Here is a 137,865-nt window from a genome sequence, read left to right as displayed (position 1 = left end):
GCTGACTGCTGATTAGATAGGTAGGATGGGAGGAAAACCTTATATCTAAACCAGCCTACCGCAATTCTAAACCAAACACATGAAAGCTGCTAAACTGAAGAGATTAGGTTGCATTACATCCCTGCTGTTTGCACTTTACCAGCAGTTTTAAACATTGCAGCTGCTTATCCCTTCCGAGTCTACAAAAGGCAGCAACAAACAAACAAACAACAATCCTGTAGCTTGTACACGTATATGAGTACTGCAAGGCTAGACAGCATCTTTCCTCTGGGCTGTACGGTCCTGACGAGACTTTGTATCCATCTGTACCCCGAGCATAAACTCGTTTACTTACGTACAGCCGGTTAATTCCCGAAAGAGCATTGGAGAGGCTTCGCCTACGTATCGCTGCCTCCATAAATTTACTGAGAGCCGCCGCCAACGACAAGTTGCTGAGATACCACTTCAGCCAAGGCCAAGGTGCTGCGGGACACCGCCACGGAGGAGGTGCTGAGCGGTGCGGGAATCGTCTCAAGTGTACTTGCGCTTCCCAGCGGAAGTACACATACACTTGTAATCATAGAGGTACAATTTGGGTGCATGGAGTATTTACGCTGCCCGGCGTAACTACTCCTTGGCTCCGTAGCACATCCCTAGTAGTTTCGCCCATCGGCGTAAATCCGTACGTGTTAGTATCACGGAATAGCACTTCTTCGAGTTATTACAGAGGTGTCCCTTGCGTGCAAAGCGCTTTCCCCTCAAGTGGAATCAGAACCTCCTTCACGTACAGCATGAAGGTTCACCGAGCGGTGTGTGCATTTGCGGCGAAGTTCGGGAATGACTACGCACGTGGTTATGCTGCCAGACGTGGTGCCATGTCGGCGACCGTTCGCGCTGTAAAGAACTCAAAATATCTCGTTGACATGGCGGCATTCAACTACGCGATCAGTGGAAAGAACTGACAGATGATGAATGCGCGGCCTTCATGGAAGCAACCCCTGACGATTCATTTCCATAGCGTACTACAGGTATTTTGGATGAGCACACAGCCGTAGCTGTTAGTTTGCGATCGACGAAAAAAAGCAAGCGGTCCGTATCAAAGCAAACCGGGTTTACATCAGCAACGGAAAAACAGAAGTAGGCATCGAAGCGCGTATCGGATAGCAGAACGACTCGAGATTTGGCCACAGTAACGTCGGCATCTCTGTCCGTGGCAGCAACGTCTCCGGTTGGTGAGACTGTTTGCACGGCGTTGGCGGCGGAGATGCGAGCTGTGAGGGCTTCATTCCACATAGTGGCTTATAAAGCGCATCTTGTGTAGATGGATGCGAGCTACAACCAGGAAAGCATGTCAGGTGTAGTGACCAGCTTAATTTCGAGTGTCCAGCATTCCATTTTCCTTTCTCGAGCGAATGTACCAGCGGGGACTACAGACGAAGCCTTCCTATAGTTAGCCTGGATAATCAGCGGTGGCAACAATAAGTATGGAACCTACGCCTTTGTCCCTTGCTGACCAGCCGTCAGCGAAATTTTCTAACAGTCGAATCTCTGGAACGCGGCAGCGGTACAAGACGATACGCACTGCGCTTGCAGAGGAACCTGAATTCGAAGACGCCCATACGCAACCAGATGCTATTCTCCAGTCCTCGCAGCGATACTTCGGGTATATCTGTGACCGGGCGCCGTAGATCCGGGGGCCACGCAAACGTAACACGATCGTACGGGTAAACTACAACGCTGCATTTGTTTTATTACAATATGCATTCAGCTACTATACTCTTAACTGCTAAGATAAGTACGGCACTAGTGCATAACATACGACTTGGACAATAGATGCGTAATTGAAACAATATCCACTCCACAAAGAGTTAGTAAATCGAAGAGGGAATGTACTGATTAAAAGAGCAGAGATTTATCTCGTCGGTGTGTCGTGGGGTTCGTTAGATACGCACTTGCCTAATCCATTAGGAGACCGTGCCCACATGCGTGGACCTCTGCCATGCCGTCTCGAGGAAACACCGCCATGCCGCGCCTGTTAATCGTGATTCATAATTGACAACGTTATCGGTTTGGACAGATTGACGACCTCGACTCCGACCACGAAAAGATGAACCGCCGCGCTGCCCACCTTATCCACCGCGAGTACTTCTACCACCACAAACACTTCCACATCTACTTGAACGGCCACTAGATTCTTGTGATGGTTTTGTTGAACTAGCGCCCGCCGCGCCACCACTACGTCGAATTCTGCGGTTTGCTAGTGGTCTGGGAGGTCTTTCCATCCCGAAATCTTTACGTTTCTGGTTTTCATAAAACCAGAACACGTACACAAAGCGCATATTTGTAATACGCTCGACAGGAGCAAGTGCGGCATGCCACGTTAACAACCCAGCTTTGTGCAGGTTGGCCTAAGCGTTCCATTCTTCTGTTGTTGACTTCGCCCTTATCCAACGCCGCTGCCCGATGCTCAGCACTCTTGTAGCTTCTGACTACTAAAATGTCGTCGGAATCCCCCAGTAAAAATCTTATGTCGTAGCGAGGCTCAGTGACAGCAAGATGCAGGATACCAACTTGTTGAAGGTTTCGCAGGGGTAATTGGTTTTTGAAAATCCGGGAGGTGAACCGAAGCACTGCCAGTTGGAATAGCGAGACACGACCCACTCTTCCGTAAAATATTTCACAAATTTGTTAAGCTTATTGCATTCTGTCCATCTCGAAAATGCCGCCGTTTTAAAACGTTCGTATTCTGCAGAATCGGGCGCATAGTGCATTTCGTATAAATGTTTGAAACCTAAGCGAGTGGACTTGATGGGCAAGTCTTTCAATTTCTCCTCCACATTTTTCACGATATGAAACCAAGACATCAAGTAAACCGACTCCATAGTCGATGCGATAACTCTCTGAAAACCATCTGGGTGTCTTCTGGATTTGCCATCAAATATCGGATATTAAAAACACGCCCAGTCATGCGAAAGAATATGGTCCGATATTGCACTTACAGCAGCAGAATACTGTAATTCGGTTCTTTGAGAAAACATAAACAGCGCTACCGGAAAAAAAAGTACGTGATGCATATGAAATACCACATACGAATAGTGAAAATTCGATTGAGTTGACCTGGAAAGTCGCGTCCATACGGGATAAAAACGTCTTAGGATCTCGATCTAATTGACGCAGCATATACTTTGTAGAGAACGCCAAAATAAACGGGTCTTCCTTTGTTCCATCACGTGGTAGGGTTCCCTTTATCATTGACCTCGTAACCAAACGTGAAAGGAGTCAAATCATCTAAGTTTTCCCCGTATTGTGCGTCCTTAGCCAGGATGATGTCATCAAGCATATCGGAGTGGTGGGGAATTGACTTTTTGTGGAAATAAACAAAGTTTTGAACTGTCCGTAATTTGGATCAGCGAGAAAATTGTCAATCAAATCGTTCAGAATTCGGTTTGGAGTCATCGAGTTTTCTGTCATTTTTGAAACCTCGTACTTCATGGCACGCGTGAATGGTCTTTGGTGAGGTGATCCAACCGGAGTAGCATGCCGTCCATTCTCGTAAAAATTGGGGATGCCGGTCTAAAGACACCTTAACAACTTCAACCAATACGTACAGTTCATTGGGTGATATGCACACGTCCGTAGGCTGCAATACCAAACACTTCATAACGCATTGAATGGTTGTCGTAGTTAGTTGCGCACATCAAACACCGTTTCCCGAGTACTCGCACAAGCTCGAAGTTATCAACTACTTAAACAGGGCTACGACCTCGACACGACCATTAAGCATTTCTACGGCGACGTGATATCAGAGCCAATGACAAGCAGATAAACACGTGGAATTGGCAGCGCAACACAATTCAGGCAGCATGTGAGAGCGGGAGAGGAAGCCACATGAATCTTCAGCAGTTAGACGATGCAACGGTGCTATAGCAAGAGACTGAGGAAGAGATAGTGTTGTCGCTAAACTCATTGCGGATATTACTCGTTGGGTACCGAGCCGCAGGTCTGCCTTGATCCAGAAAACGATTGTTAGTGGCTTTGCGTGGGTTAGACTACTGAGCGATACCCGAGTTCCAGAAGATGAAGTGGACTTCGTACGTATCGAGAGTAGCATTATAGAGGAGCTCGAAAGCTGTGAGCTGGCGGACAACCCTGCCAATTCGGACAAGCACATCGGGTCGGCCGACGACATCAACAGCGATAGCGAGGATGATGCTTGACTATATTTCTTCTTAATATATACTTTAGATATTGCTGATGACGTCGCTCGCATCCGCGTCTTTCTAGATTAGCAACATGAGCAGAATAGCCAGCGCGGACTTAATGACCTTAATGTACTTGGTGTTGTCGTTGGCCTCTACCTCCACGTACACGAGCACTGTTAATAGTTGCTGTAAAACGCAGCGCTGTGCAGGATTAAAGTGTGAAGTGTGATCTGCACCCATACGACGATTCCTTCGATTTGCAAATTTGTTCATGGGGGAGGAATTTCCATAAATCACTGATTTTCACTGAGATTCACAGGAAAGATTGAAAACCTAAACCGACACAAAGAGATCACAGCACGGTTGCGATCGTAAGACTACAGAGGTACGCCACACCACACAGCGAAAAAGCCAACAACGTTCATTGATATCACTTGGATTAAGAGTAACACTTCTGCAAACATAAGAAGTCATACTCTAAAATCAAAGTACTACTTCCGAAATAGATTAGAAGACACGAGTGCTGTTACGCGGAACATATATTTTATCACATACAACCAAAGTTCACTGGCTTCTACGTCTTATGAAATCAATAACTATACTCTAATAATAAGATCAACATGCCCGCTTCCTTATCGTCTATTAGACGCGTTCACAATCAAATCATTCATCAATTTTCTGCCCTCTAGTATCAACCAGTCTGGATAACACCGAAATGCGTACAACCAAGACCAGTAAGGTGTATGGCGGCGAGAGATTTCGGGTGGATGATTCTAACTTCTCGATGGCCGTGTCTATGGGGTTGCTGCGGTCGGAGGTACACGTACAACAAACGGACCGAAGTCTGGACGACTGAGGTGTCGCTTACGATCGTCAGGATAACATTGGATCCGAGGATCATGGCGCTCAGAAGGTAATTCAGACTAGGTGCAAGGCATTTGCGCAAGCACCCGGCTTTCAGCTGAGGGCTGAGGGTTATAGTAGCAAGCGTGATGGTGTCAGAAACGCCAAGTACGTGTGCAAGAAGCTAAATGAGCAGCAATGCTTCGACAAAGAGGCAAACTGTGAGGAAATTATCTGCCCATTTTCAATTAATGTTTCTGGCGCCGAGGGTTTCTGGAAAGGTACGCGGTTCAACTTCGGCCACAACCACATTAAGCACGCGGGTTTTTCGAGCCGTCCCGTAGCTGAAGGAACCATCCCTCGTTCTCTGAAGGACAAGAGAACCTCTACGGTCAGTGGTTTGGAGCTAACTCGTCTGGTGGAATATGAAATGCTCCCTCTCTACGAAGGCAAGACCGACAAGATGACAGGATCGAAAATTTCGGATTTTTCGTTTCCAAGGGGTTTGAAGTGAGTCTCTCCGCGATTTCACAGACCAAACGCATACTTTCCGAAGCCCACAGTGTTGAGCGACGTATCAACTACCAGAAACTGGAGAGTTATCTGAAGTTAATGACAGACTAAAACCTAGGGTCGGTGTGGAAGTTTGAAAAAAAAGTGGTGATGGAACATTTAAAAGAGCCTACTTTATCCCCAACATTGGTATCCGTGTAGCTACAATGGCGAGGTGTCTATTTGGTGTAGACGGAGCTCACCTCAATGGAGAGATGAACGATTATATTGTTTATCTGGTCGCGACAGCCAAGGACTACAACGTCCACATTCTCCCGTTCGCGTTTTCTCTTGTCCCTACGGAGGACTATGAGAACTGGATGTGGCTACTGACTGTCGTGATAGAAGCCCTGGGTGATTTCGAGAGTTTTACGGTTCTTTCCGATCGCCAGAAAGGTCTCTTGTCCGCGGTTGCAGCGGTGTTTCCGAAGGCTGGGCACCGGTTTTGCTTACGCCACATCAAGGAGAACATCGACCGAAAGGGCACGGAAAGGAACGTGGGCTGATCAACAATGTGGCCCGCAGTGATTGTGAAAACGCCTACAAAGTCTTCGCTAACGAGCTGTCGCTGACAAAACCCGCCGCTGTGGAGTACTTGAACGGGATCGATAAACTTCACTGGGTCAAGTACAAGTACCAGGAAACATTCATGTTTCCAACCTACGACGAAACAACGCCCAATCTCGCAGAGCAAGCAAACAGCTGGATTGGCAATGACTGCCGAAGTGCAAAACCGCTGAGGCATTTGCGATATGCTTCAGGAAGCTCAGTGAGTTAGTTTCGGTGTGGTGTTGCAGAACACACAAATATCGTCAGATGTGGATTCCTCAGCACAAACCACAACAATCGCCGAGTTAGGTCGGCGCTTGTTGGCCTGCGCAGGGGTTGTCCCCTCGCGGTTCGGCCCAACTGGGACAGCGGGTGTCTCGCCCTTCGCCGACACCTACCAACCGAGGTCCACTCTTCCGGAGATCCGCGGAGCTAGCGGACACTGTTGACAAAATCCTGTGCCCTCCACCAAAGGATGGACAGCGGCGCGCTAGCGCTTTTACAGGCCGCCGGGGCACAAGCAACCCGACTTGAAGAGTAACGGCACCCGGGCTGTCCAGCGTACCGGCTCGCTGAGTTAGCGAGACTTTTTCTTCGCACTTGGCGAACACCCACGCCCAACCCGGGCCGACCTAATCTCTTGGCGCTGCCAGTCGAGTACCCTACAAGCTATGCCTCTCGGGTACTGACGGCAGGCATAATCCGACCCGTGCAGGGACTTACCGGAAAGTACGCGCGTGTTGTGGGCCTAGAAAATTCTGCTCTGTTTGTTCTTAAGTCTTCTGTGCGCCCTGAAAGGGCGCCTCCACTATTTCTAAGGTCCTATACAAATATCAAGTGAAATGGAGCGGTTTCGGATCTCGGCCGACCCTTCACCCTCGCTATGATGCTTCGAACTCGGCTGAGCTGGATAAGCTGTCTGGATGACCCGGCGAGCTTCACAGGGAGGTCTCACCGACTCGGCTGAGTGCTGATGGCTCTCGCTTGGTCCTCTTGTGTAGTCTCTGGTCGTATCCCGCTTCGTCTGGGCGGCCGGCGGCCCTGTTTAGCCGAGCTCGAGGCCTGGAAACTGCCTTGAACTCGGCTGAGCGCCTCCTAGCGCTCCCCGCGCTCGTGCCGCAGTATATGTGTCTTCCTCTTGCGTGGTGCCACCCGTCCTTGGTTCTCGGCGCTCTTGGATACTCGTCAGTCGGCCGCAGTGCGCCCCCGAAGCGTGCGAGACGGCGGACTGGCACCGTGTACCCATCCAGCCGAGTAGTACCGTCGATTCTGCTTTGAGGTGGATTTGGTACACTGTTTCACTTGGGTGCTCGACAAAACGGATGTTTCGTACAGCACACGGAGCGGAGGCAATTGGCTTCAAATTGGCTGATCAAGAGGCTAGGCGCAGACCTTGTTCCTCTTCCTGCGAGCGAGCAGACAAAGCTGCTCGCTGCAAGAAACCAGTGCATCGTGACACCCTGCCTAGAGGGCGCGTACAAGGTCAGGTTTCTCGGGCCAGTAACAAGTTCCGACCATATCCACCCATGGCGCCTGGTTGACCTGCCGGGTAGTGAATGTACTTGCGGTGACTGGAGAGACAAAACTTTCCGTGTGATCACGCTGCAGCAGCAGCTATCATGGAAGGTAAATCCCTCGGCACACTTGGAGACGCCAAGAGGATGTACATCAATCAGTGCAAGGGGATGTACATGATGTCGTTTCGACTTTGGCCGACGGACGGGACCCTGGAGCAAGATCATGATCTGCATCTCCCACCAATTCTGACAGTGTCACCAGAGCTAGGTAAGCGAGGTCTCAAGCCCGGCCAAAACCCAAAGGGCAAGCGCAGGAAGGCAAAGGGAGGAAGCTAAGGGCGCATTTGACAAGAGCTGGACAAAAGCCATACCAGCAGTCGTAGCCACACATCTTAACACGACGCTCACCGAATCACTTCAACTTGTATACAGTTTGCATTTCACCCATTTTGTAATCTGGGTTTTATACCAAACCAATAATATAATTCATTACTATTAATGAGTTTATCCCGTGATACTATGGGTATAATACGCAATACTCGTTTTTCGGCAGTTAATTGCAATGTTCGGCTGTAGGTGGCAAGTTACGAGCGTTTTACTGTACGCGTAGAGCAGAAATCTGACCAAAAGAGGACTCGGCATAGCAATTCCTGTTTTAATGAGCACTGACCATTTTTGAGCCTGCTACTCAATTAGTAGTTTTACTGTAGCATTATTGTAGAAAATGTGAAATATGAGTCCGCGTCAAACAAAAAAATGCTTACGAACCAAAAAATGAATCGCGATTTAACCGCATGTGCTTCTTTTAAGGTATTGATCGTTAGAAAATGTTTAGAACTCGTGGAGTTACGTCGGTAACACAAAACTCCATTTCCGGGCCCCCGAAATCCCGCATTTTATTTGGGGCGTGTGACCTCAATATTTTTTCAATGTTAACGTATTGTATATTGTCGGAAAGCTCGTGTTAAAAACAATCAAATTTGAGCTGTTTTCGCTTTCTGTGAGTGTATTTAACTTCGAAATGTGTGGTTTCCGGTTATGTACGAATTCTAATTGGTCAACTTTAAACGCGATTATCTCGATAACTCCAAATGGTGGCTAAGCATATTTTTGTTTACCGCGTCTCATATTATCCTGATAATACTACAGCTACTAGTACTACAAATCCCCCGAGTTAGCGTAGGTCAATGATATTTGACCAGTCAAGGCGGGCTAGTTCCTTCGCGCGCTTGAGGTTATTTGCCCCAGTTACCCAGACATATTTCGACACACGGGCAGTACCCGTCATGTTCTCGTCCTCGCAACCGCTCTTGCTTTCCTCGTCCTTGGTCTCCTCGTTTTCGCTCCCCACCTCCGCTTCCCACCAGCCCACCTTATCCAATTCTCTCTTAATTTTGTAGACCTTGCTGGTTAGGTGGCTGGCAAGCCGCTTTTTGAAGGACCACGGCCTTCGGTCCACAGCCAGTCTTGCGCAAGAGGTGCTGCTTTAGTTTTGTGAGCGTGCTTAATGTGGAGTGGCAACGCCAACACGTTGTTGGCTTTCGGCTTTTAGGGCGACCGGGCTGTTTTATGCATGGCTGTCGAAGCGCTGGTGCCATGAAGGATGTCGAAGAGGAATGAACGGTTTCGTAGAATGGCAGCCACTGACAGCCCGAGAGCGCACCGCTACCAGTAGCTCCTAGTACGAATATGCGCCGAGTAGTACTAATACATTACTATCACTGTTTTGCAGTGTTACGAATCGATTCGATAAATCTCTGTGATTTTCACTGATTTATGGAAATTCCTCGTTCATGGGGTGACCCTTAGGACTACGACTATACGGTAGTAATATTGGTGGCGCCATCATCGATCTCGCATGAGCAGGGGACTTCAGAATCTACCTCCTTGTATACGTAAATCCATCGGATTTCACGAGGCGCTTCGCCAAATCCGCCTACGAAATCATACGTGATTCATGATTGTGTGGTCGACGGATTTAGTTGGACTGTAGAGTCAGTGTCAGATTTCCCCCTCAGCATTCATGCCAAAAGAGCACCTTAGGAAAGAGGACTTCCTCGCGCTTATCCTTTGGCTCGAGCGACCACCCAACTTCGAGAAGTGTTTTGGTGTGGCGAAGAAGACCTCGGTGGAGAAGAAGCAGTCCACCCAAAGTGACGAGTTCAGGGAGATTGCCGTTGCGCTGAAGAAAAGTAGCAATGGGCGATTGGATTTGTCAAGTCATCAGATGAAAGATCGTTTCCAGACTGACAAGACTCGCTACATGAAGGCAAAGGAGTACGATGCGTCGACCGGAGCCGGTATCACGCCGGAAGATGAGGCTGCAGGTGTATTCACGATGCCTCAGAAGTTGGAGAAAATGTGCGCTTGGTACGCCAAGATGGATGCCCTGTTCAGCACTAAGGCCAACGTATCTTCCTCAATACCTTTGACACCACGGCGATGGCAGAGGCGGCGGCAGCAAAAGACGGCGAGGAAGACTTTAGCTAGTATTTGAGCAGCGATGATGGCTTCGCTGTGTTATCATCAGCTGCTCTCGGTGCCCAGGCTGAGCAACTGACAGTATCGATCCCTCAACCACAGTATAGCCTTCCCACGGAAGCTTCACCCACTCAAGATTCTGAAGACTCCCCCCGGCGCGCCCTCTTCTTACAAGTGTCGCGTCAAGTACCACTGTCGCGGCTGAGCAAGATACAATGGCGGTCATGCTACAGTAGGTCTTACTTCCACTGGTAACGAGAGTTTCACTGCACGATCTCAGCACCACAAAGGAATACGCCCCCAATTAATTCGGTCTCCAGCAGCGCCAAGTCACTTCAGCATCTCGCACGCTCAAGCGCCTGACACTGAACGCTTCGCCTTCAAGCACAAGGAAGAAATGCGCTACGAAATGCAATTGAAGGAGCTCTAAAAATGGCAGCGAAGACAAAGGCAGTCGGTAAGTTCTACGTATTTGGTTTATTGGACTCCTCATTTTACTCTCTAACTGTATTTTGTTGTTTACAGTAGACAAACAACGCCTCACATTTGACCGAGAACGCTGGACTAGTGATGCAGAGCGTTTCGAAGGTATGCATGTTTTCTCTTTGTACATCAGTCTTGTCACTAATATTGCATTAAATTTGAATTTGAATTTGATTTTTTGCGGTCATGTCGGCCGTCAACACCCTGCGCCGCGCACAGCTGCAGCACTGCATACGAGCTTACCTCTCCGGTGATCCCGTGGTGACGGCCCATCACTAATATTGCATTAATATTGTTACAGCCAAACAAGCAGTAGAACGAAAGCGGCTGGCCTTTGAGAAGGAAAAATGGGAGACAGAGCGTATCGATACACGAGCCGCGATGAGAAAGCAACAGCGCTATCAAGTTCTAAGCTCGCTGATTGAAAAAGGACGTACCGCGGAGGAAGCTAAAGCCTTCTTAGATTTACTTTAAGAGTAGCTTAAGCATGCAGTGCGCTGCGTGACTAAGATGCATTAACATGACTCTATCCTTGTCTAAGACGATTAATCTGCAAGGTGATTTGTTTTACTTGCTCTCGGATAGAATTTTGAAGCTCCCTGTCGGTTGAATCGTACCAGACGTTGTCAATATCTTCGTCAAGTACCATGCGATTCCAAGCGTCACCGAGTTTTGCAAGCATATTGTCTAGCACACAACAACCTAGCACCCATTCCACCAACGCATCCATCTCCACTTTGGACCTGAATTGGTTTCGCATTTCGCGCAATGAAGCCCAGCGTGACTTCAGTACTCCAATTGTATGTTCGTTCTCACTCGGGACTTCGCTAAGCAATAACTGAACTCAGCGTTGTTCGGTCGATCGGCCAGTGGACGTTTGTACGGTTGTAGTACAGTGCGTAGTGACGGGTAAGCTGAGTCCGCCAGTAAATACTCGTCGAGCAAAACATAATCGTCAGCTTGACGGTAGATCCCCATGCGTTTAAATACAGCAGAGTCTGCACAAGATTCTGGACAACCACAGTGGACAGCTATGATTCGTTTATCATTATCACAAACCAACTGCATCGATACTCCGTATCGATGCAGTTACACAGTCAGCACAATCAATACGTTAGGTAAAAAACTTTGAAGAGGTATCGCTTCTACTTACTTTTTTTCCTGTCGAAGTAGCTGTTACCGTCAATCGTAGGCCGCTGCGAATGTTGCAATGTTGTCTCATCAGCAAAGCCCACACTATCGGGGAATCCTTCCGTAGCCGTCACCGCCGAAATTTCTCGTCGTGTACTACGCGGCGGCCACTCCAACCACTGCATGCGAACGTCGTTCAACGCGACTAAGTTTTCTCGTGTACGCCACGACAGAGCCGACAGCAATGCTAAAATATCGATGCAGTTGTTCAACGCAAGCGCCATTACCGTTTCACTGACTCTAGATAAGCCAACCGCTAGCTGCCAACATACAGGTTGTTGCTCGTGATGAGCATGCTGTGACATCGGATAGAAGCCTCGTGTGGTGTAGGGAACAACAGCTTTTGTGGAGCACTCGAAGTCAAGGCGGAAAAAGGTACCAAGACAGCCCGAAAAGCAGCACCGACGGTACTACTCGGCTGGATGGGTACACTGTGCCAGTCCGCCGAGCTTGCAGGCTTCGAGGGCGCACTGCGGCCGCCTGACGAGTATCCAAGAGCGCCGAGAACCAAGGACGGGTGGCACCACGCAAGAGGAAGACACATATACTGCGGCACGAGCGCGGGGAGCGCTAGGAGGCGCTCAGCCGAGTTCAAGGCAGTTTCCAGGCCTCGAGCTCGGCTAAACAGGGCCGCCGGCCGCCCAGACGAAGCGGGATACTACCAGAGACTACACAAGAGGACCAAGCGAGAGCCATCAGCACTCAGCCGAGTCGGTGAGACCTCCCTGTGAAGCTCGCCGGGTCATCCGGACAGCTTATCCAGCTCAGCCGAGTTCGAAGCATCATAGCGAGGGTGAAGGGTCGGCCGAGATCCGAAACCGCTCCATTTCACTTGATATTTGTATAGGTCCTTAGGAATAGTAGAGGCGCCCTTTCAGGGCGCACAGAAGACTTAAGAACAAACAGAGCAGAATTTTCTAGGCCCACAACACGCGCGTACTTTCCGGTAAGTCCCTGCACGGGTCGGATTATGCCTGCCGTCAGTACCCGAGAGGCATAGCTTGTAGGGTACTCGACTGGCAGCGCCAAGAGATTAGGTCGGCCCGGGTTGGGCGTGGGTGTTCGCCAAGTGCGAAGGAAAAGTCTCGCTAACTCAGCGAGCCGGTACGCTGGACAGCCCGGGTGCCGTTACTCTTCAAGTCGGGTTGCTTGTGCCCCGGCGGCCTGTAAAAGCGCTAGCGCGCCGCTGTCCATCCTTTGGTGGAGGGCACAGGATTTTGTCAACAGTGTCCGCTAGCTCCGCGGATCTCCGGAAGAGTGGACCTCGGTTGGTAGGTGTCGGCGAAGGGCGAGACACCCGCTGTCCCAGTTGGGCCGAACCGCGAGGGGACAACCCCTGCGCAGGCCAACAAGCGCCGACCTAACTCGGCGATTGTTGTGTTTTGTGCTGAAGATCCACATCTGACGATATTTGTGTGTTCTGCAACACCACAACCGGTGCCGCGATCCGGGAGCAGGGGTGTGCTTGTGTTTCGTAGGTACCAGATAACCAAGGTTTGAGAAGAGCAAGGAGAGAGAAGATGGACAAGGGAATTGTAACGCCGAGCCTGGCGACGATCAAAGCTAACTTAGCGGAGCTAACCAACTCGACGGACTCGACGGCGGCGATGATTATGGACGCGACGGCGTAAGTTTCGCGCTCCGTCTCGCTCGACGTCGAGGAGGCCCGGGACCATGAGAGTGATGACGAGGAAGACTTAGCGATGAAGGCCGAGTATGACGCGGTGAAGTCTACGACGGAACTACACGACGAAATCGAGGAGTTGTCGCTACAAGTTGGGCGCATGGGAAACCCGCGCCCGGTTCAACGGAACTTAACCACCGAGCTCGGCGATGATGCGGACGATGACGATGACGACGTTGCGCCAGGGGGCCGTCCGTGTAGTGGGCCTACTTTGGCTCACTACTTTAGCTTACACGTTGCGCAACGTGTATGAGGAAGCGTAGGAGTTTATTAATAATTTGAATTGATTATACTTGAGTCCACAAGTATAATATAAATCAAATAAAACACCAAGTAGCTAGTTAAAGGTAAAATGAGAACTGTATTGTTTGTAAATTGATCTTCCTCTAAAATCTGCTAAAAACTGCTTATCATCTATGAAAGGGTTGGCAGCGGCTGGCAGCCAGAGCCCCGCTAATATGCATGTCTCTAATTGGTAGAAAGATGCTGCTTTCTACCAATAGGATCTTTGGGTATGTGTGAACCACTCATTGTGGTGGCCCACTTCAATGTATCCATTGGTGTGTCTTACACCAATGTGAGGAAGTATCTAAAACCTTTAACAGATATTTATCTGTTAAACCATAAGTGACAAATGTCATGCACAAGTGACTGTTGTCACTTGTGTGTGTAACCCCGTTACAGTCCGCCCCTAATACCACGAGCGACGAAGAATGCAGATACGCCGAGTGCGAACAAGGTTTTGGCTCGACTCGGCGAAGAGATGAAGACACAGAGTGATTGGATGGTGATGTTTGGGCCTGTGGCGATGGCCCAAGCGAAGTGGCCTGTGCTGGGGCCGGAGTTGGTCCAGCCAGTGAACAGCACCTACGTCAACTAGTAGGCGGGGGACACCGTGCTGCTCCTGAAGGCGATGGGGTATCGGTGCACGAGTCGAACCAGCAGCTTGATGCTGGACGGATGGACCCCAAGGCGGGCCTCGCTGGAGTTGATGCAGTGGTAGCGGCGACTGAGATGGGCGTTCGGGCTCGAACACCCGGGCGGGACCTTGGCAATCGATCGCAAAACGAACCGCCGAGCCCCAGCAACTCGGTGAAGACCCCAGCAGGATTCCGTTGCCGAAGACGCCGGAGACGAAGAAGGGTCGGCGTGAGGTGTTCCGGGCGACGGAAGGGACCCCGTACTTTGAGGGCTCCCACATGAAGACTCCTGTGAGGGAGAGGTCGTGTGGGGCCCGGTACGCCGAGTTCTACGACGCGGCGGACGAAGCAGAACTCGGCGGAGACGACGACGACGAGGAAAGAGACTACCACGACTCGGCGGAAGACTCGGCGTAATCAAGCGACTGAGCTTCGACGACACCGACAGCGACAGGACCCAGTACTTGGAAGTGCGTACTCATGCTTCGCTGGACAAGATCGCCGAGTTCGAGGGGAAGCGTTACCGCTCTGAAGACTCGCTCCAGTGGCCGAAGTATTCATTTACGAGATGAAGGGAACGAGGATGACCCAAGATGCCTGGTGCGAGCCGTTCTCGCTGAGTTTAGGGCGCGCAGCTAAAGGATGGTACCGTCAGCTGCCGAAGAAGACTCCGCGGAAGTGGAGCCTTCTCAGCGAGGCATTCCTGGACTACTACTGTTCACAGTTCGACCAGTCAGCACGTACACGCTATCACTCAGCTCGGCGTATGGAGAATGAACCTGTGTGCGACTTCCTGATCCGGTTGAACGGATACGTGAAGTCGGCCAAGATCCAGTATGAGTCTAAGGGGCCGGATGCCGCTGATCACGTCGAACACTTCTTGTTGAATTGTGGAGACGATGACATCATGGACCTGCTCTATCCGCAGGAACTCGACGACATCAAGAAAGTGGAGAAGATTATCAACGAGAAGATCCTGGGGGGAAAGCGGAAGAAGCAGCGGGACCGGCTCATGGGAGCATACAGTCGAGATGGGAAGCCGTCTGAGCCGACGACCGGCGTGACGAACGCCGAGATGACCGACGTGGATATCGCCGAGAAGACCGCCGTGGATATCGCCGAGATGATCGGCGAGGTTATCTCCGAGACGATCGACGGTCGCGCCGAGATGATGGCCGGGACCGCCAACTTACAGCAGCTGTGGGACTGGAGGATGGTCCGTACGAGGTGGCGGGCCGGCGACGCATGGCTCGGTACGAGTCCGAGAGCGACCGCAGCGAAGACAGCTATCATAGCTGTTCGGACTCGGCGGACGACTCAGAAGAAGACTTCCTAGACGCTGGGAACGTGAGCGATCACGGTCGTTGGTCTGGCGATCGCAACAACTCGGCGAAAACACCAAGGGGTGATGTTCGCCGAGTTCTGCCCGGGGCAACTGAGCGAACTGGGCGGCCCGCCGAGCGCCGAGACTATGGTGGGCGTCGTGATTCCCGTGAGCGCCCACCGTACGGCCCCTGGGCTGCTTGTGGTGGGGCCAACCACTCCGCCCACTGCTGCCGCCGGCGATATAAGTTCTGCAAGCAAGTCCATGATGCGGGGCAATGCGAACTGTTCCAACGTTACGAGAAGCTGGCCTCATTTGTCAGGGCAAACGTCGACAAGTCCAAGGTGCCGGATGATCTACAGGACCTCTATACGTCGAGTGATTTAAACTCGGCGACCCGCCAACACTGACTGGGTTGGACACCACCGGGCTGCCACAGTCAGCCGAGTCGGCTGTAGAAGCGAACTTTGTGTTTGCCTCTGTCGGCGAGGCAAAATGGCCCGAGGAATGGAGCGAAGACGGTGATAGTGCAAATGGAAGCGACGGCAATGGCAGTGAGCTCGACGGATCGGATGAAGAACGCCGAGCAAGAGTGAATAGTGCGGTGATGACTCGGCGGGCGAGAGAGTCGTCGCCGACCACGAAGGTGATGAAGTTGCTCCCTGGGGGAGGGGGGGGGGGGTCGTCCCAGAAGTTTCCGTTCGATCGCCGAGTTCGAATGAGAGCGCTCGTGATGGGAGCTGTGAACGACCAGCGGACGAAGATCTTACTGGATACGGGGGCGAATGTGACGGCCATCACGGAAGCATTCACCAAGAAGCTGCGGTTGAAGCAGCGAGTCGTGAGCAAGATATGCAGATCGATGTACAAGGCATTGGGGGAATACAAGGTCCCGACTCAGACCAAGGCGACCGCGAACGTGACCCTCGACTGGGAAGTAGCTTACGAGTTCGATGTGTGGATTATGAACCACCATGTAGGAGTCGACTCATATGATCCCTGCGGGGATCCGACTCGACTTGTAGTGGCCCTACTTTGGCTCACTACTTTAGCTTACACGTCGCGCTACGTGTATGAGGAAGCGTAGGAGTTTATTAATAATTTGAATTAATTATACTTGAGATCACAAGTATAATATAAATCAAGTAAAGAGTCCAAATAGCTAGTTTAAGGTAAAATGAGAATTGGATTGTTTGTAAATTGATCTTCCTCCTAAATCTGCTAAAACTGTTTATCATCTATGAAAGGGGTTGACAGCGACTGGCTGTCAGAGCCCCGCCAATATGCATGTCTCTAATTGGTAGAAAGATGCTGCTTTCTACCAATAGGATCTTTGGGTATGTGTGGACCACTCATTGTGGTGGCCCACTTCAATGTATCCATTGGTGTGTCTTACACCAATGTGAGGAAGTATATAAAACTTTTAACAGATATTTATCTGTTAAAACCATAAGTGACAATTGTCACGCACAAGTGACAGTTGCCACTTGTGACCGTTGTCATGCACAAGTGACTGTTATCACTTGTGTGTTTGTAACCCCGTTACACTAGCCGAGCTAGCCTACCCAAGGGTACTCGGCGGAGCCGATTTCTTATTCCGCTTAGCTGACCGAGCGTCCTACGCCGAGTCAGGAGTAGCCCGGCGTTTCGGTTTCTTGGACTTGGACCGGTGCCTCGATTGGTGCTTAGACTTGCGCTCGTGCTTATGATGGTGCTTGTGGGTATGCTTCTTCTTGGGCCGTTTACCTTTTCCCTTGGGACGAGTCGAGTCCGAGTCATCCGACTCGGCGGAGGAGCCCAATGAGGTCCGACGAGCAGCGCGATACGACTGAGCTTTGCCAGTAGGAGGGGGCAGAGTCTTGGAAGTAGGGGAACGGAGCGGGCTATCGTTGGAGTCCGGCGAGTCCTGACCCCGCACCTCCTTCTCTTCTACATCTTCTTCAGCCTTCTCCTCCACCTCGTCGTCGCCAGCAGCCGAGTTCGAGCCTGGAGCAACTCCGCCGAGCCCGTCGCTCTCATCCCTGCCATAATATGAACCCGAAGATCCATCCGAGATACTCAGCGGATGAGCTGACGTCCCAGTGGGGTCGACGGAGCTGTCGCTAGACGAGCCCTGCGAGTGCAGTCGACGGAGGACGACGTCGTCGGGAGTGTCCAGCTCGTGCAGGAGGTGAGCGCTGAGGGCCCGAGCGGTGGCCGCCTTGGCTCGGGCTGGCCGGTCAGAAGGCGAGGTCAGCGTAGTAGCGCCAGAGGGCACGGCAGGCCGAGTGGAACCCGACGGAGTGCTTGGAGCTTGGGTCAGCACGGTCGACGGAATCGAGCTGGATCGGACGGCGCCACGCAGCCGAAGCCGCGATGATGACAGAGGGGCCGAGCCAGATAATAGCTGCGGCACTGGCGGCGCACGTCGCACGCTCAGAAGGCGACGGGTCCCACGTCGAGCCTGAAAGGGAACCCGCCAACGCCGGAAGAGAAGACGAAAGGGTGGATGTAGCACCGGGCGCTGTCGAAGACCAAAGGGAGAAGAAGGCTGGGAAGATCGACACTGGCAACATCAGGGACAAACCTTTCGACGGCGTAATCCCTGACAACAGCTTTGACTCAAAAGCTCGTGACTTTCGAGAAGAGCTCGACGAGCAAGTTACTGACGCACAGATACTTGCAAACCAGGTGTGGAACGACAACATCAAGAAGGCGATACTGAAAATGTTCTTGACCGGCGTGGCACTCAAGTGGCACCGAGACTGGCGAGCGTCAAACCCAGCCGCGTCGTACGCAGACTCGTGTGATGCGCTGGAGCACGAATATCGGCCAGTCTTACTCAACGTCGACGTGGCGAGGCGTATAAACTCCGAGCGGAAGCGCTGGAACGAAACTTACCGCGACTTCGCCGACCGACTGCTTCAAATGGCAGACGCGCTCGAGGGTGGAAAATCGTTCCCAGCGAACGCAAGACACGCCCTGGTTACTTTCGTACGAAATGCCTACCCAAAGCACACTAATTTCTTGGAGACCAAGATCAACCTCGAGTCCGAGCGCCCAGAAGCCGAGCTAAAATTAGCCGTGTCAGTTCTCAGTCGGAAGGCCGAGCCCGGTGGCCGCCTTCCTGACAAATCTCGCTGCAACCCAGCGGCAACGGCTAAGCAGGCCCCAAAGAATAAGACCAAACCAGCTCAACAACACGCCCAGCGGAGCAAGGCGAGTAAGAAGTCAGGGGACACCAAGAAACGTGCTGCCGAGTCAAATGCCGCTGTCGTGGAGCGAAAGAAGAAACCCAAGAGCTCAAGCACCCCGTCGGGAAAAACCGCTGTCGTGTGCTGGGAATGTGGGGGCACCGGTCACATTCCAGCCTTCCACCAAAAGTTCCTCCAATCACGCAAGACCGACGTGGCGGACGAGTCCAAGGCCAGCGCGCGGCTCGCGAACGAAGACTCGAGCCCGGGTGAAGAGGTGACGAGTGGCAATGACGACGACGCGGTCGAAGATGATGAATGAATCGTCGGCGTCGGGTAGAACCCAATCCTCTTGGATCCGGGCGCGTCGCACCACCTGACGGGCCAACTCACCAGCCTGACCGAAACGATGAAGACTAAGCCCCTCAGAATTCGGATCGCAGACGGCAGGAACATGGTGGCACAGATCAAGGGGAGAATGACCGTAAAAGCCGTAGTAGACGACGGGGAAGGCAGGTGCGCCGTGTATGACTTCACCCTCGATGACGTTTATTACGTGTCCGACTTCTCCAAAACTCTGGTCTCTGTGTCCGCTCTCATCCATTCAAAGCACGAGCTCGTATTCACGACAAGTGGCTGTACTGTGTTCCAAAGCAATCGACGCCGCGTGGCGTGCATTGCGCGCGACGCAAACGGAGTGTACCCCATAGTGACGTCCGAGCAGACACACACCGACGACGACTTAACGTGCGCCGCAGGCCTAACAGTGTTAGGTACTGATCTGGAGTCTTGGCACCGTCGTTTTGGACACGTTGGGATGAAGACGCTCTAGGCCATGGCCAAGAGCAAGGCGGTAAAAGGACTTCGCATCGCCGAAGGAGCAAAGCCGCCGACGTGCATAGTGTGCGCACTGACCAAGACGACACTGCGGGCTCCTCCCCGAAAGCGAACCAGCAACGACGAAGCCGCGGATGGAATCGTGCACGCCGATTTGAGCGGCCCCGTGGCCAGATCTCGCGGAGGGTACCGCTTCTTCTTGGTGGTGTCTTGGCGCTCGTTCCTACAGGCGTATCCCCTGAAAAAGAAATCTGAAGCCTCGTCGAAGATCAAGGGCTTTCTCAAGCTAATTGAACGACAAGCCGCGGTGCCCGCGTCGGGGATCAAAGTAGTGCGTACTGATGGCGGAACCGAATTCTTAAACAAGAATTTTCGTCAGCTGATGCAGCGTGAGGGGCTTGTACACGAACACACCGCAAGGTACAGTTCACACCAGAATGGCGTCGCGGAAAGAGCCATTCCTACAGTCACCGAAACAGCTTCAGCAATATTGACGGACTCTGGACTCCCACACTCCATGTGGGTCGATGCTCTCCAGCACGCGGTGTTCGTGAGGAATCGCGTTCCAAAGCGCGGCGAGGTTATCACCCCGTACGAGGAAATCTTCAAGAGACGACCTGACGTCAGCAAACTACCAATTTTCGGTCAAGCCGTCTCGTGCCGCGTGCCAGAAGAGATTCGCATCAAGAACCAACGCTTCACAAAAGACTCCTGTGGCGAAATCGGCGCCTTCGTAGGATGTACAGACGACCTAAAGGGCTACAAAGTACTGCTGCCAGGACCTGGGCAACCTGTTTTCGAACCCCGCGACGTGAGCCGGATCGACCGAATGCTGTTCGAACCAAAAGACACCGGCGAGGGCGACCTGAGCGACTTCGATCCCGATAGCGAAGACGCACGCGACCACCCCAGCGCCACGCAGTCGTCCAGTAGAGAGGAGCACGTGTCTGCGTCAACGGATCGTCGGCGCTCAAAACGCATCGCCAATCAGACCGTCGCGCAGTCGGCCGCTTTCGTGGTTCTGGGGGAGGTATTGCGCGAACCTCTCAATCTCGCTGAGGCCCGACGCTCACCGCAATGGGCGGAGTGGAGCGCAGCCATAACCAAGGAAGTACGGTCGTTGTTCGACAATGGGACATTTGAATGGGTCGACGCGCCGGCAAACGCTGCGGTGCTGGACCACACCATTCAGTTTCGACTCAAGACGGGCACTCGCGGTGACGTGATTCAGTTTAAGGCACGGCTGTGCGCTCGTGGTGACCGCCAGAGGTTTCTGATTGACTTCGTTGACACCTATGCTCCCGTGGCAACCCTCATGACCGTGAGGATATTCTTCGTGCTTGTCGCGAAGCTGAACTTGGTTGTACGCCAGGGAGATGTTCCAGCCGCCTATGTGAAAGTCGACCTCCCTGAAGTTATCTACATGAAACCGGTACCGGGGTTTGGAAATGGCAAGCAAGAAGGAAAGGTCTGGCGTCTACGGAAGTCCCTGTACGGTCTGCGCCAAGCGGGCCGTGAATGGAACAAGGCCATCGACATCTACCTGCGTAATTTCGGTCTGAGGCCAACCGACGTCGACCCATGTCTCTACTTCGCTCAGGTGGAAGGCGCTTTGCTTATACGTCGACGACCTACTTATCGCGCACGAAAAGGAGGAGCAAGTCGTAAAGCTGATGGAGTCGCTGAAAGAGAAATTCAATGTCAAAGACATGGGTGAACCCGAACAGTTCCTGGGTACGAGAGTGGAGAGCAGTAGCCCAACTCGATCGCGCTGTCTCAAACGGCTTACGTGGATGAAGTGCTTCACCGGTTTGCGATGAACGGGTCAAGACCACAGCGCACACCCATGGTCCCGAACACGCGACTAGACGCGCTTGACGACCAACCGACCGAGACCGAGATGGCTATCATGCGCCGCATGCCGTATCGAGAGGCGGTTGGCGCCTTGCTGTACCTATCGTGCGTGACTCGCCCTGACATAAGTTTCGCCGTTGGGCAGGTCGCGCGACACTGTTCGAAGCCAAGAAAAGTAGCCTGGGACGCCATCAAATATCTCCTGCGGTATTTGTCCGGCACCAAGCATCTGAAGCTTCGGTTCACACCCTCGACTGACGAAATACTGATCACCTCCGATGCCGACTGTGCAAATGATCGGGCGGACCGCAAGTCGATATCGGGCAGAGTGGTCTATTTGTTCGGCTGTCTCGTGGCATCGGCCAGCAAGAAACAAACGATAGTCGCCAAGTCAAGTACTACCGCTGAGTACGTGTCTGCCGATGATACTGTGGTGTTGCAGAACACACAAATATCGTCAGATGTGGATTCCTCAGCACAAACCACAACAATCGCCGAGTTAGGTCGGCGCTTGTTGGCCTGCGCAGGGGTTGTCCCCTCGCGGTTCGGCCCAACTGGGACAGCGAGTGTCTCGCCCATCGCCGACACCTACCAACCGAGGTCCACTCTTCCGGAGATCCGCCGAGCTAGCGGACACTGTTGACAAAATCCTGTGCCCTCCACCAAAGGATGGACAGCGGCGCGCTAGCGCTTTTACAGGCCGCCGAGGCACAAGCAACCCGACTAGAAGAGTAACGGCACCCAGGATGTCCAGCGTACCGGCTCGCTGAGTTAGCGAGACTATTCCTTCGCACTTGGCGAACACCCAACGCCCAATTCCGTGCCGACCTAATCTCTTGGCGCTGCCAGTCGAGTACCCTACAAGCTATGCCTCTCGGGTACTGACGGCAGGCATAATCCGACCCGTGCAGGGACTTACCGGAAAGTACGCGCGTGTTGTGGGCCTAGAAAATTCTGCTCTGTTTGTTCTTAAGTCTTCTGTGCGCCCTGAAAGGGCGCCTCTACTATTCCTAAGGACCTATACAAATATCAAGTGAAATGGAGTGGTTTCGGATCTCGGCCGACCCTTCACCCTCGCTACAACGCCTCGAACTCGGCGGAGCCGCTTAAGTTGTCCGGATGACCCGGCGAGCTTCACAGGGAGGTCTCACCGACTCGGCTGAGTGCTGATGGCTCTCGCTTGGTCCTCTTGTGTAGTCTCTGGTCGTATCCCGCTTCGTCTGGGCGGCCGGCGGCCCTGTTTAGCCGAGCTCGAGGCCTGGAAACTGCCTTGAACTCGGCTGAGCGCCTCCTAGCGCTCCCCGCGCTCGTGCCGCAGTATATGTGTCTTCCTCTTGCGTGGTGCCACCCGTCCTTGGTTCTCGGCGCTCTTGGATACTCGTCAGGCGGCCGCAGTGCGCCCTCGAAGCCTGCAAGCTCGGTGGACTGGCACAGTGTACCCATCCAGCCGAGTAGTACCGTCGGTGTTGCTTTCCTGACCGTCTCGGTACTGCGAGCTCGGCGGACTGGCACAGTGTACCATCCAGCCGAGTCGTACCGTCGATTCCGCTATTAGGCAGATTTGGTACACTGTTCCACTTGGGTGCTCCACAAAACTGATGTTTCCTACACCACAATAGCATTGAAGATAGAGGGCTGGTACGATTAGTTGTGGAACAGGTGCTGGGCACGAACATCCCAATGGTGCTCGCGATGGACAGCCAGCCTGCGATCGCTCACCTGCAACGGCCCGGACTCAGCGAAAAGCAAAAGACTGTAGATGTGCGATTCAAGGCTGCGAAGGCGATGCTCCAAGAAGGGAAGATCGCCGCTGTGTACGTGCCGACAGGAGGGATGCCGGCAGATCTCCTCACTAAAGCACTCGGCCCGCAGCAACTCGAGTTCAAGCGTGGCCTATGTGGCCTTGGGTAGACGGACCCAGCGCGGGTAGACGCACCCAATGCGCTGCATGAAACAAGCCGCTCGGGTAGACGCACCCGATGCGCCGCTTGTGGGGGAGGTGTTGAAACCCGACGGCAGTTGGTGACAACCGGCGCATCAACCAAGCCCCTTGAAGACCATTTCCCGGTACCACCTGTGCGTGGAGGGCCAAATGCCTTGAGTGGTCCAGTATGGGAAGACGCTCCCACACTAGGGCCAATACCGAAGACTGGACAACAAAATAATAGATTCCACGTCCAGAGCTCACTCTGGATTCTTTCCTCTTCCACATAAGTCTTTTCCTTGCTCTGCTCAGTGCTGAGGACGCGGTTCCTACAGTGATGGCGAACCCGAGTACGGGACGAGAGGAACCACTGGCTCGACAAGTTCGGGCGCGTCGAAGTCGATAACCGAATCGTCGGCTAAATCAGCTCCACCCAGGCTGCCGACCCGGACGTCCGCCGAGTTCGAGGATGGGGCGCTTGGCAGGCCAAGCTCTTGTGCAACATCGTCAAACAAGTCGGAAGCTTCCTCGTACCCGGACTCGCCAGGAAGAGGGCAGGCATATGACTGGGGAGGCGGTATGTGCTCCTTCCGCCGAGGCCCCGCGGCAGTAGGCGACTTGGGATTCGCGAGTCGACGAAGCCACTCAGTTGGCGTCAACGTGTCCAGCTGAGCTCGATTAAGCTGATCCACCGACTTACTCCGACGGAACCTTGACGAGGGGATCGACTGGGCTGACACTGCGGTCGACGCAGGCGCAGACGCCACGGAGGAACTCAGCGGACGCACCGGAGAGAACGGACGAGTCAAGAGGCCAAGAAAAGACAAACTCGACGAAACCACAGAAGTCGTCGGAGTCGCCAATGACCCATCCTGGTGAGGGTGAATGACCAACCCGATCGACCGAGTCTCTCCAGCAGGGATGTCCATCACTTCTGGGAGCCTCGCCGCCAGCACCCTACACAAACGCGCATTCAGCCGCATCTCGGCGGGGTTGAGCCCCGGCACACCCAGCCCGGCACTGGCAGCTGGAGCCATATGAGGGTCGTGCATGGGCAGAACCCCTTGGCGCGCGATGATCCTCTTTTCGTTCAGGCTTACCCGGCGCTGGTCGGCGCTGGTGGCCTGAGCGTGACGGAGAGGCTGGGAGTCCCCGGGTGAGAGGAGACGAGTTGACTCGGTCAGCTGTTCTAAGTGCTTAGAAGCCACCCCTGCAAGGCGGCGTACTGAGCGTACCGCACCGAGATGGCATTAACGAGACGCGCGATCTCGGCGTCGCGCCCCTTGACCTGAGCCCAGAAGGTCTCGGCGTGAGCGAAAACAGCAGCTACCTACTTTGAATGATCTTCGCGGGCTGTCTTGAGGGAGGCTTCGGTCGCGGCCAGAGACTTACGGAGGGAGGTCATAAATGGACCCAACTTCTTGGCCTCCCGCTCCCAAAGAGCACGCTCGCGTTCGGCGACCTCCAGCTTGTCCCGGAGCTCGGCGTTCTCCACAGCCAGCGAGTCTAAGCGCCGAGATAGGTTGGTGTTGACGGACTCGGCGGTACCTAACTCGACCCGGAGAGCAGCCACGTCATTCGAGGAGCTCGGCGTAGGCTGTTGGCCTTGGAGAACATCCATGACCTCGGCAAGGGAAGAAGCGGAGAGAAGAGCGCGTCGCCCCGACGGGTCAATGGCAGGAGGAGGCCGAGTTGAGATGAACGCCAAAAGCCGAGCGAGAGCGGAATTCTCCTCCTGGCGGTTAGCCGACTCGGCTCGTACCAGCGCCTCAAGGGAGCTTAAGCTCGCTTGCTCCGCCGAGTCCGACCGGTCAACGCCGGCGGTGTCCGAAGTGGTGTCGCCATGCGAACTCGGCGGACGAGGGGGAGAGGTGCGAGAAGCCGGATCAGACTCCCGGTCGAACTCCAGGGAGTTGGTCAGGTCGACGAGCGAGCCATCTCGCCCATCGCGGACCCCTGAAGCCCGGGACGGCCGACTAGGCGACTTGGCGGACCTCCCCACACCTTGAGGTGGTTGTGGGATTGGAACACTCGGAAGCGACGAAGCCTGAAGCAAGAGCGAACAAGACGGTCAGCAACCAGGAGCCCACCAAGCACTAGAAAGAAGACAACTCACCGAGGAGACAGCGGGCTCATCGCGACTCAACATGATGAAGAAATTCCGATGCCGTTGGGTTTTGAGCCGAAGAGAAAGGTTGGCTCCAGAGTGATGATCAAGTCCCTCACCACCTCGGCTCGGAACGTGACCGGGGCGGTTGTGGTATAGGGAACACCAGATTTTGTGGAGCATTCGAAGTCAAGGCGGAACAAGGTACCAAGACAGCCCGAAAAGCAGCACCGACGGTACTACTCGGCTGGATGGGTACACTGTGCCAGTCCACCGAGCTTGCAGGCTTCGAGGGCGCACTGCGGCCGCCTGACGAGTATCCAAGAGCGCCGAGAACCAAGGACGGGTGGCACCACGCAAGAGGAAGACACATATACTGCGGCACGAGCGCGGGGAGCGCTAGGAGGCGCTCAGCCGAGTTCAAGGCAGTTTCCAGGCCTCGAGCTCGGCTAAACAGGGCCGCCGGCTACCCAGACGAAGCGGGATACGACCAGAGACTACACAAGAGGACCAAGCGAGAGCCCGGCAAGCCCAGCAGCACTCAACCGAGTCGGTGAGACCTCCCCGTCCAGCTCGCTAGGTCATCCGGACAACTTATGCGGCTCCGCCGAGTTCGAGGCGTTGTAGCGAGGGTGACGGGTCGGCCGAGATCCGAAACCGCTCCATTTCACTTGATATTTGTATAGGTCCTTAGGAATAGTGGAGGCGCCCTTTCAGGGCGCACAGAAGACTTAAGAACAAACAGAGCAGAATTTTCTAGGCCCACAACACGTGCACACTTTCCGGTAAGTCCCTGCACGGGGTCGGATTATGCCTGCCGTCAGTACCCGAGAGGCATAGCTTGTAGGGTACTCGACTGGCAGCGCCAAGAGAGTAGGTCGGCCCGGAATTGGGCGTTGGGTGCTCGCCAAGTGCGAAGGAAAAGTCTCGCTAACTCGGCGAGCCGGTACGCTGGACATGTAACGGGGTTACACGCACAAGTGGCTGCAAGCCACTTGTGAATTTAACAGATAGGTTATCTGTTAAAAGTTTTGGATACTTCCTCACCTTGGTGTAAGACACCAATGGATACATTGAAGTGGACCACCACAATGAGTGGTCCACACATACCCAAAGATCCTATTGGTAGGAAGCAGCATCTTTCTACCAATCAGAGACGTGCATATTGGCGGGGCTCTGACAGCCAGTCGCTGTCAACCCCTTTCATAGATGATAAACAGTTTTAGCAGATTTAGGAGGAAGATCAATTTACAAACAATACAGTTCTCATTTTACCTTAAACTAGCTACTTGGTGTTTTATTTGATTTATATTATACTTGTGGACTCAAGTATAATTAATTCAAATTATTAATAAACTCCTACGCTTCCTCATACACGTTGCGCAACGTGTAAGCTAAAGTAGTGAGCCAAAGTAGGGCCACTACACCTGGTAGCACTTTGTAGTACGTCCAACGACCGACTGCTTGACGTTCGTACAGGGTGTACGAACGCGGAGCCGAGAACCCCATGAGCACGGAGGTGCCCATGGAGAGCTCCAATACGCCTGCAACACATGTTGCACGCGCAGACTGCCCCCACCTGTCAGATCCAGAGTGGGAGGCCCTCCAACGACTGTCAACAGTCATTGGAGAAGCGGCGATAGCTACAATGCTGCGTACGCTATCGCCGACGGAGCAACATGGTGTTGCTCTGGGGTTCATCATGAAGGAGCAGCGTGACGCTGCTTCCTCAGTGACGGCGTCGTCAGGGACGACACCGCGTGTTCAACCATTAAAGTTGAGCGTAAGCAATTACGTGGGAAGAGAGGGTGAGCCTCTCCTCCGATGGCTTGTCGAGCTCGACACAGCCATAGCGGCTCGACGCATCGTCGACCCGCTGTCGAAGGTCGCGTTCGCCATGTCCTGCCTTGGCGGACGCGCAAGGAGTTGGGCGTATGGACGCCGACTCTTCGATCCTACGTGCTTCAGCACGTACGAAGTGTTCAAAGAGGAGCTCAAACAAGCGTTTGAGCCCCCGCAAAACGAGTTCCGGTCGAGGGCGGAGTTCCTCGACCTGCAGCAGAGTAAGCATGACGTCCATGCTTACGCGCAGCGCGCACGATATTTGGTATCAAATATCGTGACTAACCCGATTGACGAGGCGACCAAGGTCGTCACGTTCATGAAGGGGCTTAGAGATGGGCCTGTGAAGACTTATCTCTTCCGAGAGTACCCGAGTACTCTCGAAGCTGCGATTACTCTTGCCATGCAAGAAGAGTTTAGCCTGCGGCAGGCTAAACTGCATGTGAACGTGCCGAGGCCGCAACCGCGCCCGGTAGCGAGGCCGGGAGGTCCGGAACCAATGGACCTCTCGAGTGCAACAACTGCTGGTTACCAGCAGCAGGGAGGTAACGTGCGATGCTTCCGTTGCGGAAGGATCGGTCACTTTGCACGGGAGTGTACAGCTCCCAGGCCCCCTGGAGGTGGCCGTCGTGGCGATGCTAGGCATCGCCGCGGACCAACAAAAAACGCGAACATCCAGTAGGCGCGGGGCGCCCTACTGGTAATGCAGTCGCGCGTGCCGATATCGGGCACGCGACACTGAGGACTGCAGCCCCCAGTGAGACCAGCTCTCACTGCAAGAAACAAGATGACAGGCCGAACCTAGTCATCTTGAAGGCTTACTCGAAGAGGGCGAGTGACTCTCTTCGAGCTTTGGTATATTCAGGCGCGTCGAACAACTTTGTTCGACTACGGAGCCTGCCGAGACTTGACTTCGAGGAGGTAAATGTACCTCGAAGTCTTCTGGAGGTACGACTGGCAACAGGTGCCATCGTAAAGACCGAGAAGCGCGTCGTGAACGTGCGCTTCTCGTACAAACAACGAGTGTTTGTCGAACACTTTAACGTCCTGGACCTGGACGATAAGTTCGACGTAGTAATGGGCATGCCGTGGCTTGCACGGCATGATCCGGTGATAGACTGGAAGAAGCGCACGCTCGTGCGCTTCGGCCGCGACAGCGGAACAGAGAGCGACGGTCCTTTTACCGCAGCGCACGCACCAGCAGGTGCGCGCGGCTCACCAGTCGAGACAGCGCTTTATGCCGCTGTCCCGGAGTGCCCAAGGAGTGCGCGAGGGCGCGCACAAGTGAAACCCGCGTCGGCAATGCTGCCGACGTCGGAAGAAGAAGATGTGTTGGTTCCGGGAACCAACACCCACGTTCAAGCGTGTAAGGGACAGTCCCTGACCCGAAGAGGTGAGGTCGACAACGACGCGTCGACTCCGGGAGTCGACGCACCCTCGGTGATGAGGGGCTCCGCCAATAACTGGCGTCGAGGTGACAAAGGCGTGTCAACTCCGGGAGTTGACGCTGCAAACAGTACGGACGGTTGCAAACGTCCCGTACTGACGCAATTTGTATGCTGTCGTGCAGCCGGGCTGCACGAAGGAACATGCGGTCAAGCCGGGCTTGATATCGCGCGCCCGCGGACAGGGTCCGCCGGCAAACAACTGTCCACGGCCGGGCCTGGACCAGAAGAACAACTGTGCGGAGCCCGGCTCCGCACAACAAGAAGACGGCGCAAGCGGAAAACGCTGCGCAAGTCTCGGTCCGGGACCGAGACGCAACAAGAGCAGTCTGCTGGGCAGACTGCGGCGGTGACGCCGAATGTCAAGACGCTAAGCGTCTTGACGCGCACCGATACTGGATTCCAGTATCGTGAGATGGAACTCGCTAGTCCTCCGACGACGGCGTCGGAGTTGACTTCGCTTCCAGCCATGAGCTGAAAGCGCTTCACGCGCGACTTGCACGATGGACGCATCGAACAAGTCTGCGTTCTTTCGGACAGCGAAAGAACGGAGAGCGAGAGCGAAGAGCTGAGGCAGCTCTTCATGGGAAGTACCACTGAGAGTGAAGATACTCTCCGTGCGAAGACGAAGCGAGAGCGCTTCGAGGAACAAGGTTGGGACTCGCTGAAGTCGAGTCCCTATTACGAATTGTTGAGGGAGTACAAAGACGTACTCCCGGAAGAGATTCCTGCGGAGCTTCCGCAGGATAAGGGCATTCAGCACGAGATTGATCTCGTGCCGGGCACGAAGTACTGTGTCACGCGGCAGTGGCCACTGCCGCGAGAGCAAGTAAAAGCAATCGACGACTTCTTTGAAAGTCGTCGCAAAGCAGGACAAGTGCGGGAATCAAAGTCCCCGCACAGTGCTCCGACGTTCTGTGTCAAAAAGCCACAGGGCGGATGGCGCATCGTTCATGCCTACAACAAGCTGAACGATGCGACGGTACCAGCGCAGACGCCGATACCGCGAAAAGATGTTATCATCGATTCGATGGCCGGGAGCACCGTTTACAGTGCTCTCGACTTGCGAGATGGATTTTATCAAATCCTAATGCGTGAGAGGGATATCCCTCTCACGGCAGTGAGCACGCCAAGCGGCATGCTCTGGGAATGGTTGGTAATGCCGCAGGGGCTTAAGAACGCCCCTGCGACTTTCAACAGGTGCGTGACGCACTTGTTGCGCTCGGTGCGCGACTTCGCACCGAGCTACTTCGATGATGTATTCATCCACAGCCGGGCTGTGGACGGGAAGACTCGACGTAGAGATGCACAGGGTGCATCTCCGGAAGCTACTTGAGCTTATGCGAAAGCATAAGCTCTACGCGAACCTGAAGAAGTGTATCTTCGGGGCGAGCGAGATACCCGTCCTCGGGTGTCTCGTAGGGAAGAATGGTGTTCGCCCTGACCCGGAAAAGGTCAGAGTGATCAATGAATGGCCAACGCCTTCAAGTGTCAAGGAACTGAGGCAGTTCCTTATTTGGCCACGTACTTGTGCAAGTCCGTGGAGGATTATGCGGGCAAGATCCGCCCGCTGTCACAACTTCTTAAGAAAGAAGCTGTGTGGAATTGGACACCCGATTGCCAAAAGGCATTCGATGCAGTCAAGCGGGGCTTGACTGAGGCGCCGATCTTGGCAGTGGCTGACCAAGATCGCCCATTTCACGTAGTGTGTGACGCATCCGATTTCGCGATCGGATGCGCGTTGATGCAGCACGATCACGAGGGCCGTGATCGTGTCGTCTATTACCAGTCGCGTCAGCTGAAAGCAGCTGAGCGTAATTATCCGGTACATGACAAGGAACTCCTTGCCATGAAGTATGCACTCGCAAAGTTCCGAGTGTATTTGCTTGGGAATAGACCATTTGTGGTCTACACCGACCATGCATCACTGCGCACCGCAGTGAAGTCACCACACATATCACAAAGAATGGCGAGATGGCTCTCATTCTTTGCGGAGTATAACTTCCGGGTCGAATACAAACCCGGAAGATTGAATGTAGTGGCTGACGCGTTATCACGTCGGCCGGACTACGAAGAAGCTGCTGACGTCAATGCCATTGACGCCATGCGATCGAGCAAACCCACATCGTCTCTGTTGGACGATGTGAAGGCCGCGTATGCGCACGACGCGGACGCGAAGCTCTTGCTGGCCTATGGCACAGCGCCTTCTGACAAGTCCCGTCAGAAGCTGCCCAAGCACCTTCGAGCGCGTGCACACCGCTTTCGTGTGCACGACGGACTACTGCTTTACAATGCAGTCGACGACAACGCGATCCGCGTTGTCGTGCCGAATGACCATGACCTGCGACTCCGGATCATGTACGAATATCATGATGCCCCGACTGCGGGACATCTCGGACGTGAGAAGACATACGTCCTTCTCACGCGCGACTTCTACTGGCACCACCAGTATAAGTGGTGCGCAAGTACATCCGTGCTTGCGAGGTATGCCAACGCGTAAAGCCTGCGCCATTCGCGCAGACTCCTTTGCAATCACTACCGACTCCGTCGGAGTGTTGGAAGTCCATGTCTTTGGACTTCATCTTTGGTCTTCCCAAAGAGGACAGCGGAGGGAATACCGGTGTTGTGGTCTTCGCCGACCGCTTCAGCAAGATGGTACATCTTGCTGGGGTGCCGGCAGAAGTGACCGCGAAGCAGACGGCCCGTCTGTTCGTCGACATGGTGTTCAAGCACCATGGCATGCCGTCCGACATCGTGTCGGACAGAGACCCGCGCTTCACAGCGCACCTGTGGCAAGAAGTGTTTACACTTCTTGGGAGCCAACTTTCAATGTCGACTGCGGATCATCCGCAGACGGACGGTCAAACCGAGCGCGTGAATCGCGTGCTCGTCGATATGTTGAAGAGCTACGCTCACTCGTTCTAATACTGGAGCGAGTGCTTATCGATGGCAGAGTTTGCCATCAATAACTCAGTGCATGCCTCGACAGGGCATACACCGTTCTACGTGAATGCCATGCGACATCCACGTCTACCGGGTTTACTCGGAGTGATGGCTCCCAGTTTAAGTGGGGGGATCTACGACTGCAATACAGCAGCCGCAGAAAACCGCTGACACTTGCACAGTGTCAGCTGCAACAATGGACAAACCACATGAGTCTGCGCAGGGCGCAGACTCCCCCAACAACAAGGCCAACGAACACGGGTCTGCGCAGGGCGCAGACACCGCAAAGAACCACGCAGAGGCCGGGCCTCTAGCGGAGAGCGAGCTGAATGACTTCAGCTCGGATGCAATCAGTTTCGTCACCAAAAGACAAGCCGTGATTCGGTTTGTCCAAGACACAATAGCAGCTTCTGTTGACCAACAGAAGCTGAACGCAGACAATGTGGGCAGAGGCAACACAAATGAATTCAAAGTTAGTTCATTGGTTTTGTTAGCTACTCAAAACCTGCCTAAACATGCAGTTTCGGATTTCGGAGCAAGTAAGCTTGCTCCGCGCTTCATCGGGCCGTTCACTGTGTTTGGCACGGCACGGCAACGCTTACACGCTAGACATACCGTCTAGCATGCGCCTCCATCCGACCTTTTACGTCGGACGGCTGAAGCCATACCTGCAGCACGAGCCATCTAGCTCGGCCGGCCCGAAGCCTCAGTAGGAGCCGAGGCAGAAGCGGAAGCCTTGGCCTCGGCGACGAACAGCCTCTCCTCCAGCGCGCGGACGCGCTGGAGTAACCCCTTCATCTGGGTCCCCAACTCGACCTGGATATTCGAGGCGGTCTGCGAGACCGCCGCGACTTGGGCCTTCTGGTTCGCCAGCTCCTGTTTCAGGGCGGCGAACTCAGCGCCCTGCAGACGCTCCACGGCGGTCACCCGGTCGTGGAGAGGCGCATACTGATCAGCCCGGGGCTGATCATACCCGGGGCGTGTTCCCACCCCCGCCACCGCCGGTCCGTGACGCCCGCGGCTCAACCCGCTGGATTGTTGAGCGGATTGTTGACCATAGTATCCCGAAAACGAACCCTCAAGGGGCTCGTTTTCGTATTCGTTGGAGAGGATTTCCTCCCCATCGAGATACATGGGAGCCGGGAACGTCTTGCTGGAGGACGTTCCGGAAATGGTGAGGGCGTACGAGGAGCAGTACGCGCTGGCACAGCGGAAGTAACACGAGCGCTGCGATCATCGCCAGCGCCCGAACCCTCACGTGCTAAGAACTTAGCACGGAGCTCTTTGAGACTCTCGGGCACACGGAACGACGTGTACCCGTTCAGGTCGCGGTCGCTCAAGCGAACCGCGCCTGGAAAGCACTTCGCGCACTGAAAGCCCTCGGGCACAGCGCACGGCACATTTGCCTCCTCAGCAGCAACATGAAGTTGCTCCAGCTTTCCACGCTTCGAGTACGTCTCGAAGCGATCACGCGCTTGCTTAATCCGATCACGGTAAGCACTCGGCCTCTTGTTGAAGTTCTCAACAAAGGCGTTCCAGCTTTGACAAAGTGCCTGCCATTCGGGCACTTTGCTGCGAGAAGAGATCTTCTTGCTTTGAAACCATCGGAGCTCATGAAAGAGTCCGATGTAGTAATCGCGCCTTTGATGCGATTCCGCATCAAAGTGCAGCTCGGCAGCCACAGCGTCATCTTTGATGGCGCTGCATACGTACAGCGGCACCTCATTCGGAGGTACCGAGTTCCCATACCGGTCCGCGATCTCGGACGCGGACGGCATCCATGGATCGCGCGCTGCAGGCGCAGCGCGCGGAGAGCCTTGAGCTTTGACATCACGCGCTGCAGCAGCAGCGCGCGGAGTACTGAGAGCCCCAGCGGAAGCGAGTGGGGTATCGCTCTCAGTACGCGAACGCTTCGAACTCGAAGCGTCCGATTCGTCCCCTTCACGCGGGCGAACGTCCTTGGCGTGAGGGTCGAGCGATTCGCTCGACACTGAGTCTTTACGCGTTGAGGGCGAGTCCTCCTCGCCCTCCATGTCTTCATCGTCGCCATACTTCGCCTTCTGGCGTTCGAAGTAGTCGTCGATGGAGAGATGACTCCCCACCGACTTCGAAGTCTTCTCCTGAGGCGCGCTCATCGTTGAATGAGCGCGGATTTCTTCTCCAAACGCGGAGAATTGACGAATGGTCAATTCCGAAGATTGACGTGCGGAAACCCCGCGCGTCTAACCTTAAGGGGTGGTGGTGTAACGGGGTTACACGCACAAGTGGCTGCAAGCCACTTGTGAATTTAACAGATAGGTTATCTGTTAAAAGTTTTGGATACTTCCTCACCTTGGTGTAAGACACACCAATGGATACATTGAAGTGGACCACCACAATGAGTGGTCCACACATACCCAAAGATCCTATTGGTAGAAAGCAGCATCTTTCTACCAATCAGAGTCATGCATATTAGCGGGGCAGCCGCTGTCAACCCTTTCATAGATGATAAACAGTTTTTAGCAGATTTTAGAGGAAGATCAATTTACAAGCAATACAGTTCTCATTTTACCTAATCTAAGTCACTTGGAATCCTTTCTTATTTAACTTATATTTGTGTATTCAAATATAACTAACCTAAGTAATTACTAAGTACTTACGCTTCCTCATACACGTTGCGCAACGTGTAAGCTAAAGTAGTGAGTCAAGTTAGACCCACTACAGGACAGCCCGGGTGCCGTTACTCTTCAAGTCGGGTTGCTTCTGCCCCGGCGGTCTGTAAAAGCGCTAGCGCGCCGCCGTCCTTCCTTTGGTGGAGGGTATCAACGGAGTCCGCTAGCTCGGCGGATCTCCGGGAGAGTGGACCTTGATTGGCAGGTGTCGGCGAGAGGCGAGACATCCGCTGTCCCGGTTGGGCCGAACCGCGAGGGGACAACCCCTGCGCAGGCCAACAAGCGCCGACCTAACTCGGAGATTGTTGTGTTTTGTGCTGAAGATCCACATCTGACGGTATTTGTGTGTTCTGCAACACCCCACTGGATTGTCGTAGATGTAGTTGTGTAGAGCGCAGAAGGACCGCTTTGATATCCTCGTGAGTTGGCGGAAGTCTTTGCAGCTGAGGACCATCAGCGCAGCAAAGCGGTGGTCGGCGTTAGGGCTTCCCGAGCGAAATGAGAGATATCTCGTTGTATCGACCGACAGGAACGCTGCGAGGACCGGCTCTGCTGCTTCTTCTTCGCATAGGCAGAGATAGAACCCATACAGGGCATGCAGATCCGACAGCAGCTCCTTTCGCAGCGAGCGGTGAGGCATAGCACTCCTGCTTTAGCTTGCCTTACTGCACTCCCTCCGACACGTGTCGCTGTGGCCCAAACACCCGAGGCATTTCCAAATCCCCCAGGGCATTTCGAAATCCACCAGCTCCGGGTGGATTTCGCGGCAGCGAAATACAGTGGTACACCAACGATTTCAGGTGGATTTGCTCGCCAGATGCGACTCAAATCTGAGGCATTTCAGTCGATTCTGAACTCCCTATTTTGGTATTACCAATTTGGTAAACCACGTTAATCATGAAGGGGATGAAGGTTGCACAAGAATTTGGTCATTAGCCAATCAGGATCGACCCTCCCACACAGTGCGTGAAATGCAACGGCGACACAAGCGCAAGCGAGCATCGGTCGCCGCGGTGTCCGAAGACGACGAAGAATGGGACGCGTCCGCTGAACTCATCGACGACACCATGGCCTCCATCCAGCTGCTGCTGAATCGCAACGCTGACAGCTTTGCGGCCATCGGCTTGCCGCCAGTGGTAGTTTGGCACCAACTGTAAGCCCAATGACCATAACGCTACCGCTTGATCTCACCTCACTTTCTGGTTTATCGCTTCAAGCTACACCATTTTGCCAAACCGCACGTTTGTTGACCAGAATGTGGGAGAGTAGTTTCCATCGCAACCAACACTTAGCAGGAATAGTTGATTCACTTGGATGGTGCCTTCTGCAGGTACACCGACTGCGAAACGAGGGCAACCTGGTGACGTTCAAGATCCCTTCGGGGGCTGAAGATACATCGATTCTACGTGCTGAAGACTACCTAGCCGAAGTTGCAAAGTACCAGCGTGTATTTCGAAAGCAGCTTCTCCAGCACCCAGAAGATGAAGCCATCTCCTCCAAGCTGAGCGCGTTGACTGCTTTCGCGCAAGCACTTCCGCTACTGGCACCCCTATCGACAGTTCCATTGAAAGCGTTGATAGCAAAGGTAAGGGAGACCGGGAGTTCTGCAGACGACCAGCAAATTCGAGCTATGGTGGGGTACGTTTTGAAGTCATTGTCTGAAGCTTGGGAATGGGTTGAACTTATCTAACGCGGTGTGCATTACTAGACGGATCCAACGGCTAGGATTTTTGTTGCCAACAACGCGACTGGATGATGAAGCATACTCGTTCTCCATTCCTGGTATTGGAAAACTCGTTTCGGCGATTAAGAAGACACGAACGCAAGTACTGGGTACGCTTAAGCGCATGAAGTACAAGGAGATGCACGAACAGCAGCTAAAGAAAGCGAAGCTTAAGCACTCGAGCTTCCCGTTGGAGTTTCATCTAGCCGACATGGAAGGATGCGGCCTGATTCGACGCACGAAGGTTACATCGGGCGTTCTAGTAGCTGTTGCCAATAAGTAGACATGTTGGGTCAGTCATACTGCTCGTTGTCACTCATGATAAAGGATGCGGCCATGGAAGGATGCGGCCTGATTCGACGCACGAAGGTTACATCGGGCGTTCTAGTAGCTGTTGCCAATAAGTAGACATGTTGGGTCAGTCATACTGCTCGTTGTCACTCATGATAGAGAAGTGGAAACACCGACTGCTGAACACGGTTGGAGGTTTAAACTGCATTATTGTGCTTCCTCCAGAGGTTCACTTGCCATGCCATCGTGTTGGTCGTACATCTACCTAAGCCGTCGGCCCTGGCCCTGAAACGGGACCACACCCTTATGATCCTCGCTCTCCTTCATTTCTTCATCTTTTCCTTCTTTCTCTTCGTCGCCCATGTTCACAGCCTCACCATTAAGACGATGGCCCATCAAATGTTTTGGTTTGATTCCGTTCGTCGAGACGCTGGCACTGTTGTTGCCTCCATTGAGCGAATAACCTCCGCTACTGCTTCCTCCCAGACGAGAACCACCCGAGTTGGCACCACTCAGCGTAGAGGTCCTCCCGCTGAGAGAGTGCCCAGTGCCATGGAACGCTTCATACTTGCGAAGACGTGCAGCACGAAGAGCGTCTGCGTCTGTTGAGCTCTTCTCACCGCTTTTCTTGAGCCGCAGCCCGCCAAACCCCGCGCCACCAAGTCGAGCTGGTTTTACGTCTTCAGTTTTCATTGTCGGGACACCTGCCATCAGCGTATTGATCGTGTGAGTTCAAGGGTTGAGACAACACAGCTCTAGGAATACTGGGCAAACCTCCGTATGGGATATCCGAGGGAGCCGCGGGAGGAGCCGCTGCTGCTTCAGACGGAGGTACAGGAGGAACGTAGTCGGCAGGGGCCTCGAAATCTACCTCGCAGTCAGTTTCAATAATACATGCAGCAGGTGCAGGCTTCACCTCTCGCACATCCAGCATATAATTCTTGTTGTTGTACTTGAGGCAGATTGTGTCGCCAATGGTCATGCACGAGAACTTTCGAAGCGACCCCTCCAGTCTGCAGACAACCAAACGATACCATTTAGTACAACACACGGCCCACTGCTATCAATTGCACCTGCAAACATACACTGCGCGCGGGTTGGAGATGTCAAGGAAGTCCTGCGACTGTGGTCGTAGCTTCACGAACGTCGCCTTCGGCAGAGAAACGTTCTGGATATTCAGAATCCCGCCTTCCTTCACAAAGAGGTTTTGCATCATCTACCATTATCGCACAAAAGCGTAAAAGACTCCAATTAGCCATAGTATCATAGATAGATAGCATCACATCCAACAGGGAGGCCTACCCAGTACGGCATGTAGCAACTGCCCTCGGGGGCGCTGAACTCCAGCACACCACAGTGCGAAGAGCGTTCCACTCCCTCATTGGTCACCTTGAACAGCATCGGGTACTCAATGTGCAGACGCGCTAGGCCACGAGAACAACAAGAGAAACGTAAGCATCTCAACTCTCTGACAGCTCTACCCGTCCAACAGCCAACGCACCCAGCGTCTCGAGGGCAGAAGGCGGGAGCAGGACTACGACACAGACACACAACCCAGCAGCACAGCGTCAGTCTCGCAACGACAGCAGCAGTCGCAGCCTCTGGGCGCCGGAACGCACTCTTGTCTCCGTCCTCCAAGTGCGCCTTGTCGCAGAAGGACACGGGGTACACCCGGTAGTGCTCGTCGAACCTGCAGATCGGCCACAGACGGGAGAAGTCAGCGGTCGCCACGGCCGACGAGAGGCCGCCAGACGCACGCACCGCTGCGGGAAGTCGCCGCCGAAGTTGAACTGCACGCCGAAGGGGTTGCCGTCTCCGCCGAACTGTCGAGCAGCAGCCAGAGCGTTAGAGGTGCCGCAGCGTTAGGTGCGAGCGCTGGCGCTGCCTGTACCATTCTTGCCGAGTTTGTCGCGGGTCGATCCTACTGCCTGCTGACGTCTTCGTAAATGCGCCAGGGGAGAGAACCGAAGTTGTCATTCGCGTGATTGGCCGAAATGCGAGTGTAATTAAGGCCAATAACAAGTACGATCCGCTTGGAGAGATGGCCCGCTACACCGAAAAAGGCAAGTTACAGTTGAAGTCAAGCTTCTCAATCCACAGACTCGGTGTCTCTATTGCTCGAAGCGCTCTGCAGTATAACGCACGCTATTACGTCCGGATGCTAAGACGCAGCTTGCGTCCTTCCTTGGCGAGGGCCTCCGCGCCGTAGTTGTCGATGTAGACCATGATCTGCTCTTCGTCTGCGTTGAGCGGGATCTTACCCGACTTTAAGTGCTGCAGAACAATCACAACAGACAGACATGCGACCGTCAGAACAATGCGAGCAAAGCCATACTCCCAACATGAGGGAAACTCACCCGTGTGACAGCGCGACGCAGGTCGGACGTGAAGATGCCAGGGGCCACGTTGTACCGAACGCAGAGCTTCGTAGCGAACTGCTTCGGCAGCAATGCGCCCTGGCGCCCCTTCTCGGCGAGATCGAGGCGGTTCTGCTCCACATACGACTGATTTCTATTCTTGCTTGCGAGCTTGGCTTGGTCCAGCTCGTATAGTACTGCCGCCAACTCGTCCTCGTCCAGGCGCTGATTCGACTCATAGCAGCGCCCGAGGTAGGCGCGCCAGCGGTCCATCTTCTCCTCCATGTCCCAGCTACTCACAACCTCCTTGTAAATCACCTCTTCGCGGAACTTCTTCATTTCCTCGTCCTCACGGCGGTTCAAGAGGACCCGGTGCACCAGGTCCTTGCGCTCCTTTGCTAAGGTAGTGTTAGGATCTTCGTACAGCGAGACAGTGTGAAGTTTTCCTCCGAATGAACTGCTAAGGAGAACAAGGCCTTCCGCTGGAGCAATCGGAACACGCACGATACGGTTTGTCGCTGTACCAGGGCTCAAAATGCCAAGTTAGTAACCATCCCATGCATTCAATATGCGGCAGACCACAACAGCTAGCACTTACTCAGAGCAGCATCGAACGCAACTCGGGACATACCCTTGGTCGCTACGGCCAGAGCGCCACCGACCATGCAACGAATCTGATTCAGAAGGAAGGCCTGGCCGACGATGTGAACACGCAAGTGTGGCTCGCCGCAGAAATCCGGAATGAGACTTCCAGAGCACGAGTAAATCGATCGGCGGTGGCGAGTCAAGAGCTTGCGAGTCAAACCCTCCTCGTCTTCAAACTGACTGGACTCCTCAGAGTAGTCGTCGATAGTAGAGTCCTCCTCTGCATCATCGTCATCAGCAGCATCCTCTGCTTCGAGCACGTCGTCGTCACTCGCCTGGGCCTCGGCAGCATTTCTCAGGTTTTCCACCTTCCATTGTTTCCTCTTCGCTTGCATCTTATAGAAGTACGACCTCGAGCGCGTGAAGTTGTGGAAGTCGTGCACCCCCTCGTAGCGACGAAGTGCTCGGCAGAACTCCGCGACCGCCTCGTCCGTGTCAAAGTCAGCTGCACCGGAGCCGATGATGCTGTCCTTCAAGAACGACAGCGGCATGAAGTACTCGTACTCGCGTAGAACGCAGTTCTTGCGCGCCGAGAAGCGCTTGTTCACTCTCGTGCACGAAAACACGCGGATGTTGTCAGGCAGCGACGCGTTCAGCGCCTCCGCGAGGCCTCTCACGCGCCCCGAGACGGGGTCCACCTTGTTCTCCTCGTCGATGAGCAGCTTGCCGGAGAACTGCAACGCAATGAACAACCAGAGCAGATTAGAACACTCCATCGACAGCTATTGCCGCGTCTGCAGCAGCACGCACCACGATACAGCTGGCGTGCACGCCCTTGTCCGTGCGACTGCTGCGGGCCCAGTCGATCTTGCCCAGGTCCTCGAAGTTGGACTCGCGCATGGCGCCGGCCTGGAAGATGGCGCGGCGGATCTCGTCCTCGATGGTCTCCACGTTGTCGTTCAGCTGCAGCCCGTGGTAGCCCGTGCCCTTGTAGCCGCTCACGATCGCCACCTTGCGCTTGACCAGCTTGACGGGCGCCTTCGCCCACCGGCGACCGGACGCAGCGCCGTCGTCGCGCCCGGAGGCAGCCGCAGCGAGGCCGCGGCACAAGCAGCTGCGGAGCGGAGCGGGGCGCCCGAGAGCGCCAGGCCGCAGCACGAAGCGGGTCAGCATGGCCGCCAGAACTTGAGCTACCAGTACGGTAGCCTTTGACCGGTTGGCCGAGCAGCGCCGCAACAGTGACGCCGCCATCTGTTCGTGCTCACACTTGGGTTTTGTATGCAGTAAAATTGGCGTGGCGCACACCACTTCGGAGATTTACCGCTGGCGGATCGCCCAGCTTCACTCGACATTTGGACGGCGCCCGAAGACTCCACCTCCTCCTCCCGCACCATGGCCCTCCGCGTGCTCTCGCAGACCCTCCGCGCCCGCGCGCTGCAGTCGTCCACCCCCGCGGCCTGGCGCGCGGCCTCGCAGCGTCTCGCCTTCTTCTCGACGAAGTACACGCCGCAGCACGAGTACGTGACGCTCAACGGCAAGGAGGGCACCATCGGAATCACCGACTTCGCCCAGAACTCGCTGGGCGACGTCGTGTACGTGGACCTGCCGTCCGTGGGCGACAAGTTCGCGAAGGGGTACGTGCTGTCTGTGGCGCTGGCTAGCTGCGCATCCAGTCCTAACGTCTGTGTGTCATTCGTCCGGACCTGCCTGCAGTGACGCGTTCGGTGCCGTGGAGTCCGTCAAGGCCGCCAGCGACGTGTACACGCCCGCCGCTGGTACGGTCACGGCCGTGAACGAGGTGTGTTGCAGCTGCTGAGGCTGTTGTGCCGAGTTTTGATGCATTGGGCTGACTGTTGCCACCTTTCTGCTGCTGCAACAGGACCTGGCCGAGAGCCCGAACCTCGTTAACGACGAGGCCATGACGGGCGGCTGGTTCATCAAGCTGGAGGTGCGTTGCTGTACCGCATCGCGTGATGATTTACAGTAGCCCTTGCTGATTGATGTGGTGTGTTTTTTTTTTGCTCCTTGCAGCTTGACGACGTGGCGGACCTGGACGACCTGCTGGACGAGGCCGCGTACAAGGAGCACTGCGAGAACGAGGAGCACTAAATCGCCCCCTAGGCTGCTGATCTCCAGCAGCGCTGCACAGTAGCTGTTGCAAATTCGCAGCCGTCAATACAGTTCACCACTTCTCCTGGCCACTGTTCGTTCGTCCTCCATTCATCCTTGATTACCTTGCACTTGCCGAGAGCATGATCGCACTGATGGGATGCCAGCGCTAGCAGCGCTTCCCATCGATGGGAAGGATAGTGACGCGGCTCGCGTCACGCTAGACATGGCTTCAGACCCGTAGATATGAGTAAAATCCCATGCAGGTTTAAGCCACGGTAGTAATCAACAAAGTACTATTTCATTCAAACAGTAGTAGTGCTAACAAAGTGTAGTACAACAAAGTGCTGCCAGTGCTTAATGAACTAATACTAACCTGCCGGCTTGTCTCGCCAGCTGCGAAACAAGCCGGAATCTTCGGTACATGTGCATTGAGCACGCTACATACGTGAAGCTCAACTCGAAGCTTCAGTTGCCTGACAGAAGAACTGCACTATTTGACCTTGTTGGGTCTCCTTCTGCCTTTTCAGACGAATAATCAAGCTCTAACTGTGAATAAATAGCCTGGTTGTCTTCGACATCGCACCAAAGGGGCGCAGTTGGTTAAAAAAACTTCTGCGCACCTTCGGTATCCGATGCGAGACCTCTGGGTCCAACCGGAGCGGGGGCTTGGATGACATCCTATATAGCCTTGCATGTATGGACAGGTGTTCTGCGCTCGCTCTACGTTGGTTCTTGTTCGTAGTAAACCCATCACGACAGCATAGGTTTTGAGAACACTGCGGGTCAGCAAGACCTGCGCAAGGTCAAAGCCTTTTCCGATACATAGCAGCAGTACAAGAATAAGCCCGATATTTTTAAGTAATTATTCATCAGTCAGTTGACAACAGCATGTTGTGCTTGACTGATCGGTCGCCAATTGATCCTATTTAGTGGAACAAGATACTATAGTAGATGAAAGAGATCAAGTTCATAACAACGCGCTTGATGGTTTGACAGAGCAAGAAGTTTGGTTAATGACAGATTTGGCAGGTGACTTCATAATGTGCCTGAAAATGAGACTTCATCACAACAAGACGCGCTAGTGGTGACCCAGAACCCTTCAGACTATGATCGGGTTTGCCGCCGGAACAATCCTGGTTAGTAGTTCTGTTAGTAGTAGATGACAATCATTTCATTCTGGTGATACTACTGTTTGATCTACTAATAGTAATATTTGTTGACATGTCTGTCATCCGATTCCACAACAACCCAAACGCAAGGGACGCGTCTATTTACGGGACTGATACCCCCCCGTCTCTGGGCCGCTTTTGAATTTGAGCCAAAATATGGCGCCAAGCATAAAAGCAAAAGGGCCACAGCGGACCAAATGGACGAGGACGCGAGCGTCAAGGTCTTCTGCCGCGTGCGGCCGCCCAACGAGCGCGAGCGCGGCGTGGAGGCCACGGCGCTGGGCGGCTCGGCGGGCTTCCTGGCGCGCAGCAGCTCGGCGGCGGTTGGTGCGTCGTTCGCCAAGAAGTGCGTGACGGTGCCGGCCTCGGACGCGGCGCAGCAGACGCTGTTCCTGCACAGCAAGCACGGGCCCGCCAGGACCTTCACGTTCGACCGCGTGTTCGGCGAGCACGCCACGCAGACGGACGTGTTCCAGGTGGTGGGCGCGCCCGTCACGCAGGCCTGCCTCGAGGGCTACAACGGCACCATCTTCGCCTACGGCCAGACGGGCTCGGGCAAGACCTTCACGATGCAGGGGCCCGACGACGTCATCGACGCCGAGGCGCTCAGCCTCACGCCGGACCAGCTGGCGCTCCGTGGCCTCGTGCCGCGCGTGTTCGACTACCTGTTCGACAGCGTCGAGGCCCAGAGCAGCGGCAAGAGCGTGCAGCACACGTTCGCCTGCTCCTTCCTCGAGATCTACAACGAGCGCGTGTACGACCTGCTGGACGGGGGCAGCGCCAATGACGCGGCCGGCCTGCAGCTCCGCGAGAACGGGCGCAAGGGCGTCCACGTCGAGGGCCTGATCGAGAGCGTGGTGACCAACTCGAAGAAGGCGGCGGAGCTCATGACAATCGGCGCCCAGAACCGACGCGTCGGCCAGACGTCGATGAACAGAGAGAGCAGTCGCTCGCACAGCGTCTTCATCTTGCAGCTGCAGTCGAAGGAGACGTCGGCGGAAGGCACCAAGATCCGCACGTCGCGGTTCAACCTGGTGGACTTGGCTGGGTCCGAGCGGCAGCGCAGCACAGACGCGGCAGGAGAGCGGCTGAAGGAAGCTGGCAGCATTAACAAGTCGCTGTCTGCTCTGGGCAACGTCATCATGGGGCTGTCCGAGCAGTCGGTCGGCAAGCACCGCCACGTGCACTATCGCGACTCCAAGTTGACGTTCCTCCTCAAGGACTCGTTGGGCGGCAACTCCAAAACGTTCATGGTCGCGGCCATTTCCCCAGCAGAAGATTCTGCCTTTGAGACGCTCTCGACGCTCAAGTTCGCGCAGCGAGCGAAGATGATCCAGAACCGCGCAGTCGTCAATGAAGACTCAGTCGGGAGCGCGCTCTTCCTACAAGAAGAAATCCAGCGTCTTCGTCGGCAGTTGCAGCAGGCTCACCAGGAAATCGCTCGCAATATCCCTGGATTAAATCTGCTTATACAAGGAATGGCACCATCTGAGCCCGCGTCGAGCCAAGACTCGACTACTCCCACAACACAACAAGTAGGACCATGCGACCCTGCCATCGATAGCCGTTTTCGCGAGCTGGAAGAATCCTTTGCGACGACTGCCGAGAAAAGCGACAGACTTCAACGCTCTTGTGAGTACCTGCAGCTTCAGAATGGGAACTTTCAGGCGTTGTGCGAAGAACTAAAGCAGCATATTGCCCATTTGAAAATGATGCTTCGGCTGCGAGGAGTTGGTGGACCAGGTGTATACGAATACGAGCCTTCGGCCGATGCTATTGAGTGGCGGATGAAGTATGAAGAGATGGAGGAGCACTTTGTCGAGCTCCAGGACGAGTTGCAGCGCAGTGGAATCGAAGATGCCGGCTTCTCAGGAAAGATAAACAGCGAAGTGGAAAACCTGAATATGATGCTTCTAGCGCTCACAAAGCAACTCGCATTCGTCCTGCGCGACAAGCACGACCTGCAAGATCGTCTGCTTGAAAATCAATCTGACAAGGATGAAAGTATGGGGGACCCCTCGGCGCAAGAAGCTGTTGGTGCTGATTTCTCCGCTCGGTTGGAAGAAGCGCTGAAACAGCAAGCGAGTGAATATCAGGCGAAACTGGACGTGGTTGCATCAACAAGTGCGTGTCTGGAGAAGAATGCTGCTGAAGCAGCTTTAGAGGTTTTACAGATCAGAGAACGCGAGGCTTCTTGGTCTGTCCAGCAGCATGACCTTGAAAAGCAGCTTGCAGATTCGAAGGAGGCTCTACAGCGCTCTGAAGAAGCCCACTCTACGACTCACGATCTGCTCGTTCAGGAGAAAGCCAGGATGGAGAAGTTAGAGGTACAACTTGAGCGATCGCGTGAAGCTGTGCGCTTAGAATTCGAGTGTGCATTGGCTGATACAGCAACTACAAATCGCGACCTGGAACACTCCTCAAAGCACTTGCAGCATGAGCTTACTGTGGTTACTGCAGATCTTCAACAGCGCGACCACCAACTCCAAGAAGTGGAAAATGCATTTTCCCAGCTGAAGTTGGATATGGTTCATATTGAAGAAGCAAGTCAAAGGTCAACCTCTGAGCTTAGTGAAGCTCGAGACAAGCTGAAGGAATCCACACTGCAAGTTGCACACTTACGGACGGAAATATCGGACCGTGATAATGCAATCGATCAGCTTGAGCGCGCTGAAGCCGCGGCTAGTGAGGAGAAGTTAATCCTGGAGCAGAAGCTCGAGGACTCAAGCAAGTCCATCCTGAAGTTGCAGGAGGATGCTGATACTACTGCTCAAAAGCATTCGGAAGTGATCAGTACTTTGAAGCAGCTTGCTCAGGAGAAAGAGCAGAAGTTGACTAAGGATTTTGAGAACCAACTTCGTGTTCAAGACGAGAAGTATCAGCAGCTTCGTGCTGAACTTGATGACTACCGATCCAAGGCTGAAGAAGCTGATCGTCTTCACCTGGCACAATTGGAAGAGAAGGAAGCATCTCTTGCCGAACTTCAGCGGCAGCTTGATGGTCAGAAACATGAGTCAAAACAAGCATTGGAAAATCTCCAAACGAAACTATCCCAGAATCTGGTCGATCTCTCAAAGTTATCTGAAGAGAAGGAACGTGTCGAGTCAGAGCGCTCATCTGCAGTTGAACAAAACGATCGCCTTAAGGAGGATGCAAAGAAGCTTGGAACGGAGAAAGAAGAACTGATGAGCGAAATTCAGAGATTGTCGGAGCGTACGGATCAGTTGTCAGCGAAGGCAACCAAGCTTGGTGATGAGAATACCGACTTGCAGAAGAAATGTGAAGAACATCTAGCTCAGTTGTCCAAGTCGGAAGACAGCATTACGAAACTCACTCAACAAGTAGGCGACCTGCAACAGCAAAGTACCGCCTATTCGAGTGAGGTTGCAGAGCTACGAAAGGAGCTGGCCTCGGCGCAAGAGGACAAACGACAAGCTACAATCACGCATGCCCAGAATCTGGAGGAGCTGTCTTCTAGTACGAAGAAGATCGAAGAACTAACCAACGAGCTTGCTACACATCAGGGCATCGCGGACGAGATGTCGAGCAAGCTTGAGAAGACTGTGAATGCGATTCGTGAAGCTGAAGAAACTGTTGCACACCAGCGGGAAGAGATCGAAATGTACAAGGGCATTCAATCCACGCTGCGGGACGAAGTACGCAAACTCGAGTTTGATCGCCTGGAGTTGACAGAGTCTCTGAAGACTGAACAGGAGTCCAAGCACGATGTGGTGATAAAGTTCGCTGATGCTCAACAGGAGTGGCAGGATGAAAAGCTCAAGCTGATTCATAGCTCTCAGGAATCCATCTCGGCCTTTGAAAAGCGAGTCGAGGAGCTTGCTCTCAGCAAGGAGTCCCTCTCCGCTCGGAAATGCGAATTGGAACAAGAGAACGGGTCTCTCAAGGCAGCAGTTGCGAACCTGGATAGGAATCTGCAAGAGCTCAAGGATTGCGTCGCCGACAAGGATGACGAAATCCGTGCTCTGGAGTCAACCAGAGGTGAATCGACTGCAACGCAGGACGAACTGACCTGCACAGTTGTAGAGCTGCGAAACAGTTTGAGTGACATCGAGAGTAGCCTGGCAGAAAATCAGAACGCTCTGTCAAAGCAGGAAGAGGAGCTCATCCAAAAGTCGATGGCCATTACTGAGAGAGACGCTATTATTAACGTGATGAAGGAGCGTATGCAGAACGATGAAGCTACGTGGGATCTGAAGACCCGCGAATACAAAGCTGACTTGGAGGCTGCGCATGGTCGGGCCCAGGCACTCGAGCAACTGGTTGCAGAGAAGGCCGCTGTCTTCTCAAGGGCTGAAGAAGCTTTTTTGACTGAGAAGCGCTCACTTGAGCAGAAACTCGAGGAAGGAGAGGAAATCTTGGCGCAGCAGACTGAACACCTGATGTTGGAGATCAAGCAATTCAGTTTGTCGATTGAGGAGAAGGATTCGAGGTTGCAATTGATGACCAAATCTTTAGAAGAGATGGAGAAACGCCTTGCGCGCTCTGCTGAGGATGACAACAGCGCTCGGGTAAAAGAACTTCAAACTGCGATGGAAGATCTCGTTTCCAAGCACAAGTCGGTCGTGGCGGAGAATGTGGACCTCAAAAAGAAGGCAGTGGCCGACCTCAAGGAACGAGAAGAGGAGCTCGCTCGTCAACGTAGTGCGATCAACGCTGCTGAGGAGCAGCTAAAGTCTGATCGGGAGGCTGTGGAAGAATTGAAAGCAGCGGCTGAGACTGCGAAAAAGGAGGCGAAGGCGAAGGCTGTGTCTCAAGATGTACTGGGGCAGGCGAAGCGCAAGTTCTTGACGGAGAAGGTGAAGCTGCAGCGAGAAATCCAATCTCTAACCAAGAAGCTGGAGACGGTATCGAAAGAAAACGAGAAGCTTGTCGGCCACCACAACAGCCGACAGAAGATTCAGCACCACGTGAAGGTGAAGGAGGAGAACAACCGCCTTCTGGATCAGGTGCGGCAGTTGACGGACGAGAAATTTAAATTGCAGCGTTCGCTGGAGAAGTTGCGGACGATGCTCAAGGAGAAGGAGAACATCGGTGTGGGCTCAATAACCAACACCCCGCTCTCCGTATCACCAGCTTCGAACTCTTCTAGCCAGTCGCAACCAACGAAGACGGTCAAGCGTCCCAGCCTTGGCAGTGCGTCAACTGCAACCGCTGGAACCGCAGCTTCTGCAGCGAGAGCGGCAGCAAGGCTGGCAGCTCGAGGGCGTCCTATCAGTCGTTCGGCATCGCCCGGACCGACCAAGAAGCGGGTACGAACGCATTCGAGCACACCGGGCCCAGGTTGGCAGAGATAGCTCCCAAGTCGCGCTTTGTGGTGCACCATCCCAGCATGCGTAACGACTCGAGGTGGATGGATTAGATTGTAAGGAATGAGCAATGCACGCGTATTTCATTTATCGTTGTGCGCTGTGCGTGTGCTAGACGTCGATGTCCTCACTGTTGGATGTTGCCAAGGCGATGAATGCCGAAGCTGCTGGCACCTCGGCCAATTTGTCACTGGTTGATGTTGCCAAAGCTGAAAATGCAGCAAATAATGCTTCAACAAAGCCATTGACTCTCATGGACGTCGCCAAGACGGAGGCGCAGCCAACTGAGCTACCGAAGCAAACGCTGCAGCAACTAGCCCAAGAGATCGACAAAGAAGATCGATCGCGGATTCAAGCAGCGCTTGAGTCGGCAGCGAAGGATGTGAAGGTGGAACGTCAAGAGTTCCGAACGCAAACCCTCAAACAAGCAGCGGCGGAACTGCATCAAGAGGAGCAACAAGCTGCACAAGTACTGAAAGCAAAAGTTGTGCATGCATCGGAGGGGAGTACGAAGCACGAAGCTGCAGATCGTGACAATGACAATGACAAGGAGAACGACGAGGACGATGGCTACTCGAGCTTCGAAGATGACGAGGACAGCGCCCCGAAGAAAGACACCAAGAAGCAGAAAGAACCTGCGGAAGATGACCCAGCTGAAGAAGAAGAGAGCTACGACCCACCACCGCGGACAACTCCGAGCGAGTCGAAAGAAAGCAAGGAGTTTCTCCGAGCAGTGTACCGTGCCGACAAGTACCAAGTCCGAGACATGCTCGATGACGGGGTTGTCGACGCTAATATTGCGGATCAGGTAGAGTCAGCAGAGCGAGCTGCTATCTCTCTTAGTGTGTCACTCACAGGCGTTCACTGCCGGCTCTGTAGCACGGCTGGAGCGGACTGCACTGGGCTGCTTCTCAAAACCACAGCGACATCCTGCAGCTTCTTCTCCAAAAGGGCGCTGAGATCAACGCCATCGACCAGGTACACCCCACCGCAGCTCTCCTCTTCCATGAACTGCGTCTCACCTCCCTGTCCACGCAGATCAACGGCTGGACAGCTCTGCACGTCGCCGTGGTGCGCGAGTCCGTCCCGTGCGTGCAGCTGCTGCTCTCCTCGGGTGCTGAGCCTCGCATCCGCGACCACTACGGAGACAGCGTCGTCGAGTGTCTGCAGGCCGCCCGCAGGAAGTCGAAGCTCCAGATGCTGCAGCTGCTGCAAGACGCTCGAAACCACAGCGGTCGTTAGTCAGAGCTCTCCCTCAACTAGCCAGTCCCCCTGTATATGTTGTTTTTTTCTGTGTATTTACTGCTCCATCCTCCTGTTGCTGTTGCTGCTGCTGCCCCGCCTGCCTACCCAGGGCGTCTACGAGGACGCGCCGAAGGAGCCCACGTTGTCCTTCTTGTCGTTCTTCTCCACCTTGACCGACTCGCGGTACTTCTGCAGGTAGAGCTTGAGCGGCTCCACGTAGCTGTCGAAGCCCAGCGTGCTCATGGCCCAGATGATGTCGTCGCCGTTGATGGTCTTGCGCTTCTCCTGCTGGCACTTGTCGCTGGCCTCGCTCGTGATGAACGAGATGAACTCGCTCACGCACTCCTGCACCGTCTCCTTGCCGTCCTTGGCGATCTTGGCCGTGGACGGCAGCGACACCTTCATGATGCGCGAGATGTTGGCGGTGGGCAGGAAGCGGTCCTGCTCGCGGATCTCGTCGTCGTTGTGCTCCTCCTTGCTGGCCATGCTGCTCGACTCGGTAATGCGTCCTTCGGCGCTCGTTCACTTGTTCTTTGTATGCAGCTCCCGCGCGGAAAAGCGGGTGGGGGAAGCGCAGCCGGATTGGAGGAAAAGACGTTTGAATTTTCGGCCAATGGAAGATGAATCTGTGACGTGGTGCGAAAGTTGTAGACGAGCAGATGAGGGCAAAGCCGACCACCAGAACGCGAGCTGTGAGAGCAAGTGGAAGGCGACACGAAGCAAAAATGTCAAACTGTACTTGTTTCCGTCGTCTAACTCGCGGATTCCAGGTGTTCGTGCTCAGCGATGCCTCATACCTTGGTAGCTCCCCACCCGCTTCTTGGATTTCCATCTCCAATACTTATGAACTCTCCTGAATCCTGGAGCCTGCTTAGCCCCGGTAAGTCGCACTCAGTCCTCGTCGTCCACTTCATCTTCGCTGACGTCGTCGGTCTTGAAGAACGTGTAGGACAGGGTGATGTTGTGCACGCCGTTCATGGACGGATCGTCGCAGATCTCGGGGTCGATGAAGAAGAACACGGGCATGTCGATCTCCTCGTTGGCCTTGAGCCGCTGCTCCTCGAAGCAGAAGCACTGGATCTTGTTGAAGTACACGCCGGCCGACGGCGGGTACACGTTGTACGTGGCCACGCCCGTGATGGCCTTGTCCGTCTTGTTCTTGGCCGTGTAGAAGGCCAGCGCTGTCTCACCAGGCACGAGCAGCAGGTCGCGCTGTTGCGGGCGGAAGACCCACGGCATGTTGGCGCTCACGCCGCCGTCGAACGTGATGCGGATGGGCTTGGCGTCCTCGCGCGGCGTGAGCTTGTCGGCCACGAACTCCTCGACGCGCTGCGTGGTGCCTCCGAAGCCCGTCATCTGGCAGAAGATCTTGTACAGCGGCACGGCGGCGTACGAGATGCCCACCCAGGCGATGGCCGTGCCCGCCAAGTACATGACGGCGCGGCGGTTGCGCATCTTGATGGACTCGCGCCGCGCCTCCTCCGCCGCGCGCTTGGAGATGCAGCGCACGCCGCCCAGACCCGCAGAGCGCAGCGACATCGGCGTCGCCGTCGAGACGCCGCCGGCGCCCTGGCGGGCGGCGCGCAGCAGCAGCAGCGAGCAGGGACGCATGTCTATCTCGCCAGCTCGGGAGTGCCGCTGCCAGCCTCAGGCTTGACACCCGCGACCGCAAGACTAGCGAACAGGATGCTCATGCGGTTGCAGAGGCTTTGCATGGGAATGATTGAGCCAAAACGCAATCGCGAGGTTTGCTCACGCACGTCCTTGTTGCTGTTTTCGACGCTGGGCCAGTGCATTTGAAGCGACGGGAGTTCGCACGAGGTCTTGTAGCAAGCAAGAGAGCGTATATAATAGCAGCAGTCTGCTGCTGCTGGAGTAAGCGTCGTGGGTTCTCGGGCCCAGAGCTTATGAAGCCAGGCCTGCAAGCCCGGTGTCCTATCGCGCTTATCAATTTCTACGTAAACGCGGTCGTGATCAAGACAGAAAGCGTCGTGGTGTGGACAGATACCGCCGGAAGTGGATGGTCGACTGTCACCTGATACAGCGAAATGGCAAAGCGATAGCTGATGATGAGAGCACACTGCAACCAGTGTCTATCTGCTATCGATGACCGCATCATGTACATCTCCGTAAAGTTTGACTGACTGCGCTTGTGGAGCTGGGCGAAGGAACTCCGGGGCACTTCAAGCAGAGCGTCTAGCAGCCCAGGTAAGCCACAAAATACACATATTCTGACACATATTCTGAAACGTTGTGTGACTATAGCGAGGGTATCCGCTGTCGACCAAAGCGATCCACGTTCCTGCTGGGGGCCTGCACACCATGGGCCCGATCTATCGCAAGTACCAGCGCACGGTGAGTAGGCGGACAGCACTGTCGTCTGCTATATCGGCGCGCGCACTCAGTCGCTAACCCTTTACGTGCAGCGATTTCTGCTGGTGCTCATGACCGAGACGTCGCTGGGCTTTCAAGTCCGAGCGAATGCGAGCGGCAAGGTCGTCGTGTCTTCGGTGGAGAACGCGTCTCCTGCGAAACGCGCAGGCCTGAAAGTTGGTACGCCTGAATACTGGGGAGGTGAAGCCAAGCCTGCAAAGCTCACTTTGCCGGTCGCTGCGTAGGGGATATTTGCGAAAGCTACTACAAGGACAGAACGGACGACGACGACGACGACCAGCCGTGGGCCATCGACACCATGCAATACCTCGACCGCATCGCGGTGCCGAAGACGGATGCTAGGGGAGTTGTAAGCCGTCGGTGTGGCGTCATCGTCGTCGGGAAAAACACCAAGACGAATCCAAAACGGACCAAATTCTGCCACGAATATAAGGTTGGTTGTTTAGCTCGCTAGTCGATGCAAACAGTGGCTCACAGAAGTTTACTGGCATTTTCTGCTGATGCATACAGCGAGATGCCAACTTTGAGAAGCGTCTACAAGGACACGATGGCTGTCTGCGAGCCCTGTCCGCAAACGACGCATCGAAGCGCAAGAAGGTCAAGAAGAGCCTGGATTCGGATGAAGAAGAACCCGAGGAGGAAGCAGACTCGGGAGAGAGGAAGCAACCTTCCAAGAGCTATGTGACCGCCTGAACCAGATTGTTGGGGCGATGGATCCGACCCTGGCCACGATCGTCTTAGATACTGTAGATTTCGATCCCTTGGCCAGGATGAACCTCAAGGCAGTGGTTGTTGCGTTGTGCGAAGAGATGCGCCGCTTTGCTGCCGGAACAGACCGCAGGTCCACCAGCGAAGACCCAGATATGGTACGAACGTCACCACTGCAGCATGACCATGCAGTTCTAATACTCACTCCGTGTTAATCTCTTAGACCAACGCGGTGGCGCATCTAGAAGTTCTTCACAAGAGAGTCGAAGCGACAGCTATGCAGCGCGACAAGACTGCTGAAGGATTAAAACCTGAGCAGATGACGGCAGAGCACGTGGATGCTTGTCTGAATCTTATTGAAAGTTGCAGCGAAGCTGTCACAGCGACTGTTAGCTTGCTGCTCTAAGCTCCCATAAGTGAAACCGAGCAGGAGCGTCGTCAAAAGGTCGCCCACCAGCGGCACCAAGATCAGACTCAGCAGCTCGAGGAAATTTTATCTCAGTGCAGCAAAAATGTGAATGAATGTGGTGCTGCTGCGAAGCAAGCCACGCAGAACACGGAAGAGATGATGGTAAGCGTCAGAGAGAAGACGGAAGCCTTTTTGAATTCGGCTTCGCGTGAAAACCAAAGTGCTGTGAATCGTGCGAGCGACATATTGAGGACAGCTAAGACTGTCGAGCAGGCGTGTAAAGAAGAACTGACTCAAGCCGAGCAAGAATATGAGCTCGCGAAGAAAGTATCGGAGTTGTTTAACCAAGCTCTGGTGGTTGTATTAGACTTGCAGAAGGTAAAATTTTACTAGTATTCATGAAAACGTAGATCCAGCCTGGCCGACGAGATGCTAACATTTTGCTGGTGTTAGATGGTTGCTGCTGGGCAGTACAAGCAGCGAGCGGAGGAAGCTTTGGCGCAATACATTGGCGTGCTGACCAGAGCACTTCGTGCATCCTTTCTCGCATCATTTCTACAGCAGACACAAGACCTGAAGGAGCTGGACGACACAAATGAAGAGGTCAATCATCTTATTAGAAAGCACGGCTCCACTCGACCAACACGACCGCAATATCTTGAGAGTGGGATTGTGGATATTCAAGCTGGACTCGAAGTGCTACAGAGACAGCGTATTCAGACGATGCGGACCCAGTGGCAGCTTTGGCACTCTAAGTTTGCTGACTCCCGAGGCGAGAGTTTTGCTGGAGGATTGCTATCGGGATATCCTGGATATGTTGATGAAGAAGGGCGACGACCATCCCGAATGGGTGGAAATTCACAAGTCGTTTGAAGAGGTGCTGCCCAGTTACTCGTTGGCTTGATGGCGCCATAGCTCAGATCCTGTCCTCTGACTTGTGCTTAGGTGGTGTTTCAGAAAGGAAGCGACGACACCGACGAAGAGCCCATCGTTTGAAGTGGCATCGGCCCGAAGGCTTCGAACTCTTGCGCGTGGTGTACACTCACTGAGGCGCCATTGAATATGCACTACAACATGTGTGAATAAGCAGTAAACGTGTAACCATCCTGAAAAACACATCCATGGCGCTCTGCGTATCCTGGCTTGGTACGTGATTTGCATTCCGACACCACTTCACGCACCGCCGGGACAAGATCTTGTAGTTGAACAGCCAGGCAACTTCACCCTATCGCAGCCAAGCTCCCGTAACTAATCGGTCCCATTTCCACACCGAACCGCTTCACTTCGTGTAACAAGCCTTGGCCTGCCTGACGCGCACTAGCACAACGCACAGCACCATGAGACAGCACACAGGTAAACGCAATCGGAAACACACTACACTCGAGCTAGTCCACAAATCCAGCTGGGCGCCAAACGGTGCATTATCGGTTATCGCCTGGGGCTGGAGCTGCTTCCTTGCTTTCTCACAGTTGGCTCCTGTCCTCGTCGTAAAGCTCCGCCTCAACACCGAGACGCACGGGCGTCTCGCGCGCGTCGAGTCGTCACTCCTGTAGTTGGTCGCTCGTCGAGCAGAACGCTTACTCGTTCTCCTCAGCACGCACGCGGGCGTTGGGGTTGGTCACGCGCACGTTGAGCTGCTCGGCGCGCTCGATGATCTCGCGGCGCTTGCGGCCCGACACGTTGTGGGCGATCTCGGCGCAGTACTTGCGGTTGTGCATGAGCAGCACCTCGAGCTCGGCCACGTTGTTGACCACGAACTTGAGGAAGCCGTTGGGCAGCAGGTGGCGCGTCTTCTTGTTGGAGCCGTAGCCGACGTTCGGCATCTTGATGGCGCCCTTGAATTTCCGGCGCACGCGGCCGTCAATACCCTTCGGGCGACGCCATGACTCCGGGACGCGCTTGAAGCGGTTGGACTGGTGACGTTTGAACTTCGTCACCTTCTTCTTGACGATCTTCGGGCGGATGACGGGAGTAACCTGCACCATCTACAAGCAACACGCAGCATTAGGCCCCTGTGCTCTCTGTATGCGTCAACGCTGCTGTCCCTGCTTGCTTGCCGCCTGCCCTGTCCTGCGGCTGGCCTGCTGCGTTCATTTGCTGTCTGGGCATCGCTCCACTGATGATGCGCATCCATTCCAGCCGGAGGGGGGCCGTGGCCGGGCGCGACACACGCGGCGACACTAGCTCGTCCCTTACCTTTGAATTGAGGAAGCCTTTGTGATTTCAGCACTACTCGCGCTCGGGAATATCGGAGGCCCAGACGAGAGCGTGCTCGCCATTCAATCGGCCCGCCAGCTTTCAGCCACTCAAACGGCCGCAAACTTAAATACAGCGCTGTCATTCGCCGAAAAGATTCCGCGAAATACCGCCACGTGATTGGCCGGACTTAACTATCTGGCCAATCACCGCACATGGGGTTCGGGCTCCGCTTATTGCTCCACCTGTAGCCATGAAGACGCCGGGCATGCGCGCGCTGCGCGCTGGCGCCGGTGCGTGCGGGTCTGCGGGCCGAAATGCGAGTCGTCGTCGCGGGTCTGACCTCTGTGTGTGATGTGCGCACGCGGACGTGCTGGCTTCAGCCTCTGGTTCCTCGCAGAAGCTTCGGGTCATGACGTACAACGTGCTGGCGCAGTGCTACGTGCGCTCGACCTTCTTCCCGTACTGCAAGTCCAGCGAGCTCCGGTGGAAGAATAGGTCCAAGAACTTGGTACGCAGCGGGAGCAGTGGGTTGCAGTGCCGGCAAATGTGTTGATGGCGTGATTTTGCTGCTGGTGTTGGCAGGAGGCAGTCTTCTCGTCGAGTCTCCCCGTGGCACCCGACGTCATCTGTCTGCAGGTAGACGACGCCGTAACGTTTGAGGGAGGTTATTTGTGCTGCTGATTCTAAAATCTGCAGTTGATTGCTGGTTCTGGAACAGGAAGTTGACAACTACAACGAATTTTGGGCCGACGCGATGAAAAGGCTCGGATATGAGGGGTACCGGCTCAAATACGCATTGGAAAGCTTGATTGAATGCTGTGAATTCATTTTTATTCGCTGTTATCACCTCTGTGTTTAGCCTCTTCGTAAAGAAAACGAGTACCAAGCCGGATGGTGTGGCGGTGCTTTGGAATGCGAAGAAGCTGAAGGTGAGGGAGTCCACGCAAGTTAGTCTGGACCTGCCTAACGGAGACGAGTCAGGTAAGCACGGCCCGCGCACTTATATTTTTGTTAGCTGAAGCGCAAACCAGTATTGACCGACGAATCCCTGTCTTTTGGCGAACAGACATCGACCACGAGCTGCTTTCGAGGGCCTCCCAGAGGGGCAGCGTCGGCGCAGTCGTTCACTTCCAGCACGTCGATACGCCATTGGATTTTGTAGTCGCGACAACGCACTTGTTTTGGGATCCGATGCAAGAAGACGTGAAGCTCCTGCAATCGCGCCGAATGCTGCGCGCAATCGAGGCGTTTACTAGCACACTGGATGCGTCCACCCCGACCATCTTTTCCGGCGACTTCAACTCGCTGCCAGACAGCAAAGTGTACAGCTTCATCACGGTAAACAACCACTTCAGCAGCGCTTACGCACAGTTCAGCCCAGATGGAGAACCCGCTTTCACGAACGTCAACGGCGACGCGAAAACAGATGACGGCAAGCTGGTGCCGCGCTTCGTGGGCACGCTGGACTACATCTTCTACCGCTCACCCAGGCTGCGACCGGCGGCGCTCATGGAGATCATGTCGTTCGAGGACGCCAGCAGGGAGGTCGCGCTGCCCAGCACCATCTCTCCGTCCGACCACCTCCCGCTGCTCTGCGAGTTCGACATCGAGCAGCAGTAGAGCTGTTGAAGCGCACATGGCTACATTATCCGAAATGTATCCATCTCTCGTTTTCACCAATGGGGTGCCGAGTCCGAAAATAGCCCGAAAATAACGTCTTGGTACGTCATTTCCTTCTTCGGTCTCTTGCTGTTGCTACGCTCGTCATGGGAGCGTCGACTTCGTCACCCGCCACGGCTGCCGCAGTGGAGCAGATCTTCGCCTCTGCGCAGGAGAGAGCGGCCTTCGAGAAGATTGTCGGGGAGACGCCCGTGCCTCGCGGAGACGCGGCGTACCACGCGGTGCTGGCGGGCCCCAAGCCGCTGCCGCAGTTGTCGCAGGCGCAGGTGGAGCTGCTCACGCGCGAGTACGGGGAGACGCTAGGTACACGCAGTGCAGTGACTTGCAGCAGTATTGCAGCGTGTGGGGCTGACTGTGGCCGGAATTGTTGGTGCGTTGACAGCCCAGAGCAGCCTCCAGTCAGGCAACTTCCGCGTGCTGCTGCGCTATGTGATCCACGCGCTGCCGTTCAGCTGCAAGGTGGCCGGGATGACGGAGAGAGAGCTGGCAGCGTTCGCCCCTGGCGCCGTGGGGCCTGACCCCGTGGACGGCAAGCCGCAGACGGTGGACACGCACGTGCTCAGAGCTGTGAACGCGCTGTTCTTGGTGCGCCAGTTCACGATGCGGTTTGTCGAGAGGACGGACGAGTGCTCGTTGCTGGCGCACTTCAATCACCAACCGACGACGGAGTTTGCTGGAACATCGAATCACAGTGATGCGACGACAAGGCGTAGGTTGATGCCCTGGTTAGCTATGGACTATACTTTTTGCTGACGTGCCTTGTTTGGCCCTCTGTCTGCGTTGCACAGATAGCCTGTCGATCCAGATGGATGAAGTTGGGGGAAAAGATATGAACGATGCATCCGCGCCCGAGTATCTTTCGGATGATCTAGCGCTTCGGTTCTTAGATACACTTCTTACGGCTCTTATTGAGTTTCCGCCGAAGTACGTCCTCTCTTCTGCCCATGCCGCGATATCGCTTGTGTGACGTTTATGATATTATTCACTGGTGTACTTGGTGGAATTGTAGCGAGAAGACGCACGACTTGCATGTGGAAGTGGTGAACACGCTGCTGGTGCTCCTGTCGCCGGTAGCATATCCGCGGGACCATTCCAAACAAGCCGGCGACCTACGTGCACACAACCCATTCCTTTACATGTTGATGTCCGCTGCCCTGCCCGATGGCAAGAAATCGTATTGGGCTTCAGGCGTGGTGCGTCGCTTGCTGCAGAATAGTATCGAACAACTTCAGGCCTCAGGACCAAATGCCGCTTCAAACACTGCAGTGGTAGCACTGCGGAAGGTTCGTGATATGTCGCTCATTGCGATGTCGGGGATTTCCGACCAGGCGTATGAGCAGGAACAGTTCTCTTATTTCACACTCGAAGGCGTTGGCTCAATTGCAGGTGAGTTCGACTACCCACTGTCACTGAACGATCATTCTTCTTACCCTTATGTGTTGTTTATATGCCGCCAGCATCAATTTTCCGATTCCCATGGAGCTTCATCCGCTACTTCACCACTCGTGAGGATACGGCAAGTCCCCTTGCCGATCGAAGCGTCTTGCTGCTACTTGTCCTGTTACAGAGTTGTCGAGACAGTGATGCGCCAGTGGCCAGCAACCCTTTCCGAGGAGCGCTTTGCGGTGTTGCTGATGGAGCTGACGCAGACAGTCAGAGCACAGAGATCGAGGATCCTCGAGTTCACTTGATGCGACAAGGTGACACAACCGTGAGCTCCAATGCTGAGAAATTGGAACTTTTGTACTCAGACTTGTTCGAGGTTGTGGGTCACCACGCGCCGTACGAGGCGAGCCATCTCATGCTTTACACGCTGCTATATTCAAACCCAATGATGTTGGATGCTGCTGTGGGCAATGCCGATATGGAGCGTCTTTTACTGCCTTTATTGGAGACGTTGTATCACGCGCGGTCTGTGGAGCCTAGCCGGCTGTACATGCTGGTGATCGTGCTGCTCACGTTTACGCAGGACCCAGAGTTCGTTCGTACCGCACATACTCAGCTAGTGATGCCCAATGTATCATGGTACCAGGAACACTACATGCTGGATGTTTCGCTGGGCAGTCTTATGATGGTCATCTTCACGCGGCTCATTTTCCGCAACATTACCCACTTCCAGGACAGCTTCATCCACCTGAATGCGTTTGCGGCTCTGTCCAACCTCGCGCGTTCAGCGGAGAATCTGCACGTGTATGCTGCGCAAGGCGTCGTGGGGCTCATTGACATGCTTGCCAAGAACGAAGCAAAGCTAGTGACGCAGATGAAGCGCTTGAAGAGCTCGGACAAGGAGGAGAACGAGGTGCTAGCACAGAAGCGCTCAGCGTATGTCGAATTTATCCGGTTGCTGCTGGGTGTGGTGTCGTCCTGCCTGAAGGCGAAGTTGCTACCGCGCAACCCGCAACTTATTTATTCACTGCTGCATCGCGCGGGCACATTTGCGGCACTGCAACAGCACTCCGAGTTCGCCGCACAGGTGAATAACGGCCCCGTGTGGAGCACGCTGGCGCGATTTCAGGCAGTCGTAGACGCGAAGACCTCGCCCGACGACGTGCTTGACACTGACACGGTGCTGGAAATTATCCGCTGCGAATGTGTTAGCCTCGTAGCAGCTTCGAGTGACAGTTCCAGGACCGGAGGCGCATCAAGATCGAAAGCGTCCGTGAACGACGACGACGCTAGCTATCGGTACGAGGAGGAGGCTGACCCGGAGCAGTTCTTCGTGCCTTACATCTGGAAGCTCATCCAGGAGCAGACGCCCGACTTTTGCTGGAAGGAGGACAAAATCACGCTGTTCGTGCCCAGCGGCATCGCGGCACCGACGAGCGTGGCTACTTCGAGTTAGAGTGTACTGCAGACATGGACAGGTAACTAAACCTACAAGCACGATAGACGTTAAACATACGCTCTTATTCACAGTTGTTGAAGTTCCTGCAGCATGTGTGCAGGATCGGTAGGTTGATGGTGGTAGGGAATCTGTGGCAGGCTAAAGAGCGGGGTCACTTGCGCACGGCGGCGATCTTGCGCTCGGCGAAGCTGGGCAGCACGAAGGCGGCCTCGTGGATCTGGGCGCTGTAGTAACGCAGCGACTCCTGCATCTCGGCGTCGGGCGTGCGCTTGGGTTTGGCCAGCACGCCCTCGCTCTGGTCGAGCGAGCACATGATGAAGCCGATCTGGCCCGACGGGTAGGTCGGGATGGTCGTGTACGAGTAGTTGACCGTGGGAAAGAGGCCCTGGCAGCGCTGCATGACGTCCACGATGAGGTCCAGGTGCAGCCAGAGGCACTCGCCCTGCGTGCAGATGACGCCGTCGGGCGACAGCGAGTTCTTCATGTTCTCGTAGAACTCGGCGCGGTAGAGTACCTCGGCGGGGCCCACGGGGTCGGACGAGTCCACGATGACCACGTCGAACTTCTCGGTCGTGTTCTCGCGCAGGTACACGGCGGCGTCGGCGTGCAGCAGCGTCACGCGCGGGTCGTCGAAGGCCGTGGCCACCGTGTCCTTGAAGAACCTCTTGGACACGTCGCACACCATCGAGTCGATCTCGCACATGACCACCTGCTCCACGCAGGCGTGCTTGGTCACCTCGCGCAGCACGCCGCCGTCGCCGCCGCCCACGATGAGCACGCGCTTGGGCTGCTTGTGCGCAAACATGGGCAGGTGCGTGATCATCTCCTGGTACGCGAACTCGTCGCGCTCCGTGAGCTGGATCACGCCGTCCAGCACCAGCACGTGGCCGTACGTGGCCGACTTGAACACGAGCACGTCCTGGAAGTCCGACTTGCCGCGGAACAGCACCTCCTCCACCTCGAGCGAGAACTTCTGGCCGGGCCACATGGCCTCCGTCTCGCTGAACCACTGCTTCTCGGTCGACATGGCTCGGGCGATGAGCTTTCTGCTGCTGCTTCTGCTGGCGGCGGCGAGGACTCGGCTCAGCAGGGAAATCTTGCGTGTGAGGCTGTGGCCGCCGCCGCTGCAGCCAGCCACCAGTTCTGTTGCCTTGCCCTTGCTATGATTGACTAAAGACGGGGAGATGGGCAGACTTGAACTCGAGCCAATCATCGGCGGAATGGGATACGGGTGAGAGGTCATCTCTCCCTGGCCTGCCTGGACAACGCGCGACGGCACGTCGCCCCGCCCATGCGACTCTGCGTGTTGCTAAGCGTCTTCGTTCCGGAAAAAGAAGTGCATGTTTTCTGATACCAAAATGATAATTACCAAAACTTCCCAGAGATGCACCTCTTTTACCGGGACGCAGAAGTACGCCCAGCTTTCGTCTCGTGTGGCACACGCAGAATAAATGTACCGTATATTTCATAAAGCGCGTACGAACATTTTCATCTGATGCGGTAGTTGCCACTAATCCTGCCAAAGATGTTGCCATTCGAGCCCGAGCCACCATGCCGCGCTACTACTGCGACTACTGCGACACCTACCTCACGCATGACTCGGTGCGTGGCGCCCGCGCCCGCCGGCCTCGCTCTGCGCTGTATCTAACGTTGTGCTGTCTCCTCTCCCTGTCCGTGCGCGATTCCCCGCAGCAAGCCGGCCGCAAGCAGCACAACCGAGGCTGGAAGCACCGCGAGAACGTCAAGCTCTACTACGAGCAGTTCCTGGCCGGCCAGGGCGTCGTCATGAACCGTACGCCGCGCTGCAATTGCCTTCCCTAACTGTGGGTGTGTATTGGTGCTGTATCTGCTAACGCTTCCTCCTCCTGTCTTGCGCTGTATAGCTGGCGAGTGGCTGCGCGGACCGGCGCCTGCCGGCTCGCTGCCCCCGAGACCCAGCGGACCCCCGAACGGGATGCCGGGATACCCGCCCCGCGGGCCTCCGCGCGGCATGATGCCTCCTCCAGGCATGCGGCCGCCCATGATCCGAGGTGAGCAATGCTACTCCTGCTGCTGCTGCTGCTGCTGGCCTGGTTGCTGCTGGATAAATCGTGCACTGACCGACGTGTGCTTGTTTGTTCGTGTGCGCATGTGCGTAGGACCGCCGCGTGGGCCTCCTCCGATGGGTGCTATGGGAATGGGTATGGGCATGGGCATGGGCATGGGCGCGGGTATGAGAGGGCCGCCTGGACCGGGAGGAATGGGCGGGCCTCCGCCCCGATCGATTTATGGGCCGCAGTAGAGTCCGAAAGTACAGATGATACAGGGCGAAGCTCGGCCCCCAGCGTGCGTCGTGGGGTTCTTCAGTTTTTCATCGGTCCGACTTGCGCGCTGCGATCAAGTGGTGAACAGCAGCGCTAGTCTGCTGGTGAACAGCAAAGCTAGTATGCTGGTGAACGGCTCAGCTAATGCGCTGACAGCACACGGTTTGCTTGCGGTTTCGCGGTCGAGCAAGAAGTTGAAAGCGAGGCAGTCGACGAGTAAGCGGTAATATGAACTCCAGGCAATGAAGGGATTGAGGTATATAGGTGCGTACTTCCTGTTCCTTGAGGAGTCTGAATCTCAGTCTGAGCTACTGCAGCAAAAGATAAACGTCTAGTCGAGGGGTATCAGGTAGCTGCCGATTCAGGTGCAACAGCTTTTCTTGCGAACATGTCTCGCTTGGAGGGCAGCTCATGTTGTTGTCTTGGTACTGGTGGAATCCTTCTTGATAAACATGTTGTAGACCACAGCCAAAATCCCGAGCAGCAGGATGAGACAGATCATGTCCATCATGCACTTGTCGGCACCTCGGCCAACTTTCTCCAGGGTCTTTTTCATCTTCCTGTTGACGCTTTCCACTGCGCAACGTTACAAAAATTGAGCGAGGTCAGAGTCGAAAGAAAATAGCAATTTGAGTGTGAATTTCTCACCGTGTGCTTGTGTGGTGTCAATGCGCTCGCTCAGTCCATCGATCATAATTGCTTGCTGCTGAAGCTCTTCGTTCAGCATTCGAGCTTGCTGACCTAACTCTTGGACACCCGTTCCAATCTGCTCGATCATGTTGTCCTGAAAACATACAATACAAAGCAAAGGGCAAGGCAGTAAGCGACATGATATGTAACGTGGACCTTTTCGAGCTGTCAGTGATACTTACGAAGCGCTGGTCGTTTCTCTGGATATCTGCCAGCATAGCACGCTGGTCGTCGGTGACCACTTCCCGCTCAATCGGACCATCACCGCCGCCACCGCCTCCTGCTCCTCCACCGAGACCGCCACCCAGTCCTCCGAAAACCGGGCCTCCGAGTGCTCCAGCTGGTTTCGTTCGTGCCGTGAAGGCGCCATTTTCGAATGACCCGATCGGCGCTGCAACGCCGCCAGTGTCGAAGGTCGTCCGGCCTGCAGGAGAGCGGTAGTTTGCGGCTGCAAGCTCTTTGATGCGCTCATATTCGGCCCAGTACTGCGTAACGATCTCCTTTCGCATCGCCAGCTCTTCGGGCGAGAATTTACTCTGCAAGCAGAAAAGAATACCGCGTAAGATGGCTGCTGCTGTGAGTGAAGCGCTCGCACGTAGCTACCTAACGCCACCTTTCTCTTTTTCATCTCGAGGTCGTAGCTGGTCGTAAGGTCCTTGATGTCGACGCCGACGAGACGGATATCCTCTCGGATCTCCTGCTGTCGCCGGATAGCCTCGCGAGGGTGCTTGCCTCTCTTCGTCGCCGCTACATCATTTTCTTGCAATGTCTGCAGCAGGCCCAGAACGGTTCTTCGTTAGTGGCGAGCCCGGTCACTGAATACAGCGCCGAGGGCGTCGCGACGTACCATCTTGAGGTGGTGGAGCCTCTCGCCGATTTTGGTCTTGAGCTCGTGGAACTGGTCGCCCTTCTTGTCCTTCTTCTTGCCCTTGCCTTCTTCTCCGCCCATTTCCTGGTTGATTCGGGACAGCTTGTCTAGCAGGCCATCGAGCTCGCGGCTCATGGCGACAGGAGCCCTCTAGGCGAATGAATACTGTAGCCATCGTTGTCAGTCCACTTCAACATCAGCAGCCAATCGGCTGCGACTGTAGCCACCCACCCTACCAATGCACGTAGCTTGCTGCAGTTGAGCTCCAGCGCTCAGTCTCGGTCGATCAACCGCTTGCCACGCTCTGCTCCCAGTGCTCCGCACACCGAGTTGCCGCTTGCTGCACCTTCCGACAAGTAAATCGAGCAGCAGCGTCGGACCACCTGCCGTAACGGCCCCAACGTCTGCTCCGTCTAAGTACGACTCCCGAGCCAGTCCCGTTTGATTGGCGTAGCCGCTCGAAAATGCCAATGGAGACCGACGCTGCTGCTGCGGACAAGGCGCAGGCGTTCGCCCACCGCTTGGTGGAGTTCGCGGACTATGACAAGTGCGTCCAGTTCTTCACGGAGAGAGGCGTCGACTTCGATCGCCCCAATGACATGGGCTGGAGCGTCCTCATGAGCGTCTGCGCCTGTGGTGCGTCTGTGCGCTCAGTCGCGGGTCGACGCGTTCCGTGGGTTTACTTACCAGCGTCTTGCCATTGGCGTTTGCGCAACTTCAGGTCGTGACGACCTCGTGGGCTTCGTGGTCGACCGAACCGCCGCAGTGGATTGCGCCACCAACACCAACCGAACCACGGTGCTGCACCTGACAGCAATGTCCAAAAACGTGCGGCTGCATTCCAGTTTTTAGTACTATGCGCAATGGTTCTTACGTTCTGGATGCTGTCTGTTGCTCGTCCAGACGCGGGTGATGGAGGAGCTGGTTGCGACCCCCGAGCGTAACCAGAAGTTGCGCGGAATTGTTGAGCAGGCGAACGCCCACGGAGACTCTGGTTCGTGGCTTTGAACTAGGAGAGTTGATATACGTGGCTAATTGTTGGGTGTGGCGGAAATGCAGCGCTCATGATGGCCTGCGTGGCAAAGAATGTGACTGCTGTGCAGCTGCTGCTGGGGCTTGGTGCGAGCATGAGCGCAGTCAACGCGAGCGGCCTGAACGCTCTCATGTGCGCTGCTCGCGTTGGCGCGGACCCTCGTCCTGGAGCGCCTAGTGTCAACGAGATGATGGAGCGAAGTGCTGCTATTGTGAAGATTCTGCTTGCTCATGGGGCCGATGTGAACGCGGTAGAGAAATCGGGAGGTAACACCGCACTGCACTTGGCAGTGCTGAGCGAAAATCTGGCTGCAATGGATGCGTTGATTTCAAACGCACCAGAGCTTGACATTTCTTTGCGGAATGAGGCTCATAATACGGCTATCGACTTGAGCAAGCGAATCTCAGGTGTGACCTCGGCGCAGATGGAAGACCTGTTGAGCTTGAAGTGGGCCCAGTACGAGCAAGAAGCGGCACAACTGAGCGCTCAGGTGGAGCAAGAGTTGATAGATTTGGCGTTGAAGGAAAAGGAAGGAGCATCTGACCGCAAACAGCTCCCTTCAGCAAAGAGCGGGAAAAGAAAACCAAGAAGGCCAAGAAAAAAGTGAATGCGTCTGAAAGTGTCCCTAAGGCATCGCCAACGGAAAGCTCCGAAACTAATGAAGTCCAAAGTGGCGAACACTCTGAGGCTGACAAGATTGAACACGTGAAGGCCGGAGATCGTTCATCGCTTTCTGGAAATGCTGGTGCTGACCCGTCTGGAGTTGTGTATGACAGTGGATACGATGATGGCGACTGGAAGAATGTTCTTCCCAAGAAGAGTCGTAAGTGTGCTTACTCGTGAATCTAAGCTCTGTGTGCGTACTAATCATTATTCTTTAGGTCGCAAGGAATCGCCTAGTGGAAGCGCTAAAACTGTGCGGAGCGTTAACAGGACGCAACGTAAGCCTTCTACCAACAAAACTGTGAAGAAGAGTTCACATACACCTTCCAAGCTGGATGCCACCGCACCACAATCTACGCAGAACGAGGGCACAGCTTCCTCGAAGTCGATTCTAGCCCCTTCAACCGAGCGCAAAAACCCATGGGCAAACCAGCCTACCTCCCGCCCTGAGAAGCCTGCGTCGCCACGGAGTCAAATGTCATCCGACGACGATGAGGCTGTCTCAACGAGCATATCATACGAGCAATTGAACGGGAGTTTCCAGCGAACTTTTCCCGTTGCAGCCGAGCTGGAGATTGGTGTCGAGAAGTTCCTCATCGCATCGTCGGTGAGCGACCGCGAACTTGAGCCTAACGACAGCTTGAGCATCTCTCAAGTTGAAGCTCTGCAGGAGGCGCACTGGCAAGCATACCATTATCTCAATGAGAAGAAGGTAAGAATTACCACATATATTCAGCATGGAATGCGCAAATGGTAAAATGTGTGTCTCTGCTTTCACAGATCGAGCTGACGCGGGTGCTAGAAGCCCAACGCGTGGAGGCTCAGTTCGCGCTACAGCAGGAGCTCATGCAAATGAAGTGATAGCGTTGCAAGTGCTGTGGTATCGATGGAGCTACGTCTAGCCAAGTTCCAACGTTTTACTGAACTCCGCCTCTGTAAATGACAACATTTTGGCAGCCTGCAACGAAATAGAAGTAAGTCGATGACCGCAGTAGGCTCACGCATTTCTTCAAGTGTACCTCCATGTGAATTCGCTGGCGTTTAAGTAAGTCGATGAGCTTCATCTGCTTCTTGAATGCGGCCAATAACTCGCCCTGCTTGCACGACACCAACAATGAGTCCAAGATGGTGAGGAAAGAAACAGGTACTAGAGGAATTGCTTTGACCTTTTGCTTGTCGAGCTTTTTGTTGTCGCGAATAACCTGATCGTAGTCAGCTTTGGCGACCATCTGCTCGCCATGATTCTTCTGCTCTTCCTGCAGCTGCGCCTTAACTTTCTCAATCTCTTCAAGCGCACGGTTGAGCCGAATCTACACAAGAAAACGGCTTCAGCATCAAGGGAATATTCGTTTTATTGGCCAATGCAACTTACATCTTTCGAGCGAATTTGCTGTGAGGCAAGCTTCTCAGTGCGTTGAGTCTCCTCAACTCGTCCATTTGCTGCTGCTAGCTGTCCCTCCAGAATCCGCTGCTTAGCTTCCTGGGCAACACTGCATACAGTGCAAACATTTTAGACGAGAGAGTTTTAAGACTGGTATTTCGTGGTACGTACGAGAGCTCACGCTGCTTTTCAAGCAGCAACTGTGTCTGTTGCATCCTTTTGATAAGTGTCGCGTTTTCCGCCTTAAGATTCTCCATCTCCGTCTTTAAACTATTATGCGCTGCTTGCTTGAATTCGTGGGAAGTGAAAACATACAACCAAGTAAGTGAGTGAGGACAGGGCACAGCACAATATGTAATCGTCCGAACCAATTGCTCCGTTTGAGCCACAGCTGCATCTGCTTCGTCCTGCAAAACACGCAAGCGCGCTTTTTGATACCGAACCGTGGCCTCGAGGCCTAGACCTTGTGGGTCGCTCTCTCGAACAGGATCAGCATTATCGGAGGTATCACCACTAGCACCGATTTTCTTCTTGTTGCGGGACGTATCTTGAGGTGAAGTCTCACTTCCTGTTGACTTCTTCTGGCGCTGAGATCGTGTGGCTGAATTACTCCTCGATCCCGTCGCCACCGTCTCCTTGCTGTCACTCTTTGCGAGGTGGCGCCGCGCTTCGTTTAAGTCTTGAGAGCCTAAGGAGTCGATCGATCGGCTCAAATGAATTTCCAAGTTCGACTTGGAGTAACATTGCTGATCATGATCTTCGTCGTGACGTAACGACTTGGATTTTCGGGTAGGCGATTCAATTTGCGGCGAAGCGGATCGAGTCCCACGTAGTGATGTCGTTGACGACGAAGAGGAGGGTCTGTTAGCAGAGGCCAAGTGCTGCTGTCGACGCTGCTCGATCGCTTCCACCTGCTGGTTCAGCTCCTGGTTCTGTCGCTGCAGAGCTTCCTGTCGAGCAGCGAGACTTTCGTTCATGGATGGCTCCGCTCTCGCGACTCGTCACCTCCCGACTGGCCTAAACGGGCGGCTGGAAGGGCACGAATAGGGACGTTTGAGAAACTCGAGGCAGAATCAATTCGCTACGGCATATGCATTTCACTAGCTAAGTAAGGCAGTGTTCGCATTTGATCAAATGACGCTCGTTTCTCTTACAATAAAAGTATACGAACAAACTTACTGGAACTAGCGCTGGCCCACAGTACTGCAATTATGCTGCGTTAACGATCCCGTGGTTTTGGTTGTACATCCGCTGGTATCGAACCCAAATGTTCAGCTTTGGATGATCCAGTATCTTTACTCCGAGATTATCAAGACCCAACAGAGACTTGACTTCCGTGGGAGACTTGTTCGCCTTCAGCCAAAGCTGGTACTGGACATTCTCAATCATCTTTTCTGACCCAGGGATCTTCTTGGCAAGCTCCACCATTCTGTCGACGGGGATCGTCTTCAGCAACTCGGCGATCATTGTCGTCTGCGGGAGGCTTTTCTGGTCGTTGTACATTCTTGTGTATCGGATCAAAATGTCCAACTTCGGGCTATCCAGAATCTTCGCCCCAAGATCGTCGAGTTGCAGAAACGTCTTAACTTCGTCCGGAGATTTGTTCGTCTTCAGCCAATACTGATACTGCAATTTCTGAGTCAAATCTTCGACAACTGACGCGCCTGGCAGCTTTTTGGCGACCGCCGCAATAGTTGACGCACTCGGAATCTTTTTAGCCGTCTCCGCGATCGTTAAGAAGGTGGGGATACCGAGTACGCGCTCGTCTTCGTTGTCATCATCTACTGTTCTCAAAACTCGCTGCTCAGTGGCTTCGTCAGGAGTGAGCACGCGAGTTGCGTCTGGAAAGCCCGCATTGGCCACCTTGGTCACCTTCAAAATCTCGTTTTGGCTGTTGCCACCAACGGCCACCGAGGTACCGATAGCAAGTAGCGTGGCAACCGTAAGCATGCTGTACAGCCGCATTCTTCGCCGATGACGTCTCTCGGTGCTGTCGAGCAAATTGCACAGTGGCAGAATTCTGACACGCAGAAGAACTCGCAGAAAAACGGTTGTTCAGCAGGCAAAGCCTATGATACTGGACTATTCCTTGCAGACTGCGTCCGACTCCCAGTAGCCTTTCACTGCACCCGATTAGGTATAGAAGATTTTCGAACGTTTACCGCCAGGATCCAACTTGGATTCCGAGAGGCTTGGCAAGCCTGCTGCTTCTCTTTCAGATGTGTTGTTCTGTCCACGCCCGCCGCTTTGTAAAATAACGTAATGATGAAGCTGGCTACATAGTTGACGTTGGTACCCACGTGCCTTGCTTTCTAGTGCACTCACATTTGAGACTGCCTCGAACAAAATGATACTAAACTACCATTTAAAGTTATCGATTTGAAGTTGTACAATCAAGTTTCGGACTTTACCGGGCTTAAAAGTGGAAAGTATAAAATACTCGTAGAAAACGTCAAGCTACTCCTAGTCGATGACTTTTCGCACGAGTTTTCCTACAATATGCAATAAGCTAAATTTGAAAAAAATATTGCGGTCACTCGCTCCGAAGAAAAGTCGAAACTTTCGGGATCGGAAAAGCGAGATATCTTTTTCATATGCCTCAAGTTTTCAACATTTCGCAGGAAACGATAGCTTATAATGAGCACAAGACACGTCTTTTTCGAATGACAGGCTTAAATAGCGATTCGTACCTTGGTTTAATAGTTTGTTTTTGTTTGACGCCGTCTCATTTGTGTATTAACACGCATTGCCCTTAACAGTCCGCAGGGGTTCTACGGACGATCTATTGAAGGAGAGCTTGTACAGTGCTAAACATTCGTACAGAAGTCCCCACTGGTATGGTTAGCTCACTTACCCACTATTAGCCTAAAGCCGTATGTAGATTTCGAGATATGGCAGCTCCAACTGTAGGTTGCACTTTGACCCGAAAGTCGCTTGACCTTTGTCTCTTTTATGTGGTTTCAAGCATCACTTTTTGCTGACAAATGTTACACGTTTGATGCGATACTACATATGTACGGGTACCGCTGTCCTACTATTTTCGCCCATATGGGATGTGCTCGTCACTCCGGCAGTCCTTGACAAGGCACTGAAGGGCGGTTTATAACAATACACCGCCGTGTACTACTCGGTATTCTACGTTAGCTGCTGCTGCGGCCGGACAAAAGTGCTAAAAATGGCGGGTTCTTACAAGCAATGCGTGCATTTAAAAATCGAATGATACAAAGGACTCTACAGTGTTTACATAGGTACAGTAGAAACAATAGCACCTGCTTGCTGCCGCATACTGAGTGTCTGTGTCATCTTCGCTCGAGTCATTTTCGCCTAGGACGCAGCGTAAGATGGCGGCTTGTCTCCGTGTGTCTAAAGCTGCGCGCAGTGCGGCGTGGCATCTGAAATCTTGATCTGCTGCTGCTCAGAGCAAAAATGGGACGGTCAAAGCTTCTGAAATCTTGATCTGCTGCTGCTCAGCAAAAATGGGATGGTCAAAGCTTCTGAAATCTTGATCTGCTGCTGCTCAGAGCAAAAATGGGATGGTCAAAGCTTCTGAAATCTTGATCTGCTGCTGCTCAGAGCAAAAATGGGATGGTCAAAGCTTTCTGCTCGCGATTGGTCGATGCTGTAAACACTTTGATAAAAAAGCATTTATTAATAACGTAGAATACCGAATAGTACGCGGTAAAGTATTTGAACATCATGTGAATTAAACGCCCTCCTCTAGGGCGTTCTACAACTAATACAACACCATCAATTATAGTGCGGTCTTGCGATGCGCATGATTTGAGCACCCTTGAAAGTTTCAAGGCTTCAAGGTTTCAATGAAGAGAGTGATTATTTTGCCCGACTGGGTTACCCTTTCCCTAGCAAATCGATTGCTCCTCGCACTGCGGATAGTATACCTCGCGTATACCGCTGCCAGCCACAAAATTTCTGAGCGCCAAACGGGGAGGGGGAAACGGAGCGCGCCGTCGTCGTCGTCGGCGGCGGTGGTGGTTGCCAGCACGAGCGCGGCGGAGCTGCTTCCGCCGCGGGAGGACGGCGGCGGCACCTCGTCGGCGGGCAGCATCATCATCTTGGTCCTGGTGGTTCGGCGGTGCAGATAGAGGCCGACGCACGGGACTAGGCGGAGAGACACACGGACGGCGAGTGCCAACGAGAGGCAACGACGCTCTGCTCTGCTCGCTTGCACCTCTTCCGTAAGAGCTTCGTGAGCGTGTCGCGACCAAGCGGGCTCTGGCTGGACACGGTGGCGTTGATGAGGGTGATTTCGGCTTCGTGGGACAGTATGCTAGGACGTTGGTGTGCACGCACCACGGAAAATACAAATCCAAGTCAACAAGCAAGCGATCTCGGCAGGAAACCCCGGCGGAGGGCTGCAGTGCACAGGTGAGACTGGTCTTGGTTTGGTCTGATCGAGCCTAATCGGGTCGGATTGCCATCCAGGTCAGTCGGTCGGTCGGCAAGTCGGTCAGTCAGGCATGTCAGTCAGTCGAGTCAGTCAGTGTCAGTCGGGCAAGTCGATCAGTCGGGCCAGTCGGGGGCTCACGCAGCAGACTGATTTCCCAGCCAAGTTGAAATGCATTCCGCTTTTGTCTCCAACGGTACGTAAGACCAAGCTTGACGTCTATTACAACAATTCAAATATGCAGTATCTGCGCTACAGATACATCGCCATGTGCGCTTAGTTAACCCTCTCAACAAGTTGATAATTGCATTGCTCTTTACCATTTTTAAGGTTAGTGAAACGTGCGCTACACATGATAGCTCAGCGCAATAATTGGACAAGGAACTGAGTGGGTTGCGTAGAGAAATAACTGCGGGTCTGCAAAACAGAATTAAGGGTTTGCATTTGGAAGGAGTACTCGTAAGACATTTGACTACAATAGTACTGGATCATCTGTCATTCAATAGATCGTAGTTGGGTGTTACCGAGCGTCACTTATCGCTTAGCTCACCAAGTATTTCGCATCCGAATATACGTATACATGCATTGCGTTTCACACGAATGCTGGACTGAATCTCTTTTTTAGTCGGGCAGTGTCGGGCATCGGTCGGGCGTTGTCGGGCACCTCAAGCCTTTCTCTTCCACCCCAGTCGGGCTATATAGCCACTGCCTTCAATGAAACCGCTTCCCATTTGATGAACCCATGATGCCCCGTGCTTGCCACAGTTTCTAACCACACCACCACCATTTCTACATGCAGCGCATCTTCGGGCTGCGTCGGCACTCCTCGGCCTTGTGCCGTCGTATCCACAGCCAGCAGATCGTGCTGGAGGCGGTGCAAGAAGCCCGCGAGCGTCTGAGCCACGTGACCGGCGCACTGGCGGGCCCCACCGTCCACGACTCGGCTCGCAACGAAGCCAAAGCGCTGGTGGCCAACGCTTTGCAGCCTCGCTTGGCGTCCAGCAGCGACGTCTTCTTCCACGGAGAGCGCCAGGTGTGCCAGAAGACGTTTTCCTCGTAACTTACGCTAGACTTTATATCTTCCTAACTAATTTAGTTTTTTTGTGAGAAGTTGACGGAACATGAAGCAGAGACACTGAGCTTCACCTTGGAGCGGCGTGCAGCGGGCGAGCCGCTGGCCTATGTGCTCGGCAGGAAGGAGTTTTGGTCCTTGGAGTTCGCGGTGACCAAGGACACGCTCATCCCTCGTAGTGACAGCGAAGTGCTGATTGAAACCTTGGTGGTAGGTGATCGGTCTATCTATCTCTATTTGGCTATCGTGGAGGTCATAAAGCTCATTTTTGGATGGCTGTGCAGGAGCAATTTCATCCGCAGACGCCGCTGCGGATCCTGGATATCGGAACGGGCTCCGGGTGTCTGCTGCTGTCAGCATTGTCCGAGTTTCCATGTGCTACTGGCATTGGCATTGACATTTCTCCCGGTGCTCTCGCTGTCGCAAAGCAAAACGCTCGTTCAAACAACCTGGACGGACGAGCTGAGTTTCTGCTTCGAGACTTACAGACCCTGCCTAGACTTCGAGGGGATGTTGCAGACGATGAATTGTTCTACCGGCGCTTTGACGTGATACTGTGCAACCCGCCGTACATTCCTAGTCGGGAACTACCCCTCGTCGGAGCTGACGTTCTCGAGTACGAACCCCACCTTGCCTTGTTTTCTGACGGTGGGTCTGCAGTTGGCGACGCCGGGGAAGATCCGGAGGGGTTGCGCATGTACCGCCTTCTGTATGAAAGTATTGCCAATCTTTACAAAGACAACTCCACGGTGGCAAATGGAAGAGATCCGGCTTCTAGCAAGAGAGAGCTGAGGCATAGTGGAGCAAGGAATTGCTTGCTTATGGAGATTGGTTCGGAGGAACAGGCACGAGCGGTACAGGAATTGTTTTCTGAATTGGTCGTGGGAGAAAAACACCAGAAAAGATCACACATGCATTTTGAACGCTTCTTGTTCGATACAAGAAGGAAATATCGGGGCTTGTTGTTTCTGGAGCAATGACTTTTCGCGTTGTGTAACTAACTACACATGAAGACACGATAAGCGGGGCCAAAAAGCCACAAATTCCTGAGTAGTACTTCAAAGTATTTGATAGTTGAATAAATACGAACGCAGTCGAGCTTCTAGAAGTTTTCGTTGTGGAAAACAAATTCCACGTCTCGTGTACGCCTCACCTTCGTCTGATTCAAAATTGTGCACTGCTCATCGATGATGTTGCCCAGCGGCTTGGGGCCGCAGAAGAACACGCCAATTTCCTCGCGCTCGCCATCTCCATCCTCGAGCGGCTCCAGCCGACGATGATTGAGCGCCACCTGAGTGAGTTCCGCGCTCCAGTCCGGTCGACCAAAGTGTGTCCGCTGCTTCGTATGCAGCCCGGAGATAATATCCTGGCCCTCGGTGTCGTGGATGAAATTCTGCAAAGCTTGTAAGGGGGCGATCACCGCCTCGCTCTTCACGGACGAGAAAAAGTTGTGGATTTCGAGGCGGTTGTCGGTGTCCATTTCGCTCAGTTGGTTCATGGTGTTCGTGAACCACGTGAGCGACTTCTGCTCGCGAGTGACCCAGTAGAAGTAGATCTTGCGCAGCTGGAAGCTCGGCGGGAACCGGACGTGGCCGCACTGAGGGCATCGGTAGCTTTCCCACTGGTGCATGATGCTTCTGAGGATTGACGCGAACGGGGTCACGCCAATGCCCGCGCCAACCAAGACGACTTCGCGATAGCGAGAGTAGTCTTGTGCAGGCGCGCCGATGGGCCCATCAAGAAAGATTGTCGGGTACGGAGACGAAACTGGGCAGCCTTGGTCCTCAGCTTGCGATATCTCATACTCCTTGTGCAGTTGCTGCAGCTTGTCGTAGAGTGCCCGAGTCCAATCCCCCGATTTTTGAATATGGAGACTGATGAATTTGTCTTCTGGCGCCGACGAAATCGTGAACGGATGCCACTCGAATTTGGAGATTGCCGGTACATTGACGAAGACGTACATGCCCGGCAAGAAACGCTGTCGCTTACTGAAGGACTTGGGTTTCTTCATGAAGATCGCCACCGCCTCCTTCGAAAGCTGCACCTGAGCGATCTTGGTCTGTCCCCCGAACACTTGAGTCATCCGATAGCGCTTCTCGATGAGGTAAATGATGATCGGAGGCAGCACCCAGTAGTGCGCTTGAGGAGCAGCCACCCAGCGAGCGAAGCCGTGGAACGCCATCAAGACGAGGAACGGGACGAAGAGCATGTGCGAAACCCAAAACAGGTTAAACTTGCCGCGACGAACCTTTTCGAGGCACAACGGAGCAGCAATGGCGGCGCAAATGAGCATGGCCACGCCCGTCCAGATCGGCACTCGGAGCGCAAAGAGAAGTAGGTTCTCGTCGCGCACGAACATGAGGTGGTGATAGCGAGACTCCTCCCACACCAGCGAGAGGCACTGTTCGAACGTAAATCACGATGGCCAGCCAAGCCACCGTGTGTCCGAGCGAGGCGATGAGCAAAACGACACCGCATATCTTGTGGAACTCGATGTGGTTGTCGATCGGAAGGTGGCTGACGACGACCGGGAGCGTGCGAAGGCCTGTCACGAAGTTCCGACACATAGGCAGCAGCACGAACATCGTGTTCACGAGGCAGATCTCGGCGAAGCCCTTGGCGATGCGTGGACAGTTCCCGACTGCAGGGTCGTAGGCGAACCGCGAGGCCTTCGCGATGAACACTGCGACCATCAGCAGGAAGTAGAGCGCCAACCAGAAAATCTCGGCATTGTATCTGCGGCAGAACTTCTTGATGCGGTACCAGCGTCCACCCTGCTCGTTGTTGTGCACGATCTCCTTCGGGCGCTGCGTCTCCGTCGCCATCATACTCAGTCGTTCGAGCGCCGTTTTGCTCTTGTCGTCGTCGACTTCAATAACCACGGCTCCGAACGCACTCTTGAACTCGCTGTAGGTCATTTTATCGTGCTGGCGGCAGCGATCGAATACTTTATCGATAACAGCGTCGTAGTCAAAGGCCCCGAGAAACTCGACACCGTTGGCGGCAAAAGTGGCTTCGATGAACGCTCTCACGCCCTCTTTCGACAGCACACCCCGATGCTCCACATCGAACATTTCAAACAGGAACCGACACTTCTCGTCGTCTTCGAGCGCGGATACTCGAACCGCGTCAACCATCATGGCAACCGATTCCCGAGGCAACGGGATAAAAGCCATCGAATCTCTCCATGCGCCGCTTGACCCTGGAGGAGTTGCACCTTCACTGCGCTTGGAAGTACTGCGAGATGTGTTGAATGATTTCGTAAAAAACGATAGCTGACCTGGTGCTCTAGGGTTGGCACAGTCCTCCGAGCTGACGGCGTTCGTGACCACCGCCTTGCCGAGTCCACCTGATATTGAACCTTTCCATAGCTGATCCTTCAGCTCGTTGAGCTCTGTTTTGTTCATTAACCGACTCGGCCGCGACATATTTGACATGTTAGTCATGGACGGATGAAAACGCATGTTCAAGGCTGACCCGCTCGGCAAAAAGCTCGAGTGGCTGCTGTTCAAGCCGGCCACCCCGGAAGTTGCAAATCCGGAGCCTCCCAGAGCAGCTTTAGCCTGACCAGGAGCAGGCCCATCGAGCATGGCAACAAGAGAGCTGTTTCTCGGTCTTGTCTCGACGTAGGGCGGCGGTGAACGGATGACCGAGCCAAGTATCTTCGGCATTGGTAGAGTCGGGGGTAATTTCTGCAGCGACTTCTTCTCGCTCTGGGATTCCTGGTGGTGGATCTGTGTGCACTCCACCGGTGTGTTGCTCTCCAGCATGGCGTAGCCCGCCAGCGTAGTGGGAGTGCTGTTGTCGTTCGCTAGAAACGTGGGCCTGTCGAGATCGGACGGCAGCATCTCTGAGCCTCTCGGCGCGTAATACTTGGCCACCATAATATGGTGATATTATCACCACTGGAAACCTCGAGTCCTCGAACAAGTGGCCAAAATGAAAAGTGAAGAGTGTAGCGACGATGGACCGCGGGCTGCGGACAGCAGTCGATCGTCAGTGCAATGTGCCCATCAGAGCCTCGACAGGTCCAGCTGATCGGTGCGGCAAGATCAAGGGTGTGGTCTCAGCTCCGACACGAGCACCGCTTGTCCTATTGTAGCTCACCAAGCTAGCCGCACATGCTGGCTTTGAGTCTGCGTAAGGGACAGTCAACGTCAGAGGTGGACCAGGGTCAGTCACCCTGGCAGGGTGACAAGTGGTCCCACCGTGAGTGGTCTCCTCTACTGTAACCCGGACAGCTGGAACAGCTAACAGCTAGATGTATCTGATATATAACTCGCCCCGGAAGCTTGGAGGCAGCTACAAACTAGCAATCGCGCGGGGCCGTATGAGCTTTGCGGACGGCGAAATCATAACCTTATGAGGGCTTCGATTGATATTTGAAGTGCGGTCTCCCGTTTGAAACGAGATTGAAAGAGCTCATAATAGCTTTTACCATCACTGTTCGCCGCTTACAACTTGTTGGAGGAACACCGATTCTTGTCAACAATGATGGTTGTCAACTATGATGACGGTGATGTGAACAACAACATTGGACATTTTTTCCCCTGTAAACAGTACGATGGATATTGTCTCTCGTATGTCGGCTGTGGCTCTGATCAAGTATAATAGGCACACTGGTGGATAGCGCGCTTCTTTGTGACTACAGAGGAAGTTGTGGTGTACATGATGTAACTTGTCGCTGACAAGGGATCAGTGTCCCGCAGCGAGTACCTGCAATTTGTACGCTTCGCGCGCGCGATTCGCGTTACAAATGCGTGTTAAACTGACACGGACACTGGTTCGCGGGCTTTAAGGCCCGCTTGATATCGCAGTTCGTTGTTTTTCTTTAACTGTTGCTATATACTTCGAAGTAGTTTTTGCAAAATTATCTGGTGATCGTACAAACTACTATATAATATTAACATCGAGTCTTCATTTCCCCTAGTATTGACTACAGATACATCAATTGAAATGATTGCAAGTATCGTTTGTATCCTTGCTGTGCTCGCCTGAAATTAGTCAAGCTTTAGTATAGCGACATTGCTAACTAAACATCCTTCCGATAGATCTGAACGCTTATCCCGAAAAAAATCAAGACAAATGTACAGGGCAGAAAAGGTATTCTCCACACTGCTGGCTGATTGATTTCAACCAGAATCACTTGAATTCACTGTACTGTGTGATTTAAGGATCTGAAAACGGAAAATCTACAGCCCATGTTTTCAGTCGGAGGGAGTGAAACGACATCCAAATCTAGCAGGAGCGCTCAAGCTGAATCGCGGCCATTTAAAAAAGGAGGCCTTAAACAGGGAACAAAGTCTAGTACTGTTCAGATCTTTTTGCTACATTTTCCCGAAGATGTCGGTACATGCGTTTGCTCGATGATTTTTTTTCGTGTAGGTTACTCCTAAACGTTTGAGCCCAGTCATTGCTCTTGCGCGAGTTAATCGCCACCTTGCACGACCAGTTGCAATCATAAAACAATTGAACAGCTGATTAATCGATGAATTGTTCTGATAATTCAGTAAATTAATTGCTTTTGAGTTCTGCTGTATACCCTTGCGCTGTTGCCACATCTTGAAATGTGTTGCATTGTTTTTTTATCGTTGCTGTGCTGCTTTCTGAATTACCGTGGAAAACGTTGCTCAATGACAAACATGACTGGGTAGTGCACCTTCGCACTGCAAGGGCAATGTTGCCTAGTTAGTGTAGCTTGAAGGTTGCTTAATGCCGCTCGATGGCAAACTTGCCTGGAGGGGCAAGCACAGTTCTTACGAACTGCGAACTAAAGGTGCCGCCACTGCCAATTGCCGCAAACAGAGGTTGCATTTTTATTATCCGAACAGCCAGTACTAGAAGAAGAATGGTCGATTACCGATTGGTGGTCTTCTCAAGTTGCTAAGTAGTAGTGCTATCTTCTTGTCGTTTATTCGATCAGTGTCTGGAATACGATGCCTGTCCGGTGGGTGAGGTGTTGTTGAACATGACGTACTCGGAGTAATCGTGGTTTCTTCGTTGGAACTCTCCGAAGAAACTGGATGTTGCCAAATTTTTGAGAATGCTTGTGAAGTTCTTTTGTCTCGACTTGTCGGTGTGTCTAAGCAGTCAACGGTAGTGAGCTCCGAATGTTGTGTAAATTCCGAACAGCCAGTACTAACGAACAAAATAAAATAAAGTACTTTCAGAAAATGAAAGAGAAGCTTCGAATACACTCGTCGAGGGCACGCAGCAAGACTAAACACATACTTTGGTGGGAGTCAACGTTGTTGTCTGTAAACAAAAATGGCCACACTCGACAATCCCAGCACGATGTTTTTTGTCAACAGCTTTGAGGATTAGGAAGTCGATTTTTCAACAAGCGCTAGGTTTATCGAGAGGCAGAGCAACGATCTTGGGATAGAAGATGCTCGAGGCATTCTTTCATAAAAGTATTAAGAAGACTCCTCGCGGTGTTGGCAAGATTCTAGGACTTCAAAGGTCCGGATACCCAGAGCCTCATTTACCCTTTTAGCGCTTGGCCCAAGTAGAATCCTACTAGCCAAACCGACAAGTCTAAGAGCCCATTCTGCAAATGCCACGCATGAATAGTTGTTTTATGTCGCCAATTTGACGACCTCAGTGCAACTCGTCCAGCGAGTCTAAATCAATTTCCCCCTTACGACTCATTTATTTTGTTTAAGGTAGTAGTACAAGTACAACTGCATGAAGAGCTCGTTACAGTGTACTGTGTTGGACTTTGATTGCGAAACGCGTACCTACCAGTTCGGGATTCCGTGAATTTTGTTGTAGTATTGCCTGTACGCTATATACGCGTTCAGATACTTGCTGGCGTAAACGTCCGTCTTTGCAGTTTCGTAAAGCTTCACTAGATCGAAGACATCGTCTGGTTTAAGTCCATCCCTGTTCCACAGGTGGAACTGCATCTTCTGGAGGAAATGATCGCTTTGCGACGCCTGGGGGAACTTGGCCTTGATTTTCGCCAGTTCTTCGGTTGGTGGTAACTGGATTCGCTCTTCGTTCCTGGCGGGATCTTCGATATAATTTATCTTCGACTTGCCATCCGCTCTCAGGGACCGTTTGGTGCCAACATGCCCTTGGTCGATAGTTATTCCCTGACGAGCAGACACTATTGCCTGGTGGGGTCCAGCGGCTGCATGTACAGCGGAGGCGAGGAGTGTGACAGTCAGCGCTATAACGCCGAAGTGAACGCGCATACTCCTCCTTATTAATAATAGCCTTTCTTGGGATACGAGACTTGAACGAGGGAAAGCAAATTCCAAAGTGACCCCCCCCCCAATTGCTGGTCTGGGTCAACGCGTTCACTGTTCGATAGAGCCAGATTTCCCATCCGAAATATCTCCTATCTTCCCTGAGGGTGAGGATTCCTGCATTTCCTCATGTAATTTACATGTTTAAAATCTACCCCTTGGTCTGATCAGGCTTTTGTCATGTTTCATGTTGATATCATGCCCTTAGAAACATCTAATGCAGTGAGTATTTTGCTTGAACTATATTCTTAACTCTTAGTTTTTTAAAGTGCAGCCGCCATCAACACCCGCGAAAGACATGACCCAATCTCATGATTCCACTCTCGTTTTCGCACCCACTGACGTCTACCACTCCGTCTCAAAATTGATGTCCCATTGTTGTAGAACACATGCGCGTTTTGTCAATATTTCGTCTTTTGCAGCGCGGTTTGGCAAATACGACGCGGCGCGTTCTCACGGTTTGAACCGTACGCTTATTACTCAGCACGGTTAGTTTTGACAGCAGAGTGACGAAATGAATGGCCACGGAGGTGATTTAAGAGCTGGGACAGGGCGGCAGATCGCAGATGTCGCCCTTCCTCCTCAAACCAAGCGTCCAGCTCCGCCAATTCTCCTACTAGGTTTATTCACAGCCATACAAGCCCGCCAACGTCTGCGAGCACCTCGTAGCTTTGATGAGCTCATTGATGCCGTTACAGCAGCGTACTGGGAGCTGCCGCCATCGACAATTAATGCCGCGTTCTTAAGCCTGCAGGGGTCGATGGACTTGTGCATGCAGGATACAGGAGTAGGGCTGTGAACGTTCAGCTTCACAATCGGTTTACGATCTGAACGTTCACGGACGGTAAAATCGTTTTAACAGGCGATCCAGTTAAGAAGAGGGAAAAAAGGGCCCAAAATGGGGAAAATCGTCGAGCCAAGTAATTGCGGTCTTTATTTTCAGGTCGTGAAACTAGTATCATCGGATAGATCGATATTTCAAACCTATAAATATGCTGTCTTTATTCACTTGAACGCAGCTCACATCTTAGCATGAGCGCTCGAAAACAGCGCCTCCGCCTGATTGCCCTTGGTGTGAATGCGATGCATGTCTAAATTCGGAAAACGAGGAGGTAGAGTGGTCTGTCTGCATTGCCCCATCTCTCCACAATGTGTCCCCATCTCTCCACAATGTGTAGCTTCGTCTCCACAAGGACGGCAAGACGGCGGTGGGCTCGTGGGAGGGTGAGAACAATTTGTCCATCGCGCAGTTCGGCAGGGAGAGCGCGCAGTAAGCACCGCCTTCGGTCCTTGCACTCGGTCTCTGTAGCTCAGGTAATGAGCGGATAGATTCCGCCACCAGAGTCTTCTCGTCCCCCCTCCATTTGGAATTCTGCGCCACTGAGAAATTCCCCCCTCCAACGCATCGAGATGTGCACGTGGCCGAGCCGTCTGTACCACTATCAAATGTCTCATACCTCCAAATCCCTACAAATGCTTCAAACAGCGCTAGTACATGTGCATGCTGAAGTCTAGTGTACCCATGCGGGAGGTTCAGGGGGGGAGGGTTAAAAGGAGGTTTGGAGAGGTTCAGAAACAGCAAAATCAAACCTCCGTAGTAGAGGTAAAGAAAGGGTTCGCGAACGTTCAGAGGCTGAACGCTCAAACCTCTATACAGGAGGCAACACGTTCAAGCCTCCTCACATGGCCAGAGCGAAGCTTCAGCGGGAGGGAAGACTGCCTCTGAGCCTTCAGTGCTCCCCCAAAACAGCCGTAATTGTGTCGCAGCTTACAGGGAGCAGACTACTCACCATAGTTAAATCAAATACCGACAGAACTCCCAGAAATGATTATCACCGTGGACTGAAAATCGTGTATCATTTATTAACAGTAGCAGATTATCATTTGATAGAATGTAGTGTGGATCACACATACAACGGAGCCAGTGGGTTTCGCAACCGACAGACGCGAACAGGAAAGAGAAGTGCAAGCCGTCGTAGCGAAGATGCCCACCAAGCCAAGAACTCTGCGCGAGGGCAACTTGACTGAGAGCGAGAAGTACCAGATAGCGGAGAAACGTAAGCGAGAGCCTAAAATGATGCAGGTTGAGCTCGCAAAGTGGGCGAAAACAAAGTTTAACCTAGCCAAGGCGCCAGTACAGGCAACCATCTCCAATATTTTACGCGCTTACAAGGACAAACCAGCTCCAACTACATCTGCGACCCACAAAACGAACCGAGCTGTCACTTACCCTGAGCTTGATGACGCTCTAGCTCTGTGGGTGCACTCGAAACAGGCAAACAACATCCCCATAACGGACGAGCTCATACAAGCCAAAGGCCGGCAGCTTTTCGACGCTCTGAAGGAACGTGGGCTATGTGGTATCGGGAAATGAAGCCAAGGCCAAAACCCAAAGGCGGGACGAGGGGCGAAGAAGACTCGAGGCGCCGGCGCTAACTGGCAAGTCACAACCCATCGCCAGTCATTGGACTAAACTCCCTGATCGCTGATTGGCCTAAATAGGCCGGTGACGATGACTCGTCGACGGTCCCAAGTCAAGAGCGGGCGGTTGCAGCTCGTTAAGTGCGGGGCGAACCTACTGGCAAGATCCGAACTTATGAGTCATCGGCGCCTGTCCCGAGTCGTCGGTGGCGTTTCAACGGCCGTTTGAGTCGTCGGTAACGCCGCCACGTCGCAGAGAAAGCGCCGAAGAGTCGTGAGTTACAACTGGCGGTCCAAAACGGACGCGTTTATACTTAATATTTGTATTGATCGATAGGAAACTTAAGAGAAGACAAGATAAGCCTTCGGGCAACAATAACAGAACAGCTTTTCCTCCCAACCACGCAAGGGCGACACCGGTGCCTGCAGTGAACGACCTGCAGCTCAAGGTAAACCTGGTAGGTAGGATTATGACTGTCGGTGGGCACATCTACTAGTGTAGCGTGTGTTCATCCCTGGCAGGGCCAAGAGTTAGTGGCCGGTGTATTGGTAGCGACGAGTCGTCGCCAGGAACTGGAGGAGCGAGAGCGCACTCCATTTACTTCTTCCCGCCGGAGTATAGCTCCGGCACCCTCGTATCACGCCGTAAAAGGCCGGGACCCTTCCTTCTGAGGGCCTGCGAGGTATATTTTGTGTGTGAGAGCGTGCTAGCCTTTGCTCGTGGCCAGTGACGCTGAGTCTTCCGTCGGTCGACTAGCGGAAGCTCGGTACACAGGGAAACATCAACCCGGTGCAAGGGAAAGTTCCTGGGCCTTCAGGTTCTAACCCTAACAAGCCCATTGAGTCTTCGGTGACTCGGTGGGTGTTGTTGGTGGGGAAAGTGTGCCATATATAATTTAGCGCGTGTTCCTACACGACAACTGGTGCCGCGACCCGGGATTGGTGTGACCTTCTGTGTTTCGTGCTACTGCAGGTCGATCGACTTTACGAGCAACCAAGAAGAAGAAGAAGAACAAGAAAAAGAAGAAAAAAAAGAGACGAAGAAAGAAGAAAATGGCGAAAGGATCACGTTCAGCGGTACCAGCAACTCCGATGAAGACTGGAGGAACGCGTGGCGACGACTCGACGGCGGCCCTGATCACGCCGCACCTCGACCCGATTGCTGAGCGGACCGTCAGCTTCGACGACTCGATGACTGGATCCGACGCCAAGGACGAAGAAATGGATGAAGACTACGACGATTACCTGGAGGAGAAGGCGCCTGCGCTAGCGGTGGTGACACCCGAGACTCCGGAAGATGCAGTGCTGTCTGCGGGACGCAGCGTGGGCACGCGCTCGTTGTCGTGAAACCTCGCGGTTGAGCTTGACGATGACACGCGTTCCGTGACGCGCAACCTCGCGGATGAACTGGATGATGTGGATAGCCCAGGGCCTGCATATGACGACTTGGAAGACTTTGAAGACGCCGCCGACGACTCGAGGTCACCAGTCCTGACGACTCAAGTGACCGAGCAAACCTCCGGTAACCGGCCGCCACTCAACGGTGACACGCCGGCGGCCAACAAGGTTCTCGGTCGACTATACGAAGAGATGAAGAAGAGCGACTGGGGTGAGCTATTCGAGCCAACGATGACTCGCCAGGCGGTTTGGGCCGATTTGTGTCACGAGTTGGCTCGCCCAGTGAGTTCGGTAACAATCGAACAAGTGGTGAAGGAAACCGAACGATTTCTGAAAGCATTGGGTCTTCGGCCTCTGGAGTACCCTTCGCCGTCGACTCTGGAGTGCTGGGTGCCGGCCGAAGCAGGCGCGGAGCTCTGGAAATGGAAGAAGCGACTCCGCACAGCCTTCGGCGTGAACTCGTTCACTCTGGACGACTCGCGGAAGACTCGTGCGACTCGCGAAGTGGTCGACCCGGCTAGCGTACCGCTGCCGACGACTCCGAAGAGGACAATCCGCGAAAACCCCAGCCGAAAACCCATCAGAGGGGTGTTTAGCGCGTCAGGAGAGCGATCCCCGTACTTTCAAGACTCCCACATGGTGACTCCACCAACTACGGGCTACTCAGACCGCGCTGGACGCACCACCGATGACTCAAAATCGGCCAGGGGCATGAAAAGCAACTCAAGACGGAGCACGAACCTCCGCAGCGGGCCCACCGACGACTCGTCGGACGAAGAAGCGGACTTTACCGGCGATGGAGGAGCGCAGATGGGCGAGTACATGCGCCAAATCCGTGAGGTGACCGAGTCCGAGTTGCTTAACGCGACTCCGAGGATCGAGGTGGCAACGCATCGCCCACTGGGGCAGATCAAGGCGTTTTCGGGCACCAGAAACAAGAGCGAGAACTCGATGCAATGGCTTCGCGCCTTTGTCTACGAGATGAAAGGAACACGAGCATCGCCCAACGATTGGTGCATGCCTTTCGAGCTGAGTCTTCGGGACGGCGCTCTACATTGGTACCGACAACTACCCAAGAAGACCAAGCGAACGTGGAGCCTCTTAAGCGAAGCTTTCATCAAGTACTATTGCTCCCAGTTCAGCCAGTCAGCGGAGACTCGCTACTACTCAGCCAAGCGCGAAGACAAGGAACATGTTTGCGACTACCTAAACCGGCTCAATGGCTATGCCAGGAACGCCGGAATTCGGTTTGAGAGCAACGGCCGCAAGGCACGCGACCACGTCAAGCGGTTCCTCGAGACTTGCGGCGACCGAGGACTCGAACGGCGCCTGTGCCACCTGCGCATCTCAGACATACATGAGTTGGAAGAGATGATCCAAGAGATACTGAAGATTGACGAGCGTAGTTCGTCCCGCGAGTCGTCGCTGCCTCACCCTCGAGCTCGGGATGCCTCCCGACGACGTGATGACAGACGTCGCGATGACTTGCGCCGCCACGAGCGCTCGGAGGACGCTCGCCGACGTGATGACCGCCGCCGCGACGACTCGCGGGATGCTTACAACCGTCGCGACCGACGCGAACGAGATTATGAGCGTCGTCACGACGATTCACGCAATATGCCTCGCGTGAGCCTAGCTGAAGCATCTGTCGCTGACATCGTCGCCGAACTTCATGGACGGGACACGCGAGACACGCGGAGCGAGCTGCAGCAACAACGCCACAGATATGATGGCGACAGCAACAGCGAAGATGGAAGTGAACACGGCAGCGACGACTCACAACGTTTCGGCGAAGACTGGGGTGATAGCTATTCGTCAGACGAAAGCGACCACTACCTTGCGGCAGCCAATGACAACGAATGACGAGTTGCCGCCGAAGGCACGTACGCCCGGTCCGCCAACCGACAACCCTGGGGTGACTCAGCGGGGCGCAGCCAAGGCCGGGACAATCGGCTCCAGAACCGCAGTCACCGCGACGAGAGACCTCGCCAGTATGGACCGTGCGCGGCCTGCGGGGGTCTCTATCACTCGGCGCACTACTGCCGACGTCGGTGCAAGCTGTGCAAACAAGTACACGACTCAGGAAAATGTGAAGTGTTCCAAGAAATCACCAAGATCATCAAGTCCAAGGTGGACAAGAAAGACCTCACACCCGAGCTCCAAGAACTCCTGTTTTCGGACCATTTAAACTAGGCAGCCCGCCAACTACGACTGGGTTGGTCCCAATCGGGCTGCCACAGTTAGCCGAGCCCGCAATTGAAGCCGAGTGCATCTTTGCATTTGTGGGCGAGTGCGAATGGACGAAGACTGAGCAAAACAACGACATGAAAACGACGGAATTGGAAAAGGAGAGAGGCGATTGCCTCGGTGGAGGTGTATGGTGTGAAGAAGACGACAACGAAGAGGTGGGAGATACCGCCGAAGACTGGCTGACAAGCGCAATACAGGAAGACTCGCGCCGACGACTCGTTCCAGAAGTGCGACTCTTAGCTGGAGAACGGATGGGATGGTGGTCGGCGCAGAAATTTGACAAGCGTGTAAGGATGCGGACACTGGTGAACGGAGCCGCGCACGAGGATATTGCTGGACACCGGGGCAAACGTCAGTGTCATCTCGGAGAAAATTGCCAAGCGACTGAAACTCCGCGAAGTAGTGGGGCATGGACGTTGCATGGATACAATGGATGTACAAGGAATCACCAAGGGCAAGATGATGACGACTCGCCGAGCGAAGGTGAAAGTCACCCTTGGATGGGAGCGCGTTTATGTTTTTGAAGTCTGGATAATGGATCACTGCGCCGAGGTAGACGTGGTGCTTGGCACCGACTTTATGATCCCGGCCGGTATCCGACTGGACCACCTCAACGCGACGGCCAAGCTTCCCGACGAAGTAATGATCCCGCTGATCAAGACTCAAAACATGATGGACGAGGCCGAAGGAAGCCACGTCACGTACGGTCCGACGGAACCAATGCAAATACCGGGCCATGAATGGGACGAGTTCAAACTACAGCGGCGACAACCCGAGACGACGACTCACGTGCCTTGGATTCGCCGAACTGAGACGTTCATCCCGACTGTCACCAGGTTCTACAAGGGACGTTCGGTCAGGATTCGACTTACCAACGACACCGATAGGCTGGCGGGTTGTCCGGTACACTTCCCGGTGATAGTCTGGGTTCCAATTGGGTCGCTGCCGAAGACTGAAGGCTACGTGCGGCTAGAATCCGCAAAGTACAAGGAGTGGCAGGTACTCGCATACGCTGCCGCACGAGACAAGACACTACTCAAGTGGGAAGCTGAACTCTACCAACAATGGTTGGCCAAGCAGCCTCCAGCGGTGGAACAAGTGCGTTACCCGACACCCAAAGGTATCTTGCAGCGACCGGACAAAGACTCGGCCGAGAAACCACCCGTCAACAATGAACGTGACAGTGCCGACGACTCGTCGGTGACGGATGACTCAGAATGGATAGCGGAAGAACATCACCGACGACTCGACGCTACTGCCGGCGACTCGATGGGGGTGACGACGACTAACGATGAAGCCATGACTCCAGAAGCAGCTGGATCAGGACTGGAGACTGCTGAGTCGACGGTGCGCCGCGACGAAGACCGAGGACTAGAGTGCAGTCCGAAGAGGCATCCACCGATGACTCAGACTGCACCCAGCCGAGAAGCCGGAGACATCTCAACGACACTCGACCAGACGTTCATAGCAGTAATGCGTGTACTGGTCACGGAAGGTACCGTCGACAGTAACGACGAGACGGCGGAACACCCGGCAGCAGACATCGAACTGGAAGACTACGCGCATGAATTAGCGTTCCTCCCCGATTTATCGGAGCCAGAGCCGACTACACTCAACTACTCGGCGGCGAACGTCAAGAATCCCGAGTTGTCGGCAGACCAACAAGGGAGCCTGATCAAAGTACTCCGACGCCATGAAAGTATCATGATTGCAAGCGGGAATGCACTCCCACCGCCGGCATATGGCGTTGTCTGCGACATAGATGTGCAGGGGCATGCGCCGATCAAACAGCGGGCCCGACGGATCCCATTCAAGCATCTCAAGAAATTGTACGAACTCCTCAAAGGACTGCTCAAGGCAGGGCTCATCGCGTTCTCGGACAGCCCGTGGGCCTCGCCAATCGTCATTGTCCTCAAGAAGAATGGCCAAGACATCCGCCTCTGCATCGACTACAAGATGGTCAACGCGGTAACGGCAATCCTGGATTACGCCATGCCGCTCGTCGACGACTTGCTCACAGACTTGGAGACTTATCTTTGGTTCTGCTCGCTCGACGCGGCCAGCGGATTCTGGGCCATCCTGATGACTCTACGTGCGCGCAAGATTTCGGCATTTGTGTGTCCTCTGGGGCATTTCGAGTGGCTACGAATGCCTTTCGGCCTCAAGAACGCGCCGATGATCTACCAACGGATGATAGACAACGCATTGTGGGGATTTGTGCAACCTAAGGGCGGCTGGAACGCCTTTGCAGCAAAAATGAAGGCCGCCGAAGACTCGGCAGAACACTGCCGGCGACTCGAGTCGTCGCCTCGCCTACCAGGCACTACAGCGACGACTCGAACCAAGTTTGCAGCTGCCCGCGATGACTCGAAGACAGCTGAACCCATTACTCGACTCATTAACAGCCCCGAAGCCGATATGTTTACGACCAACGAAGCCGACGAGTCGTCGCTGGTACCTGTGTTCGACCGGCGATCCTTCGTGGACGATATCTGTTTCGGTGGCGAAGACTTCGACAGTTGTTTGGCGACGCTGGATCGGCTCCTCAGTCGTTTTGAAGAGTGCCGGATCAGCGTCAGCTTTACCAAGAGTACTTTCGTGCAAGGACGCGTTGACTTTCTGTCCCATGAAGTGTCAAAAGACGGCATTCGGCCCGATCCGAAGAAGCTGGACGCGATCACTAAGCTGTCTTTCCCACGAACGAAGAAGGGAATGCAGTCTTTCCTAGGTGCGCTGAATTATTAGCCGCTTCATCCAAGACTTCGCTGTCTACGGCGCGGCGCTGTACCAGCTGAAGGAAGACGATTTCGCGCCGGAGGGTGACCTCACAGTTGCCCGCCGGAGTTTCCAAGCTCTCCAAGACAAGGTTACGGCAGCGCCGATACTCCGCCACTTCGACCGCACCAAGGACGTGCACATCATGCTGTTCGCAAACGAGTGGGCATTAAGCTCCACGCTGCTACAGCTGCATGATGACAAGTTGCACCCTGTCCGCTTCTGCGGACGTGCATTGAAGGAGGCCGAGATGAACTATCATGCGGCGGAAAAAGAGGTGCTAGCACTGTTGCTACTGCTGAAGACTTGCTACACTCAGTTGGCGGGACGGACAATACGAGTTTACACTCGCTTCTCCACCTTGGAGTGGATTACCAAGTCAAAGTCACTCTTTGGGAGAGCTGTACAATTCGCGGTATTGCTCTCCCCGTGGCACCTGATCGTCCAACGAGTCAAGGAGAAGGACTGTGCCTTCACCCAGCTGCTCCAGTCGACGGTGACCAACTTCGTGGACCTCGATGACTCATTAGACCTGGTTGCCCCACCGACTAAAGGCTCACCGACGACTCGCATGGACCCAAACTTGCTCTATGCACGCCTACCGACGACTCATACAGGCTTCGTGGTCTCTTTCGATGGGTCAGCGAAGACTGAGAAGTACGGTGGTTACGGCAGTTGCTCATGGATCGTGTGGAGCCTTCCGGAGTGGAAAATAGTTATTGCAGCGAACGCTTACCTCGAGAAAACCACGGTCAATATCGCCGAGTACACCGGCATGAACAACGGCGTTCTCGCCGCGATCGAACACGGCGCCGAAGACTTAGTGATTGTGGGAGACTCGAGACTCGCGATCCAGCAATCCCTAGGGGTGATAGCTTGCCGGAAGGAATCACTGATGGCACAGCTGAATCATCACAAGGAGATCACAGCACGGTTGCGGTCAGTCAAATACCTGCACGTGGTACGCGGATACAATGCTGCCGCGGACTCGTTGGCAACAGAAGCCTTGGAGTCAAAAGTTTCCAAGGTCATTCTGAGTGAGACCCGGAAAGCAGAGTTGGCCGGACTCAATCGGATACAAGAAGTGATCTACGAGTCGCCGCCGCAAGGATCAGAAGCACAAAACCTGGTTCCAGGAGGCTCTCTTCAAACTCTGAGCGGCGTCTCGACCGTGAAACGCAAGACATTTGCTGATTTCGTACGTCCAGAACCTGGAATGCTACTGGCGATGACTCGGGCGCAGACCAAGAGCAAGAAAAAACATGTCCGATTCACACACGATAAGCCGAAGTCACCGCCGAAGACTCGACCTAACCGGAAACCTCCTGAAATTCAACCCCGGAAACGACCCAAGCTCCACCAGCAGCTCCTAACGCACAAGACATTGATCCTGTGGAAGTCCAAGAAGAAAGACGACGACGAATAGCTGCCGCTCAGGACGAAGAATTGCGATGGGCTAACCTGAAGACCCTGTTACGCGGAGAGGTGGAGAAACTTGGATACCGAGCCGCCAGAGATGCATGGAAAATCGCAGATAAGTTCGTATTGTCGGAAGACAATTTGCTACACTACATGGGAACGAGTCGTCGGCGTGAAGCTGAGTCGCAAGAGGAGATCTCGTTGCGTCTGGTGGTACCCACCACGATGATTCAAGAAGTGCTCCAGAATTGCCATGACTCGCTGGAAGGCGGCCATCAGGGTGTGGTGAGAACCTACCAGCGAGTCAAGCGAGATTACTACTGGTTGGGACTCTACACCGATGTGGAGAAGCACGTGAGATCGTGCCCCGATTGCAGCACCAGCAAGAGCCGCCCCCAACTGAAGGGATACTCTCCTGGCAACGTGCTGGCGAAACGACCTTTCCAGTTAGTGTCTATGGATTTTGTGATACCACTGCCGAAGACTCGGAGGGCAACACAGCCTTGCTACTCTTCCAATGTTCCTTTACGGGTTTCATCATTGCGAAAGCCATGGCGGATACGAGCGCACTCAAGGTGGCACAAGCATTCGAAGAATGCATATACCGACGATTCGGTGCGCCATCACTTATCCGTCATGACCGCGACCCACGGTTCATGAGCGAAGTGTTCCAAGCGTTTGCAGAAATGATGCAGTCAAGGTCACGAGCAACGCTGAGTTACCGGCCGCAAGCCAACGGACAGCAAGAACGGTCAGTCAAGACTGTAATGCAATCCGTCAAGGTATACGCCGAAGACCCGCTCCAATAAGACTGGGATGAAATCGTGGAGCGCTTAGTCTTCGCCATCAACAACTCACAAGACACGACTCGGAAGGAAACACCATTCTACTTGGTGCACGGGTGGGATGCCCAGTCAACGCTGAAAGCCATGTCATCCTCGCTCCGACACGGCACGCCGAAGCAGTCAGACGCACTGGCGTGGCGCCGCGAAGTCAACAGACAACAGCAGATTGCTATGGAAATGGCCAAGGAATACCAGGCCACCGAGAAGACTCGCAGAGCCCGGGAACACAACGCCAAACTCAGTAGGAAAGAGAAGACAATACTGGCGAAGACTCGGGATCACGAGTCGTCGGCGGCGGCACAAGACCAACCGTCTACGGGACAAGACACCCCGTCCCAAATCACCTGTCGCTCAAACCAAGTACGCATGTGCCACCGACGACTCGCGAGTCGTCGGCGGGTGCCCTGCACCAACCGTTTGTGGGACAGGGGGACATGTCTCTCGGGACAGGGTGGGTCCACCGAAGACTGGCGGAAATGAGCCGATTGCAGGCCGAAAATCAATGCTACCGGTCCCGTTCGATGTCGGCAGCAGGGTCTGGTTGTACATGGAGAGAGTCAAGCCCGGCCTTACCAAGAAACTGGCACACCGTTGGCATGGACCCTTCCGGATAAAAAAGAAGATCGAAGACTACGCCTTCGAACTCGAGTTACCGGACCGCAGTGGATACCGATTTTACCCAGTCGTCCATATATCCCGACTAAAGCTGGTTGATGAGTTTGGAGATCGACCGAAGACTCGCCTCGCGCCCGGACTCGTCGACGACACGCGACTAGACTTTGACGAAGAACTGCTCCCTGAAGATAGTTGGGAGCCAGACCACGTGGCAGGAGAGTATGAAGTTGAAGCCATCCTCGACGACCGTGTGCCGTTGTCCACGGGAACTGAAAGAGCAGTGCGCGAGTTTAGAGTCAAATGGGTCGGCTACGATGAGCCGACGTGGGAGCCAGCCGCTAACCTTTCTTGCGGAGGGCTCCTCTATGATTACCTGCGGCGAAAACGAAGTGAACAGCGCCTGCAGATGGTTCAAGTTGCCGACGAAGACTAGGTGGCTATGAATCACCGCCATGACGACCTGTACTTGGGGCAACGCAGCCCAAGACCACAGACGAAAACAGCTACTGCAGTACTACTTTTGCATTTGAAAATTAAACGCTACCAAGATGGACAGCCAAACTCAACGGCAACTCAGAAGCGGAATTGGAAACGAAAACCAAATGGATAGAAGACGCTGCCGACGACTCGCTTGAACCCGACTTCAACTCAATCAGGATCGGAGGCAACGGCTGCCCGAGCCAAGACACCAAGCAAGCTCGAGTCATCGGAACCACCAGCAGCATCCAGAACTGGTCCTCCCGGAACAGACGCAGCAGTCGGCGAAGACTCAGACGCAGCAGGAACGCGAGCACCACCAAACTCGGCCACCCATTCTGAGCTCAATTCACCCGGCTGTAGCGACGAACTTGGAACAACTCGACGACCAACATCGACGCGCGAAGAACCAGCCGGGACAAAGAGCGGAGCCGACGGGTTGCATGGGACGAACGTGGTGTTGTAGGGGTGCTGCTCCGGCACATCGATCCAGCCGTTCCGCCAAGGCTCCGCAGCATCCAGGGCAGCGACCTCGCTCAACCAGTCGGCAGTCTTGGGCTCCCAAGGCAAGTACTCCAGAGAATACCCGGGCATGGTCGGCTCGAGCATGAACTCGGGCTTCACCTCCGAGAAACTAGGATCCTGGCTGCTGCCCCACTTCCAGATGTAGGGGACCACCTTGGCGCGGAGACGGTCACTGCGTTTGTTGCGCTCGACCACGTACCTCGACCAGGCGGCTTTCAAAGTATCCAAGTCCTTCCTCGTCCGAGTCTTCCGCGCGGCAGTCCAGTCCATCATGTCCAAGTCAGCGGCAACTGCGGAGAACGTAGTCTCCACTGCCTTCGGAAGGATCCAGTGATCACGTTCCCAAAGCGAGAAGCCAAGGTCGACGTTGTCCGAGTCGCCGCTCCCACGAAAATTGCTCCAGTACCCCATCACTCGAGTCATCGGCGAAGCCCGCTGGGATACCTTGGAGTCGGGATCAAACTCTGAAGTGTCAAAAAGACACGCTTGAGACGGGAGTCGCCGGCGAAACTTCTGCCACGGATGATCAGGGTTTTTGTAGTCCGCGAATGCCGCGATGCCTTCGGGACTGGAAATAATTCGGAGATCCCGGGGCACCGGTGCAGGCAACCGAGCATTTAGCATCTGGGTCCAGCACTTGAGAGCCCCAGGACGCGTAAAAGGTGGCTCGATGTACGGCACAGCCCACTTAGCCACTTGCTTGGAAAATCGGACGAGGGGTAACTGACCCCGCGCCGGCGACGGCACCATCGGATGACGCCGGGGGCTGGAATCTGACCCAGGGGTGGACGACGAAGTGGCGACGACTCGGTTGCTTCCGGAAGACGCAGACTGGCGTGGGACGGAAGAACGACGGGGTTGTCGACGGTGACTCGTGTGAGTCTTCGGGGGGACAGGAGGTGTTTTCTTAGGCTCCACACCAGCACCTGAGATAGCTCCCGACCACTCGGAACCTGGGAGCTCCAAGAGAGAAGAGGATTGAGGGACGCCCACCGATAACTCAATCACTGATCCAACGACCAAATTCTCCGCCTCCGAACCAGTGTCCGGAAACCACTCGAGAGAAGCGCCAGAATCAACGTGAACTTACTCGGAAGGAGGAGAAATAGTGCTCGACGAAACAGCATCTTCATCCGATGACTCCACCACACGAGAAGGCTTGCGGGAAGGAACAACGGGTGAGCTGTCCGACGAAGACTTGGCAGCGACCCCGGAGAAGGCGGCACGAGCGGGCGAACCAGTAGATCGCTGAGAACGAGCCCATCGCCCCTGGGGTTTCCGCCTCGACTTGCCCTTGGACGACGAAACCCTGGAAGCACCCGGGGCTTGCACTGCCAACACGGGCGGAGACTCTGCGGCCGCAGGAACACTTCCGGAAGACTCGACAACCTCCACCTCCAATTCCAAGCGCTCACCATCTTGAGAAGGAGCCCGAGAACCACCAGGAGCTGTCACCGAAGACTCACGGCTACCACCTCGACGGGAAGAAGACGTACGAGAGCCACGGACAGCGGAAGCTGAGCCTTCGGCGGGGCAGCGAGGTCTCTTGCCCGGGCGACTGGCGGACGGACTGCGACGGAGTGACGAGGAACGAACCCGCTTTTGCGACGCCGGACGAGAAACAGAGCTTGACCGACGACGAACATGATGAGAACCGGCTTCCCTTTGCGAGGAACGCTTGCGTGAGCAACCAATCTGCGTAGCGCGCACAGCCCGGTCCGCTTCGATATCGGCAGCACGAGTTCCCGGCGTTGTCTTGTTCGCCTCAGCCGACCGCTCCTCCGACGACAACTCAACATGAGAGTCCGATTCCAGGAAAGCAGCACGGGCCAAGTCAACGGCAATGGCATCCTCGGTTCGAGACGGATCCGCATTGGCCAGCATGTCCTTGAGGACCCGCCGAGTCTCGTGGCTAATGTCCAGCAGGTCCCAGTTCAACTCGCCAGTCGACAAACCTGTAAAACATGAGTCATCGGCAGAATCAGAACACAAGCCAGCACATCCAGCAACACGACGACCGGTACGAACCTTCAGAGATCAGCACGAGGACGTCTGGATCCATGTCTTCAAACTTGACATGCGCCCGAAGAGTCCTGTTGGCGCGCGTGAGCCGCTTCACCTGCTCTTGAAGGTCTTCATTTCGGCGCTGGAGGCGAGTCGACGACGAGTCATCGCCGGCATCCAAGCGAGCCAGAAGATCGTGAAGACGCTTGCTCTGTGCAGTCGACGACGCCACAGCAGCCTTGAACACCGTCTGCTCGCGAGTGAGCTGTAGAGCCATGCGCTTGCACTCGTCGTCAGCAACTCTAACGCGGTTCTCCAAGCGGGCGGCCGTCTCGGTGTGCGCATCCACGGCTCCACGAAGACCCTCCATCTCCTGGAGGTAGTGAGCCTCCAGGACCCGCAGACGCTTGACCTCTTTCTTGGAGTGCTCGAGTTCCGCACGCGCTTGCTTGAGGAACACCATGGTGTTCTCGTGCTTGAACGACTCCTTCATCGCCGAGTTTTCGGCGGCAGCACGCGCAGCTTCAGCGGAGTGCAACTGACCTCGCATCACGGCCAAATCCAGATTGACGTCATCATGGACCCCCATGTTGGGCTGAGCCGCCGCCACCACGTCTTCCAGCGAGCGAGCAGCGGCCAAGCGAGAGCCCACGTGGCGGTCCCCACGAATATTGGGACCCTGGTGCAGAGTGACATTGAGACGACCGATGAGATCCAACCGAGGACCCAACACCGCGATCACGCGCTCCGACGCCTCAGCACTGGCTTCCATGACGATTTGCTCAAGGGCCTCACGCGACACCGTGATCAGCGAGTCGTCGGTGGTGGAACGACTGGCCTCAGCGCTCAAAGTAGAGCACCGAGCAGCTAGCTCCGACGACTGGATCGAAACTGAGTCGCCGGCAGCACTACCAACAGGCACATCAACCAGGGAAGTATCCTGAGTGACAAGAAACGAAGGCAATAACTGTGAAGGTAAGCGAGAGCAGCTCAAGATCAAGGTGCCAGTCAACGAGACGTACCGAAGGAAGAGCCGGAGAGGTAGCCAGAGACGCGGACGACTCAGCGGAAGCGTCCAGCGAAGCTTGGCTCGGCGCATCGCCAACAGCGAGTGAGCCCAACTCCGGAGATGACAAGACAACCTGGGAAGCAGACGCACAAGCCGCCAGGCATCAGCATCCCACGTGAAGCTAACAAGAAAGCGTGAAGACGCCAGGAAACTCACCGTGGCCGAACTGGCCGTCGACTCAGCAGCGCTCTCATCCTCAGACACCGCCGACTGCGAGGGAGCAGGAGCAGCAGGCGAACCACCAGCACCAAGCGAGCTTCCTCGACCTGGCGAAGACTGACCAAGATACGAAGATCCGGGTTAGGAGTGAAGACGGCAAGAGAACAAGGAGAAGACGGCTTACCTGGAGCGAAGACCGAGATACACCGAGAGCCCTGAGGGCCGAGTTCACGGCGGACTGGGCAGCGCGCGAAGAACCAACCATGGCACAGGAGCACCCCGACGCTCACCAGCACGCGGCTCGAGTCGCGGTGGGGGCAGTTGTGGTATCGGGAAATGAAGCCAAGGCCAAAACCCAAAGGCGGGACGAGGGGCGAAGAAGACTCGAGGCGCCGGCGCTAACTGGCAAGTCACAACCCATCGCCAGTCATTGGACTAAACTCCCTGATCGCTGATTGGCCTAAATAGGCCGGTGACGATGACTCGTCGACGGTCCCAAGTCAAGAGCGGGCGGTTGCAGCTCGTTAAGTGCGGGGCGAACCTACTGGCAAGATCCGAACTTATGAGTCATCGGCGCCTGTCCCGAGTCGTCGGTGGCGTTTCAACGGCCGTTTGAGTCGTCGGTAACGCCGCCACGTCGCAGAGAAAGCGCCGAAGAGTCGTGAGTTACAACTGGCGGTCCAAAACGGACGCGTTTATACTTGATATTTGTATTGATCGATAGGAAACTTAAGAGAAGACAAGATAAGCCTTCGGGCAACAATAACAGAACAGCTTTTCCTCCCAACCACGCAAGGGCGACACCGGTGCCTGCAGTGAACGACCTGCAGCTCAAGGTAAACCTGGTAGGTAGGATTATGACTGTCGGTGGGCACATCTACTAGTGTAGCGTGTGTTCATCCCTGGCAGGGCCAAGAGTTAGTGGCCGGTGTATTGGTAGCGACGAGTCGTCGCCAGGAACTGGAGGAGCGAGAGCGCACTCCATTTACTTCTTCCCGCCGGAGTATAGCTCCGGCACCCTCGTATCACGCCGTAAAAGGCCGGGACCCTTCCTTCTGAGGGCCTGCGAGGTATATTTTGTGTGTGAGAGCGTGCTAGCCTTTGCTCGTGGCCAGTGACGCTGAGTCTTCCGTCGGTCGACTAGCGGAAGCTCGGTACACAGGGGAAACATCAACCCGGTGCAAGGGAAAGTTCCTGGGCCTTCAGGTTCTAACCCTAACAAGCCCATTGAGTCTTCGGTGACTCGGTGGGTGTTGTTGGTGGGGAAAGTGTGCCATATATAATTTAGCGCGTGTTCCTACACGACAGCTAGCTACAAAGGACTTGTCCTTCTCTGCTGGGTGGCTAGGAGCCTTCAAGAAACGACACGACTTCAAGCATATCCGACTACATGGCGAGGTAGCTAGTGCCGCCAGTGAGGTACGGGAGCGTTCTTGGCTCGAGTTCAGCCGAAGCTGGACCAGTACTCACCGGATGATGTGTTTAACTTTGATGAATCTGGCCTTTTTTTTTACAGAAGTGCACCTCGCTATACAGTTGGAGTGCCAGATCGAGCTGCACGTGGCGTCAAGCAAGACAAAGCACGGATTACGGTGGGTTTGGCGACGAACATGACGGGTTCGAGCATGCTCGAACCGTTATTCATTGGCCATGCAACGAAGCCTCGTGCGTTCAAGAAAAAATCGGCTCAAGAGCTGGGCTTCTTACACAATAATGCCAACAAAAATGCGTGGATGACTACTATTATATTTCGCCACTGGATTCAGAAACTTAATGTGGTAATGGCTCGCCAAGACCGTAAGATTTTGCTACTAATCGACAACGCTCCGTCGCACATTGATGTCCAGCTTACCCATGTCGAGGTAGTTTTTCTGCCTCCTAACGCGACGGCTGTGTTGCAGCCATTAGATGGGGGAATCATTGCCTGTTTTAAAGCTCACTATCGGAGCTTCATCTCATGCACGCACTGGAAGTAGCTGACCAGCAACAGAAGAACTGGTTTAAGGTGGACATTCTGACAGCAATGAAGTAGGTTGCGACGGCGTGGAGCAAGGTTTCTACCGATACTGTGGCAAACTGTTGGCGAAAATGTGGTTTCTCCTGCAACTTTTCTACTAGCTCGAGCGTGTATCCGTTAAGTGTAAAGCGCTCCATGGCTGATTCCGTTGCTGACATCCAGGCTGCTGTCAACGCTCTCAACCTGACCAATGCTGTCTCAATTGATGATATTCTCAACCCAACGGGAGATAACGAAGTGCATTTTGCCTACTCTGATGATGCAGTGTTAGATTTAGTGATGCCAAGCCCAGAGAATGCTGATGAGGAAGCAGAAGAAGTGACCAACGCACCTGATTCTCTACTGGAAGGCGCTCCAAGCGATGCAGAGTTTGCTGCAGCTGCCAGTGTCGTCATGCGTAGGCTGTCGAGTGAAAACGAGACGACGTGTGCTGTAAGTATGACGAAAAGCTTCTTAAGCAAATGGATCTTTGAGCATAACCTGAAGAAGCTCGCAAACAAGAAGTAAGAGCTGATCACTTCGCACTTCAAACCGGTCTAAGCTCTTAATAATCGTCTGCGGGGATGATCTATTATTAGCTTAAAGAGAGAATATCAACTAGTATACAAATGAACTGTTTGTGAAAACGGTGGATCCCAGATTTGAAGATTATTATCACTTATTGCGCCATATCAAGTGATAGAGAATCATTTCTGGGAGTTCTGTCTGTACAGTTTGAGGAGATCATTTTAGAGACTAAAAAAAGAAGGGGATGGGACATCAATTTTGAGACGGAGTATGTCGTACATGATTAAGGCGTGGCTGCGTCAATGGCGTCTAGGTACATGTATAGTGCTGGCATTTTTATTTTAGGTGATATAGACAGGCGTCATGCCCCTGATCTGATTGGTTCGCGTCGTTTGTCGCTAGACAAAGACTGTACATGTATTTATAGTCGCTTGCGCCACGAGCTGGTGCTGCTAACAACGGTCGCCATGGGTTCTGCACTGGAGCTAGATGCTGCTTCGACTACGCCAACGGATGCTGTGCAACAGGGGAGCGTCATTAGAGCCTGGTCTCCAGGCATGACGGCGCGCAGCAGCTCGGCTCAGGGAGGTGTTCTCTGCGGGAGGCAGCTTGGGAACTTGAAGTGTTCGAAACACGGACACGAACAGTGATACCAACGCGGAAGGTTACAATGAACACGATAGGTCGACAACACGACTGACGCAACCTCGAGTAAACTGTTAGACCTTATACTCGGCAAATCGGAAGATGGTGATGCCACCGTAAGCAAAGCGTATAATAATGGGGTTCACGCTCTTGTTCAATAGGCTTTCCCCTCCTCGGGAAAACATGGCACACCCGCTAACTTCGATTCAAATCTGGGCAAGATGTGAGTAGGGATAGTATCTGGCACTGTTGGTGCCACACAGGCTTGGTCAATAAGATCGCATCAACTCTACTTAACAAGGTTTGCTCGAATTTTGTAAATCTTATGAACCCGAAGATTTGATATGGTCCTCCCTTACGAAGACTGGGGACCCACTGTGTCGCAGCATCGTCTGGTAAAGGTAGTGTGGAAAAAGTATTGGAAGGGAAAACATCAAGACACAATGGCTAGCTGGGCAAACAAATCTCGCAGCCGAACGTTATACTAGTAGCAAAAACTAAAGAAAGAATAATGTTTTACTATACAAGTCGTTGTGAAGTACTAACCCCACCCAAAACAAGAGAGCCTGTGAAACTTCGAGAGTCCGTCTACCGACGTTTTGCGTCTCCTTTTCGTGCTACATGTACACATATTGCAGGTATAAAACGGTCAGAAGATGGCATTCAGACGAGTTTGCCGTCTACTACACCATTCTTAAAGCGTCGCGGGAGATTTTCTTGAATTCGTTGGCGTCTGACTTCCTTTCTGTATGAAAACTTTTGCGTTTCTTGTGAGTTTGTGCGCACACGAATTCGTTTTGTCCCTGGCGGTTTTTCGATACAACCTGAGCGACAATACAGAGTTCTCACGAATTTGTTGGCGTCAGATAGCTACAGTAACACACGAAACTCAATACCACCCCGTATTGTGTGGTGTAGCGGGATCAGCAAAATCTGCGAGATTGCTAGATCCAACTTCCCAACAGCGCCCGGACACCGACTAACGGAGGGGGTACTCCGATGATCCGTGATCAGTGCTGAACTCCTCACCTTGTGTACCCGTCGGTAGGGCTGGATCTTGCTCCTCTGGTAACTTCTGAAGAGTCCAAGTGTTGAAGTAGGAACGTCTTGGCGAGACGCGGGGATCTGGTGGAGCAGCGCGGAAATCTTCACTCTGCTCGCGGTTCTTGGTCCAGATCAAGTGATTCCCGACTTGGATCTGGCGGCCTGGATCTGGATCCGGCCGAGTGGTTGCCTTGTGGTGTGTTGTAGGCCCTTGTTGCGACTTGGTAGGTCGCCCTTTGTCGTACTTGCCGCTTCCTATAGCGGGATCAAGGTAGTTGAGAGTCTTGGATCACCCGGCCAAGTAGTTAACTCCGGGTGATCTGGGATCTGCACTTGTAGGGAGTTCACTAGGAAGGTTGATCTGGCCAATATATTATCCAGATTATTCAACCAACACTAGATCTGCTACCCAGTACCTTGCCGCTTCTTGGTGGGCCAATGTCGATCCCGATTCCAGGCGAAGGCGAAGGCACTTGTGTTGTCCAAGGCAAATTAGACTCTCTGGGGGGTGAGGGCCGCTTGCTGGCGCTTGGTAGTCTTGGGGTGCGTGTGGAGCCAAATCCAATATCCACCGCGTACGTCGAGCGGGGCCAATATGCGTTTCCCCGCTGCGAGTAGACCACTTGAGCACTTCCAGGCAAATTCGACTCTGATTTATGGTTATGTCCAATCCTATCCCAAAATCCTATCACCCAATCCGAACTATCTTCCCATCTGTACCTGCCGGCTCTACGGACCACCTCTACCTTCACTGCATCGTCGCTTGTTCCCTCCGTTGAGTTGTAGCCGCCAGATCACCCACTGAGTCCCAGATCCGCCAGATCCCCAGATCCCCAGATCACCAGATCACCAGATCCCCAGATCCAGATCCGCTGATCTCCGAAGTGCCTTGATCTGGGTCGGTCTGCGTTGATCTGGGGTCCCTGTGCTGTTGCAACCTCCTTTCCTCGCTTTCCTCGTCTTAGCCGTCTACCAGAGGCTTGGATCCGCCCGGGCGTACGGGATCCGGATCCGGATCCACATGGGTACATGTGATCTGGATCCACCTCTCCCAAATCCGCTTGATTCACGCTGATCCTCGCTGATCTTGAGTCCTTGGGTCGTCGCAAACTCTTTTCTCCACTTTGCTTGCCATTGCCACCTCTCAGAGGCCCAGATCCGCATGGGTGCATGTGATCTGGATCTGGATCCACATGGGTACATGTGATCCGGATCCCACCGTCCCTGATCTGGGTTAATTTGTCTTGATCTGGGGTCCTTCGGCTGGCGTAAGCTCCATCCACCGCTTAGCGTATCCTAGTCATCCCTCAGAAGCTCAGATCCGCCTGGGTACAGGTGACCCGGGTCTGGATCCACATGGGTACATGTGATCTGGATCCGACTACTTCCGATAGTACGGATCTGGCCCTCTGCCGTATGTAGACGTCTTCTGTGTCATCTTGTAGTATTTCCAGTAGTCTCCCTTTGACGCCACACACATCTGACAGCCTCGATCCACCCACATCATCAGATCCCTTCGATCTGGCTTCTCGGGTGTCACTTCCGCGGTATAATGACTCCGTCAAGATCCATCTTTTTGCCGATTGCTCCCAATCACCCCTTTCCCGGAATTCGCTTCTCCACAATCGCCTCCTGCGCGTAGTTGTTGCCGCACAACGGCATCACTGCGGGCACCTTTGATTTCTGCCCACTGGCGCGCTAGTGTTCCCTATGTCCGGCCCCGACCGCAAGTCGTCTGGCCAGCGCACGGATCCAAGCGCTCCGCGTAACCGCCCGGATCTGGATCCACCCGATCTGACCGCTCCGACCGGCGCCACGCCTGAAGAACTCCGTCGCTTGAACCGGGCTCTCTCTACTCGCTCGGTCCAGCTCGTCGCGGATCTCCGAGCAGCTACGGCGGCCCGCGACACGGCCGAGCGTCAGCGGACCCAGATCTCTCGAACGCTGCTTCAGCAGACTCACGAACTGCGCGAGTTGGAACGCCTTTACAAGAATCAAGGTGAGGAACTCCAACGTCTCCACTCTGAGGTCTCCGGCCTCCGTTCCGCCAGCAGCGACGTGAGTGGGGACCATGCCCAGCAGGTCGCGAGCCTGCAAAGCCAGATCACGCAGCAAACTGCAGAGATCCAAGATCTGGGACGTCGGGTCGCTCGGCTTACGCAGGAGCGAGATCGACTTCGCGACAACAATGACCATCTCGCGAGTGAGGTAGAGTTGGCTGGCGCCGAGATCCATAATCTCCACGAGGAGCAGAGGTCGCTGGACAGGCAGATCGACCACGCCCAAGATGCGTGTGAATTAGCTGAGAGTGTCACGATCCGAGCGCAAGAGGCCCTCTACCACGCTGAGGACGCCCTACATGAGCGAGATCGGGCGGCCCGCGTTGCTTCCGCCCCAGATCATCTGGTGCAGGAGCGAGATCGCCTCATCCAAGAGCGGGATCGGGCCCAAGCTGCATCCACCGAGGCTGACCGTCGCTTGGGGATCACCCGCGACGAGCTGCAAGGCATCCGGGTGCTCCTCCGGCAGACACAAGCCGATCTCAACACCGCTCGATCCACCCAAGCTGCAGCCACTGCGGATCTGATAAGTACCGTGGAGGATCGGGACAACGCTATACTGGACGCAGATCGCGCACGATCTGAGCTCGAGGATCTCCGTACGTTCCTCCGTCTTGGCTTGAAACTCCTTGGCCGTGAACTGACGCATATCTGCCGCACAGGGGCGAGTTTGGACACTGCTGAGCGGACTGTGGGTCTGCTCGAGAGCCAGATCCATCAGATCCGGGAGCAACATGAACGCCTTCAGCTGGATCATGACACTCTACAGCGGAATCGCAATGCTCTCCGCTTGGAGCATGACGTTGCTCTCCAACGTCTGGCGATCGTGGTCACTGCAGTAGGTGCACGACCTCTCCCCTCCGACGAGTTGGGAGATCCGGCGGCTTTGCTCCGTACACTTCGAGAGCTACCTCAGCCTCAAGGAGATCGCCAGAGCGCCGGCGAGATCCCAGATCAGCCTGCCCCAGAGCATCTTCCCGCTGAAGCAGCCAAGCGCCCAGATCAGGAAGAGAAGCGTCCCAAGCGAAGTGGCGAGATCGCCGATCCGGAGCCCTCGAAACGTGCTCGCCGTGACTCCACTGCGGCGAATCGCGATTCAGCACGTCCAGGCGAGCGCCCACTCCGATCCGTGCCTAACCAGGGAGCCAAGCGTTCCGACGTCGAGATGGCTAAAGATCAATCAGGGTCGGAACCAGCTCACCACCCGGATCAGGACGATCTGGCTGAAGAAGGCCAAATCGACGATGACGGCGGCTTCGTAGAGGACGACGAGGACGAACCCGGAGAAGATCACGGCCACCCGGCGGCCGAAGAGGTTGACGACGAGAAAGAGGAGGAGGAAGGCGAGGATACCAGCGGCACCGGCGGTACCAACGATGATGAAGAGGAGGATGAAGAAACCGCCCAGATCACCAACGAGTTGCTCGAAGCCCAGACTCTGCAGGCGATGGCTCAATCCCGATCCGCCGAGCGTCGTCGTCAGCACGCGTCTCCCCGGCGTGGACCTGTTATCGGCGGATCCGGTGGATCCCCGGATGATGATCCCGACGATGACGAGGTTCCTGGTACCAACCCGGATCCGGATCCGCGAGGGCCAAACCCAGCCCCGGCTAATCGGCGTCGTCCCGCCCGTAATCCACTAGCACCTGTCGCTCCATTCGGATCTGAGGCGCAATGTATCCCTGGACGAGCGCAACCTCGGATCTTGATCCAGGCGGACGTAGATCCCTGGATCTCAGAGGAGCTCGACAACAAGACCCTCGCTGCAATGCGGATCCAGGCGCTGTTCCCTGTCCTGCCGATTCAGCTGGGCTGGATCTTCCCTTATTTCGAGTTGGCAGAAGATCGGCCTCAAGTCGCCGACACCGACTTCTGCTGGGAGCTGATCACGGAGAACAACGTACGAGCTCTACTAGCCACGCGCCCCTGGGAAGTTCTTGAGAACTCAGATGGCGCGATCTCGTTTGAGACGGATGTTGGTGGCCGGCTTGGACTCGCGATCCGGCAATACCAGAGTTACGAAAAGGCAAATCGTCAAGCCTACTGGGGATCCACGCACTCTTTCCCGATCTTACCGGCATCGGCGAAGGCTTATCCCTGGCTGACAGTGTATCACAAGGAGCGCAACAATCGCAGATCGCACGCCGGGAACCGCTGGAAAGGGTTTCTGCAGGTCTTGATAGTGGCCATGCAGGAGGGGTGGTGTGATCTGGACATCCTGTTGGATTCCTTCTTCCTCCACTTCCCCGCCGCCACGAGTCCGTGATCTGGTATCCGGGATACGAATCTCGTCAAGCCAATATCAAGAACCGTCGTCTCAACCGCCCCGAGCCCACCGATCTGTTGGAGGCTCTTGACGAGTGTAACGGTGCTGACTCGTGGCGCAACCACTACCGCGACAGCCCTCAAGATCACCCAGCACGCCAGATCGCACGCCTCACCGACAAATTCTTCGGTGTCCACACTGCTGACGCTGAGTAGGGGGCCGGACCCTTCCGAGTCGCCTCGGATCTTGGCCGGATCCACTACCCGATCGTTGGAGTCTCCCCTGTCTAGGCCAGATCCAGCTTGCATGTCTTATTTCTTCCACCAATACCGCTTTTGCCATATCGACATGTTCCACCCTCGTCTAGCGACCTTCAGATCGGTCATTCGCCGTCTTGGTTACCCAGCTTGCACTGCTTCACATTGTCCTCACCTCAGATCCGGATCCACCTCATTCCGACATATTCCAATTCGCTTCGGATCCGGATCCACCTGATCCAGCTCCACTTCAGATCCGGGGTCACGTGATCTATCCCTTCTTGCATCGGATCCACGCAGTACGGGCAGCGAAAGACCTGAATAAGCTTGATTCGGATCCACTCATCCCAGATCCGTTTGACCGAGATCCATATGCGCCAGATCCACCTGATCTTCGGCGTCTCGGCTTCGAGTTATCTTGAGTGATCTGGGACCTTAGGCGAGCATTATCACCGTACCAGTCTTCAGTTTGCCAATATCTGACGCACACAACGCCAGATCTCCACACGCAATATACATCACCCATCCCATTAATCTGCAGCCACCCTGCAGATCCTTCTTCAACACACCGCTGGAGTGACCAACTCACTCCAGCTGATCCCTGTCTCACTACTCCTCATGAGACTGCATCACGCCAAACCGGTTCCGATTTGCCCGATCCCGCAAGAAATCGTGGAGTATCGCACCGCAATTGAGGTCTGTCTCATCGGTCCATGTCGGTTCGTCGTACCCTCTCCAATGCACCAAGAATTCCCTGTAGATCCGGCCATAACGAGTTCGCTTTCCTGTTCTCATGTCTGTAATCTTCTCCACCTCGTATTCGTCCTCGTCCAGACCTTGGATCCAGCTATCTTCAGGCAGCAGGGCTTCATCGAAATCAAGACGATCTGTATCCTCGACTGTCAGCCGGATCTGGGGCGATCTGGGAATGTCTTCACCAGCTTCAGCTTGGAGACATGCACCACCGGGAAGAGGCGGTACTCTGTACCTGCCAACTCGATCCGAGCTGCATATTCGCCGATCTTCTCCGCCACACGGAATGGGCCGTGCCACAGGTGCGCCAACTTCCGAGCATACCCTTCTTTGACGCGATCCAGGTATAACCAGACACGGGATCCGACCTCGATCTGGTGCGGGTGCACTCCTTCGTTATGGTGGTCTGCCCGATCCGAGATCGCCTCTCGCAAGTTCTCATTGACTTGCTCTCGTGCCTGCTGGTAATAGCGCTGGATCTGGTATCTCCACCTCCGAGGATCTCGATCCTGACGTCGAGTGCTGCCTAACGGGATCGTCGCCTCCAAGGTGGATCTAGGATCCCACCCATGTACCAGGTAGAACGGGGTTTCCCCGGATCCGATCCTGAGCAGTGTTGATCGCGAAGGTAAGCCGTTCTGCGTAATCATCCCAATCACGTTGATCCAGATCCTGCACGTACATCTTGAGTGCCCTGGTCGCTGTTTGCACCATGCGTTCGGCTGTGCCGTTGGCCTGGGGGCGGTAAGCCATAGTGGCGCGCTGTCGTTGTCCTAAGATCCGGTTGAACGATCTGAAGAAGTCGGACATAAACCCTGGCTCACGGTCGTGTCGGATCACTTCGCTGGCGCCGAATCGCCTGAACACGCACTCCTCGTATGACTCCGCGATCGTTTGTGCCGTTCTCGAGGCGCTAGCTTTGGCGATCACATACCCAGTGAACAGATCCACCCAGATCAGCAGCTCCGTGTTACCTTTGTAGGACTTGGGCAACGACGGGATGTGATCCATGGCTATGATCTGGAACGGGTAGGTTGCCTGGATGTTACCGGGTGACTCACCCTGGATCCGGGGTCGTCCCTTGCCCGTCTCGCAGTCCACGCACTCTCCGACATATTGCTGCACGCTCCGATAGAGACCTCTCCAGTGGAAGTGATCTCGGATCTTCTGATACGTGCGTCCGATCCCTTGGTGGCCACCTTCCAGACTCGCGTGATAGTGATGCAGAACATCCTGTTGGAGTGTCTCCGGAATCACCAGTCGCATCAGTCCATCTCGATCCGCCTCCGATCTCCTCGTAGGGTGGCAGTAGAACAACAGATCACTCAGATCCACTTCGTAATCCATGCTAATATTGCCATAGGATCTGGCCTCATCCTGCGTCAGATCTTGCGCCGCCCCGACCAAATTCTTCTTCAGCCCGGCGATCCACGCCTCCTCGTCCTGAGCTTGCCGAATCCGATCGATCCTCAGCTCTCTCACTACCTCTTCTTGTAGGACGGTAGGTGTGGATCTGGATCTAGCCTTCGATCTGGTGGTTGCTGGCGAAACTCGAGCGACCGAGTCGGCCTCCTCCTTCCTAACCACCAGTATCTCGTGCAGTCGATTCAATGTGACCAGATCCTGCAGATCCGTCTCATCGTCGACCAGGATCCCGCCTTGTCGTTGGAGTGCGGCGCTCGCTAGACTATCAGCGCTACCGTTCCAGTCGCGCTTGACGTGTACCAGCTCGTGATCGGGCCAGATCTGCAGCCGATCTAGGGCTTTTTGCCTTAGCAGTGTGAGCCCTGGTGCTTTGCAGTCGATCTCACCTCTCACTTGGCGGATCACCAGGTTTGAGTCGCCACAGATCACTAGCCTGCGCCGATCTTCTCCCTCGAGTAGGTCCATACACAGCAGGAGGCCGTGGTACTCGGCTTCGTTGACAGTCAACCCTTCAGCATAGCCGGATCTAGCTTTTACCACACTCCATTCGGGCAGCTTCCATAGGATCGCGCTGTAAGCGCCTCCACCACGTTTGACGCGGGCGGATCCGTCGAAGCTGACCACAAAAGCTCTTCATCTAGCCGTACAGTCGGGATCGGTACTTGGATCTGGCGCCTGGGTTCCTTCTTCGGCGCAATCGCTATCAAGGCCTGATCCACTTGTGATCTGGGTGTGATGCTGGCGGCGATCGCCCCCAGGATTTCGTCTTCGCCCTTGGTACACTTGACGATCTCTAGCGTCCACGGAGAGAGCAGGGCGGCCCACTGTCCTAAGCGTCCTTGTAACCCCGGTGATCTGAAGAGCCACGCCAGTGTGGAGTACCTGGTCAGGACTTTGATCGGGCGGCCCACCAACATATTATAACCCAGATCCAGGATCCGCAGCAACGCTAACACCTCCTTCTCGACAATCCCATAATTGAGTTCATTGGACTTCAGCGTGCGGCTTACGAAGGTAACCGGATAGTGGATCCCATCATGCTCCTGCATCAGGGCTGCCGAGATCGCCCAATCATTTGCATACACCACCACTACTGGTTGTAGACCAGAGTTGAAGTGGCGCAGGATCGGAGTCGAGGCAACCTTGCTCTTCAGCTTAGCAAACGCCCGGTGAGCTCGGATCCAGCGGGGGTCGATTTCGTCCAGACCACCCAGGCCCAGATCGCCTGTCTTCAGACTATGAGAGCTCAGATCTGGTATCTCCGGATTATGTGCTTCCAGATCCGGTATCACCAGATCAGGATATCCTGATGCTTGGAGTTCCAGCGCTGATCTGGGGGCTTCGCCTCCATGTGGAGTCGACGCAACGCCGCTGGGGTGCAGATCACTTGGTTGTGAAGTCTCACCAATCGTGGATCCAAGATCACCAGATCTCAGATCCTGACTCGGTGATCCGATGTGATCTGGGGTGGGCTGGTCCAGGTGTGCCTTGATCTGGGCCCGAGCTTCCGCCTTTGACATCGCGGCGAAGTCCACCTCTCGCAGCTCATACAAGATCGCAGCGTAAATGGCATAATCCTCGATAAACCGACTGTAATAATTTAAGCTTCCGAGGAACGACTGCATCGATCTGAGTGATCCCGGGAACGGCAAGTCCGCCAAGGCAGATAGATCCTTGGGATTCGCCTCCAGGCCTGAGTTGGATACCTTATGGCCTAGATATTCCACCTTGGCTTTGCCCCAGAAGCTCTTCACCACACTAATCGAGATATTCCATTCGTCACACGCCTCCAGCAGATCGTCCACCCGTTCACACAAATGATCCCACGATCTGGCGGTCACCAAGATGTCGTCGATATAAGATCTACGTCCCAACACCGAAGGCTCGATCGAACTCTCTCGATCACTACTTGCCGGGTGCAGATCAGTTCGATGTTCGCTAGATCTGGATCTACTCATATCAGATCCGGGCCGGCCCGATCTGGGATCACCCGATCCGAATCGGCCGGATCCGTGCTTACCAGATCCAAGTCCGTCGGACCTAGATCCACTTGATCTGGGGAAATGCTGGGTCGTACTCTCCAGATCACCACTCATCCGGCATCGACCAACTCGAACTTCGTCAGATCCGGGCCGACCAGGCCGAACAGCTCCAGATCCAGATCCGCCCGATCCGGGCTTATCGACTTCGCTTCCGTCCAAGCCAGCTGCCGTTGATCTAGGCGGAAGACCACTTGACGTGTCCAGATCACCATGCTCCGGGGCAAAATCTGCTCGATCGTCGTCGGATCCGGATCCACTTTTGTCAGATCGCGGGATCCGGGTGAACCCATATAGCGCATTATCGAGCATCCGCTGGTAGATCTGGGGGGCGTTCTTCAAGCCAAACGGCATACGATTCCACTCGAACAGACCGAACGGGGTGATGAAGGCAGAGATCGCACGAGCCCGATCTGTCATGGTCACCACCCAAAATCCGCTTGCCATGTCAAGAGAACAGTACCAAAGTACCTTGTCCAGATCTTCGAGCAGGTCGTTGATCAGGGGCATTGGGTAGATCATCAGCCTAGTTAGACTGTTAACCAGCCGATAATCAATGCACAAACGTATATCTACGCCGTTTTCTTGATGATCACCACAATTGGGGAGGCCCATGGCGAGATCGAGGCCTTGATGATCTGAGCTCCGAGCAACCCTTTGATCAGATCTGACAGCTTCTCGCGAAACTGAGGCGCAACCTTACGCACACGCTGGGCAATGGGCCTCGCGTCGCCCACATCGATATCACAAACTACGCCACGGGCGGCGGGGGGCAACGCATTGCCTTTGCCGATCAGCAGGTGTCGGCGCTTCCAGATCAACCCGCGTAGGCGCTCGATCTCCTCCGGTGAGTTGATCTCCGGATCGCCCACTTGTATGTCCTCGATCTTCACGTCTGCCGTCCCCACCGTGACTTCAGGCAGCACCGCCATCTCGGCTTCGACGTCTTCTGCATGCAAATCGCCACTCTCATGGATGCAGACTTGCTCGTCCTCGACCGGATCCGAGCCAGCCTGATCTGCATTAAGCGGGTTTGTAGCGGCCGTCGAGCCCGGTGCTTGGTTGGCCTCCTGTCTCATTCCGCCGTGTAGATCCTTGCCCTTTCCTGCTCGGTCATCACTTGATGCGTGTGTGCCAGCTGGATCTGCGTCCTGTCCCTTATCACCATATGTCAGATTTGCAGATCCGCCCCTGTCTCTGGGTGATTACCACCCTGATTACTCTCCGATAGGACAACGGGTTGATCCGCCTGTCCCACGCCAGCTGGGTCTTCGGCACCTTGCGCGTACAGCGTCGGACCTTGATCGGTGGGCACCTCGCCTGGTTCCGTCGATGGATCTGGGGATGGCAGGTCCTCGGCGGCTTGCTGCGGGTCCTGATCTGGCCTGGGCATGTCCGCTAGCGCATGATCTTGGTCATCTGACGTCGTTGTCGCCTTCAGCGCCCAAATCCTGGGGGGTTCGCACACACTGTCTGGCACCACCTTCGGATCTGGCCGTCTTGTCGCCAGACCGCCCCGGCCACACCCACCACCGGGTGATTTGGCTTCAACTGGGGTGATCTGGGCTCGCGACGGCTCGGGGACCACCTCCCACTGCATGGCGAGCGTCGAGCACCCGGACGCCGCTGCGGTTGGGACTCCTTGTGTCTTGTCGCCCACGGCGAGGCCTGGATCACCCTGGCCTGATCACGTCGCGTCCTCGGTGTCGAGATCCGCGCTCTTGCAGGTATTGGGCAGCCTCGCCGACTGTGGATCTGAAGGTTCCACGGATTGTAAGGCTTGGAGGTACAGTGTCTCAGCAGTCACCTGGGGCACATCACCCTGGACCGCCTGCGCATGTGGATCTGGTTGTGGTTTGTTCCGACAGCTCTCCAGGTCCCGCGATCTAGTTTCAACGGGCTGCGCCCGTGGCAGATCCGGCCTCCGCAGTATCGCGCGCGGCACAGGGTACTTGGGACGCTCAACCATCGGCGGCGGCGGGGTCCGTGGGGGATCTGCCTTCGCGGGCCCGGCTTCAGTGGTGGCCTGCAGGGCGAGATTCTGCCACTCCAAGTAGCGGCGGGATCCGACGGTCACGAAGCCCTGCAGCCGCGGGATCCGGTCGCCCGCGAGCCACATGCCGATCCGCTCGTCGCGACACAGCACCAACTTCTTCTCACCGACGTTGGTGATCTGAAGGTACTGTGTCTTGCCTGGTCCTTTAGTCACGGTCGGCACCCACAGATCTCCGCGTGTAACCCACAGCTTGTCTTGATCCGATATCTGCAGGCGCAGCGGAAGCTCGACGGACTCTCCGGCACCCAGCTGCAGGTGCTGATCCAGCCTCACGAGCCTAGCCTTGTCATTGTAGAGCTGTCGCCTTCCACTGAGCTAGATCCGGACCTCGTCGGGCAGGCAGAGTGATCCATCGGCCAGATCCAGCCGGATCCCGGCCGGGACCATGAAGTCCATGCCCAGGATAGCTTCTTGGCCAGACAGATCACCTACCCAGATGTCGAAGAAATACACCAATGATCCTGCTAAGGTAATCTTGATCCGAGTTCTTCCTTCCGTTGTGTAGACATTGTCACCAATTCCAACGCATTCTTGACTCTGGCTCCTGTCGATGTAGCACCCAATCTTACGAGCAAAGGCAGTGTCCACGATGGACACCTCGGCACCTGTATCGAGGAGTAAGATCGCCTTCTCATTGTTGATCTTGCCGGTGATCTTGGCTTGTCGGAACCACTTACCCGGTGAATGTTGTTTCCAGTAGCCCCGAGACTCTCCTGGAAGGAGATCTGGCGACTCCGGATCACCGGATCGTCGATAGGCCTCGACGCGGCCGGATCTGGGCGTCTGGGATGTGGTATCTTCTCCATCCGCGGGCCGGAACCACAGATCTGGATCCTGTTGCTTCCAGTACCCCTGCGGCACCTCCGGATCCAGATCCACGGTCACCGTCGCGTCGGATCTGGCAAAGTCGTCGACTTGATAGAGACTTGAGACCACAGCAGTACGTTTCCCATGTAGATCACGTGTATTACCTTGTAGATCTGGTCGCTTGCTAACTTGATCTACCGATGTCTTGTTCACAAATGCATAGATGCAATACCTAGAACGCTCGGCTCGTACCGGATTCCAACCCGGCGAGCGTCCTAGTTTAACATCTTCTCGGCTTTCTCTGGTAGCATCCCCGCGTGCTTGGTCGGGTTGTACCACTGGCGGATCCAGTTGTAGAACTCCTCCATTGGGCACTTGCCCATGTCGTGGAGTTCCCCGCACCCGCGGCACACAAAGAGGCAGTGATCTGCCGGGTGGCCTCTCTTGCCGCACTTCTGGCAAGTCAAGCGCCTCCAGCATCCAAGTTCCGTGTGCTTCCGGGATCCGCAGTGCGAGCAGCGACTGCGATCGGATCCGTCGGCATGGACTCTGGATCTGTGGTCACGAGGCACTTGATCTGCTGAGCGGCGTTCCAGTTGGCCCCGATCTAGGGTGTGCGGCACTTCCTCGGCTTGTGGAGGTGGTTCACCGCCCCAGCCATGTAGATCCGGCGGTAATCGTCCCCGTCCGAGTCAGATCCGTCTGAACTTGAGTCGGATCCGGAGTCGGGGCCTGGATCTGGACCGCTCGCACATGTTTCGCTGGGACTGCCGGTGCAGGCGTCGCTGAGGCCTTCTGCCGGTATTTGCTGGATCCAAATGCAGACTTCTTCATCCGGTTCTTCGCTCGATCCAGCGCGCGCAGGACTTCTTCGAGCTCGTCTGCATCTGGAAGTCGTAGCAGCGTCAGCCGATCGGCCAGATCCTGATCTCCCAAGGTTTCAATGAAGTGATCCACATGTTCGCGATTCTCTTTGGGTCCACCATCCTTGATCTTGAGTCTTGCACGTAGTCCAGCGACATTCAGCCGGTGCAGGTACTCCAGCGCAGACTCATCAGATCGCTTGCGAGCATGGTAATACTGGCGGGCTACCGAGATCCCGAACCCACAGTACTGGATCTGGAAGCTGCGGAGCAGCTCCGACCACTTGTTGCGTGTGGATCGGGGTAGCTGCCGGTACCAGTTCCTCGCTGATCCGGATAACAGATCCGCGAAGGTCAAGCACTTTTCTCCGTCGGATGCTTGATCGCGTAGGAACGCCGACTTCACCTTGCCGACCCAAGCTCTCGCGCGATCTTCGTCTTGGTCTTTACCAGAGAACTCCTTGAGATCCGAGATTGCCGAGATCCGGACGCGTTGAATCATGGTGGATCCGGTGGATCCGGCTGTGGTTGTGGCGACAGCGGCGCGGCTCGGTGTCGGGAAGTCGAGTTCGTCGGGATCGTACTCCCAATGAGAGTGATCTGGATCCGGCGACTCGGTGGACTCCATGTCGACGTCCTGTGATCCAGGGTTCTGGATCGCTTGGGGTGCCGGCGTCTGTTGCTCCCTCAGGAAGCGGCTCATCGCGGCTTGGAAGTAGGACTCCAGCCTGCCAGTCGATTCGTCGGAGCCGGGTCCGGTCGCCGTGGTGGCTTGATCTGCCTGCTTGGCCGCCTGCTTCCTGGATCCAGATCGGGGGTGATCTGGGCGTTGGGCCTTGGATCGAGTTTGGAGCATCGATGCGCCAGACGGTCCGAGCGACATACGTCGTGGTTCCGATGAAGTGTCGGATCCAGCTTCCGCGGCAGACACGAAGGGCGATGACGTCCGGCAGCTTGTCGAGTCGGCCTTGGTGGATGCTGATCCGGGATCTGGGACCATCAGCAACGATGTCGCCGGGACCTCACCCACCAAGACCCTCAGCTTGTCGAAGAGGCCGTGAGTCGAGGCTGGGATCTGGTCCAGATCCAGATCGAAGAGATCGTTTGGATCAAACTGTCCCGCCACAAGTCCGGTCTCCTCCAGCAGATGCATCAGGTTCTTCGCCGCGACCAGCTTGCTGTCAGCCGTCGCGGGAGCTGCGATGGGGCCTTGAAGGTGTCCGATCTGCTTCAGATTCAGGATCCGCATCACTGGATCTTGGACGATGAAGTCACGCAGCTCCGCACGGCGGAACGCGAACTCCAGAGCGGCTTCCGACCATCCGGATCCGGGATCCTTGGGGTCTTCTTCGTCCAGATCCGGGGCCTTCATCTTCCTCCGCGCCGCCGATGTCTTCGGCTGGTCGTGATCGAGCGGCTTGGGCAGTGGAGGGGTGTAGGGAAGTTGCTCACGTTTGAGCTTGACCGGTGAATCAGCAAATGTATACCGATTTGTGCCAGCCTTGGTTTGTTTTGTTGGTGGATCTAGACTCACGTCTAGATCCACCGGGGTCCCCGAAGGGACCTGGGGAGGAGGTTGAGGTTTGTCTTCCAGATCCGGATCCGGATCTGCCTCTCTTCCGTCGACAGAGGTCCTCCCAGCACTCTGTCGATCCGTGGATCTTGCTTCATTCAGCGGCGTCGTCGTCGATCCCAACTCCGATGACGCCTGGTCCCCTTGTTCCATCCTCACTTGAACTTCTTCTTGGGACTCACGGTGAAATCCCGAGTCACCAGAAGATCCGGGCACGCGCACCATTGTGGTGTAGCGGGATCAGCAAAATCTGCGAGATTGCTAGATCCAACTTCCCAACAGCGCCCGGACACCGACTAACGGAGGGGGTACTCCGATGATCCGTGATCAGTGCTGAACTCCTCACCTTGTGTACCCGTCGGTAGGGCTGGATCTTGCTCCTCTGGTAACTTCTGAAGAGTCCAAGTGTTGAAGTAGGAACGTCTTGGCGAGACGCGGGGATCTGGTGGAGCAGCGCGGAAATCTTCACTCTGCTCGCGGTTCTTGGTCCAGATCAAGTGATTCCCGACTTGGATCTGGCGGCCTGGATCTGGATCCGGCCGAGTGGTTGCCTTGTGGTGTGTTGTAGGCCCTTGTTGCGACTTGGTAGGTCGCCCTTTGTCGTACTTGCCGCTTCCTATAGCGGGATCAGGGTAGTTGAGAGTCTTGGATCACCCGGCCAAGTAGTTAACTCCGGGTGATCTGGGATCTGCACTTGTAGGGAGTTCACTAGGAAGGTTGATCTGGCCAATATATTATCCAGATTATTCAACCAACACTAGATCTGCTACCCAGTACCTTGCCGCTTCTTGGTGGGCCAATGTCGATCCCGATTCCAGGCGAAGGCGAAGGCACTTGTGTTGTCCAAGGCAAATTAGACTCTCTGGGGGGTGAGGGCCGCTTGCTGGCGCTTGGTAGTCTTGGGGTGCGTGTGGAGCCAAATCCAATATCCACCGCGTACGTCGAGCGGGGCCAATATGCGTTTCCCCGCTGCGAGTAGACCACTTGAGCACTTCCAGGCAAATTCGACTCTGATTTATGGTTATGTCCAATCCTATCCCAAAATCCTATCACCCAATCCGAACTATCTTCCCATCTGTACCTGCCGGCTCTACGGACCACCTCTACCTTCACTGCATCGTCGCTTGTTCCCTCCGTTGAGTTGTAGCCGCCAGATCCCCAGATCCCCAGATCACCAGATCACCAGATCCCCAGATCCAGATCCGCTGATCTCCGAAGTGCCTTGATCTGGGTCGGTCTGCGTTGATCTGGGGTCCCTGTGCTGTTGCAACCTCCTTTCCTCGCTTTCCTCGTCTTAGCCGTCTACCAGAGGCTTGGATCCGCCCGGGCGTACGGGATCCGGATCCGGATCCACATGGGTACATGTGATCTGGATCCACCTCTCCCAAATCCGCTTGATTCACGCTGATCCTCGCTGATCTTGAGTCCTTGGGTCGTCGCAAACTCTTTTCTCCACTTTGCTTGCCATTGCCACCTCTCAGAGGCCCAGATCCGCATGGGTGCATGTGATCTGGATCTGGATCCACATGGGTACATGTGATCCGGATCCCACCGTCCCTGATCTGGGTTAATTTGTCTTGATCTGGGGTCCTTCGGCTGGCGTAAGCTCCATCCACCGCTTAGCGTATCCTAGTCATCCCTCAGAAGCTCAGATCCGCCTGGGTACAGGTGACCCGGGTCTGGATCCACATGGGTACATGTGATCTGGATCCGACTACTTCCGATAGTACGGATCTGGCCCTCTGCCGTATGTAGACGTCTTCTGTGTCATCTTGTAGTATTTCCAGTAGTCTCCCTTTGACGCCACACACATCTGACAGCCTCGATCCACCCACATCATCAGATCCCTTCGATCTGGCTTCTCGGGTGTCACTTCCGCGGTATAATGACTCCGTCAAGATCCATCTTTTTGCCGATTGCTCCCAATCACCCCTTTCCCGGAATTCGCTTCTCCACAATTGCAGACGCAACACAAACGCTGGTGGAGGGGGGGGGGCAGCAAGTTATCTACCGCGAGAGGGAATGAGACCGCCCGTGGCGGAGACGCTTATCCCCCCCCTTCTCTCACTCCCTCCCTCCCCCCAAGTGCGGGACCACGGACAGCGTCTCGTCGTACGTGGCTACCTCCACCACAGCTGAAGAAGGAACAGCATCGTTGCGTTCTAGTGTAAATGATTTCGGCCGCTTCAACTACTTCAATTATGTAAGCACCAACGATATACCTACACCGCATTCCTCTGACCTATGGCGACGTATTTGGCTGTCTGCACCTGGCTAAGGCCTTGTGCGTTCGAATCAGCGCGCAGCCATCGTGCCCAACTTGGCGTTAGCTCCAAAAGTCGCACACCACTCGATTAAGTGCGAGCACAAGATTGTCACACAAATTCTTGCTACTATACTACAGCACTTCCGACACATGGGTACGCGCATGATTTTCAACAGATGAATTTATTAAGGCAGGTGATCAAACTTGAGGGTCCTACGCGCGAACGGTTGGAATACCTCGCCTACGTTGACGTCGTGTGCGTTGCTGCAGCTCGCCCCGTTGTCTGGCTTGCCCTTGGGGCCAAGATAGCACATTCCAGCATGACGGAAACAGTTCTTGATCGTCTCCTTGCCTGTTGCCTCACGCCAGGTCTCATTGCACCAGCGCACAGGTCGATCGCGTACGGGTCTTCATTGATAGTAACGGGCTCACCCAGCTTGTCGTAGACCCAACGGAGTAGCTTCTTCTTGTATGCCGCTATAATACCCGCGTCCATCGGTTGGAGGAATGCTGTCGTGTTGGGCGTGTTGAAATGTGAGAGCAAGCTAGTGAGCGTTCAAGCTCAACACGAGACTGCAGTAACAACTGGAATCACGGCACTAAACGACACTTGTTATATACTGGGTAGAATCGAGACTGAGGCTCAGTCTCGATCTCCCTTGCCTATCCTACTTACAGATACTGCTGGCAGCGACTCTCTGCAACCTTCTGTAGCCTTCTGTAGCGACATGATCTTTAGGTGCCAAAGGCCACAATTACCAACACAAGATCCCATAGCGCTGACCAGCCCGTCGATGCACCAGCGTCACCCATATTTCAATACGCCCCTCTCAAAGAAAACAGCTTTGACCTCATAGATGTATGGCAATGCATGCTGAGTCACTCGACAACTCTCATTCCAATCAACCGCGACAGACTTTCGAACCGAGCCTTCGCCAATGGCTTAGTGAACAAATCCGCAGGATTGTCCTCACTTCGGACTTTCCACAGGTACAAATGCTTCTTCTCAACCTGCTCACGAACAAAGTGTCACTTCAACTCAATGTGGCGAGTTCGTCGACTGAAGGTCGGATTTGTAGCCATTACAAACGATGATTGATTGTCGACACCAAGTGTCAGTTTGCTTTTCATCTCAGGCATCAACTCATTCAAAATGTTCATCAATGCTCTGCCCTCCATTGCAGCTTCACAAGCTGCAACATATTCAGCCTCTGCTGTAGATTGAGCTACAATTGTTTGTCGGCGCGACGCCCACGAGATCGCTCCACCTCCTATAAAATAAGAAACCCAGTTGTGCTCTTTCTAGTATCACGGTCGTTTCTCCAGTCACTATCCGAGTGGCCATCCAAATGTACTCCAATATCACATGTATCTGACTTGCGATAAGTGATGCCCTTGCTAGTTGTACCGAAAACGTAGCGAAGCACCCTTTTTTGCAGCACCAACGTGCTTCTCAGTTGAATGATCAACATACCGACTCAATTGACTGACAGCATACATCAAATCAGGCCGAGTGCTTGTTACCAAGTACATTAAGCACCCACGACCTCACAATATGCCACCTGACCCAAGTTGTGTTTGCACTCCGCACTATTTTTCTGCTCACACGATTCAAGACGTTGCGTCGTCTCCATGGAATCGCACTGCTATTTGACTCCTTAGTCAAACCAAATCGCTTCAATAACTTCTCAGCATAGTGCTGCTGGTCGATTGTAATTTCGCCATCTCTTTGGCAGACCCGAATACCCAAGAACTGATGTAAGAGCCCCAAATCTTTAATGCCATAGTCCTCTTCCAACTCATTGAAGAGACTGCACATGAACTCCTCAGAGTTTGATGCGCACAGCAAATCGTCTACATACACTAAGACAAATGCCATCGTGCCATCCTTGCACTAGCAATATAGGCACGGCTCCGACTTGCACTGAATGAACGCATGAGCCTTGAACCACTTGTCAAGCTCGTCATTCCATTCTTTACCAGACTGTCTCAAACCATACAAAGCCTTGTTTACTTCGTACAAGCCTGTTCCACTAGGAAATCCCTCAATGTCCTTGATATACTGCTTGATTTTAAGATTTTCGTTGAGGTAAGCATTATTAATGTCACCCTGCCATATCTTCCAGTCCAACTGAACTGCTAAGGCCAATAGCAACCTGAACGACGAAAGCCGCGCAACAGGAGAAAAGGTATCGTCAAAATCAACACCTGCAATTTGTCGAAATACTCGCGCAACCAATCTAGCACGAAATCGGATCACATACCCATCTCGTCTACTTTTACATCAAAGACCCACTTAGTCGTAATAAAGTGCTGCCCCTCGGGCAGTGCATCGAACTCCTTGATAACACCTTTTGCACGCTGTACCTCCATTTCCTTCATCATTGCTGCCTGCCATTCACGAGCTTGCTTCGACCGCATCGCTTGCCGAAACGTGCGAGGAATTTTTACGTCCTTCTCACGCCACCTCCGCAACATCAAACTCACAAATAGCAATGTAGAGTTAACTACATAATCACCGAGGTATTTTGGCCGCTTTCGCTTACGGGGTTCGTAGCGGGGTCTTTTATCTTCATCATTACGGTGACTGCGCTTATCAAGTTCTTGACCACGACTGTTGCGCTTTGAATTTTGTACCGGCACCGGCACCAAAGACCACAATTGATCTAACTCTGCAGTTTCGCGAGCTACCCTCTGTTCATCAGTTTCTGCCAACTCGTAAGTCTCAACTTCAATGGGTGTGGCTTCATTTTCATGATTATCACTATCACAGTTGGTACCAGTATTGTCTTGACTACCATGTCGTGTAGGAACACGCGCTAATTTATATAAGGCACACTTTCCCCACCAACAACACCCACCAAGTCACCGAAGACTCAATGGGCTTGTTAGGGTTAGCACCTGAAGGTCCAGGAACTTTCCCTTGCACCGGGTTGATGTTTCCCCTGTGTACCGAGCTTCCGCTAGTCGACCGACGGAAGACTCAGCGTCACTAGCCACGAGCAAAGGTTAGCACGCTCTCACACACAAAATATACCTCGCAGGCCCTCAGAAGGAAGGGTCCCGGCCTTTTACGGCGTGATACGAGGGTGCCGGAACTATTGTGGCGAGGCGGGTGAGCGCCTTTTGCCGCCCAGGTGTATAGCACGATGCCACGGGGCCGCCCGTCCGGAGAATTACTCCTCCTTACGGATTTTCCCAATGGGGTCAGACTCCGATAGCAGCACTAGGTGCTCCCAACGGAGGTGGCGTGTGACCTTGTGAATCCCTGTAGGTGTCGTTTATCTTCGATAGAACGAACTTCACCTGGTGAGTTGTCTTCACAATGATAAGGTCTTGAGTGTAGAGCGCTTACGTTACTTCAAACGTAGGTCTTCACGACTGGGGTTGAGATCACAAGCAGATCCTCCCAGCCAAACCTTCAAAATCAGAGAGTTAATATGCAAATATACAAATATACAGCCGCTACTTATTCTTTGGGGGGCCCTTGAGCGGGGGGCCCGTACACCGGTCTACTGGAGTTTCTTCCGGACCACCGGTCGAGTCCGAAAGCACCCTTCCCTCACGCGCACCAGCTCCCGCAAGGAGATAATTAGCTCCAGGCGGAAGACTTTCCAAATGTTCAACTCCAAAAAAGGAGAACAACCTCCGGTCAGACAATATACAATCCTATCACACAGTAGTCAATCAATCGGATCCTGGGGTGACTACACACAACCTCCCAGAAACGCAGTTAATATGAAATGGGACCTCCGAACGAAGGACCAACAACTGGAATATGAAATAGGACAGGTCACCTCGGAGCGCGCGTCGCCCGATCACCGCCTAACTTGGTCTTAGCCTTTGGGAGAGTTCCACGGCGGTATTCGCGGTCACGACGCGTCCAAACGCAGGTCTTGTAGCTTAGGGCCGCCGGCAGGGTTAATCCCCCCGGTCGAGGCTTGTTCCTCTCGCTTACTTGACAGCACACCTCGTCCCTGGGGACGGGGAAGCACTTGCGCCCTTCTTGGCAAATTGAACTCTCTGATTATCTTTTCTTAGGCTTCTGTATCCACTGTTCTCTCTGGAATCAGCTCTTTTATCTTGGTTTCACTATAGTCGGGGCGTGGCGTAATCACGTCGCATGTCGAGCAGGTCATGGATAGGGCAGGAATCTGGTCAGTGCATAACATATCATGGTCGGTCGTCTTGGTCGGTCGTTAACATCTTGGTCGGAGTATACTTGAAACTTGGAAGGCCTTTCTGGGTACAAATCAGGCTGGGACAGGGCGCGACCGGTCGCCCATCGAAGATCTTCGTCCGGAGCCTGGTGTCTGGAATCCTGCGTCCGGGGTCCGGAGACCAATGAGTCTGGAGTTTGACATGACTTTACTATGGCGGGAGTCTGGACGATCTTGAGCAATCTTCTTCGGCTCTCTGTCTGGACTTGCTTGAGTCTTCTTTCTCGCTTGTGTCTTCGCTCTTCTCTTGTGCTATTCCGTCGCATGTCTTACGGGCCTGTCGCTGGCCGGGTCACTGAGCAGAGACTTGGGCAAATTTTCTGGAGCCGCTTCGTGTCAACCGTCCCTCTCATCCCAATCTCTCATAGAGGAATTTACTCCCGAACTGGTAGGTTGCGATGAGACCACGCGTAGCAAGGCGGACGAAAATGTCCAAACGTCGGAGTGGTCCGGAGGGCGGCAAGGTAGCCCAGCTCGCAGAGGTGGCCTCCCTTCTTTGTCCCATGTCGCGTCAGCCAATCGGGTCGCAAAACATCAATCGGAAACTTCTTTCGTCGAAACGCAGCCAAATCGCGATTTCCCATCAACCAAACAAGACGATGGTGGTCGCGCCTGCAACGAGCGCCGCGAGCAGCGCCCCAGCCGGGGCTGGCTCCGCCACATCAGGCGTAGGCGATGGACCTCGTCCGAGCGCCTCTCGTAGCTCGAGCGATGAGAGCGAGGCGGAGGAAGAGGAGGAGGAGGAGGAGGAGACGGAGTGGCAGCCGCCCGCCCCGAAAGGGGGAACTCCGGCCTCCGGATCCAAGAACAAGACGCCCACGCCTCCACCCAGCAGAAGAGCCTCGAGCCCGGCGAATCAGCCACAAGGGTCAGGTGCCGCGGTCCTCAAGAGCCTTCAAACGCTCGACACAGAGCAAGCGAAGGTTCTCCAAGTGCAGGGTCGGCTTTCGTCCGGGCAGGGCTCCACGCCTAGTCAGCCTGCGGCGTTTGACATCGCGCCAGGGGAGGCTCCAGACACCACCGTCCGGGTTGTCGGGATTCCGGCGACCGAGAGACACAACGACGGCAGGACCTTCCTGCAAGATGGCTTCGGCGGTCTGGAGGCATTGGTCCAGATGGAGAGTCTGGGGGCTGCTGAGTTGGCTCACCTCTATGACTTCTTCGAGGAAGACGATGTCATCAGCGACTTCATCTTGACTCCGCGCGAGGATCCGCTTTCGGAGTCCGAGCTCACGGCCCAACTCAAGAGCTTCCGTGTCAAGCGCGAGCTGGCGAGCATCCTGTCTCAGTTCGACGCCAAGCAACTGGCCTATCGCACATTCGGAACGGTATCCCTCCTTCGGAAGGTGACATCCAAGTACGACATGATCAAGCGTCGACTAGGACAGGACGCAGCAGTGAAGTCGGAGGTCGAACTTCAGGAGGAAGTTCTTCGGCTCAAGCGCGCGCAGCAGTTCCAAGCGGACTACTGGGTTTCCAAAGTGGCGGGGCTCCAGAAAGAGAAGAACGCGGCCATGGCTCAAGCGCGTGCTGACTTCCTACTTCTGATGGAGGAGCGTGAGAGCGACGTCCGGGGCTTGCGCGCTCAAGTCAAGACTTTGGAAGCGGAGTTGAAGGTCGCGCGGGCGTCTCGACCACCCCTAGCTCCACGGTCCCAAGGACCGCGTCTCCGAACGGCTCATGTGATGAACTTTCTCCACGCGCACGCGGCGGTCATGATGAATTGGCCTAGGCTCCGCGACCTCCTGGACCATCTGGAGTCTGGAACCCCAGTCCCTCCAGAGTGGCAGACTGTCATTACGGTCATGGCCAACGACAACCTGGGTTTCCAGGCACCAAGCTTCGTCCGGCTGGACCCGCCTGCGGACGAGGACGAGGATACCAAGGAGAGTGAGCCGCCTCCGCCGGGTCCTGTCATCGACTTGTCGCAGGGTTCACCGTCCAAGGCGTCCGGGTCCAAGCGCAAGCGTTCGGGTCAAGCGGAGTCCCTTCCCAAGTCAAAGTCCAAGTCGAGCAAGGTGGCTCCGGACCAAGCGCAGGAGTTCCCAACAGACTGGGTTCCGGACTCGAGCTCTCGGTGCCGTCCAGAGGAATCGCCTCTGCCTTTGTCGAGCGCGAAGGCCCGGGCGCACTTGGCGGACTATCCGGTCGTCTGGAAGGACTTGCGTCCAGATCTCCAGCTCCTGATGAAGGATGGTCTGGAATTCCCGGATGCACTGGACTTGATCAATCAGGACAAGTGTCTCCACTCGAGGTTCCCCTTATATCACCTAGTGGCCATGCTCGTGTCGATGATGCGCTGGCACCGTCTGGATACTGCGCTGTGGACTAAGCATGTGCCGCGTCGTTACCTGTCAGTCGCCTCGGTTGCTCTGGACAGTCTGCGCAAGGTCGACGACGATGTTCCAGAGTGGGATGGCTCACTCCCGAGTCTCAATCCCGACGCAGCCGAGCTCGAAGATGACGAGGACGACGATGATGACGAGGCTGAAGACAAGGACGAAAATACGACCCTCAGCAAGATCCGGATGACGGTGTCGACGACGAATATGACGGAGGCAACGGGGATGATGACGCAGGCGAAGTATCCGACCACGGTGAGGCAGACGATGATGATGACGGCTCTCCGGATGGCATCCCTCCTAGCATTGCTAAGCGAGCCTCCAAGCGCCGACGTCTGAGTCAATCCTCAACTGAATCGGGCACGCCCAAGAAGCTCAAGCCGGAGACCAAGTCCAAGTCGTCGTCCAGGAAGAAGTCCAGATCCGGGATCAAGGCGGAGTCCAAGTCTGGAAAGTCGAAACGTCGCAGCTCTGGAGGCCAGACTGCACTCGCGGCCAAGCGTCCGGCTAAACTGACGGCGAAAGAGCGACGACTGATTGAGTCACCTGGCCCGAATGAAGTGTCCTGGATGTATTTTGGTGTCCGCATGAAACCTGGTAGTCCGACCGCACATGCACCGTTCCAGACGCTGGGTTTTCCGGATTTCGAGCCAAATCGACACGATCTGGACATCTTGAAAGACCGTTGTCAACCCGACGAGCTCAAGGAATTCCTGGCTACACGCCCTTGGGTCAAGATGTCCGGCGAGCGCCGGGCGGAGTTCTTCTTCCACCGACGTTCCAGTCTCAGCACAAGTGCGATCAAGGCAATCGAAGATTGGATTGATTTCATGGAAGACAATGCAGAGGCGTTTTGGCATGCGCTCCACTGGATCGTGCTGGATCGAGACTGCGACTCCAAGTTTGTCCGGAAGCTCAGCCTCCGGCGTGGCAAGAACCATGAGAGCGTCAGGAAGCGGGCTGCCACCAAGGAGAAGCACATTGACAAGGTCGTCCCGGCTTCCATCTGGAACGAGCCGGGCATCTGGAAGTTTCCCAAGCGTGTCTGCTACTGGATCCTGATGAGTCGGGACCACACCAAGCCTGGAACCGATGTCCGCTACACTCTGAAGGAACAGATGGAGCTTCTGGATGCTCGCGAGCCGGCCCGTACGGAGTGGGGACTCTGCTCTTCGGACGACGAGCGCATCGCCCATCTGCCGGAAGATGTTCGCCGCACTCTGATTCCAGCCGGACAGCGTGACTCGATCGAAGATTAATCTCCGGACCAAGTCGCAGGCGTAGCGTCCGCACTCATTATGCGTAATTCCTCTTGAATACATCTTCTACGTTTTCCTCATTCTTATCCCTTTGTCACCTTAGTCCTGAAACTCCAAACTTCTCAAACTCCAAGCTTCGTCTTTCCGAAACTCTCCACTCGTTCTCCACTTGACACTCCGAAAATATCATATCTGAACTCACATCGCAAATCTATCGATTCAAAGCACATTCCGTCGAGGGGCACATCCGCGCAGTCGATCCAGTTCAGACATGTACTAGGCTCTGGGGTGATCGTCCCCAGCCTGCATCGTCTGGAACCGGGCTCGTGCGCGTGCACCTTGATTGAACGCGTACAGCAATGCTCCACAACTGAGTTGAGATACGGGCAACCATTCGGGGTCGTCATACCCTTTCCACTTAACGAGGTACTCTCGAGTGCGTCTAGACGTTCGGGTCCGTTTAGACCACCTGAGGTCCAGAATATTCTCCACTTCATACTCGTCACGCTCGGAGTCTGGCTCCCAGCTGTCCTCCGGAAGTAAGGCCGCGTCGAAATCATCGTCTCCGGACACTTCTGTGGCGAGGCGGGTGAGCGCCTTTTGCCGCCCAGGTGTATAGCACGATGCCACGGGGCCGCCCGTCCGGAGAATTACTCCTCCTTACGGATTTTCCCAATGGGGTCAGACTCCGATAGCAGCACTAGGTGCTCCCAACGGAGATGGCGTGTGACCTTGTGAATCCCTGTAGGTGTCGTTTATCTTCGATAGAACGAACTTCACCTGGTGAGTTGTCTTCACAATGATGAGGTCTTGAGTGTAGAGCGCTTACGTTACTTCAAACGTAGGTCTCCACGACTGGGGTTGAGATCACAAGCAGATCCTTCCAGCCAAACCTTCAAAATCAGAGAGTTAATATGCAAATATACAAATATACAGCCGCTACTTATTCTTTGGGGGGCCCTTGAGCGGGGGGCCCGTACACCGGTCTACTGGAGTTTCTTCCGGACCACCGGTCGAGTCCGAAAGCACCCTTCCCTCACGCGCACCAGCTCCCGCAAGGAGATAATTAGCTCCAGGCGGAAGACTTTCCAAATGTTCAACTCCAAAAAAGGAGAACAACCTCCGGTCAGACAATATACAATCCTATCACACAGTAGTCAATCAATCGGATCCTGGGGTGACTACACACAACCTCCTAGAAACGCAGTTAATATGAAATGGGACCTCCGAACGAAGGACCAACAACTGGAATATGAAATAGGACAGGTCACCTCGGAGCGCGCGTCGCCCGATCACCGCCTAACTTGGTCTTAGCCTTTGGGAGAGTTCCACGGCGGTATTCGCGGTCACGACGCGTCCAAGCGCAGGTCTTGTAGCTTAGGGCCGCCGGCAGGGTTAATCCCTCCGGTCGAGGCTTGTTCCTCTCGCTTACTTGACAGCACACCTCGTCCCTGGGGACGGGGAAGCACTTGCGCCCTTCTTGGCAAATTGAACTCTCTGATTATCTTTTCTTAGGCTTCTGTATCCACTGTTCTCTCTGGAATCAGCTCTTTTATCTTGGTTTCACTATAGTCGGGGCGTGGCGTAATCACGTCGCATGTCGAGCAGGTCATGGATAGGGCAGGAATCTGGTCAGTGCATAACATATCATGGTCGGTCGTCTTGGTCGGTCGTTAACATCTTGGTCGGAGTATACTTGAAACTTGGAAGGCCTTTCTGGGTACAAATCAGGCTGGGACAGGGCGCGACCGGTCGCCCATCGAAGATCTTCGTCCGGAGCCTGGTGTCTGGAATCCTGCGTCCGGGGTCCGGAGACAATGAGTCTGGAGTTTGACTTGACTTTACTATGGCGGGAGTCTGGACGATCTTGAGCAATCTTCTTCGGCTCTCTGTCTGGACTTGCTTGAGTCTTCTTTCTCGCTTGTGTCTTCGCTCTTCTCTTGTGCTCTTCCGTCGCATGTCTTACGGGCCTGTCGCTGGCCGGGTCACTGAGCAGAGACTTGGGCAAATTTTCTGGAGCCGCTTCGTGTCAACCGTCCCTCTCATCCCAATCTCTCATGGAGGAATTTACTCCCGAACTGATAGGTTGCGATGAGACCACGCGTAGCAAGGCGGACGAAAATGTCCAAACGTCGGAGTGGTCCGGAGGGCGGCAAGGTAGCCCAGCTCGCAGAGGTGGCCTCCCTTCTTTGTCCCATGTCGCGTCAGCCAATCGGGTCGCAAAATATCAATCGGAAACTTCTTTCGTCGAGGGGCACATCCGCGCAGTCGATCCAGTCCAGACATGTACTAGGCTCTGGGGTGATCGTCCCCAGCCTGCATCGTCTGGAACCGGGCTCGTGCACGTGCACCTTGATTGAACGCGTACAGCAAAGCTCCACAACTGAGCTGAGACACGGGCAACCATTCGGGGTCGTCATACCCTTTCCACTTAACGAGGTACTCTCGAGTGCGTCTAGACGTTCGGGTCCGTTTAGACCACCTGAGGTCCAGAATATTCTCCACTTCATACTCGTCACGCTCGGAGTCTGGCTCCCAGCTGTCCTCCGGAAGTAAGGCCGCGTCGAAATCATCGTCTCCGGACACTTCGACCTCTCCGACTGGACGCTTCGGGAAGAGGGCACGTGGCTTAAGTCGACTGACATGTACCCAGGGATTAACCTGGTACCCAGTGTCATCAATCTTGAGCTTGACTCGGAAGTTGTCGTGCATCTCTTCAATCCGGAAGGGGCCATGCCACATGTGGGCAAGTTTACGGCTGAGACCCGGCTGGACTTTCGGAATGTATAGCCAGACCGAATCTCCCTTCTCGAACCCAGACTTCAGTCGTGCGGACAGCTCTCTCCACCTTTGCGTCTGGACCTCAGAACGCTGGCGTTTCGCCTTCTTCTGCAGATCCTCGGCACATGCTTGCGCGTAGCTATATTGTCGTTGAAGCTTCCGACGCCACTCATAGGCAGTCCGCTCCGGAACGCTAGAGGGTTTCGGACCCAACATCGCAGACAGCGTCCCTTGAGCGTCCCAACCATGCACTAGGTAGAAGGGTGTATCCAGACGCGTGGCATCGAACGACGTGTTCAGAGCGAACATGAGCCTCTCCGCGTGGTCGTCCCAGTCACTTTGGTCCGCCTCAGCAATGTACGCTCGGATACTTCGAACGACAGTCTGGACGGACCGCTCCTGTTGACCATTAGCTTGCGGACGATAAGCGAGAGTGGCTCGCTGCTTGCTTCCCAGAAGTTCTCTGAACCGAGTGAAGACCTCACTCATGAAGCGGGGGTCCTGATCATGTCGGACCATGGAGCTCGCTCCAAACCTCCGGAACACACATTCTTCGTAGACCTCTGCGACGTCTTGAGCAGTAGTCGACCGCATGGGCTTGCACATCACGAACCCGGAAAACGCATCCTGGAACAACAACAGAAAGGTGTTTCCACGTTCGGACTCCGGCATGTGAGTGACAAAGTCCATCGAGACAACTTCGAACGGACGTCTGGGCTCAATATTTCCGGGCGACGGTCCTTCGTTGGGCGGTCGTCCCTTGCCACTCGCACAGTCGACACACTCCTTGACACAGCGCTCAACATCAGCGTACATCCCTGGCCAGTAGAATTCCGAACGGAGTCTCTCGTACGTCCGGGTGATGCCTTGGTGGCCACCTTGGAAATCCTCGTGTGCGTAGTGCAGCATGTCTGGCCGCAGGGATTCCGGGATCACCAGTCTCGGCTCATCTTCAAAGTCGCGAGGGCGGTCTCGAGTCGATCGGGCCAGACGGTGTAACACGTTCCGAGCATCTAACGCAAACAAGTCCGCCACCTTAGCAATCTTGCGGAGCCTTCTCGGCGAGAATCCGTCGATATCCCCTTTCAGGAACGACTTGATTTCGGACAAGTAAGCATCCTGATCCTGGTGCGTCCTGATACGTCTCCACCGTTCGGACTGATACTCGAGGGGACCCATGGGTCGCTGAGGTTCACCATCACCAGGAGGAGCAATGTCCTCAACTCCCGGATCCGGATGTACGGCGTCCCTGGCCTTCGACCTCGTCAACGCAGCGAAGACTCTTGCCGCACGAGAGAGCGGCGCGGATTGTGAGTCTGCAGCCACTGCGTCACTTTCCATCCGGGCCGAAGTCTCAGGACGCGGAGATAGGTCTCCTTCCAGATGGACCACCTTTGGCTTCATCAGCCTCTCCGCAATCTTCGACACTCTTTCCAGGTGTGTCCGCTCTTCGGAATCCTGAACAGTCCAGGACCCTCCGAGTGCCAGCGTCTTCGACGTCAGGTAGTCGGCAGCTTGATTGTACTCGCGCTTAACATGGACCAGTCGCAACGTCCGGAACTTATCCCTCTGGACTTCACACTCAGCCAAGTGTTTCTGGAGGTTCGGCTGGTGACAGTTGATGAGACCTTGGACTTGTTGAATCACGATCCGAGAGTCTCCCACAACCACCAAGTCTTCGACCTGACGGTCGAGCGCCATCTGGACTCCTTTCAGGAATCCATGATACTCCGCATCGTTGACTGTCACGTCGTCCAAAAATAAAACCTCGGGCTTCGAGCACCTTCCAGCCGGGGAGCTGCCAGAGAATACATCCGCAGCTTCCTCGCCGAGTCGACGTCTTGGCCGCACCATCGAAACTCAGGACGACGCCCTGATAGGTATCGTCGAGCATCTCCACACTGAGAACTGGGGGCTTCTGAACGCGTCCCTTGGCAGGTATCAGTGCTTCTGCGACTTCGTCCAAATGCTCACGCGGGGTGATCCCAGCTCCCATGATAGCCGCCAGACCGTCTTCATCTTTCTGGACCTTCCGGACGGTGATGTCCCAGTGTGAGAGCATAACCCCCCACGGAACACAGCGTCCGTCAGCAGACTTCGACTGGAGTATCCACTTGAAGACTGAGTGCCGAGTGTAGACTTCCAGGCGACAACCCTCGAGAAGTGTTCGGAAGACTTGAAGGACTCTTAGCACAGCAATCACCTCCTTTTCAGCTATGTGATAACGGAGCTCAGCATCATTCAGAACTCGTCCAGTAAACCGCACCGGTTGGATCTTTCCATCGTATTCCTGACCGAGGACCGCGCAGGCAGCCCAACGGTTAGCATGTGGGATGATCACGAACGGCTTTGTCCGGTCTGGATGCCGGAGCAGTGGGGTTGAAACGATCTTCTTCTTGAGAATCTCGAACGCAGCCTTGGCCCTGGTGAGATCTCGTCCGGCTTGCACTTGGTCGTCTGAAAGCTCGTACAAGACTGCAGCCACTACCGGAAAGTCTTCAATAAACTTATGATAGTAGTTCAGACTTCCGAGGAAGGACTGCACTCCTTTCAGAGTCTTCGGGAATGGCAGGTCTTGAACTCCCTTAGCGATTTTCGGAACTGCCCGAATCCCCTCTGCACTAATTTCGTGCGACAGGTATGGAATCGACAGCTTTCCAAACTCACTTTTCGGGAGACTCACAGAAATATTCCAGTAGCGCAAGCGGAATAGAAGAGCATTCAAATCCTCACAAAGCTTGTCCCAGGTGGGCGCGCCATGTGCGATGTCATCAATGTACGAGCTCCGTCCCAAAACCGGACCCATGCTGTCTGGAGCAGGGATGTTCCTCTGGAACACCGTCGCTGTATCCGTCAGTGCCAACACTTGGCCTTCGGAGTCACTCCTGGACGGGTCCAAGCTCAGGAAGTCCAGAACATCTTGGTCCACCTCCAATTCTTCTTCCGGGGACAGTCTCACGAAACCCCACAGGCAGTTATTAATCACTGCCTGGTAGACGAGAGGGGCATTCTTGAGTCCAAACGGCATCCGAACCCACTGGAAGTGCCCGAACGGACAGACGAAGGCCGAGATCAGCTTCGCACGCTCAGTCATCCGGATGGCCCAGAATCCACTCGCCATGTCCAGACTCATAAACCACATTGCACTCTCAAAGCCAATCAATAGATCGTCGATCAAAGGCAGAGGATAATTGGACAGTTGAATGAATCCATTCACCACTCGGTAGTCGATACACATCCGGATGTCCACGCCGTTCTTCTTCAGGACGATGACGATCGGGGAGGCCCACGGCGATTCGGAGTGTTCTATCAGCCCTGTCTCTAAGAGCTTCTTCAGCAACTCGTAGACCTTGATCGCTAAGTGTGGGGCGATTGACCTCGGACGCTGAGCAACTGGTTTAGCATCACCGACATCTAGATCACACCACACTCCACGAGCCGGCGCGGGGGCAGCATTCCCGTCTCCCAAGAATATCTTGTGGTGATACCTCAGGTGCATTCGAAGTTTCTCCTCTTCGGCCGAAGTAGTCCGTCCAGGTTCTCCAACGTCGGCCTTCTCGATATCACACCTTGGACTCAACTCTTGGAGTTCCGGAAGCATGGCCAGTTCGTCGCACAGCTGAGCCAGCAACTCACTACCTTCGTGGATGTACACGGCTGGTTCCAGGTTCAGTTCTTCCGCACTCATCTGCATGCATCGTTCGTACTCCACTTCGAGCCTTCGGACCGGAATAGACGATCGTTCAGGGCTCCGATCAACATTCGGCTCGACTCCAACGGGGATTTCCGGAACGTACTCGGTCAGACACTCATCGTCAAAACTGATCGCGTCATAAAACTCGTCCAAGTCCGAACCGGAGTCCTCATCCGGGTTCCTACCAGGATCTTCGATCGTTACCAGCTGGACCTTCGCAACTTCGGACACCGAGCTCGCATTCTCAACATTCTCGCCTGGTCCGGGTACCTCACCTGGAGCAGCCTCAGGAACCGTGTATTCTCTTTCGGACGCTCCGGATATCTCGGTTTCCGAAAGGCGAGGAGTCTGATCCGGGCAACGACCTTCCGTCTTCACGCCAGGTTTAGGCTGCAGGCGCACCATGTGCACCTTCGCCGAATCAGCCGGTGACCGAGTGAGTAACTTCGTGGGCCACGTGTAATCGGGAGTTTGGACACACGGCGGTTCGGAACTCTGCTGCGCTCGAGCGAGCCGTTCCTCACGCTCTCTGAGCTCCCTCGAGTTGGTACTTTCATAAATCATCACTTGCCATTCTCGATATCTCCGTAATCCTGGACGGACAAACCTTCCGGCTGTCGGGAAAAATCCAAACTCCACAACCCGGGCCACCGCCGTTCGAGGGTCAATCCAGACTGTCTTGTCCGAGATGTTGACCACCTTCACAGCAACTGGCCAGGACTTCGCAGCATAGATAATCTGCGTAACCCAGCGGTCACCTCGCCCAGCCCAAACGACTTCGCGTTGCGGATTGCTCTGACCGTAGTCAATTCGGACGACGGCCGCCTCACCTGGGGCTAAATACAGACTCCCTTTCGGAGTGACGGCCAGGTCCAGGCCACGTCCCATGTGGTCCGCAGTCCGACCAGCTAACAGTACCGTCTCTTCGTCCGGCAGCTTGACCAACCCTTCCTGAGCACACAATCGAACCCCAGCCGAGTACATGAAGTTCATACCGAGAAGCACATCCACACCTTCGCCAATGTTCGCGACCCATAGTTCCATAATGTAGACCACGCGAGGTCCTAAGGTAATCTTCACCTCGGTAGTAGCCGTGATAATCGTCGGGACACCACCCAGTCCAGACACCCGGAGCTGTTTGCAAAACTTAAGCCGGAGTTTGAGCCTACGCGCAAGGTCCAAACTCACCATGCTAACAGATGCTCCGGAGTCCAGGAGGATATCCGTTCGATAATTGTTCACAGCGCCATGCACCATCGCCACTTTCTTGGTGTCCTCAGGGTTGTGCTCTTTCCACCATCCATACCTTTGGCCGGGCCCCAGTCGGAATTCGGGAGGGTCGTCTGAATTATTATCCCCCAGACGACCTTCTTCCAGCCGAGACCGCTCCAAACGCTGTTGATCGGATAGGTACTTGTCGTTTTCCTCTGAAATCACAGTCATGCATTGATGGTTATCTTGGTGCTTGTTCCTCAACTCTGGTCCAATATACACTAGGACACACAATTCCGGGGTAGTCTTGAGCCCGACGCGTTCTGGATCCCCATCCAGCGGGCTTGTTAGTTTAACTGTTGTTCCCCAGAGTCGACGTCCCCATCCAGTAGTTGATTCCGGATAGCGGACGGAAGGTCCAGTGTCCCTTGACGAGCGAGAGTCTTCACAGCTTGGAACTTCTTCCACTCTTCACATTGGTCTTCATGAAACTTCTTGCAGAATAGGCAAGGGTCGAACTCTGCACAGGCGGGCAGGGTGCCCTTTCCGGCCGCAGCGATCACACTTGAGGTCGGTCCAGCAGCTCTCCGTAGAATGTCCAAAATCATTGCAGCGCTCACAGAACTTGGTGCGGTTCGCAGTGTCGAAACGAGGGGACCGAGGTGGTGTTCGGAAATCTCCGCTCAAAGGAGGTCTCCAACCTGAATTCTCCATAATCCGGAAGACAGTGCTTGAAATATCTTGCACGCGATCTTCGTCTCGCCTGGAATCACCTCCGGTTGGCGCTCCTCCAACAGCCGAGCTTGCCGTCGACGGAGTGGCAGGAACTTCTTCCACCGCATCTTGGAACCGCACTTCCCGATCATCTTCACCTTCATCCGACACATCTTCGCCCTGAACCACATACGCGCGGCCGGCACGCTTCGACTGGAACCGTCCGTGCGGAACATTGTCCGCCCGGAAGTCTCGCTTGGCCTGAGGAGCATCGTAGTCGTCGCCTTGGGTCATCTCTTCGTGCTGCTTTAGGACGTACTCCAAGTCACGTAGTCTCCGGATGCGTTGGCCTTGCAACGTCGATCGAAGGCGTGAGTCCAAGAGCTTCTTCGTGAATACCTTCAGATGACGTTCCCGCTGCTTGGACGACGAGGCGAAATCGATACCCGCCTTATCTGCCACCTTGTTCAGGCGATAGTAAAACTCTAGCGGGCTTTCTGACTTCCTTTGAACCATCGTGTAGTAGCGTTCGGAGTCTGAGGTCTTTGCTTTGCAATACATCTCACGGAACTCTTTCAGGAACCTCTTCCAGTCTCGTCTCACCTTCGGACGAAGGTTCGCGCGCCAGTTCCGGACAGCGGCGGACAACTTGAGCTTCATCTCGTATATCTTGACCTTGTCCGTCCATCCGCCCTGAGCCGCGATGCTTTGGAATCTCTCCAGCCACCTTGTCCGGACCGCCAGCGACGCCTTCTCATCGAAGTCCTCCAGGCTGTTCGCATTCACATATGGCCGGAACGTGAATAGCGTTCCTCCGGGCCCTGCAACAGTCTGCGTGTTCGGGGCGACATCTTCAAACGACGAGCTATCGGGGCTGTCGGAGTCCGAAGAACTCCCGTCGGAGCTTGAGCCAGAATCGGAACTATCCGGATCACCACGGTGCTTGGGGGCTTTCTTCGATTTCTCTCCACGGGACGAGGCGTCCCTTCCCCCTCGCTCTGTCGACTTGCCACTCGCAGACTTCCCCCGTCTCGCCGAGCCAGCTTGTGCCTTGCGCTGTGGCACGCCCTCCGCCTGCGCCTTTCGTTCGGGGCGCGCGTCGGCGTGTCCTCGTGCGGAGGCGTCGGGGGCGCTCTCGGTCTTGGCGCGCGTCGGCGCGGCGTCGGCCTTGGTGGCGGCGCTGAGAGTCGCCCGAAGCTGGGCCGCCAGGAATTCGTCGAGGTTCGTCGAGGTCCGAGCGACATCTCCCCTGATTACGTCATCACTGATTACGCCACTGGATTCTGGACGCCTGACCTGACGACTGGTCGCCACTGGATTTTCCGTTGTCACATGAGGGTCCCGAGTTGCCGAATCAGGTCTGAATGCGAATGGTCGCGGAGGCGTCTGGGCGGATGTTGCACGAAGGTCGCGCAACTGTCCAGTCAGAAACTTCTGGACATTCTTGGCCGCCTCTCGCTCCTGGGCCCGCCCCGCGCGCATGTCTTCTAGCTCGCGCTGCAAGGACTCCATCATGGCCGCCACGCGCTGCGCTTCTTCGGCCTGACATGTCTCCGTCTGGGCACGATACTGTGCCAAGAGTGCGTCCGCTCGCTCACGTTCCAGACGCGCGGCTTCCAGTCGAGCGGCTTCCTGGTCTCCACCTCGCGGCGTGTCCAAGTGTCGTCGGCCGGGCTCCGGGTGGACTCCACCTTCGCAGGTGGGTCCTGAGCCGGCGGTCCGAACCTCCGAGCGACTTCCAAGCCCAGCTTGGTGTTCAGCTTCTCGAGCGCGGAGTCCTGGTGCCTCTCCATCCTGGCGACCGCCTCCTGCACCTGGAACATGGCGTTCAAGGCAACTTGGGTGCTTCCAGAACTGGCTGAATCATGTGACCGTCCCGAGCGGTACGAACGCTCAGACTGGGAGCGCCGGCTGGACCTGCGGCGGCGGCTATCATCGTCGCTGCTGGAACTGTCGGATGGCGACGGACTTCGACGCTTGGAGCGACGCCGGAATGTCTTCGACCTCCGTCCCCGGGCGTGCGATCGTTCGGACTCCGACATAACGACATCGTCCTGATCCCCGCGCATCGGGTTCGGGGGGAGAGCTTCCTGGGTGACGTACATGGCCATCGCGGATTCGACCGGAGCCACTCCACCAAGCGTCTGGGCCGTCATCGCCATCGGAACGGCCGGCATGTGCGATCCAGCGTCTTGACCCCAGCTCAGTCCCGAAGAACCGGACGAGCTGTCCCTCGAGGTTCGCGATCCTGACGTGGCGCTAGCAAGCGACTCGTCCGAGCCACCTGACGTTCCGAAGAGGCTTGACGATGCTCGAGATTCCGACTTGACCGAGGCATCCAGACCGGACGCCACACTGCCAGGTCGAGCGCCTTCCAGACTTCGGAAAGCAGACGACGACACAGACTGCGGGGACTCAGGCGTCGGGATGGACGACGGAGGTGCGAGCGCCGGCACACGTTGGACGCGCTTGGGTCCAGGCTCACTCACCGCGGGGCTCCTCGGACTTCGCGGCGTCTGAAGTCCAGACACCTTGAGCATCTGGATGTAGCCGCGTCCCAGCAACTCGACTTCGTGGTCGGTCATCTCCGCGTCAAGCTCCGGTGCAGCCAAGTCTGGACGCGATCGTTCGGGGCGAGCCGTCTGCGCTTGGACTTCGGTCGCCTTGGTCATCAGCTGCTTCAGCTCGGCCATCTCGATGGACAGCAACAGGAGCATCTCTTCGACGACGTGGCGGACCAAGTCCGGGTGCGCCTTGTTAGCTCGTGTCCGGAACCAGCCAGGAACCAAGTTCAGAAAACTGAAGCCGGACTCGAACAATTGCGTCTGAAGGACCGCAACACACTCGCGTGGGGAGAAGAGTCCGACCGGAATCGTCGCAGCCGTCCAGTCTCGGGTGACCCCAAACGTCCGACGTGTCAGCTCCATCTCGGCGATCCAAGCGTCCGCCTCCACGGCCATCGACGTCCGCTTCCGTAAGTACTCAGAGGTGGTCAGGATAGCAGACATGTAAGCCGTTGAATCCAAATGAGCTTGAGGCCATTCATACTTGATGTTCAGAGGAACACTTCTTTCGGAGACGTCCCTCTCCCATCGTCGCACTTGGTCAGCCACATACGCTTTCACTTGAACTTCCGATGGAGACACCGGTGTCGGTCGGACTTGAGTCAGCGTTCGGGCAGAAGCCGTTGCGGAGGGCTTCGGCGAAAACACTTCCGTGTCCTCGAGCACTTGGTCTTCCTGAACCGTAGACAGGTAGGCTTCCTTCTTGACCGCCGGTTCGACCTTCACCAGCTGCACTTCGTCGTCCAGCTCGGAGTCAACTTCGACAATTTCGACGTCTTCAGCCGGACCTTCCAAAGGCTTCTTCGTCCCAATGTATTCGCCTTCGTCGTCGACGTCCGAAGCCTCGACCTCATGTTCCGGTTGGGGGGAGTCCGAAACTCGACCACCCACCGGGGGCTCAACCACATCGGCGCCTCCCGCAGACGCCTTGGCGGACATGTCCGGAGCGGACTTGTCCTCGTCGTCCGGACCTAGCTTCGAGTCCGCCGACATGGAAGTGTCAGCATCTTCTAGAGCCGTCTCTTGGTCGCCGTTCTTGGACACTTGGTGCGCGTCTGGAACAGCGGGTCCAGAAGTCGTCTCGCTTGGAGCTGACGCTTCCTTCGCTTCCTTGGCAGCCTTGCGTTTTGCCGCGTTGGCCTTCCGGGCGTCACGTTCGACGTCTTCCAGAGGTCGATGCGGCTCGACTCCCAAGTTCGCAACTCGGCGCGACTGCCGGCTTGGTTCAGACTCCGCCGACTGCCGTCGCCCTTCCTTCTTCCTGCTTCCACTTCCAGCCATATCAACCACGGTTAGAAGATCGTTAGCAGTCAACACCCTAGATCTCAATCAATATAATATAAAAAACAACTCGGTGAAATTCCACGGACTACCAAATCCGGGCACGCGCACCAGCTGTGGCGAGGCGGGTGAGCGCCTTTTTGCCGCCCAGGTGTATAGCACGATGCCACGGGGCCGCCCGTCCGGAGAATTACTCCTCCTTACGGATTTTCCCAATGGGGTCAGACTCCGATAGCAGCACTAGGTGCTCCCAACGGAGGTGGCGTGTGACCTTGTGAATCCCTGTAGGTGTCGTTTATCTTCGATAGAACGAACTTCACCTGGTGAGTTGTCTTCACAATGATAAGGTCTTGAGTGTAGAGCGCTTACGTTACTTCAAACGTAGGTCTCCACGACTGGGGTTGAGATCACAAGCAGATCCTCCCAGCCAAACCTTCAAAATCAGAGAGTTAATATGCAAATATACAAATATACAGCCGCTACTTATTCTTTGGGGGGCCCTTGAGCGGGGGGCCGTACTCCGGTCTACTGGAGTTTCTTCCGGACCACCGGTCGAGTCCGAAAGCACCCTTCCCTCACGCGCACCAGCTCCCGCAAGGAGATAATTAGCTCCAGGCGGAAGACTTTCCAAATGTTCAACTCCAAAAAAGGAGAACAACCTCCGGTCAGACAATATACAATCCTATCACACAGTAGTCAATCAATCGGATCTAGGGGTGACTACACACAACCTCCTAGAAACGCAGTTAATATGAAATGGGACCTCCGAACGAAGGACCAACAACTGGAATATGAAATAGGACAGGTCACTTCGGAGCGCGCGTCGCCCGATCACCGCCTAACTTGGTCTTAGCCTTTGGGAGAGTTCCACGGCGGTATTCGCGGTCACGACGCGTCCAAACGCAGGTCTTGTAGCTTAGGGCCGCCGGCAGGGTTAATCCCCCGGTCGAGGCTTGTTCCTCTCGCTTACTTGACAGCACACCTCGTCCCTGGGGACGGGGAAGCACTGCGCCCTTCTTGGCAAATTGAACTCTCTGATTATCTTTTCTTAGGCTTCTGTATCCACTGTTCTCTCTGGAATCAGCTCTTTTATCTTGGTTTCACTATAGTCGGGGCGTGGCGTAATCACGTCGCATGTCGAGCAGGTCATGGATAGGGCAGGAATCTGGTCAGTGCATAACATATCATGGTCGGTCGTCTTGGTCGGTCGTTAACATCTTGGTCGGAGTATACTTGAAACTTGGAAGGCCTTTCTGGGTACAAATCAGGCTGGGACAGGGCGCGACCGGTCGCCCATCGAAGATCTTCGTCCGGAGCCTGGTGTCTGGAATCCTGCGTCCGGGGTCCGGAGACAATGAGTCTGGAGTTTGACTTGACTTTACTATGGCGGGAGTCTGGACGATCTTGAGCAATCTTCTTCGGCTCTCTGTCTGGACTTGCTTGAGTCTTCTTTCTCGCTTGTGTCTTCGCTCTTCTCTTGTGCTCTTCCGTCGCATGTCTTACGGGCCTGTCGCTGGCCGGGTCACTGAGCAGAGACTTGGGCAAATTTTCTGGAGCCGCTTCGTGTCACTTCGACCTCTCCGACTGGACGCTTCGGGAAGAGGGCACGTGGCTTAAGTCGACTGACATGTACCCAGGGATTAACCTGGTACCCAGTGTCATCAACCTTGAGCTTGACTCGGAAGTTGTCGTGCATCTCTTCAATCCGGAAGGGGCCATGCCACATATGGGCAAGTTTACGGCTGAGACCCGGCTGGACTTTCGGAATGTATAGCCAGACCGAATCTCCCTTCTCGAACCCAGACTTCAGTCGTGCGGACAGCTCTCTCCACCTTTGGGTCTGGACCTCAGAACGCTGGCGTTTCGCCTTCTTCTGCAGATCCTCGGCACATGCTTGCGCGTAGCTATATTGTCGTTGAAGCTTCCGACGCCACTCATAGGCAGTCCGCTCCGGAACGCTAGAGGGTTTCGGACCCAACATCGCAGACAGCGTCCCTTGAGCGTCCCAACCATGCACTAGGTAGAAGGGTGTATCCAGACGCGTGGCATC

General features: G+C 54.7%; 27 protein-coding genes across 29 annotated transcripts; 13 read left to right on the top strand and 14 right to left on the bottom strand.

Annotated features, from left to right (window-relative positions):
• Positions 1–5,080: 5,080 nt before the first annotated feature.
• IUM83_18218 (uncharacterized protein) lies at positions 5,081–6,082 on the top strand (the record flags this gene model as incomplete). The annotated part of the gene is made up of 3 exons (XM_067943204.1): positions 5,081–5,094; positions 5,184–5,305; positions 5,769–6,082. 3 exons carry the CDS (start codon positions 5,081–5,083, stop codon positions 6,080–6,082), a joined length of 450 nt encoding a protein of 149 aa, XP_067785910.1.
• Positions 6,083–9,665: 3,583 nt separating this feature from the next.
• IUM83_18217 (uncharacterized protein) lies at positions 9,666–10,139 on the top strand (the record flags this gene model as incomplete). The annotated part of the gene is made up of 1 exon (XM_067943203.1): positions 9,666–10,139. One exon carries the CDS (start codon positions 9,666–9,668, stop codon positions 10,137–10,139), a length of 474 nt encoding a protein of 157 aa, XP_067785869.1.
• Positions 10,140–35,472: 25,333 nt separating this feature from the next.
• On the top strand, positions 35,473–36,507 carry IUM83_18216 (Serine-threonine protein kinase 19; the record flags this gene model as incomplete). Its single annotated transcript, XM_067943202.1, has 4 exons — positions 35,473–35,654; positions 35,719–35,758; positions 35,832–36,139; positions 36,210–36,507. The coding sequence occupies 4 exons, from the start codon at positions 35,473–35,475 to the stop codon at positions 36,505–36,507; spliced, it is 828 nt and encodes a 275-aa protein (XP_067785868.1).
• Positions 36,508–36,776: 269 nt separating this feature from the next.
• IUM83_18215 (putative ubiquitin fusion degradation protein) lies at positions 36,777–38,409 on the bottom strand (the record flags this gene model as incomplete). The annotated part of the gene is made up of 8 exons (XM_067943201.1): positions 36,777–37,219; positions 37,290–37,528; positions 37,601–37,731; positions 37,818–37,939; positions 38,017–38,049; positions 38,135–38,205; positions 38,277–38,338; positions 38,407–38,409. The coding sequence occupies 8 exons, from the start codon at positions 38,407–38,409 to the stop codon at positions 36,777–36,779; spliced, it is 1,104 nt and encodes a 367-aa protein (XP_067785870.1).
• Positions 38,410–38,663: 254 nt separating this feature from the next.
• Positions 38,664–40,708, bottom strand: IUM83_18214 (tRNA pseudouridine(38-40) synthase; the record flags this gene model as incomplete). Its single annotated transcript, XM_067943200.1, has 4 exons — positions 38,664–38,789; positions 38,873–39,390; positions 39,471–40,191; positions 40,268–40,708. 4 exons carry the CDS (start codon positions 40,706–40,708, stop codon positions 38,664–38,666), a joined length of 1,806 nt encoding a protein of 601 aa, XP_067785885.1.
• Positions 40,709–40,849: 141 nt separating this feature from the next.
• IUM83_18213 (Glycine cleavage system H protein) lies at positions 40,850–41,566 on the top strand (the record flags this gene model as incomplete). The annotated part of the gene is made up of 4 exons (XM_067943199.1): positions 40,850–41,091; positions 41,171–41,255; positions 41,337–41,405; positions 41,489–41,566. 4 exons carry the CDS (start codon positions 40,850–40,852, stop codon positions 41,564–41,566), a joined length of 474 nt encoding a protein of 157 aa, XP_067785886.1.
• Positions 41,567–42,935: 1,369 nt separating this feature from the next.
• On the top strand, positions 42,936–49,307 carry IUM83_18212 (Kinesin-like protein; the record flags this gene model as incomplete). The annotated part of the gene is made up of 4 exons (XM_067943198.1): positions 42,936–48,008; positions 48,181–48,873; positions 48,945–49,043; positions 49,104–49,307. 4 exons carry the CDS (start codon positions 42,936–42,938, stop codon positions 49,305–49,307), a joined length of 6,069 nt encoding a protein of 2,022 aa, XP_067785871.1.
• A 117-nt stretch (positions 49,308–49,424) lies between these two features.
• IUM83_18211 (nuclear transcription factor Y subunit beta) lies at positions 49,425–49,796 on the bottom strand (the record flags this gene model as incomplete). The annotated part of the gene is made up of 1 exon (XM_067943197.1): positions 49,425–49,796. One exon carries the CDS (start codon positions 49,794–49,796, stop codon positions 49,425–49,427), a length of 372 nt encoding a protein of 123 aa, XP_067785887.1.
• Positions 49,797–50,201: 405 nt separating this feature from the next.
• IUM83_18210 (cytochrome c oxidase assembly protein COX11, mitochondrial precursor) lies at positions 50,202–50,921 on the bottom strand (the record flags this gene model as incomplete). Its single annotated transcript, XM_067943196.1, has 1 exon — positions 50,202–50,921. The coding sequence occupies one exon, from the start codon at positions 50,919–50,921 to the stop codon at positions 50,202–50,204; it is 720 nt and encodes a 239-aa protein (XP_067785872.1).
• Positions 50,922–51,632: 711 nt separating this feature from the next.
• On the top strand, positions 51,633–52,397 carry IUM83_18209 (uncharacterized protein; the record flags this gene model as incomplete). The annotated part of the gene is made up of 4 exons (XM_067943195.1): positions 51,633–51,665; positions 51,737–51,863; positions 51,929–52,137; positions 52,215–52,397. The coding sequence occupies 4 exons, from the start codon at positions 51,633–51,635 to the stop codon at positions 52,395–52,397; spliced, it is 552 nt and encodes a 183-aa protein (XP_067785911.1).
• Positions 52,398–52,474: 77 nt separating this feature from the next.
• On the top strand, positions 52,475–53,341 carry IUM83_18208 (uncharacterized protein; the record flags this gene model as incomplete). Its single annotated transcript, XM_067943194.1, has 4 exons — positions 52,475–52,570; positions 52,636–52,746; positions 53,189–53,199; positions 53,275–53,341. The coding sequence occupies 4 exons, from the start codon at positions 52,475–52,477 to the stop codon at positions 53,339–53,341; spliced, it is 285 nt and encodes a 94-aa protein (XP_067785912.1).
• Positions 53,342–54,398: 1,057 nt separating this feature from the next.
• IUM83_18207 (60S ribosomal protein L32-1) lies at positions 54,399–55,234 on the bottom strand (the record flags this gene model as incomplete). Its single annotated transcript, XM_067943193.1, has 3 exons — positions 54,399–54,806; positions 55,018–55,034; positions 55,228–55,234. The coding sequence occupies 3 exons, from the start codon at positions 55,232–55,234 to the stop codon at positions 54,399–54,401; spliced, it is 432 nt and encodes a 143-aa protein (XP_067785881.1).
• Positions 55,235–55,270: 36 nt separating this feature from the next.
• On the top strand, positions 55,271–56,640 carry IUM83_18206 (Glucose-repressible alcohol dehydrogenase transcriptional effector CCR4; the record flags this gene model as incomplete). The annotated part of the gene is made up of 6 exons (XM_067943192.1): positions 55,271–55,310; positions 55,401–55,528; positions 55,603–55,656; positions 55,739–55,797; positions 55,880–56,001; positions 56,087–56,640. 6 exons carry the CDS (start codon positions 55,271–55,273, stop codon positions 56,638–56,640), a joined length of 957 nt encoding a protein of 318 aa, XP_067785914.1.
• A 146-nt stretch (positions 56,641–56,786) lies between these two features.
• On the top strand, positions 56,787–59,542 carry IUM83_18205 (Dymeclin; the record flags this gene model as incomplete). Its single annotated transcript, XM_067943191.1, has 5 exons — positions 56,787–57,003; positions 57,083–57,409; positions 57,489–57,624; positions 57,710–58,086; positions 58,158–59,542. The coding sequence occupies 5 exons, from the start codon at positions 56,787–56,789 to the stop codon at positions 59,540–59,542; spliced, it is 2,442 nt and encodes an 813-aa protein (XP_067785876.1).
• A 154-nt stretch (positions 59,543–59,696) lies between these two features.
• Positions 59,697–60,758, bottom strand: IUM83_18204 (Spermidine synthase; the record flags this gene model as incomplete). Of its 2 annotated transcripts, none has more annotated exons than XM_067943189.1 (1): positions 59,697–60,758. In XM_067943189.1, one exon carries the CDS (start codon positions 60,756–60,758, stop codon positions 59,697–59,699), a length of 1,062 nt encoding a protein of 353 aa, XP_067785923.1. The 2 variants fall into 2 exon arrangements, with proteins under 2 accessions (XP_067785923.1, XP_067785924.1); XM_067943190.1 differs by having other exon boundaries at positions 59,697–60,572.
• Positions 60,759–61,096: 338 nt separating this feature from the next.
• Positions 61,097–61,826, top strand: IUM83_18203 (u1 small nuclear ribonucleoprotein c; the record flags this gene model as incomplete). Its single annotated transcript, XM_067943188.1, has 4 exons — positions 61,097–61,147; positions 61,238–61,337; positions 61,429–61,575; positions 61,684–61,826. 4 exons carry the CDS (start codon positions 61,097–61,099, stop codon positions 61,824–61,826), a joined length of 441 nt encoding a protein of 146 aa, XP_067785880.1.
• A 431-nt stretch (positions 61,827–62,257) lies between these two features.
• Positions 62,258–63,541, bottom strand: IUM83_18202 (Target SNARE coiled-coil domain; the record flags this gene model as incomplete). The annotated part of the gene is made up of 5 exons (XM_067943187.1): positions 62,258–62,424; positions 62,497–62,632; positions 62,721–63,074; positions 63,152–63,307; positions 63,386–63,541. 5 exons carry the CDS (start codon positions 63,539–63,541, stop codon positions 62,258–62,260), a joined length of 969 nt encoding a protein of 322 aa, XP_067785877.1.
• A 329-nt stretch (positions 63,542–63,870) lies between these two features.
• IUM83_18201 (Homeobox protein Wariai) lies at positions 63,871–65,963 on the top strand (the record flags this gene model as incomplete). The annotated part of the gene is made up of 7 exons (XM_067943186.1): positions 63,871–64,042; positions 64,128–64,234; positions 64,310–64,400; positions 64,466–64,895; positions 65,216–65,262; positions 65,321–65,814; positions 65,883–65,963. 7 exons carry the CDS (start codon positions 63,871–63,873, stop codon positions 65,961–65,963), a joined length of 1,422 nt encoding a protein of 473 aa, XP_067785879.1.
• Positions 65,964–66,000: 37 nt separating this feature from the next.
• Positions 66,001–67,460, bottom strand: IUM83_18200 (Testis-expressed sequence 9 protein; the record flags this gene model as incomplete). Its single annotated transcript, XM_067943185.1, has 6 exons — positions 66,001–66,060; positions 66,122–66,196; positions 66,269–66,412; positions 66,475–66,592; positions 66,655–66,770; positions 66,852–67,460. 6 exons carry the CDS (start codon positions 67,458–67,460, stop codon positions 66,001–66,003), a joined length of 1,122 nt encoding a protein of 373 aa, XP_067785913.1.
• Positions 67,461–67,692: 232 nt separating this feature from the next.
• Positions 67,693–68,448, bottom strand: IUM83_18199 (putative secreted RxLR effector protein; the record flags this gene model as incomplete). Its single annotated transcript, XM_067943184.1, has 1 exon — positions 67,693–68,448. One exon carries the CDS (start codon positions 68,446–68,448, stop codon positions 67,693–67,695), a length of 756 nt encoding a protein of 251 aa, XP_067785932.1.
• Positions 68,449–71,681: 3,233 nt separating this feature from the next.
• Positions 71,682–72,459, top strand: IUM83_18198 (peptide chain release factor N(5)-glutamine methyltransferase; the record flags this gene model as incomplete). Its single annotated transcript, XM_067943183.1, has 4 exons — positions 71,682–71,921; positions 72,000–72,170; positions 72,245–72,368; positions 72,449–72,459. 4 exons carry the CDS (start codon positions 71,682–71,684, stop codon positions 72,457–72,459), a joined length of 546 nt encoding a protein of 181 aa, XP_067785933.1.
• Positions 72,460–73,062: 603 nt separating this feature from the next.
• On the bottom strand, positions 73,063–75,808 carry IUM83_18197 (Respiratory burst oxidase; the record flags this gene model as incomplete). Of its 2 annotated transcripts, none has more annotated exons than XM_067943181.1 (2): positions 73,063–74,361; positions 74,432–75,808. In XM_067943181.1, the coding sequence occupies 2 exons, from the start codon at positions 75,806–75,808 to the stop codon at positions 73,063–73,065; spliced, it is 2,676 nt and encodes an 891-aa protein (XP_067785920.1). The 2 variants fall into 2 exon arrangements, with proteins under 2 accessions (XP_067785920.1, XP_067785919.1); XM_067943182.1 differs by having other exon boundaries at positions 74,432–74,788.
• A 25,285-nt stretch (positions 75,809–101,093) lies between these two features.
• IUM83_18196 (uncharacterized protein) lies at positions 101,094–103,709 on the top strand (the record flags this gene model as incomplete). The annotated part of the gene is made up of 1 exon (XM_067943180.1): positions 101,094–103,709. The coding sequence occupies one exon, from the start codon at positions 101,094–101,096 to the stop codon at positions 103,707–103,709; it is 2,616 nt and encodes an 871-aa protein (XP_067785921.1).
• Positions 103,710–104,868: 1,159 nt separating this feature from the next.
• On the bottom strand, positions 104,869–108,705 carry IUM83_18195 (reverse transcriptase; the record flags this gene model as incomplete). The annotated part of the gene is made up of 3 exons (XM_067943179.1): positions 104,869–105,325; positions 105,402–106,162; positions 108,262–108,705. The coding sequence occupies 3 exons, from the start codon at positions 108,703–108,705 to the stop codon at positions 104,869–104,871; spliced, it is 1,662 nt and encodes a 553-aa protein (XP_067785929.1).
• A 50-nt stretch (positions 108,706–108,755) lies between these two features.
• IUM83_18194 (reverse transcriptase) lies at positions 108,756–109,783 on the bottom strand (the record flags this gene model as incomplete). The annotated part of the gene is made up of 2 exons (XM_067943178.1): positions 108,756–109,327; positions 109,393–109,783. 2 exons carry the CDS (start codon positions 109,781–109,783, stop codon positions 108,756–108,758), a joined length of 963 nt encoding a protein of 320 aa, XP_067785930.1.
• Positions 109,784–109,870: 87 nt separating this feature from the next.
• On the bottom strand, positions 109,871–111,429 carry IUM83_18193 (reverse transcriptase; the record flags this gene model as incomplete). The annotated part of the gene is made up of 3 exons (XM_067943177.1): positions 109,871–110,497; positions 110,567–111,137; positions 111,332–111,429. 3 exons carry the CDS (start codon positions 111,427–111,429, stop codon positions 109,871–109,873), a joined length of 1,296 nt encoding a protein of 431 aa, XP_067785922.1.
• A 262-nt stretch (positions 111,430–111,691) lies between these two features.
• Positions 111,692–113,707, bottom strand: IUM83_18192 (uncharacterized protein; the record flags this gene model as incomplete). The annotated part of the gene is made up of 1 exon (XM_067943176.1): positions 111,692–113,707. The coding sequence occupies one exon, from the start codon at positions 113,705–113,707 to the stop codon at positions 111,692–111,694; it is 2,016 nt and encodes a 671-aa protein (XP_067785931.1).
• Between the last annotated feature and the right edge of the window lie 24,158 nt (positions 113,708–137,865).

The sequence above is a fragment of the Phytophthora cinnamomi genome (assembly GCF_018691715.1).
Source record: "Phytophthora cinnamomi strain GKB4 chromosome Unknown Contig73, whole genome shotgun sequence".
NCBI classification, from domain to species: domain Eukaryota; phylum Oomycota; class Peronosporomycetes; order Peronosporales; family Peronosporaceae; genus Phytophthora; species Phytophthora cinnamomi.
This window is presented reverse-complemented; position numbering and strand designations above follow the sequence as displayed.